The sequence below is a fragment of the Strix aluco genome, chromosome 3 (genome assembly GCF_031877795.1).
Source record: "Strix aluco isolate bStrAlu1 chromosome 3, bStrAlu1.hap1, whole genome shotgun sequence".
Classification (NCBI taxonomy): Eukaryota; Metazoa; Chordata; class Aves; order Strigiformes; family Strigidae; genus Strix; species Strix aluco.
Window position 1 is genome coordinate 35,000 of NC_133933.1, and position 121,896 is coordinate 156,895.

A 121,896-nucleotide genomic window follows, 5' to 3' on the forward strand; every position below is an offset into this window, starting at 1 on the left:
GAGATCGCAGGGAATAGCAGCAGGTGCAGGAAGAAGAGGGAGAAATTAATCAATAGGGACAGGGACCTGGACAGAAAGGGATGGAGAAAGGCAACAATAGTGGCAGGGTACAGGGCAGAGAGAGGGATGACCTACAAGATGGGGACAGGGAGCTGCTCCAAGCAAGATGGAGAAGGAAGATACAGGTGAGCAAAAAAAGCTGAGCAGCATCAGAAAGAGAGGAGTCTAGAAGACAGACAGGGAGGGACCAGGACACACAAGAGGGATGAGAGGGCCCCAAGCGCTCGGGACTTACCGCAGCTCTCAGTGCTGCTGGGAGAATCTGACAGGTCAGACTCTTCCTTCTCTTTGTCTTCTCCCTTCCTCTTCTGTAGCTCCAGTTGCCTGGCTGTCCTCCACTTCAGAGAATATGTAGGAGTCTCACAGCTCTTACAAGATGAGGCCTGCTAGACATGGAACCTCACTCAATCACACACTACGTGCAGGGGTAGGACAGAGGAAAGAGAGAGAAACTGATAAGCGAGGAGCAGAACAGATGGACTGAGAGAGAAATGGACTGAGAAGAGGAGCGAGAGCGATACCAAAGGTACAGAACAAGCTGGAGTGGTTGAGGAAATAAGAGAGAGAAAAACCTGCACAGATCAGGACAAGTAGAGGGAGAGATTAAAACCATGGCTGGGCTGCAGGATTTGAAAAAAGGCAGGGAGCACAACACAAGAAATAACGGGACACTGAGCTGGGCAGGGGGATATAGCAAGAAACAATGGGACGGGCAGTGGTATGGAGCTCTACAGGCAAAATGTTCAGGAGAGGATGGAGGACAGAGAGAAGAAGAGAAAAGGGACAGGCAGCGAGGCAGTTATGGAGAAAGAAACAATAGCCACTGAGAGACGAGGAGAGGGACAGGAGCGAGGCAGAGAGGTGGAGAAAGAACGCCAAGCCAGTGATGGGTAGCAGGCCAGAGGGATCAGAAAACAGAGGAGGCAGGACAGAGGCATCTAGAAGAGAGGTGAGGAACAGGGAGCCAGAGAGCAGGAGACGACTGCAGAAGGGAGAGGGACACAGAGCAGGATGCTGGCCTGGAATCAACAAGAGCAACAGAGACAATGACAGAGAGGTGGAGCATGAGAGAAGACAGGGACACATGAAGCAATCAATAGCCGAGGCAGGGAGCAGCACAAAGGGTCCGAGAGAGGGTGAGGTGAAGAGGGTGGAGGACAGGGACAGGGAGATACAGAATTAGGGGGGTGGGCGTCAGTGAGCAAGACAAAGAGATAGAGGTGGAGAAGGGGGGAGGGCAATAGGCAGTCAGGGACACATGGCAGCACGTGCAGGCACAGAGAGAAAAAGAATGAGTGGGAACAGGCCAGAGAAGTTGTGGGAGAAAAGAGATCGATGCCAATCAGGACGAAGAACGGGAAAAGGAAAAAACCAGTGCTAGGTTACAGGAGCGAGACAGAGAATGAAAAAAAAAGAAGGAGAGGAAGCAGGACAAAAAGAAAAAGGCAGAGCTAGAAGAAGAGAGTGAAAATCACATCAGTGTGGGATAGAGAAAGCAACAGGGGAGGGCCCACATGCACTCGAGGGGCAAGAGGACCCCGTGGTCTCAGGACTCACCACAGCTCTCGCTCTCAGCGCTGCCAGGGAAATTTACCACTTCACACCCTTCTCTCTCCTTCTCTCCTCCCTTCTTCTTCTGTAGCTCCAGTCCTTCCCCTAAAAGAATACGTGGGTGTCTCTCAGCTCTTACAAGCCCGGCCGAACGCAGCGCTGACGCCGCCCGACCCCGACTCGGAGCGGCTTCTGCCCCCGGTCCCGCCGCACCGCGTGGCCCCCCCCCCCCCCCGTCGCGGCTTTCCCCGGCAGCCGCCAGGCGACCGCCCACGCGGCCCCGCTTCCCTTCCCTCTGCTGCTCCCTCGGCTCGCACCGGCAACTTCTCCAGCACCGCCCCAAACAAGGAGGAGCCGCTGCCCGCGGTAACTATAACGACCAAGACCGTTATTAAACGCCTAAAGTGCCCCTCAGTCCTCCGAACCCGCCCTCTATGAGCTGCCAGTCCTCCAGTCCCGGAGACGCATGCGCAGCTGCGGGGGTGGAGGGGGGTGGAGGGAAAGCCAGGAGCCACGCATGTGCGCTGGGCGGGTGGGCGGAGCCGGGAGTCGCGCATGCGTGCTGGTCGGGGGCGGAGCCAGCATGGGCATGGGCGGAGCCAGGAGCCGCGGATGCGTGCTGGGCAGGTGGGCGGAGCCAGGAGCCGCGCATGCGCACTGGGTGAGGGGCGGAGTCACCGTGGGCGGGGAGCGGAGCCACTGTGGGTGGGGGGCGGAGCCAGGAGCCGCGCATGCGTGCTGGGTGGGGGGGGGCAGGCAGAGCCGGGAGTCACGCATGCGCACTGGTCGGGGGTGGAGCCAGCAGCCACGCATGCGCACTGGAGGTGGCGCGGAGTCAGCGCGGATGGGGGGGTGGAGCCAGGAGCCGCGCATGCACACTGGGCGGGGGCGGAGCCACAGCAGGCGGGGGGCGGAGCCAGGAGCCGCGCACGTGCGCTGGGGGGGGGGGCGGAGCCAGCGCGGGCGGGGAGAGGAGCCAGGAGCTGCGCATGCGCGCTGGGCGGGTGGGCGGAGCCAGCGGGGGGCGGGGGCGGAGCCAGGAGCCGCGCATGCACGCTGTGGGTGGGCGGAGCCTGCGTGGGCAGGGGGCGGACCCAGCACGGGCGGGGGGAGGAGCCAGGAGCCTGGCCACATTCCTGCGCCGCTGGCTCCACCCCCCCACCCAGCGCGCATGCGCGGCTCTGGCTCCGCCCTCCCGCCCGCCCCGCTGGCTCCGCCCCCGACCAGCGCGCCTGCGTGACTCCCGGCTCCACCCACCCACCCAGCCCACGTGCACGGCTCTTGGCTCCGCCCCCACCCACGCTGACTCCACCCCACCTCCAGTGCCCCACCCGTGCTGGCTCCGCCCCTCACCCAGTGCGCATGCGCGGCTCCTGGCTCCGCCCCCCCGCCCACGGTGGCTCCGCTCCCGACCATCGCACGTGCATGCTGGTTGGGGGCAGAGCCAGCATGGGCGTGGGCGGAGCCAGGAACCTCGCGTGCGTGCTGGGCGGGGGGTGGAGCCAGCGGCGCAGGAACGTGGCCAGGAGCCGCGCATGCGCAGTGGGTGGGGGGGCGGAGCCAGGAGCCGCGCAAGCATGGTGCGGGTGGGCGGAGTCTGCGTGGGGCGGAGCCATCGGGGGGCGGAACCAGGAGCCGCGCATGCGCACTGGGTGGGGGCGGAGCCAGCGTGGGCGGGAGGGCAGTGCCAGGAGCCGCGCATGCGCACTGGGTGGGGGCGGAGCCAGCGTGGGCGGGAGGGCGGTGCCAGGAGCCGCGCATGCGTGCTGGGTGGGGGCGGAGCCAGCGCTGGGCGGGGGGCGGAGCCAGGAGCCGCGCATGCGCACTGGGCGGGGGGGCAGAGCCGGGAGTCGCGCATGCGCGCTGGTTGGGGGCGGAGCCAGCGGGGGCGAAGCCAGGAGCAGCACATGCACGCTGCGCAGGGGGGGCATGAGAAGATAATTCCGGGCTGCAGTGCCCGCTTTTGGCCACACGGTGGCAGCAGCGAGCAGGAATGCAACCGCGCCAGCGGGCATGCGGCTCGCCGGGCTGCAATAAGCGATTTACAACCACTCACCTGGGACAACCCCAACAGATGATCCACTCTGGAAAACTGACCCGTACCGGATAATCCTCACCAGAGAACACCCAGCAATGCCCCTCCAACAGCCGGCGTCTCACCCCAGATTTGCCCCAAATTGGGAGTGGGTTTATTTCTGTAACACAAAAACGGGGGGTTTTGTGCTTTTCTGAAATACTCCACTTCGGTTTTTTCAGCACTTCTCCACATCAAAATTGGTGATTTTTGGTTTTGTGCATGAAAATGGGTTTTCTACTCTCCAGCTGCACCAATCCAGGCAGGTTTGGCTTTCCCAGTAACCCCAAATTGAAGGTTTTTTCCCAAAAAAAAATGGTTTCCTTTCCTTCCATTGCAGACCCAGAATCAGGGCGCTTGGGGTATTTTTGTGCCGTGGCAGCGACACAGGGCTGGCCCCACTGTCAGGGGGTTAACGGCCACCCGGCAAACCTGGCCCGGGGGGACCCATTGAGCATCAGGAGACGCTTACAACACACCTGAAAAACAAAAACCCCAAATCCTCTTCCGGCATCTTGAAAAAATAACACAGAAGAAAGTTCCATCAGAATAAGGGACAGGGTATCAGTGGAGCTCGGGGAGGACGCTGTGGGAAGCGGTCAGCTCCACATACAACACACCCTGGCAAGGCCGGAGCGATTCCAACTCCTCAAATCACCAGCAAGGCCGATCGATACGATCCCGAGCACATCCTGCCCATAAAAGCAAACGCTCTTGCTGGTGTCGGAATGTCTCATCCCGTCCGTACAGCAGGGCTGCAGGGAGGGAACCCTGCGAGGCTGCAGGACGAGGTCGTACCGTCATCACAACCTACGGCTGACAGATCCGCCGCGACCGCCACGGCCCTTGCGCTGCTGCTGCATGTTCTGCTTGCTGGGTCAATAAAATCAGAACAGAAGTGTAAAACTTTAAAAGAGTAAAACAAATAATAAAGCTCAGTCCTTCACTCTTTAGTGTCAAGGTGGGCGTATGCTTATAGAAGCGTTTTTATTAGATGTGTAAGTATTTGATTCTCCTTTTGCATTCCCTGAAATCGCCCAGCTGTGAGCTGATACCATTAGACTGTCTATCTCCAAAATACACACGTACAACTTGACAAGGGGGGGGGGGGTGGTGTGTTCCATAATTAGCAGGGATGTCGGGCCAGCTGCACCGCCCAAGAGTACTACTGCCAAATACATCATCTCTGAAGATCCACTCTGATGGAGAGTTCATAAAATGAAACTTCCTTGAGAAAGGTTTCCATTTTGTAAAGTCTCTTTCTAACTGAAGTCAAGATTAGACACCGTAGGGCAGCGGTCCCTGATCCCTCAATTCAGCTGTCAGAGGGCCGGGGGTCTGAATCCATCCTCAACAAAAACCACATCAGCTAACCAGGGTATTCCTGCAGCTGCCAGGTTCCTCTTCATCATCTGCAAAAAAATCCCAGTGCCAGCAGTCAGCATCACATCAGCTGACACACCTCTGCCACAACACCCTCCACCTCAACAGCCATGGGGCTTTCCGCTCAGCTGCTCTGTGCAGAGTCCACTGTCGGACGCTGCGGCCAGCGTGGCCCGTGGCACCTACGATACCAAAAGACAGAGAGCTACCACTGTGCTTGCGAGAAATCACCAGCCCCATGCTCCTGCTCTCTACTACCCAGCTCACCTCAAACGCTCGTCCGATTCCAAAGGCAGCCTGCCCGGCTCCTGCAAAACCAAAGAGAAATGTTTCATCGAGCTGCCACGTGATTCTCTGCACGGAAACCCTGACCCAGCTGACAACCGCCTCGCTGTCCTGGACTGCTCAGCGGCACGCGGCTTCGCCCCTCCCAGCCTACATGTGGCACCTGCAAAAACCAAAGCGAGAGGCACAAGCTGAACCTGCAGCCTGCCCACACCAACTGCCATCTCCTGCCCCATTACCTTGGCCACTCACCCACCCTGCCTCTGACATTTACAGGTCGCCACATCGAGGCCTGGGTACCACCTGTTAGACACAGACAACAGGAGATGCTTCTAGCTTCACCAACAGTACGACACCTGAAAAATAACTGCTACTTCAGCCCACTCGTCTCACCTTGCCTGAGTCACCTCCGGTGCCGATATCCTGCTTTGCTCATTGCTTTGCACCTTCAAAATAAAAAAAAACCCCAAACCAATAAGCTAGTCATGTAGCAACCAGTCACATCTTCTCCTACATCACACACTGACCCACCTTCTTACAGTGCCCTGCTCACTGCCTCTGTCACTCTTTGGTGCATATATTGTCCCTCTGGATCTGAAAAAAATTTTTAAACAAGTCACCTGGATGTTGAGTGACAGCTTAACAATTCCAGAGTTCTTGACTCCATGTAGGAACACCGTCTAGGGTCTCATTACAGCCTGCTATTAAAAAAACCATAAAAACAAAACAGCATTAAGCCCTACATACAACGAGCCTTAACACCTTTGAGATTCCATCTGTTCAACTACCACTCCCGCAGCCTCTGCCAGATAGCTCCGGTCATCCCCGTGACATCCTTGCCTGCTGCTGAGGGCTGCTTGCTCCGAGGGGGCTGTACGGGCTGTACCTAAACAGTACAGGCAAATCAACATTAACTACAGACTCTTAGTGCTATTCTTCCCCTGACTGACATCGCTGTACCACCAGGCAGAGCAGTTCCAACCCAGATACGTGTGCAGACTGACACGACAGAGAGTAAGAGAAGAGTGCTCTGAAGAGCACCAAAAAACAAAATCCAAAGGGAGCTGAAGTGCCACAAGAGTGCGGTGGAGTACACAAGAGGACTCAGAAGACATTGTTATAGAGAGTAGAGGAGTTAGGAGGGGGCAGGATAAGAAAAGAAGCCTTGCAGACACAGCGAGGGCCCTGGAGTCTCAGGAGGGCATCTGGGCAAACTACAGATGACAGAGAACAACCAAACAGAGACACCCTCGATGGCAGAGAGAAAGAAAAAGGAGCGCTGCACAGCAAAGAAAGGAGGGAGGCTCTGACAGAACGAGAGAGAAAGAGAGATCGAGTGCCTCAAGGTGCTGTGGAGATCAAGGGAGGTCTCAGCAGGCACTGCGACTGTGAGGAGAGGGATCGTGGGGGCGGGGCTGATGGATAAACGAAGGTGAGGGACAACCAGGAGGAACTCGGGTGATCACCTGAGCAGAGTACAGATGGTCTTGGGTGGCTGGGAACGAAACACGGGAATCCTGGCTAGCACAGAGGAACAAATGAGTTTGTTTGTGGCTCAAAGATGGCCCCGCCTAAAGTGCTACAGGACAGAACTGGACCACAAGGAAGGTCTTGGGAGGCATCGTGACTGGGAGGAGAACTGTCCCGAGGGAGCCAGAGAGACAGAAAAAGGACTGGGGACATGACGATTAAATCCCGAGGGGATCTGAACCAAGTAAACACGTCATCAGAGGGCCAGGGAACGAACAGAGGCACGGCTAGAGGGAAGAGAGGACAGACTGACTGGGCTGGGTCACAGATAGCAGGAACACTCGGGAAGCCCTCTGAGGGAATGAGATGGCTGCGAGGTCTGCTACAAAGCTAAAAGTCTGCTAGGGGCAACCTTGAAGGCATCGATAGGCATCATGACACCCTTAGAGAGGTCCTGATTGGGCCAAAGGCACCAAAGAAGGCTCAGGGACATGAGGAGGAAGTCTGGAGGGGATTTGAACAGTACAGATGTTGTCAGGAGGCTGGGACCAAATGCCGACACCCTAGATGGCACAGAGGATGATTAAGAGTGCTCTGAGGTACAAACACACCTGAGGATGGGTTTCTGAGGGAATGAGAGAGAATTCAAGTCCGCTACAGAGCTAAAACAGGGCTGTGGTACACAAAGAAGGTCTCAGGAGGCATCCTAGGTGGCATAAAGAAGAAAAAGAATGGTCTTTTTTCAGAACAGAGATCTTAGGAGAGGTGCTATTGCGACAGAACAAGTCCAGAGGAGACTTACAGGGCTAAAAGCGTGCTGCAAGGATCATCCAAGACCTCGGGAGGCATCGTGACAGTAGCAATGGAGGACAGCCAAAAGAATGCTCGAGGACATGACGAAGAAGTCCAGAGGGGATTTGAAGAAACTGCAAGTGTCCTCAGGGGACCAGGTAGGTATCCTAGCTACCACAGAGGACAACATGAGCGTTCTGGACATGAAAGGTGGCATCAGGAAAGGGTGTCAGAGAGGAAGAAGGGTGCAGAGTGTGCCATGGTGTCAAAAGAGGGCTGCGAGGCATGAGGTTGGCCTCAGTAGGTGTGATAACAGCAGGAGCAGGGTGCTGAGACTGAAAGAGAGACAGAGGGCGGCTCTGGGACACGGTGCAAAAGTCAAGGCGTTCCAGCAACGTGCAAATGTCCTCAGGGGATGAGCGACTGAATGGAGACATCCAAGACAGCAGTGAAGACTGTGAGAGATCTCCGGGGCACAGAGAAAGCCTGAGGAAGGGTTCTGTCTGAGTAAGAGAGATACGAACCCCCAGCTGGGCTTTTTTTTAAATAGAATTTTAAAAAAACATTTACTATCTCCACATTAAACACAACCTGAAATGAAAAAAAATTCACACACACAAGGTTAGACACATTCAGGAACTGATGCTCACTCAACAGCCACTCGATCCACCCCTCACCCAAACATCCGTTCCACTGCCCACCTGCCACAGTGGCAGATCACCCCCATTCTAAACCCACCCCTGGAACTGCCTCACCATGCGCCTCGGCAGCATCACTGCTCCACACGCCCCCACGGCGTCAGCCTTCCTAACCAGGAGCCAAGGAAGATGTTTCGCAACGGGCCCCGCTCCCGCTCCTCCTTCGCTTGCGTTTGTACGCTCCAGCAAACCTCGCTCCAGGATTGGCTCTGGGGATCCAGGTGGCCCTGTGTCACCTGCAGAACACAAAGCCCTGCAAAGCAAGGCGTAGTCAAATCCGACAGCGAGTGCTGCAGTGCAATACACAACCAGAACAACCGACGTGGGAGGAGCCGGGCTTTAAGGCCGAGGCCCACAAGGACATGGAGGGGCGGTGAAGTGCGGTAGGGGAGGGACCTCTATGGAAACAGAACTCTGAAGAGCAGAGCTGTCATTCAGGCCCAGATCTCCTCCGCAAAGGCAACCCTCCACAAACATCTGTGATGTAAAACACGCTTTAAGCTCCACTCACAAGACGGGGAGTGCTCAACGGGCTCTTTTCCAAAGCAGCAAGGCATCCGAGACCCTATGGACACCTGCCAAGGTGCATGCGCCGTGCAGAGAGCCCACGGGGCACCACAGAGACGTGGGGAAGGCACCGCATACAAGACAGAACACAGACACCACAAACAACACGAGGACACAGACACAGGCCAGAACATGCACGTCCTGTGGGACAGACCCTGCTCTCTTTCCCCAGACTTAAGGAAGCCTAAATAGCCCTCTCCACAGCCCTGATGGTAGAGCCTCTGCTGGCCCCACCCTACCCACGGCTTTTGCCCCTTGACTTACCTTTCAGAGAGCACAGTCTAGAATCCATCATCACCAGGAGCACATCATCTCACCGGGATGCTCCCGCATTCACCAGGTTCCTCTCCATCACCTGCAAGACAGAGCGCCACCAGTCACCGACACACCAGCCAGCACTGACCTCTACCGCAACAGCACCCTCCTGGGAAGTGCCGTGCTGCCCCCAAAGAGCAGGTGTTGCAGCCAGCATCTCCCGTGGAAGCCACAAAACCAGAGAGATAAAGCATCCGTCGTACTCAGAAGCCATCCCTCGCTCTGTGGCTCCTGCCCAGCTGCTCCTCTCTCTCACCAACTCGCCTCAAATCCTGCGCTCTTTGAGGAGCCTCCGCCGTCGAGCCAAGGGGTGCTGCAGCCAGTCAACACCCCAGCTGAGCGCAGCTCCTGCTCCTCACAGCCGCAGAGAATCGTGGCTCTGGCTAATGCCGGCTCCAGACAGTGGACACCCCGTCTCGCTCCAGCTCCTGCTGGCTACAGGTCTGGCTCGGTGACGCTTCAGCTCTGCACTGGAACTCCGCTTGATTTCAGCTCTTTCTCCTCACAGGCTCCAGCTACCGGCAACAGCCTGGGCTTTGACAAGGCTGTAAATCAATCACGGTCAGAGCTTGAGTGTTAGGAGTAAACATCCTCCTTGTACATTCTCTAAGCATTCATTACTTTGTATTATTAATCAGGTCATCATTACTCTAAGCAGCGTACAAAGAATTGCTGAACTCGAAGAGGGCACGTAGAGTCTGAAAAGCGCGTTTCCCCCCAGAGACCACCTCAGACGTGGAGTTTGGCCTGGCACACGCCAGCCTCCCGAGCTTCGGGGTCCCATGCCACCCTGACCCCCACCACCTCCTTTCCCCCGCAGCCCCCAGGGCCCTCCCACACCCTCCACCTCTCACCTGCCTGCAAAACCAGCCAAACTGCATTCTGCTTTTGGCCCCCAAACCAGCCGCCTTAGTGCCTCCTTCTGAGCCCAAAAACCTGCCTGCTGAGCCTCTTCTCAAGTCCCCAAAACGCACGACTTGACCTCTGTTTCTGAGCCCAAAGCCACACAACTCCGGCTGTTTCTGAGCCCCACAATCAGCCACACGCGTCTGTTCTCAAGCCCCAGGAAGGCAAAACGTTGCCTCCATCTCTGGCCACAGCACCGCTCACCCCGTCTGCTCTCTGACCCCCTCCGCAGTCCCCACGGGCGATGCCGAGGGGTGGGGGGGGTATGCAGCCACCCCACAGCCCTGCACCCCCAGAGCCCCACGGGCAGGTCTGGGAAGCGCTTGGGGATTGCGGCACTGCCGGGGCACGGGCACACCGGTCCTGGGGGAGCCGCGGGCAGCCCGCGGGAAACCGCACGAACCGCCCCAAAACCGCACCTCGCGCACCCGCAAGCCCGGCCCCGACCCGGAGCGGCTTCTGCCGCCGGTCCCGCCGCCCCGCGCCGCCCCGCCCCGTCGCGGCTTTCCCCGGCAGCCGCCAGGCGACCGACCGCGCGGCCCCGCTCCCCTTCTCTCTGCTGCTCCCCCGGCTGCACCGGCTCCTCCTCCAGCACCGCCCCGGACAGGGAGGGGCCGCTGCCCGCAGCCTCACTGCCCGCCCCGGGGGCTCCTCCAGCCCGGCCCACGCTCCCCCCCGCGGTAACTGTAGCGACCGGCACCGGGATGAACCGCGGCCGCGGGCAAGTGCAAAGCGCCCGGCAGCGATTCCCCCCGGGAGGCTCACCCTGCTGTACACACCGCGGGGCTCACACCGGGCTGCTCGGGGTTTCCGTCTCCAAAGCGGCACACGCGGAATTAAGCGACAAGTTCCAATCGCCAAGAACTGACGCTCAACACCATCTAACGGAAGCGCTCATCAACTTCCCGAGACTTCCATCTCCAGCTCTGGTGTCCATCCTTAGCACAGGTCGAATTCTCTGTACAAACAGATCAATACGGCTCTTCCCCCCACAGCTGTAAGGACACAAACCAGAGATATTCCTTGTGTACAACCTGGATGAACCAAGGTTTCAGCAGCATTGCAGGTGCGATTCGTTAACTGCGTCTTAAAGTGAATTCCCAAGGCCCCTCAGGCACCGACACCCCAGCCCCAGGAGGTGTTTCCTTTACCCTCGTGTCACGGACCCAGGGTTCCACTCCTCCCAGTTTCACAGCAGCACTCCCGGCGAGCGACACTCGATGGGGTCCCTTCCGCTGTTCCTCACGGGGATCGTCCTTCCCCGTCCGTAGGCAGACCTGATCTCTGGCACACAAGGAGTGTGCCGGGAAATCAAGGGCTACGGGTGCTCTTAAAGGGGCGTATTTGTGGATGGAACCCAACACCTCACCCGGTTCATACCTTTTCCCCTACGAGATGCAAGTGTTGGGGCCTCCCTGTCAGACTGACGTTAGAAGGTTTGCCGTGCAGATTTCACACGGGCTTATCCTTCCTCTAGTTCTAGGAGTCACTCTAACCCTCAGCAGGGCAAGTGGCAAAGCTTCAACCCATTTTCCTTGGACTTCCTGGCATAATTTAGAAATTTGCCGGTTTAGTGTTTGATTCATTCTTTCTACCTGTCCACGGGATTGGGGCCCCCAGGGGGTGTGTCAGTTCCAGCCCATCCCTACTATTTTGCTCATATTCTTGACAACCTCAGCTATAAAATGCGGACCTCTGTCAGAGGACATGCCTAAAAGAACCCCAAACCCTGGAATAATTTCCTTTAGTAAACGCTTTGTTACCGCTTTTGCCTTGCTGGTTTGACATGGGAAAGCTTCAGGCCACCCAGAGACGGCATCCACCAGTACCAGTAAACATTGGTACTGGTTACACCTTGGCAATTCTGAAAAATCTATTTGCCAGCCCTCACCAGGACTTACGCCTTTTCTTACCTCTCCTGCGGGGCGTCGGGCTTGTATCTTTGGATTGTTCCTGAAACAAATCTCACAGGGGTTACTCACACTTTTGGCAGGGAGCAACACTTTGACCCTGACTGCGTAACGTCTTCCTGATCCGACCGCTGCTGCTGCTCCCACACGCGTTTCTTCATGGATTTTAGTTGTTGACTTTTTCATGTTTTCAGGAGTCACTACGCATTGCCCGTGTGGGGTGATCTACCACCCCCCACCATGGTTTTGTGTTTTAGTAACTCAGCCAATTTATTGTCTTTCTCTTTAGACCTCGGGGGTTCTACTTGCTTTCCCCTTGATGGAATTAGAACACAAGGAGCGCTGAGCGCCACTCGTTTTGCAGCTTCATCTGCCCTCCGATTTCCTTGGATTACATCCGCATTTCCTCTCTGATGTGCTTTACAGTGTATCATGGTGACTCCTTCGGCTTCTGTACTGCTTCCAGCAAGTTTAAAATCTCTGCTCCGTGCTTTATAGGTGTGCCGCTAGCAGATCAAAGTCCTCATTCTTTCCAAATTGCGCCATGGGCACTAACAACCCCAAAAGCTTATTTAGAGTCTGTATAGACACTGACTCTTTTTCCTTTGGCTAATTCCAAAGCCCTGGTTGAGGCAATTATTTCAGCGTTTTGTGCAGAGGTATTTGGAGGCAATGCTTTAGCTTCCCAGTCCTCAGTGAGTGTCACCGCAGCACAACCAGCCTTTCTTATCCCCTTCACAACGCAACTGCTTCCGTCAGTATATACAGTCCCTCAGCTGGAGTTTGGAGGGGAGCATCTCTCGGGTCTGGTCTGCTGGCACATGCCTGTTCAATCACTTGTAAACAATCACGGTTAGAGTCATTTTTCCTCTCTGTCGGCATTATAGATGCAGGATTTAGTGCCGTACTTTTTTCTAAGGTGATGTCATCTTGCTCCAATAACAGGGCTTGATACTGTAACAAATGACTCGGCGCAAGCCAATAACGTCCTTTGTGCTCCCGTGCAGTCAGTACGGCATGAGGGACGTGCATTTGTCTTCTGCACCACGGTTAATTTTCTGGCTTCTTGCATAACGAGCACAGCAGCTGGGACTGCCCGCAGACAGCCCGGCCATCCTGAACTCACCTGAGCTGATTGTTTAGAGAAGTAAGTCACGGGTCTTTGCCAGTCTCCGAAGAGCTGAGTTAGAACTCCCAACGCTACGTGACCCTTTTCATGAACAATGCAAAGAGTTTAGTCAGGTTGGGTAGTCCTAGAGCTGGGACTTTCATTAAAGTCTGGTTAATAGCATCAAAAATTTCCTGCGTTCCGGAGTCCATTCTAGTAGTTCCTCAGGACCCTTCGTTGCCTCATACAAGGGTTTTGCTAAGAGGCCGAAATTCGGAATCCGCAGGCGATGCCATCCGGCCATTCCTAGAAATCTTCTCAGCTCGCTTTTAGATTGAGGGGGGGCATTCTGCAAACGGCTTCTTTTCTGTCATTGCCCAGTTTTCGTGGGAAAACCTCAAACCCAGGACAGGTTACAGTCTGTCTTGTGACTTGTACTTCCCTTCTGACTCTCGGTACCCAGCTCTTCCCAGAAAATTCAGGAGGCTGACAGTCTTTTCTTTACAAGTCTCAACAGTACCTGCCCCCAACAAAACATCACCAACACACTGAAGAAGGGTTGTTTGATTCTCCTTACCTGGCCCCTGCTCCAGCTTCTTAGCCACGGTTGTTCCAAAAATGGCCGGGCTGTTTTTAAATCCTTGGGGTAACACTGTCCAGCAAAGCTGGGTTCTTTTTCCAGTCGACGGACCTTCCCATTCAAGAGCAAAAATCTGCTGACTGTTTTCTTCCAAAGGTATACGAAAAAAGACATCCTTTAAGTCTAAAACAGAAAAGTAGCCATTTGATTCTGTTATTGTTGTTAACAACAGATATGGATTAGGAGCTACTGGGTGGATGTCCACCACCAGTGACTGATTGCTTTTAAATCTTGAACCAGTCTATATCCTGGATCATGCAGGTTTTTTACGGGAAGGATAGGGGTATTTTCTCCAGTACTTTACGATAGGCCCGAGAGGAGAACAAGGAGACATTTTAAATGGCTGAGCTCCCATAGTTTTACCCAAAAAGCCCATTCTGACCCAGCACTTCATATATCCTCCAGTCATCACTGTCAAATGTAGATTGTACCTATTGTTGATGTACCTATTGTAGATTGTACCTATTGTTGATGTACCTATTTTACCAAGAATCCCCCTTAAGAGCACACGCAACCTTAAATCAAACAATATCTCTTTTACCGAGCGTGGCGGCGTCACATCACGTCCCCACTCTGCTCGGGGAGAGCCCTCATGGGGTCCCCGATCAGGACGTCGCTGCGTGCTGGCGGCCAGAGAGCGGGGTCTCCCCGCCAAGAGTCAGCAGGTCGCTCCGGGCAGGGCGTTACAGCCGGGTCACCAAAAAACTGTTCTCCCAAAAGAGGATTCGTGCCCGGCGTGCAATGAACCCGTCTGAACCCGCTCAGGAGAGATATAGCGTATTTATTCAGGCCTGGCTGCTTGGGGGACTTTTCCACAAACCAAGCACCCCCACAGCAGGTTTTCATGCTTCTGTTACACACAAAAATCAGAGGTTGGTGCTTTTCCAAACACGCCCATCAGATATTGATTGCGAGTGATTAACATGCATTTAGAATATGGCTTACGTAATGCTTCTGCGACTACACGTGCTCAGGGAAAGGGTCTTCACCTGGGCAGGGGGTTCAGTCTTATAATGAAGGCAGTTCCCTGTCAGGACACCCAAAAGTTGTTTCATTGTCAAGTTAATTGATTCGTCCGTTTGCCAGGTTGTCAAATAACTCATCCTCAAAAGTGCAGACAGAAAGAGAAAAGGGAGCAGCAGGACGAGAGAGAGAAAGTGAGAGAGGAAGGAGGAGCAGGACAGAAGAATAGAAAGGAGAGGTGTAGGGAAGGAAAAAAAAATAAGGGGGGCGACAGGTCCCGGGGGCCTGGGACTCACCGCAGCTCTCGGCACTGCCGGGAGAACTGGACAGGTCAGACGCTGCTTTCTCCTTCCTCCCTCCTGCCCCTCCTCTTCTTCTGAACCCCCCCCACCCGGCTGTGCTCCGCCTGAAGGAACGCGGGCACGGACGCGGCGGGGACAGCGCCTGAGCGAGCTCCGGGCTGCAGTACCCACGTGTGGCCACCGGGTGGCAGCAACGAGCAGGAACGCGGCGGCGCCAGGGAGCGTGCGCAGCGCGGGGGGGGGGGGGCAGCGACGTCGGGGGCGGGGCCAGAGCGCACGCACCGTCGGGGGGCGGGGCCAGGGGCGGACGCAACGTCGAGGGGGGAGGGGCGAGGGCGGACGCAACCCCGGGGGCGGGGCGAGGGGGAGGGGCCAAAGCGGACGCAGCGTCGGGGGCGGGGCCAGGGCGGCACGCAACGTCGGGGGCGGGGCCAGGGCAGACGCAACGTGGGGGGCGGGGCCAGGGGCGGATGCAGCGGCGGGGGGCGGGGCCAAGGCGGCACGCAACGTCGGGGGCGGGGCCAGGGGGCGGACGCAACGTCGGGGGGCGGGGCCAGGGCGGCACGCAACGTCGGGGGGCGGGGCCAGGGCGGCACGCAACGCCCGGGGGCGGGGCCAGGGCGGCACGCAACGCCCGGGGGCGGGGCCAGGGCGGCACGCAACGCCCGGGGGCGGGGCCAGGGCGGCACGCAACGCCCGGGGGCGGGGCCAGGGCGGCACGCAACGCCCGGGGGCGGGGCCAGGGCGGCACGCAACGCCCGGGGGCGGGGCCAGGGCGGCACGCAACGCCCGGGGGGCGGGGCCAGGGGCGGACGCAACGCCCGGGGGCGGGGCCAGGGGCGGGGTCAAAGCGGACGCAGCATCGGGGGCGGGGCCAGGGTGGCACACAATGTCGGGGGCGGGGCCAGGGGCGGGGCCAAAGCGGACGCAACGTCAGGGCGGGGCCAGGGACGGATGCAGCGTCAGGGGGCGGGGCCAGGGACGGATGCAGCGTCAGGGGGCGGGGCCAGGGACAGACGCAGCGTCAGGGGGCGGGGCCAGGGACAGACGCAGCGTCAGGGGCCGGATCCCGCCGGCCCCCCCTGGAAGCGGCACCAAACCCCTCCCTGGCGCTGCGCTCCGGGGCCGTGTCTCTGCCAGGACCGGGCCGTGCTACGCGCCCGTGAGCGATGCTGCTGCCTGCAGCCGGGTCCGCAACCCTGCAGCTCCCGGCAGGCGCTGGCACACCCAGCATGGCCGCCTGCAGCCCAGCGCGGGCAGAGCGCCCATCCCAGCGTGCCCCAGGGAACCGACGGGGTGACCAGAGACCCCCGACACCAGCACTGCAGCTCCTGCTGGGTGGGGACAGGCAGCTTTCCCTCCTGTCAGACCCTGCGGGGACACCATGGTTCACCCCTCCCAACCCCGCCAACCCCCCCCCGCAGCCCCACCAGGCGCAGCCCTGCCCCACGGTGTCCCCGCCACTGGCTCTGGGCAGCCCCTGCCACCGGCTCCAACACCGAGCAGTGTCCCCCCACCGCTTCGTGCCACCCTGCTGCCACCCCGCAGGCACCACCATCCTGCCCACGAGCTCCTTCCCCAGGAGCTCCCAGATGATTGCACAGCTCCACCCACCTTCTCCCTCGGTGCAGCCACAGCCCAGCAACGCTCAGCCACTGCTCCGCTTCTCCCTCAGCTCACATAGACCCCTGCGAGGGCTTCCCTGCTTCCAACAGCAGCACCCGCCCCTCCACCTGGAGCAACCCCTTTACAGGGAGGGGCCATCAGCCTCATTGCCCAGACCTGGGGCCCTCCAGCTCCAGCCCACAGCTGCAGGCCATCTCCCCACCCCACAGGGCATCATCACCCCTCCCTTGGGCTCCCTCACAGCCCCTCGCCCGGGGCCAAGGAAGCACAAGAGGCAGCCAGCAGACAGCAAGTGTTTATTCAGTCACACACATAACAAGTCCCAGACGCGAGTCTGCTCCGGGGCTCAGGGATGGGGAGTCAGGACAGCAAACGATGGAGGGAAAGGGCAGGGGAGGAACACAAACCACAGAGCTACATGTTACAGGGCAGAGAAGGAAGAATTAGGAAACAGGGACAGAGAGACAGTGAAAAAGAGACCTGGAGACAAAAACTCTTCTCTTTGTCTTCTCCCTTCCTCTTCTATAGCTCCAGGTGCCGGGCTGTCCTCCAGAGAATATGTAGGTGTCTCACAGCTCTTACGAGATGAGGCCTGACAGACATGGAACCTCACTCGGTCACACACTACGTGCAGGAGTAGGACAGAGGAAAGGGAGAGAAACTGATAAGCGAGGAGCAGAGCAGATGGATCGAGAGAGAAATGGACTGAGGAGAGGAGCGAGAGCGATTCAAAAGGTACAGAACAAGCTGGAGTGGTTGAGGAAATGAAAGAGAGAGAAACTCGCACAGATCAGGACAACTACAGGGAGAGATTAAACCATGGCTGGGCTGCAGGGTTTGAAAAAAGCCAGGGAGCACAACACGAGAAATAACGGGACACTGGGCAGGGGGATAGAGCAAGAAACAATGGGACGGGCAGTGGTGTGGAGCTCTACAGGCAAAGAGTTCGGGAGAGGCTGGAGGACGGAGGCGGCTTTGCGCCCCGAGCACCCGCCGACAGCGCGCACGGGGGGGGCGGCACGTCCCGAGCGTGACCGCGGGCCCGGCCGGGCGCGGGCGCGGTACCCGGCTGCAGTTCCCGGCTTTCACCACAGGGTGGCAGCACAGAACACGGCAAACAGCCGCGCAGCACCGCGCTGCAGTACCGACATTCGCCCGCCGGGCGGCGCCATCGCCCCATCCCGCCCCTCGGAGCGTTGCCCGGCAGCAGAGATGCCGCCCGCAGCAGCCCCCGTCTGCCAGCCCAGCGCGGCAGCTGCTCCCCGGGCGGACAGGGCTCGCGTGCCCCGGCCCCGGCAGCGCGGCAGCGGACACTGCAGAGGGAGTTTTCACCCCGGCGCAGCACGGCGGGTGCTGAAGGCAGGAGGGCACAGACGGAAAAGCTGCTTTGTGCCGGGGGGCGGCCGCGCTCACAGCGAACAGCACGGCCGAGCAGAGCCGGGGCCGGCGGCAGAGCTGCACAGCAGCGATGACACGCTGGGGACCCGCGGGCTCTGCGGGGCTGTATGCACCTTTCCTCACCTCTGGGCTGCCGGTGCTCTGCTCTCCTCCCCCGGCATCCACACGAGGCTCCCTGGGCAGGGCCCGTCCCTTCGAGAGGAGATGCCACACAAAGTTCACAGAATCACAGAATCACCTAGGTTAGAAAAGACCTTGAAGACCCTCCAGTCCAACCACTGACCTCACACTGACAGTTCCCAACTCCACCACATCCCTCAGCGCTAAATCAACCCGACTCTTAAACACCTCCAGGGATGGGGACTCCCCCCCTGCCCTGGGCAGCCCATTCCAACGCCCAACAGCCCCTTCTGCAAAGAAATACTTCCTAAGAGCCAGTGTAAACCTTCCCCGGCGCAGCTTGAGGCCATTCCCTCTTGTCCTGCCGCTGGGTCCTTGGCTCAAGAGACTCATCCCCCCTCTCTGCACCCTCCTTTCAGGGAGTTGTAGAGGGCCATGAGGTCTCCCCTCAGCCTCCTCTTGTCCAGACTAAACCCCCCCAGTTCCCTCAGCCGCTCCCCATCAGACCTGTGCTCCAGACCCTGCATCAGCTCCGTTGCCCTTCTCTGGACACGCTCGAGTCATTCAATGGCCTTTTTGCAGTGAGGGGCCCGAAACTGAACCCACTCATCGAGGTGCGGCCTCACCAGTGCCGAGTCCAGGGGCAAGATCCCTTCCCTGTCCCTGCTGGCCACGCTATTGCTGATACAGGCCAGGATGCCATTGGTCTTCTTGGCCACCTGGGCACACTGCTGGCTCCTGTTCAGCCGGCTGGCAATCAACACCCCCAGCCTGCCCTCCAGCGCGCAGCGAGCCGTGTGGCAGGGAAAGCAGAGAGGCCGGTTGGGCTGGGAGATGTCCTCAGCAGGGACCGCAGAGCCCGGGAGGGTCCGTCTGTGCTCCAGGCAGCCGCGGAGCCCCGCGCTCCTTGCCACTCCCGCCAGCGAGCACTTTGCTGCCTGCAACACACGATACTCAGTGGGCTGGAGAGGCTGTTCTGCCCGGGTCAGGCGAGCAGCTCAGTGCCTTCGGCTGCCTGATTCACCTCCTTCAAACACACACTTCGACCCTCGCTTTCTTTAACTGAGACCCCTCTAGCTATCTCCTGGCCTGCCAGCCGTTGTCAGCCAGCGACACAGCTGACATACAGTGCTGGTGGAAATCTGGTGGTCATCTTGCTTTGATGGCAAACAGCTTTTGTACCTCGAACCTCTGACCTGTCAGCAGGACTGCAGGGCAAGAAATACGCCTTTACTCGAACAAGCGAGATACTGGCCAAAGAGCTGTGCACAGCCACACGCGGCTGCCTGGGACCGACACCTTTTTCTGCTCAAACCAGAGCACAGCTCCCTCGGGAAGAGCCACGGGCAGCGCAGAACATCCCTGCGCTCACCCTGCGCCGGGTGCCTGGAGAACACCCCCTTCCTCTGACTGCAGTGGGCAGCAGCCTGGTGCCATCCCGGCCCCTCGCCCCCGAGGTAGCGGCTGCCTGGAGCAGGAACACGCTAGCTCCCAGCAGCAAGACAACTATGTTAATATCAGCATTTCAAAGGTGTCTGGAATTCCTGAATTCCTCAAACACAACTGTCAATAGCCCCAGGGCCCATGACAGCACCCAGTCATAGATGAGCATCACACAGTACAGCAAAAACAGAGTCTTAACCCAGCTCTCACGGACCGTGAGCAGCAGCGTGGGAAATACGTAATGCAAAGGAGATGATAAAATCTTAAGGAGCCAAGAAATCCACATTACTACCTGTTACTGTTGTGGTTTGAACGCAGCCGGCAGCCACGTGGCCAGCTGTTCACTTCCCCCCTCCCCGGTGAAATAGGGGAGGGACAACAAGAAGAAATTAGTAGGTTGAATAAATAAAAAAAAAAATTGTGGGAGGTTTCTTATTTTCATTTCTGTTTGTGTTTCTACAGCTTTAATTTATTTTCCTCCTAAACCTGTAATGATTACAAGTTGTCCTTTAAATTTCTTGTGATTCCAACACATTAAGGAGGCCTCCGCTCCAGTTTCAGTCAAGGTATTTACAGTTTGCAGGGACTGCTTGTTCCAAAACAAAAAAAAAAAAAAAATTATATATATTTTAAGCCTCACATGGGGTCGTCGGTCCTTCTGCACCCACTGCCCTGGAGCTTGACCATTAATTCAGTTGTACTGATCATAATATTGATTCACTTCCTTTGCCTCGTGCAAAGGGTACAACTCAGAAAACGGTGCCTAATTGTCTTTCACCCCTGGAAATGGTGATCCACTTATGGGGGGGGGGTGACAACCTTCCATGGACAGATGGAGGGTCTCATTGGGGTTCAAGAAGGGGTGCTGTAGGCTGAGTTGTCGCTGGATGCTTAGTTTTAGAATTCTGCCCTCTCTTGCTGGGTTTGTTCAGCCCTCTCTGTGTGTATATTCACCACAGCTCATTAGTTGGAACACTGTCAATATTTTTTCACGAGACATGGCCTCTTTTAGCAAAGCCATAAACATTTCATTACGAGAAATCCTATTTTCACTGTCTTTAGGGCTGTCTCGAGTATCTCCATTCCCTGCACTCCTTCGGGGGTCCCACTCCCCAAGGTCACGCGGCTGCTGTGTTTTTCTATCACATCACAAAGGGGATTTCCTGTCTCAGTAATCAAAGGAGTCATGCTAACATTTTGACAGTAGCACCGTGTCTCACACACTCACACACACTCTCAGATTAAACAGATCGATCCTTTATTACCACACAAGGAGCTCCCTTACACCATTTACACAAACGACACAATTACACTTATAACCACAAGTACCACGAGGACAATTATAACAAACGACCAATCTAAATTTAACACCATACGTACAATATACAAGTTCCAAGTCTGAGAGTCAATATCGTTGCCAGTGGTCAAAGTACACGATGAATCCAGCCCCCTTTTGTTCCTATACTTATGTTGGAGGAGGCCGGCGGCACTGAGGAGACGGGGACAGAGAAAAAGAGGCAAAACAATCAAGTCCTCCTCACTGCCGCCACCGCCACCCTCCTTGCCGCCACCGCCACCACCCTCATCGTCACCGCCACCCTCGCCGCCGCCCTCCTCGCCGCTGCTGCCGCCGGCCTCCTCAGCATCATCGTCAGCCTCAATGTCCTCCTCAAACATGGTGGGAGGCCAGAGGTCAGTAGAGGTCACAGAAATTGGAGGCTGGAGGGCAGATCTAGGCAAAAAAGCACAGATGTCAAAAAGGAGTGTGAGGTGTGACGGGCGTGTGAGTGTGAAAAGGGCTGGAAGCCAAAAAAGGGGTGGGAGGACATGGGGGAAGTAGAGATGGAGAAATCACTAGAAAAGGAATGAGGAGTCCTGCAGGGACAGGGTGGAAGAAAAACTGGGTCAGGGAGCGAGACCGAGGGAGAGAGATAATGATGAGTGGGGAGGAGAAAGAACAGAGAGAGAGAGAGAAATGAGATGTGGGGGGAAAGGAAGGTGTGAGGGAGGGACAGCAAGAGACCGTGAACGTGACAGAGGGATTGGAGAGGATGAGAAAGGGAGAAGGAACGGGACAGAGAGAGGGAGAAAGAAAAGGCCGTGGTGGGCTGGAGGGTGAAGGGGAAGGGCCACGGAGCAGCACAGAGTGTAATGGCAATGATGGGACAGGGAGCTGGGCACGGAGTGATAGCGGGAAACAACGCAACAGAGTGGTGTGGGGCTCTAGAGGCAAAGTGTTCGGACAGGATGGAGGACAGAGAGAAGAAGAGAGAAGGGACAGAGAGCGAGGCAGTGATGGAGAAAGAAACAGCCGCCACCGAGAGATGAGGAGAGGGACAGGAGCGAGGCAGGGAGGTGGAGAAAGAACGGCAAGCCAGCGATGGGAAAGAGGCCAGAGGGATCGGGAAAGAGAGGAGGCAGCCAGAGGGATGGAGAAGGCAGGGGAGGGAGGGAGCCAGAGAGCAGGAGACCACTGCGGAAGGGAGAGGGACAGGGAGCAGGATGCTGGTCTGCAACCAACAAGAGCAACAGAGGGAATGACAGAGAGGTGGGACACGAGAAGAGACGGGGACAGAGAACAAGAGGCGAAGCCATCAAGAGTCAGGACAGGGAGCAGCGCAAAGCCTCGGTTTTTTGCACCAGGCTCTCAATTTTAGGCCCAAACTGCCTTTTTCGGGTGAAAAGCCTCATTTATCTGTACCATGCTCCAATTTTAGTGCCAAAACTGCATTTTCGGGTGAAAAGACTCCTTTATCTGAACCAAGATCTCAATTTTAGGGCACAAACCGCCTTTTTCACATGAAAAGTCTCATTTTACTCCACAAGCTCTCAATTTTAAGACCAAACCAGACTTTTACAGGTGAAAAGCCTCATTTTCAGCACCAAGCTCTCAATTTTAGGGTCAAACCCATCATTTTTGGGTGAGAAGACTCATTTAACTGAACCAAACTCTCAATTTTATGGCACAAACCAGATTTTTTGGGTGAAAAGGATCATTTTTCTGCACCAAGCTCTCAATTTTAAGACCAAATCCGCCTTTTTAGGGTGAAAAGCCTCATATTTCTGAACCAACCTCTCAATTTTAGGGACAAACCGGCCTTTTTCAGGTGAAAAGCCTTATTTTTCTGTAACAAGCTCTCAGTTTTAGGGCACAAACCACCTTTTTCTCAGGTGAAAAGTCTAATTTTTCTACACCATGCTACTATTTAAGGCCAAACCCGCATTTTCGGGTGAAAAGCCTCATTTTTCTGCACCAAGCTCTCAGTTTTGAGGCACAAACCCCATTTCTATGTCTCAAAGATTAATTTTTAGCATCCAAAGTTTTGATTCTATGGGTAACAGCCTCCCCTTTATTCACCACTCCCTTGTTTCTAGGGCCCTAACTCTCCTTTTTTACCATACAAACCCTATTTTGGGGTCCAAACTCACCTTTTTTGGGTGAAAAGCCTCATTTTTCTGCACCAACCTCTCAATTTTAGGGCACAAACCATATTTTCGTCAAAAAACCTCATTCTTTCTGCACCAAGCTCTCAATTTTAGGCCACAAACTGCCTTTTTTGGGTGAAAAGCCTCAATTTTCTAGACCAAGCCCTACAGTTTTGGGTACAATCCCCCATTTTTGTGTTCAAGGCTTCGTTTTTAATGTACCAACCCTCACTTGTAGCACAAAAACCCCCATTTTATGTCTCAAAGATTAATTTTTAGCATCCAGAGTTTGATTCTACGGGTACCAGCCTCCCTTTTATGTACCACTCCCTCATTTCTAGGACCCTAACTCTCCTTTTTTATGGTACAAACCCTGTTTTGGGGGCCAAACCTGCCTTTTTTGGGTGAAAACCTCATTTTACTGCTCTAAGCCCTCTATTTTAGGGGACAAACCCTCATTTTTATTATACAACCCTCACTTTTAACCTCCATGCCCAGATTTTATCTTCCAAAACCTAATTTTTATTCTCCAAGCGTTCATTTTTGGTGCACAAACCCTCACTTCTAGGGCACAAACCCTCTTTTTACATGTCAAAGATTAGGTGTAAACTTTTGATTCTCCAGTCAAACCTCCTTTTTATGCTCCAAGCCTTTGTTATTAGGGCCCTAAGTCTCATTTTTACAGTACAAACCTGCCTTTTTTGGTTGCAAAGCCTCAATTTTCTGCTTGAAGCCCTCAATATCAGTATACAAAACCGTCATTTTTAGTATACAATCCCTGAACTTTAAGCTCCAAGCCCTCATTTTTAGCGCCCAAACCTATTTTTTGTCCTCCAAACATTCATTTTTAATGTATGAATCCTCACTTTTAGAGCACAAACCTCTATTTTAGGTTCCAAACTTAAATTTTAGGCTCTAAAGGTTTGATTCTACAGTTAACAGCCTCTTTTTCATCCTCCAACCCCTCATTTCTAGAGACCAAACCCTCCTTTTTACTTGAAATTCGCATTTTGGAGATTAAACCCACCTTTTTAGGGTGCAGTGCCTCATTTTTCAGCTGCAAACCCTCTAATTTTAGTACACAAACCCTCCTGCTTATGGTCCAAGCATTCATTTTTAATTACAAACCCTCACTTGTAGGGCACAAACCCCCATTTTAGGTCTCGCTGATTTACTTTTAGTGTCCAAAGTTTGATTGTACAGTTAAATCCTCCTTCTCATGCCCCAAGCCCTCATTTTTGGAGCCCTAATTTTCCTTTTTACAGTACAAAACCTGGTTTTGGTTTCCCATTTCTAGGGTGTAAATCCTCATTCTTTTGTTCCAAGCCCTCAATTTTAGGGGACAAAACCTCATTTTTATCCTCCCATGCTTCATTTTTAGAGTCCAAAGGTTTGATTCTTGGGTTGAAAGTCTCCTTTTCATGCTCCAACTCATTGTTTTTAGGGCCATAACCCTCATTTTTATGGTATAAACCCTATTTTTGGATCCGAACGCACCTTTTTAGTGTGCAAATCCTCATTTTTCTCCTCGAAGCCCTCTATTTTGTTGGATAAGACCTAATTTTTAAGCTCAAAGCCTTAATTTCTTAGTCCAAAGGTTCGATTCTAGGATTCAAAGGATCCTTTTAATACTCCAAGCCTTCATTTTTAGGGATCAAACCACCCTTTTTCCTACGAGCGATGTTGGTTCTCTGACAACGTGCGATCAACAGATCACTTGTGGTTGAGTTAGTCCGTATCAGAGACAGGAGTGCGCGTGGGTCCTTCCGTCACCGTGCCGGCATTTGTGGGAGGAAGTCCAGAAATAACCAGGGCGCAAGGAAGGGGCAGAGGCTGGGGCAGCAGTTGGGGCTGGAGCAGCCCGGAACGTTCCGTGGGCTGATCACACGTGTAAGCCCATCCCGTTTCCTCTTTCCTAAGCTGTTGTGCGAGTCACAGGCATTTCGTAACTGGTGTCAGGCGGAAATCCACCGGCCGCTTGGCAGATGAGTAGTTGAATGCTACCCACGATCCCAAGATCAACTGCTAGGCTGCCGCAATAGAACCCATTTTCCTGTCTCACAGTAGAAAACCAAAACAGCAGCAGCACGATGATACAGCACTTAAATTCAAAGTAATTGTTGCTGGTCATATCGTTATTTCTCGTGGCTTAGCAATGGGATAGAGGAAACTCAGAGAAGTGGAAGAATCTTCTACCCAGACTTTTTTCCCCTGGAAGAGAGTCTTCTAGCCAGATTTCCCCCCCACTAATCTTCTTCTGAAGCATTAGATAAATAAGCAAAAACTTACTTAAGTTTTAAACCTGTATTGAGCCGGTAGCTTTAGAAAAGAGAAGACATTAAAAGCGTTGCTCTCCTGACTTCAGATCTTTAACTTGGGTTCCCTACAATTCATTTACTTGCCTGAACCATCAACTTCGACCAATCTTCTAATTAAACATCTAGCAATGGATGGCATGGATCTGCGCCCCCATAGCGACCAAGGGGGGCTTTAGCCACACTCAAGAAACTTGTTGCAGAGCCTGCGAAGCTTTAGGAAGGGCTCCCTACTGACCCAGCTTCGGATGAGCTTTTCAGCAGCAGTTACCCCTTAGCTGTCCTAACCCCAGTTCTGGACTGGCAGAGGTGGCACTTGCCCAGGGCCACAGTAGGGAAGATGCATTCAAGTCAACATAGAGTAAGAAAAAATAAAACCCACGTTTAGCCTTAGCTAACCTAAGCGGTCTTTGCAGTGGGCTGGCTGAATCCTCATGTTAAGTCTCTGGCAGTAAATGGAAGTATTAGATTTGCGCACTCCCTTGCGATGGTTTTATTTTGCAATCAAGGCTGCCCTGTCTCTCCTCGGCTGCTCTTCGGGAAGGCACTGTCGGACACGGTCTTCCTGCCGCTCCGAGCTCGAGCTCCAGCCCCAGGTTTGCTGTGGACGTATGTGCCACAGTGCCCTACTGCCGGACACAGACAGGCAGTATGGGTGGGGACGGTGTCAGGCTTCCTTGGCAGAGAATCACAGAATCATTTAGGTTGGAAAAGACCTTTAAGATTAGTCAGTCCAACCATTAACCCAACACTGCCAAGTCTGCCACTAAACCGCGTCCCTAAGCCCCACATGTACGCATCTCTTAAATACCTCCAGGGATGGTGACTCTGCCACTTCCCTGGGCAGCCTGTTCCAGTGCTTGACAACTCTTTTGGTGAAGAATTTTTCCCAATACCCAGTCTAAGCCTCCCCCGGCACAACTTGAGACCCTTTCCTCTTGTCCTATCACTTGTTACTTGGGAAAAGAGACCGACAGCTGCCTCACTACAACCTCCCATGGGGCTAGGTGCTGCTAGTGAAAAGGAGGAAGGTTTCTCTTAAAAGGAAGAGAAACCACAACACGGTAAGCCTTCCTGCACACCCCTCAGCTGTGGTAATTGGATCAGAGGAAAACATCAGAATAGTTATTTTGCAGAAGGTAAAGAATTCCACTTCCCCGCACAGGAGGAAAGTCCCCAGGGTGATGGGGAAGCACGATCTCTTTGACTAAGCAGTCACAGTATCTCCGTGCGCCGCTAACGCCAACTTCTGCCATTTTAGGAGCAAACCATGCTGTTGCCAAACCCATGAAATCTGTACCCAGTTCTCCATATTCCTCACCCTCTACTTCCTCTTGCACAGGAAGCAACACTCTCACAGATGTTCCCACTCTGTGTCCAAACTATCCGCCAGCAAACAAATCCACAAAAATAAAAAAAGATGCTTTTCTCTTCTGCCCTCTCCCATCTCTTCCTGACTAACAGCTGGTTTGGGAGAGAACCACCGAGGCAGAGGCAGGGGAGTCAGGGAGGCATGATAGACCACAAGTTAATACTGCTAGACATGATTAATTGCAACATAATTTTATGTTCTAACACATTTGAATCTGAAAGAAATGTGCATCTGAGAATAACTTTCTGTTTCGACCCTCTCCCAGAGAAGCCCTGGGGTGCAGGAACCTGTCTACCAAAAACAGGGAAAAACAAGTTTCTTCTGGTATGCGGAAAGCAGAACTGGAGGGCCGCAGGTTTCTGTGCTGGTCTGCGTAGAGATCTTATGCAGGTTTGCTCCTCAGACGGAGAGGTGTAGTTGTGTCCATGCTCGTTGAAGAATCAGCAACGTGGAAAATAATGTGAATGGCAGACAGCAAATTTGCAGCAATTGTACTGATATCACCTGCAATTAGTCAAAGGGAATTACATCAGAGGAGAGTAGATTCGGGAAAGTGAAACGTGCCACTTACCTGAGATATTTACTCCTATGAGAAGAGTTCTAAGAATGAGCTGGTTTAGGTCCCAAAGCACAGAATTTGTCCACACAGAAAGAACCAACACCAGTAACAAGCACTTAACAAAGCCCCAGCTTACCTGTCCAGTGAACTCACCCGCAGGCTCCTCCTGCACGACCCAGAGCCGCGTAAGAGCGGCAGCGCTCGCCTCTTGCCAAGACCCGCTGACTGAATATCAGAAAATGAAATCAGAATTTTCTGTAGAAGTCATGTCACTGTTGCTATGTCTTTACTTGCGTTTCCCCTCAAAGACACTGTTCAATATTGCAGCCCTTAGACTTCAGACAATAGGGATTCATTCTAGAGCTCATATTTATTTGTCATTTCAAGTCGCACATTATTAATGAGCTGCCAGACTGGATTAAAAAGCAGAGATAATATTTGTGTAAGACATCTGCACAGCTGACAGACACGGCTGAGCGGAGTCAGTGGCTCAATGTGCAAGGCGAGACAGCCCCTGGGAAGTTTCACTTAGCTGAAGGGGTGAAATAAAACGATCAGTCTTGGCAATATTTTCTCAAATGGTGGAGAAATGAGGGGTATTATTCCCTCTCCCTGTGTGGAGGCAGATGAGTTCATTTCCTGGTCATAAATATCTTCTTTTGTATAGGTATAAGATAGGAGTTACAGCTTTTATCCAGCACCCAAATCTAAGCCCACCTTAATCAGAGAAGCTCCTCTGAGGTCTGGTCTCCTGGAGGCTGGTGCTTATCTCTCCAGATTTGAGCACGTCTTGCACAGGTCCAGCTCTCCTCCCTTAAATTACATTTCCAGCACAAATAAATATCCCCTGCAGAGAGACAGTGAACAAGTGGAAGACGACCTGTTTTAGCAATGAAATCTCTTTACTGAGTCCTTGTGGGGAACCACAACCCTGCCTCGACTCTGCTCTCAGCCACACTGTGCTTACTTTCCTTACTCACTCACCCAGACCTTTCTCACGTGCCTCTCCTCCTCCACAGTCCCCCAAATAAGAGGTTGCCTTCAAAAATTAAAAATAAAAAAAGGGGGGGGGGGGGGGGAAATGAATACACAGAACATATGCTGCATGAAAACTAATGTTAGAATAACGCAGCACAGCGTGTTGGTAGAATAACCATTTTGGTACTAAAAAATATTCTTTTTGCACGTTGTCACCTCCAACCCTGATTTACTCTCCGGGTCAGCAGAAGAGGCGCAGTTTGATGGGCCCTGTGCTAGAACGCAGCTGCTGCGTCTTCCTGAAGAGGAAACTACAGACATCATTTCAAGAGCAGCACAGCTGTATTTACATGAAGGAAGCAAGACTCATCGGGCAGAAAGGGCTGTCTACAGGGGGTCACCCCAAGTGGAAAGCAGGAGCAAGAATCTTTCCTGACATGTCCAAAACACTCTTCATTTCCTGTCTCTTCTACTACAGCAAGTCAGGATCTGTCTGAAGAACAGATGACTGCGGGGCCATTCCCAGCACCTGCCAGGGAAGAAAAGTGCCCAGTCAGACTAGAAATGGAGCACAAACAACCTTGGGGTTTTCCAGCCCCTCCGGACTGGACAGGGCAGCCTCTGGGCTACCGCAAGAGTTTCCAGTCACCGGCAGTTACAAAAGAGTGGAAAAAAAAAATCAACAGCGGAAAAAGCGGCGCAGATGACAGAGCTCTACACCTTGTGCAATCCGCTGAACCCCCCCTTGTCGGCATCCCGAATCAAACCACCTGTAAACAAAGGGTGCATCTTGCAAAGCAGCACTACAAACACTGAGCAAATCTCTTGTTATTTGTTTTCCCCCGAGTTCAATCGCACAAAAGGTCCGAGGGCTCAAGCCGCAGGAGCGCTGCTGCACCCCAGCCCCCGTGTGCACACACAAGAGAGCCCGATCCGAAACCTCCCCGGCGTAGGAAACACCCCCGGGAAGCCCATGGCGGGAGTCCATCGGTTTTATAACGCTGTGGTCACACTTGGTGCTTCCAGAGGCTCGCTGTGCCGCTCAGGCAGGAGCGCAGGCAGCCGGCGCCGCGGGCCAACACCCCCCGCAGCGTCTCAGGGTTACAACGAGCAACTTCCACTCTCGATTTTCTGCTCAGCAAGAGGCGCCAGCGCGATGGGGAAATCCTCACTGATCGCACTGGGCAGAAGCATCTCTGGCTGCAGCCGCCTCCGCCAGGCGCCCCGAGGGGAGCAGGGCTGCGAGATGCCGCCTGTCCCGGCGAGGCTGGGCTGGTCCCGGGGGTGTCCCGGCCCCCCCCCGCTCCCTCCCGCTGCTATAAAAGGCAGCAGCGGCGGCGGCAGGTACCAGCGGGGGAGCAGCACCCAGGAGAGCAGGTAAAGGGGGGCACGAGGGACGGGGAGGGGGGGTCACTGCAGGGAGCTGTTAGCTGTCTTCCAGCCTCAAATCTGCAATGCTTTTAACAGGGCAACGGAGCTGGTGCAGGGTCTGGAGCACAGGTCTGATGGGGAGCGGCTGAGGGAACTGGGGGGGTTTAGTCTGGAGAAGAGGAGGCTGAGGGGAGACCTCATCGCCCTCTACAACTCCCTGAAAGGAGGGTGCAGAGAGGGGGGATGAGCCTCTTTAACCAAGTAACAAGTGACAGGACAAGAGGGAATGGCCTCAAGCTGTGCCAGGGCAGGGTCAGACTGGCTCTTAGGAAGTATTTCTTTGCAGAAGGGGTTGTTGGGCGTTGGAATGGGCTGCCCAGGGAGGTGGTGGAGTCCCCATCCCTGGAGGGGTTGAAGAGTCGGGTCGACATAGCGCTGAGGGATGTGGTGGAGTTGGGAACTGTCAATGTTAGGTTAATGGTTGGACTAGATGATCTTCAAGGTCCTTTCCAACCTAGATGATTCTGTGATTCTGTGATGCCCAGAGGGGCTTGCTTACCCCTGGGGGCTTGGGCTTCTGGCTGCAGGGTATTCCTGCTCGGTGCGAGGCGTGAGGGCAGGATGCAGGGTGGTCTGGTGGGGTTCTGCTGGAGCAGAGGGGCCAGGGCACAGAGCCGGGACATCCTTGGGGTCCCTTCTCTTGATGGTCCACATCTGGCGGGCAGCACAGGGGACTCTGGTAACACCACATGCACACCTGAAGGTAATGAAGACAAGACATGGGTCAGGGGTGTCAGGAAAGTAGTAACAGAGAGACCTGGGGGCAGGAGAGGAAGCGGGCAGTGATGCTACCAGGCAAAGGGAAGCCTCCAAAGATGAACGATGCCCGGGCAGTGACCTCTCCTGGTACAGGCTGCCTCATACAAGCCCCTGATATCCTACTTCAAAGCAAACTCACTCTTTTCCTTGCTCCGATAGGTAAGGCTAAATAAATGGTCACTGGTCAATTCTTAGCAGAGAGCAAACCACCAAGGGGGTGGGATCACAAGAAGATACGTGGTCACACAGTTACATGGAGCTGCCTGCCACGTTACTCTTGAACTCGCTATTGCAGTGGCTGAACAGGTTTTGGATGGGTCAGACTCACCTGTTGCTGTGACCCAGGATGAAAGATGTAAAAGCTGACTCCCAGGCAGCGGGTATCAGATTACGCAATGGAGAAATGCTATTGCGAAGGCTGCACACTACTTGCCTGGGGGGATGGAGGGGGGGGAAGCAATTTAAAAAAAAAAAACCAAAAAAAAAACCAGAACAAAACAAAACAGAAAAAACATCATTCAGACTTTATCTACAATGATCTGAAATGAATAACACTCTCCTTCCAATCTTTCTCCAACACCACCTTTTCGCATTGCGTTTTTGAAAATAATAATGAAGATGTATTTTTTTATGTAGACAAAAAGGGATTAATACATACAACTAATGAAACAATTTCTGTACTTGCCAGTAAATCAGGATGGGGGTTTTTTTAAGGGTATTCATTAACATAGAGCCTATTATAATGATGGATTTCACATTTCTTTTCTCCAGGATGAGGATCCTTGTTGGAAGCTTTCATTTCTACCTCATTTCTTTCTTACTCAGCAGAGCAAATGGATTCCTAACTCTGAGAACTCCAGCCTATGTCTTCCCATTTTATAACTACTCCTATTTAAACCTCTCTTCTCTATCAGAAGCACAAGCTCCAAAAACAGCAAGAGCTCTCAATTTCTCACATAACATAATTGAAAAAATAACCAGGAGAGATTTGGAAGGTTTTGATGTGCTGGAAGTTTTAGACCTTTCCTACAATCAGATTAAGGACATTGAACCTGGTGCGTTTGAGAGCCTGCTCAGCCTTATTTCTGTGAATTTATCCTTTAATGATAAGAAACTTCTTGTATCAGGTCTTCCACCCCACCTGAAGCTCTTACCCAGCAGTAAAGCCTCGGGGTCTTTGCAGCTTTATAAGTATTTTGAGAAATCCTCAGAGGCTGCTCTGGAGTCTTCTGCATCCGCCGAGAAGCCGCCACGTTCGGGAGATCCGTCTGTCCTGCAAAATGTGAATTCGAGGCTCAGACGAAGTACTGGGAATCTTCTTCCAAGAGCAGAGAAAAACGTAACTGTGTCTCCAACAGCCACATCGGGGCCTGATTTCTGCACAGCACCAATAAACGGGGTACTCAACCTGTCACACAGCAAACTCTCTGAGGAAGAGCTGACATTAAAACTGGATCCGGATCTCTGCCAAGTTCAGCTGGACAGTACTTTGGAGCTTGACATTAGTCACAGTGACCTGGAAATGGATCTTCTGTCCCTGTTCATCCTGTTTTTGCCAATGAAAAACGTGCAGTCTATCGATGCCAGTTACAACAAATTAACAATTAACATTCTAGATGTTGAGGCGATCTGTAAGTTCCCATTCAGCAAGCTTTGGTTTTTAAATATTAGCAACAATCCCATAAACAGCTTGGACACGCTGTGTCTCCCTTCAACCATCAAGGTAATCGATTTGTCCTTCACCAACGTAAGTCAAATACCCCCAAATTTTGCTAAAAAAATGTTTAACTTAGAACACATGTACGTTCAAGGAAATCACTTCATATACACTGTACGCCCAGATGCAGTTCCCACGGTTCCCCCTGGAACTGTACGTATTAATGCCATTTCATTGGTCAGAAACCAGGCTGGGACACCCATCGAAAGCCTTCCCAAGAGAGTGAAATACTTGAAAATGTCCAACTGCTCTATTGTAGAACTGCCAGAGTGGTTTGTTGGCACAATGGAAGAATTAATATTTTTGGATCTCAGCAGCAACTGGATTTCTGTGCTTCCTGACTTACCTACCTCCCTGCAGCATCTCGACATAAGCAACAGCGATATTAAAATAATACCCCCTAGCTTTAAATCTCTCTCCAACTTAACCATATTTAATATTCAAAATAATAAAATTACGGCTATGCATCCTGAGTATTTCCCATCGACTTTAACAAAATGTGATATTAGCAAAAATAAGTTGAACATGTTGTTGTTAACTGACGCCCCGGGGACACTCGAGTATCTTAATGTTTCTGGAAACCTCATCACCAGACTGGAACCTGGCAGCCACCTTTCTGCGCTCGCTACCCTGGACAGCAGTCACAACCTCATTTCAGAACTCCCTGACCACTTTGGGAAATCTCTTCCAATGCTGAAATATTTTAATTTGTCAGGGAATAAGATCTCCTTCCTACAGCGTGGCTCGCTCCCAGCTTCTCTGGTTGAGTTAGACATCAGTGACAATGCCATTACTACCATAGTGGAGGACACTTTTGGCCAGTTAACGAGTTTGAGTGTTTTGAGCGCTCAAGGCAAACACTTTTTTTGTAACTGTGACTTGTACTGGTTCACAAATGTCTATATCCACAACCCACGTGTGCAGATAATCGGCAAAGAAAACCTCAGGTGCAGCTTCCCGCCAGACAGAAGGGGCTCGCTGGTGGGGAGCAGCAACCTGACGCTTCTGCGCTGCTCCCTGGGCATCCAGATGGCCATCACCGCCTGCACGGCCATCCTGGTGGTTCTGACCTTCACAGGCTTATGCTGGCGGTTCGACGGGCTGTGGTACGTGAGGATGGGTTGGTACTGGTGCATGGCGAAGAGGAAGCAGTACGAGAAGAGGCCAGAAAACAAGCCCTTCGATGCCTTCATTTCATACAGCGAACAAGATGCCAACTGGACGAAAGAGAATCTACTGAGAAAACTGGAAACCGACGGATTCAAGATATGTTACCACGAGAGGGATTTCAAACCGGGGCATCCCATACTTGGTAACATTTTTTACTGCATAGAGAACAGCCATAAAGTCCTTTTTGTTCTCTCTCCCAGCTTCGTAAACAGCTGCTGGTGTCAGTATGAACTGTATTTTGCAGAACACCGGGTCCTGAACGAAAATCAGGATTCCCTCATCATGATTGTGCTGGAAGATCTCCCACCCAACAGCGTGCCGCAGAAGTTCAGCAAGCTCAGGAAACTGCTGAAAAGGAAAACCTACTTGAAGTGGAGCCCTGAGGAACACAAGCAGAAAATGTTCTGGCACCAGCTAGCAGCTGTCTTAAAAACCACCAACGAACCACTTGTGAGAGCAGAGAATGGACCCGCTCAGGAGGCGTATGAGATGGAATGAGGCACAAGAACGTGTAAAGGTTGCGCCGGGGAAGTCTGTGGTCAAATAAAATTTCTGTGTTTACCTCCTGCCACGGCTGCTGTGTTGCGATGGGGGGTTGTCACGGATCGGTCCCGGGAGAGGTCACTAGCAGGTCTGTAGCATTATTCCGTCTGATAAAAGAATCCATCACCCAAAGAGCTGAGGCCCGAGCACTGATAAGCAGCCTTTTCGTCCTGGGTGCTTGATTTTCTTCAGCCCTTTCCAGTATTTCTTAAAATGCTGTAGATGTCACCTGAAAGGAAGAACAGCTCGAGTCACACTGCATGTCCTCACTGGTTTTTGAGATTATTGCAGTGAAAAGTGCTATCACTCACAGGTGAAGCTGTAGTTCCGATTCTCAGTTCTAGTACAGCTTAAGGTGGGGACACACGCTGTGTACGTGTAAGAAAAATGAAACCATGACGGTACGCAGGTAACAGCTTCCTTCTGTGGTTTAAAAGATTAAAGATTTACTCAATGTAGCCATCTGAGAGATGCAATTGCAAATCCAGGCTGCTACATCATTTTGTTTAAGTAAGTGGTGGAAGAGATCAGACTTTAAAATCTTTTATAATTACAAATTAACATGTACAACCCAACAATCAAAGAAGAGCCAGCTGAGCATGTCAGTCTCTACTGTTAAATAACTGGTGTGAGCTTTACTTACACACTGTTATTATAGATCTCTGAAGAGGAAGCGAGGAAGTTCTGTATATTATTATTTAGACTTAGGAAAGTGCCACCTGACACCATCACCCTGACCCATTTCCAAATGAATTCAGTGCTGCCTCTGCATAGCCCTTGTCATCGCCTAGTGCCACTTAATAATTTTATTAATTGTATTTGAAAAAGTAAAAAAAATTCAGCTGATCTAATTTTGACCTTCAAGAAAAATCAACAGACTGTGAGGAAGATAAATCCCAGGTGAGTACAAATCATTTAGCGTAGCACAATGCAGATTTGCTCCTAAGATGAGCAAACCCAAGCGACTTAGCAGCAGATCACCCAGCCCCGGGCACGCAGAGCGTCTGCGTACAACCTATGGGACAGCACGTTTGAAACCTATACTCTGAAAATGAATTAACTCTGCTGTGACAGAACAACACTAACACCTATTTGATACCAGAAGGGCAAACATGAAACAAACATAAGGAGGTATCAGCAAATACACCCATTCTGCAATGTATTTGAAAGGGAGAGCTCCAGCTGGAGCAGCACATGGTTTTGACCCTCCCTGTGCTGCTTCCCAGTGAAAAGGCAAAACCCCACCCTGCAGCACGCAGCACCTTTGAGCCTTGGAACCAAGGTTCAGGGACAGGCTCTGTAATGAGTGAGAGCGTTTTTCTAATAGCAAACATAAACCCATTCCAAATAGGAATTGTCAACGACCTGTTGTCAGCATTTATTAGGACATAACAAATGACATTTTTCAGTCAATTTGCCGGTACTGATGAACCTTCAGGGTACCGCACCCGGTATATCCTTGAGGCGCAGTGCTTGAAGTCGACAATAATCAGCGAGCTATTCAAGTCCAAGCAATCAGCATCAGTTGTAGCGCAAGGACAGAACCTGTGCTCACAAACCCCAGAAGCACTTTGAAATTGCCTTTGTCCCCCGGTGCCGACTCTCCAGTTCTACACCGGTGCAAATGAAGAGGAGCAGAGCAGGACTTGCCCTCCTCTACCACCTCCATGCACGGAGAGGTCTCTGTACTGTGCGCGCACCCACCGTTCCCCGACCAGCCTGAGGAGTCGCGTCTGCTGACTGCTGTGAAAACAGAATTATTTTCCTGTTCTCTAACTGGCCGGCTGCCTGCCAGCCCGCTGAGTGGTGACAGGGAGCTGGGGCATTGCTCCTGGTCTGCGCAGCACCAGCACACTTGCTTGCCAGCGCCCACCAGCGGGACCATTGCTGTAATCCTCCACCCACCTGCGGCACCAGTGCAAACACACCCCTCTTAAATACTTTACAAAAAAAATGTAAGACACCCCATTCAAAACAGACCGAAGGCAAACCTAAAAACCTCCACAGGACTGCACCGTAACCCCTGCAAGAGGGTTTTATTATTGTAATCCATTACCCTGCCTGCCGTGAACACCTCGCCTCGTCTCTGCCTCGCTGCCTCCTGGAAGAAGGGGAAGAGGTAACCGTGCGGGTGAGCACAGCCCTCGGCCTTCTGAGTCCCTTCACTGGTTATCCCTGTGCTGCAGCTGGAGGGGTACTGAGGATTACACAGGAGAGAATTTTCACAGCTTTCCTAACAAGTGATAAACCACCTACCTAAGCCATGCGTACCATAAAATACCACAAGATGGCACAAGATCATTAGGCACTGATCCTTCTCAACTATCAGCTGTCCAGTTCTCGCATCCTGCCCTCCCCAGCTTGCTGAAGCCTCACCACTAAGGCAGGTCAGCTCTACGACTTCAAAAAAAACGTGTAACACCTTACAGAAATCTCTCTAATCTCTAGTCTGAGAAGTTCTGAGGCGGTGCCCAACTGTTGAACACTCTTTAGCAGCTTTCTGAAGTTGTGTAGATATTGTTTAAAACTATTTGGGATTCACAGATTTTAGGTTTTATAGATAAAGGATAAAAAATACAACACTACAGGCCACCAGCTGAAAAGTCAACTTTTATGACCACAAAGTAAGAGCTATGACTTAAAAAGACTATAGATTATAAAATCTTTCAAATATTTTTCTTCCTGTAGAGAACCAGAATTCACTCGTTAGTGAGATCAGCCCCAAGTCATTCATCAGCTGGTTTTCCAACAAGCTTCTTGATGCTTTCTTTGAGGCCGCCCCTTATTTTGCCGGATACCCTGGTCAATCCCTCCAAATTAGTATGCTTTGTACTGAAGAGAAATGCAAAGACAGAAAACACAAACAAGACAGATCTTTTAGTCATCTTTTATAGTTACTTTAGAAAGAACCATGTCATTTGTTTGTAGCGAAAAATATCTGGGCAGAGAGAAAAGACTTATGGAAATAACTTCAATTTTACATTTGTATTAGAAAGTTGTTCACATCCATTTTATTGCAAGAAAGCTGTCTTGAATTATTCAAAATTAATTAAAATTCAGAGTGTTAAACAATGAACAGTGTTCATAATGTAGTAGTCTTCCAGGAAAATCTTGAAAATAGTTTAGTTAACAAATAGCCTAAACACACAACCCCTCACACACGGCAGTGATGTGAATGTCTTTTGTTTCCAAAATAACAAATCATCCTCCCATGACTGTCATTTTGCTCAAGATATGGTGTTTTCCCATAATGAGGGGCAGAAGTCTGTGGCACAATTATTTCAGAAATACTATGGCTGTCGAAAGTCAAAGGGTGATTGCTGGTTTTGAGAAGATCTGGCCAGTTAAAGCGATAATTGTCAGGAGTTCAAATGCCTCTGAATCATTCCATTTCATCAGGATTTCCCACAACATGTGACACGATGTCAATGGTAGGATTTATAAAAAAATATTTAACTTCCGAGCAAAAATATTTAACTTCTGTTATTTGCTCACTGTGTAGACCAACAGATAAAGTTTGTCAGTCGATTATTAATCCTTAAATCAAGCTGATGTTGGACTTAAGAGAACCTCAAAAACTCATAGTCATCTTGTTATGTGGCCATTCTGTTTTTAAAAATGTTAATAGCAGTCAGTTCTACCTGTCAGGAATACCACAACCAAATCCCAATAATTCCTGCTTTTATACAAAGTCATAGACAAAAAGCAACCAGCAACACTGCTCTTTGTGTAACAGTTTACGAATTAAAAAATTCCAGAGGTGACTGCATTACTAACAGAGTATCAGTACTGTAATATTGCAATATTCATCTTTAGCCTCAAGTAAAACTTATAATTGGGTATTGCACAGTTGTTTCTATCAGATGTAAAATACCGGTCCAAATAGATTATTTTGGGATACGTAGCGCCACTGATCCTTAAAATAAACGTAGAGCAGAAATTAAAATATATATTATTTCAGAGGTTTATTACACTGTCACAACACTTCCCCAGTGGCAACATAACACTGTTTGTAAGGTGCCTTGTCCTGCTTCAGGAAGCCGAGACTTAAATCCTAAATTTTAGCTGAAGTTCACAGAAATTTTACCATTTACCTCAGTGAAACCAGGATTTCATCCGCCGAACAGAAAGGACTTTTTAGTGACATTTGCTACAACAAAACACCACTGATTCTTTCAACCCTCTGCAACAGGAAGAATTCAAACTTAGGTATCACAATACCGAACATCCTCCCAGTTCTTCCTTCTTGAAAACTCAGCAAATATGCAATTTAACAGGTAATACTTCTGGCGCAACCTCAGGCTGTTCTTTGAGATCTTCTGCCTCCTGATGTACCCAATCTTGTAACACTTTTTTTTTTTTTTCTTGTCCAACCATAAAATTTAGTAACAAAAACACCCTCATGTAACAACTTTAAATACAAACCTAACACACTGCCCTTTTTGACTGGCCGCAGAAACCCCAGATGTCATGAAGCAATATCCTTATATTCACTTTAAACGCAAATAGTTGTCTATTAACAGTAGCGGCATTTTTCTTAATTAGCAGCAGTACAGCGATACCATATCATTTAGAACCATCATGAACAGAAGCACAGAAGGGGACCCCCGCTCAGCCCCATCAGGACCCTTTCTGAAGTTACACTGAGGGCACTGGTATCTGCTTCATCGATGCGCTGTCGTGGTCTCGCCCCAAGTCGTTGGTGGTGTGATAGTGCATGGCAATGTAGGACTTGGCGAACCCGAACGTCGAGTTCACGGGCTGTAAGCTGTTGGGGGTGCTCGCTTCCTGGGAGGGGCTGCTGTTATAGATACTGTAATAGGGCTCGATTCGGGTGTTCATGGGGGTGGAGCTGCTCTGTGCATAGTGCTGGTGCCCCACAGAAGCCTTGGTACTCAGCACGCTGTCCCTGGAGTGACTGGGACCACAGGCTTGGTCCACGAGCTTCTTCTGAGGTTTTGGAGACAGCATGTACGCTGAATTGGTCTCGTGGTGGGACGACTTGTTCCTGTTGACTTCCAGGCTGCCTTTGCCCATGGCCCGAAGCCTCGTCTTCTGCTTGCAGCAGAAAAAGACAAGGGCTATATACTGCAGGCACCACAGGACTCGCCTCCGAAGTCCGGCACTGTTACGGGAATATATAAAAGGATTTAATCCGGATTTGAAAAAAATGAGGGTAAATCCACACAGCTCAAACTGGTAGAGAACAAAACCACCGCTGCTGGACAGCACGTCCTGCACCAAAGAGATGCCCAGGGGCAGGCAGCAGACCAAGACAGAGAGCACGATGACGACGCACGTCACCACCGCCCGGGAGTCCTTGGCCGCCGAGAGGTTGACGGCCGACACCAGCTGGAGCCCAAGGGGGCTGCCGCAGCTGCGCGGCTGGACGTGCTGCGGCTTGCCGTGGCTCTGGTTCCGGTACAAGGCGGGCACGGCGCTCGGCACGGCCTCGCCGGGCCCCACGAAGGGCTGCGGCCTGCAGGTGCCCGCGGGCGGGCGTTTCCTCACCTGGGCGTTCCTCCGCAGTGCCTGGGCGATCATCACGTAGGAGACAGACACCACGGCCACGCAGCAGATGAAGTCGGTGACGTAGAGGTAGAGGATGATCTTGCCCTGGCCACTGGCGAAGCTGGCCATGGGCAGGCAGAGGCGGGAGCTGTGGGCTCGCAGGGTGGCCAGGGTGGCCAGCGTGAAGCTGGTGGCCCAGAGCAGCAGGGTGAGGAGCAGGGTGCAGGGGAAGGAGGCGGCGCGGTGCGGCTGCTTGCCCAGCACCATGCGCAGGCGGTGCAGGGCAATGACCGCCACCGTCTTGAGAGACATGATGATGAAGCCGGAGCTGGTGAGGTGGAAGGTGAAGCAGAAAGCACCCGGAACGCCTCGGGCCGAGTCGAAGAAGAGGACGAAGGCGAACATGGGGGCGGCCACCCCGCAGATGAAGAGGTCGCAGAAGGAGAGGTTGAGGATCATGAAGTCGAAGTTGGTCCTGAATTTCCTGAGGGCCGGGTCGAAGAAGGACAGGAGGACGATGAGGTTGCCGTAGGAGCCCAGGCAGAAGACGAGGGCCAGCAGCGAGGCGCAGGCCGCCAGGGTGGCGGCGTGGGCGCCCTCCCGCAGCTCCCCGGGGCCGCCGCCCGCGCTGCCGTTCCCGCCCAGCGGCAGCAGCGAGGCGCCGGGGGGCTCCTCCTCGCCCCCCGCCGGCAGCCGCCCCGACGCGTTCATCTCCGCCCGCCGCCTCCGCGCGGCTGCGGCCGAGGCGGGACCGAGGCGGGGGCTGCCCGCCCGCCCTGCCCGCTCGCCAGCCCGCCCGCCGCACGCACACGGCCGCGGCGCCGCCGCCGCTCCCTCAGGGCTGCCCCCGCCATGGCGCCGCCCGCCCCGCCATGGCGCCGCCGCGGCCCGGCCCGGCCCCTTCCCCGCAGGGGCTGGCGGGCGGCTGCAGCAGCGGGGCGGCCGCGCACAGGGCCCGGCCGCGGCACACACCGCTGCCCATGCCCGGGGGCAGCGGCGGGAGCGGGGGGGGCGGGCGGGGAGGGGTCCTGCAGCACGAGGGGAGGGAACCCCCGGGCTCCACGACCGGCCCCGGCACAGCGGCGGCACCAACGGCTCCTCGGCGGGCTCGGCCCTGCCGCAACGGCCACTGCAGTTCGGGGCGGCTGCTGCGCATCCACAGAGTCAATCCGACTGGAAAAGCCCCTCGGGATCGTCGAGTCCAACCCTCAGCCCGACTCTACAAAGCTCTCCCCTACCCCACATCCCCCCACAGCGCATCCAAACGACCCTTACACACACCCAGGGATGGGGACTCCACCCCCTCCCTGGGCAGCCTATTCCACTCTCTGACCACCCTTTCTGGGAAAATTTTTTCCTCATGTCCAGTCTCAACCTCCCCTGTTGCAGTTTAAAGCCGTTCCCTCTTGTTCTGTCACTAATTCCCTGTGAGAATAGACCAGCAACAACCTCTCCACAACGTCCTTTCAGGGAGCTGTAGAGAGTGATGAGGTCTCCCCTCACCTTCTCCTCACACTGAACAGTCCCAGCTGCTTCAATTGCTCCTCACAGGATTTATTCTCCAGGCCCTTCCCCAGCCTCGTTGCCCTCCTCTGCCCTCGCTCCAGCCCCTCGAGATCTCTCTCATGCTTAGGTGCCCACAGGAGGTTTCCACCACCTCTCTCCCCATCACTGTCCCCAACGCTGCCCCGGCCGGCCGAGGCGCACCCTGATGACCCTCCCTCCGCCATGGGACACCCCAGGCTGCAGCAGAGGAGCACCCTGAGGACCCTCCCTCCTCCATGGGACACCGCAGGCCGCAGCAGCGGGACAGCCCGGGCACTGCTGGGCGCCAGGCACGGACACACGCGACCCTCGCCCCACCACCTTCACAAAGCACAGGAGTCAGATGGGACCGGGCAGAGCAGGTACCTGCTACAAGCCATGGCACAGCCCTGCCCGGACCACAGCCCCAAGGCACCAGCTGGGCGCTCAAGGCCTTTACATTCCCCTATGTTGACTTAACACCAACAAAACACCCGCCCCAAACCAAAGCATGTTGCTCACCCAGATTTAAGGCAGAGGTTTGCACACTGTGGCTGTCCCTGCCCGCACTCTGGCATTGCCTTCCCTGGGCAAACTGCGAGGGAGCGAAGCCCTTGTTGTTTGCTTCTCTGTGCCCAGGTGCACAGGACATAAGGTGAAAGACCTTCTATATGCCAGGGAAGGAGTAAACATTATTGATCCATTTACTGCCAACTCCTATCACCAATGGAGTAATTGTCCTTCTGCAATACACAGGCTCCATGACGAGGAAAGGCTCAGCGCACGTCCTCTGAGCCAGCACAGGCTGTCACAGGCAGCACAACCAAGGCACCTCCATGTCAGGCACTGGAAATGCAGCTGGAAGAGACAAAAGTCCAGCCAGGCAAGGCACAGAAGTGCTATGAAAACACAGCAGACCCAGTATTTCTTACACATCTGCACTTTTCTTACACTGTACATTTCTACAAATACCCATTATATACTAATTTGCATATTGTCTTAATACTCTTCCCCTACCCCCAGCAATCACGCAGAACCATCAAGGCAGTGACAAGAATGCTCAGCTGACATCTGAAAGCTTGTCAGTACTATCTGCTCAGTTTATTTTTCAATGCCTTTCTTTCTAAAACTAAGAATAATTTTTTTAGTAAACCTCTGACTCCCCCCCAGCAGCCTGGCCTATGAACCTTGCCTGCAGGGTTGTTATCGGGGTGCGTGGCAGGGGAATGCAGGCTGCAACAGCGCTGCGCAGCCTGGGCACCCAGGCCAGGGGCCTCCTGCCTTGGTTTTGTTCTTAAACTACTTCCAAACAGCAGGAGGAAAAAGGTCCAAAACCAAAAATACAATGTCCATGTTTTCCTGTGGCTTTAAGTTATGTTCTCCCTCAGCTGGGCTATCACTTTTATTTACACTGTTACTTATATTTTTGTTCTCCTGTCATGGGTAATCTGAATTCTGTGGGTGAATCCTGGCCCTAGTGAGTTGTTTTTTCATTGACAAGCTGGGATCTCCCTCCTTCAATTTTCTTATTTATAAACATCAGAGTGCAGTGAACTGCATGATTAAACAAGACTGACAAAACATCAGCCTAATGCAAGATAGATTTACTTCAAAGTGATTAATACTGAGGAAACAACGATTGTTCTCTTCACATGAAAATAATGCACACCCAACATGCAGGTTCTTTCGGAGCAGGTAATGCACCGCACTTCAGTTGTAAGCAAGACTGTGTAAAAACGGGCCTTAGTTTCAGATTAGGTCTGATGCCCAAGTCCACACTAGACTATGACAACTTCTGTGCTGTCACTTCCCAAAAACATCGTAGTAGTAACACATTGTGCAAAACAAGAGTCCTCCAAGTGGTAGGAAGGTCTAGGTAATTCCAGGAGGTATTTGGCCAAATGTTCAGCCTCGGATGAGCACAGTTAAGACTTTTTAATACCCTGTTACTAGATTAGCAGGTAGAAGCACACAAGTAAGGCTGCACATGCCTAATGGGATTGTTTTTAGCAAACCCGTGGGGTTTAAAGGAGTTAGCAAGACAAACTCTGATCTCTTAGGTGGTTTTGAAACCCCTACCTGAGATGCTGAGAAATGGATTTAGGAGTCAAAACTCTAAGACTTGGGCCTTACCGAGGTAGCTATTTGAGAACTAGTTACGTGCTCAACAGCAAAAGAAATGTCTGCATTTTTCTCTTGGTAACAGGTTTAGATTGTCACTCGTCTCATTAAAGCAGTGTTTAGCAGGACCATGAGGAGCAAGGGTGGTTCTTGGGTTTTGCTAAAGATGTTTTACCCCTCTCTAGCCATTAACTGTAGCTTGAAATGAATGAAAAGGTGTTCTCCTTGTTATCGCCTGCGAGCCTCACCAACATTTCAGCAGAGAAGCACAAGGTGCAGGGCGCTTGGGCGCTGCCCGTGGAGGGAGGCTGGGACAGCCGCAGGCGTTAGCAGAGAGCCTGCGAACGCTGCAGGAGGTGGCCAGAGCAGGAGGTCACTGACCACTGGGCTGGTTTGTACTCGGGGAGCCAGGGCATGAGACGAGGCAAGTAAGATCTGCATGGGAGCAGGAACACTGTGCAGCCCCGGCACAGCGGGGCCTCTCCCGGGCCTGCCCCTTTGTGAAAGAAGTGCCAGAGCCTGGGGCAGGGGAGCAGAGCAGCAGCAGCAGCAGCAGTAGTATCTCTTTTGCGAGGCCGGAATCATAATTGCAACAACTTTTGCAGCCCCTGGCACAAGGTACGAGGATATTAACTCCTTCTTTAGAGCGCATTTAAGCCTTTCCTCAAACTAATTCATTAGAAACCCCAACGCTCTCTAGTACTACCCAGCTCCTCAAACATTGTTTGGTCTTGGGAGTTCCTACTGCATAAGGAGAAATTGTGTTCCCAAGACCTTTTTTACAACATTGTCAAGTTTTGCAGGTATTTACAAGAAACTGAAAATTACTTTTAATTGTGGAAACCTGCCCCCATCTCAGCCTAAGAACAGTACCTTATGATTTTAACAACAGAGTTGTAGGGGAAAGACGCTGAAATAATACAAGGGGAAATTAACCCAGAGAAACAGAAATAAAAGCTTTTGTTTATTCTCTCCTGGCTTGCAACTGGTGCTCTTAACAGAATCCTTTCTGGGTGCACTCACCTCAGCTTCTACCTAGTCTTACTGCTAATCTGAGTACAATTACTGCTTCAACAGATTTCCTGGTTTTACTGCTGTTTTTGCTAAGTATGCCAACCAGAAATGATGGCACCTCCTATTGCCCAGCACGCCTCACTATTCCCCATGGAAGCGGGGGTCCAGCTCCATCTCTAGCAGCAAAATCTACTCTGGTTGTTCCTACAAAATGCCTGCAGCAGTGAGGGTGCTAAGAGCCCAAGCAGGGAAAGCAGGCTGAACTTCCACAAGCCTTTTGTGGAAAGAAGTTGTTGATTTGGAATTAGAGAAGGATCACGGCCAGCAAGGCTCCCTCTCCCTTTCACCCTCTGAAAAAGTCTGCCTTGTTAGAATAAAGCCAACTCCTCTAAGCACTGCGCTCTAATCCACCAGAAACCAAAGATAATTTTGCTCATTATCTTTGTAGGCAACAGCCTAAGCTTTTATCTGGGCCGAGCTAACTCCTTGATTCAAGGTTGCTTTACTAAACTCTTCTGCCCAGGCAGAGAACACTAACCTTCTTTTTACCTCCTTTCACCTCATGGCCTTTCCCTTCTAAATATGCCTTAATAGCTCTGAGAAGCACCTGTTGATTAAGAGAGAGAAAAAACCCTCCTTGTAAACCAACAATTTGCTTGTAATTTGTGTGCATTTCCTTAAACAGCTAGGCAATATTCTTCGTCTCACAGAGAGATTAATTTTCTTCTGTAATCAAACCACTAATTCACTGCAGCAGACCGTGAAACTACCACTGCCCTAATGCCCTGGGTCCCTTGTTGGATACAACCACCACCAACAGCACAAAACCCTCTCCCTGGAGCGTGGTTACCTTCAGAGTGCAGACAACGTGGAAGTCTACATTAGGTGCAGGTGACATTCCCCCCTTCTTATCCGAAATTGCTTTCTCTGGAGCCTGTGCAGCCACGTGACCACGTACAGCAATCGTTTTGTGATGGGAAAATCCACAGAAGTTGCCTTCCAGTTACTGCATGATGCCAGTGAGAACGTAAAACAGATTAGCTGGTAATTCACAGCAGGGTTAAAGTTAATATCTTGCAAGGACAACAGCCAACAACACTTCCTACTTGTAAGTTGTTGGTTTTTTTTTTCCCTTTTACATTTTACCAGATTATTGTGTTTTCCGCATCACAGATAACAAGGAAGCTGGAGCCTCTGCTGCAGGATCCCAGGAAGTCGAAGCTGTGGAAGAAAGTGCAGGACTGAACCGAGTGTGCAATGCCGGGGATGCCTGAAACTGGAAGACTGACAGGAGACATCCTCTGTGTGTACCAAGCACAGGACACCCAGCAGCCTCGGAAAGTAGTAAGAAGGATCAGAGGGCAGATACCCAGGCTTAAAAGCAACACAATCATATCGTATCAGAAACTTCGTATCCTTTCCTCTTTTGTTTTTTGTAAAACCCACATACAGATTAGCTCAACTCGTTAGTAACACAGGCCACCGATGCTGACTCTGTGGTGCCACTCAAAAGCACAAGTTAGTCTTATTCGCCTACTTGATAATTTTCTTACACATTTTTATCAAAATAAGCATCATGTGATTTCAGCAGGTTTTCACATCACAAATATACCCACTTGGTTATGGAAGTATGGGAAGATCACTCCGTTCTTCACAGTCTAGCAAGACAGAGTATCAATATTGTCACTAAACAGTAAGTCACTGCAACTGGAGGGGGGGGCGGGAACCAACCAGCAACAAATGAAATTGTGCCTTGGATCACTGCCATTGTTTGCTGCTTCCAACAGTGGTGGTCACTGAAATGATTTGTGCAGACTGACACAGGGTCAGTGATGGCTATCAGGGCTACCAGACTGTCTCCAACACATTTTTCCACCTCCCTTACCGTTTAAGGGGAAAAATTCTCTCTTCTCACACTAGAAACGTCTCCCTCTCCAGACTGAGGTATTGCAGGTATTTCATCTCTAAGGGTTTAGGGAAGAGAAGGCCTAAGACAAAGTGATGGAAAGCTCAGAACGCATCGCATATGTATAAAGCTTGGGGAAAGAGAGGGAATAAAAATAGCAATGGAGTTGTGGTATTTGATAAAGAACTGCAAATTATTCCTACATTCTCAGAATCGGAGAATAACGATCTTTCATCCACAAGAAGTCAATTAGCACAAGTGTGTTCACACTACTATAGGTATATTTTATGCTGTAGAACTGTACTTTGAACAGATACTCATTTTCTGGGTGATCTGTTTGGATCAAGTCATGTATTGCTGATGTATAAACTGCTATTGTGAATTAATAGCACCTACTCATTTGCCATCGTAGCTCTGGTGACAGAACGATTCTCTAGAGAGCACTGGATCCTCAACACTGCAACCAATTCCCGCTACACTTTGGCTGTAGATACGTAAGAAAAGAAACTCCCAACTGCAGCAAAAAGCAGCAGAGCTGGATCCTATAGTCAGCTGCCCTCAGTGTAGGCAACACAGCACACAGTATCCGCCACATCAGTTAACCCGCCAACACCAACTTTAAAGATGATTCTCTGCAGCAAAGACTTTCTATTCAAGTTTTCTTAATCCTATCAGCAAAACCTCATCCACTTCAAACTATTTCTCCAATTTTAAGTGTATTTCTCAGAAGTTAATAACTTCTTTGGCAAGCCTCACCAGGTACAAGATATTTTTTACGTAAATATAAAAAGTAGTATCCATTAAAACTAGATCTTTAATTAATCCTTAATGTCGCCTTAACTCACTGCCAAATTCCACAATAAACAGACGCCTCACAGCAAAAACTGAAAACCACAGTCAACCACCTTAGATTGTAGCCTCAAAATTCCACTTTAGAAGTGCAAGAAAATGCAGATGTTACAAACAGTCCATTTATTGGGTCTTAAACTACGTACACAATCGAAATCATAATTTTGGCACTATGCTATACAGTGGTTACATCTGTGTGCTGACACTCATTAAATACTGCACCAGGAACACTGCTGTGCTTTGAAGTTTGGAATGAGTCACACACTCAGCAGGTAGATCACTCGAAATGTATCAGTGCTCCCGGGGGGTTGCATGGAAGTTGAAACACACACCAGTTGATGAATTATTTCAGTGTACCTCACATTCTATGAACTTACCACACCAGAATATGTGATGTCAGCTTTTAGAGATGGCCACGAGTGTTGCATTAAAATCTGAATGAGACATAGTAATAATGAGATACAAGAAAACCAAAACAAAACCTCTGCCTTTCAGACATGAAGAGATATTGTTAAAGAAAATAATTTAAAAAACTAATAATGGCATTTGATTTGATACAAAAGCCAGAACCACTACCATATTAACATCTAAGTATGAATCTTTACAAATTAATCTCACAATGGTGTTATGTAAAAGGTTGCAAACTGTACAATGTTTTGTCAATGCAATGCCTCTACAATTTATACAGTCCTTTACAACTATGTAACACATATTAAACATGTTGTTAAATAGCCAATAGATACCAGTCTCTGAACAAAGCTGCAGGCAAAAAAATACAGAGCTTCCACAATGTTCGAACAAGATACGCTTGCTCAAACAGTGACAATCTCTATGAGAATACGCTGTTGAAAATAGTCAGCCATTCCGTGCCCTTCCACACTGTGCATACACTTCATTCCATGAATTCACCCATCACCTGATAGTCCAGCCTTCCATATCTGTGGGCTCTAACCATGTGGAAACACCCACTGTCTTTCACCCTTAACAATATGCAGATAATCAGATACTTATTTCACACATGGTCAACCTATCTATGGAGACCTGACCAGGCAGCAAGAGATTTCACTCCCCATGTTTCATCCTGCCATCATCTATACTGCACAGAGAAGATCAGCTATTTACAATTTTGACAAGGAAGATACAAAAAGGCAATCCTGCCCTGAGGTGAACTGAATGATACAGAGCCCGTCACCTGATGGGCACTCAAATCCAAGTAGTGAAAAATAAACTCTGAGGAAGATAGGTTCCTGGTGGTGTATGCTGACTAGCTAAGAGGTTGCATCAACAGAATTGGAGAGCTTCACTGAGAATATTCTGGTTTGCAGCACTGTGGTTCTGCATATCTTTGATGCTGGAAAACAGCTGGGAAGCAAGGTCAGGAAGAGAGGATCAGAAATGTGCAGTGTAAGTCACCGTGTGCAGGAAAGCAGCAACAGGACTGATGTTAACGCAGGCCAAGGAGAAGGGTCTTGCCATCAGCTCACGGTCAGGCTCTGCAACCGCAGGGACAAGGAGACCGTGGGGCTGCCACAGCTGCTCCCTGGGGAGGGGAAATTCTGTTTTAATAGAACCAGGTCTTTATGTTTGTATTTAGAAGTGGTTTTGATTAGGCATCGGGATTTCCAACGCAGTTTTCTACATGATAAATTTCTTTGAGTTTCCTTTATTTCACAGAAAGGTTCCTACAGCCTCATCTTCCCATGAGAAACCTGGAAAGAAAGAAGAAAGAATTCAAAACAAGAACTCCAAACAAGATTACTGCCTCATGCTATTACCACAGAACAAAATGAAAATATAAATTGAAACTTCTCTTGGAACACTGTCACAAAACATCACAAGACAATAGAGACCAGAACCTTGTAGCGTAACAAAGAGAAACTCCAGGAATGGATTCACTCTTTGGGGACATGCCTGTGTGAAGAGACCTGGTACCAAAGCCATAATGTGAAGAGGAAACAGTTTGGAAGCAGCCACTCCCCATCGTGAAGTGTAGATGATACACTGGACTGGGTGGCAGGCTAAAGTCCTCAGAGCCATCAGAAGTACAAAGCAGCCAGTACCTTGCCTTTAGTGAAACTGCCAGGTTTTTAACAGGCAGCCAACTGGCAGGAAACGGAGAAAAGGAACATCAATATTCAAGAAAACAAGTGTAAGTGTCTTAGCAAAACAATAGCATAATACAGGGACACACACAGAAAGATGGACAAGATTGAACCAAAATAAATCTGATCCCCAACAGACCACTGGAGCTGCAAGGGACTCGCATTTGGCTGTAGCCCTTTTCCCTGTTGTGAGGGATTCCTCCCTACACTCCACACTAGAGGAGATTTCCTAAGACAGATGTTTCGGTCAATTTACGTAAAAACAAATCATCTTACCTATCTATGCATAATAGCATGGTGAAACCAAGAGGTCAGTAAGCACTAGTAGCTGGTCATCCGTGAACTGCTGTTTATGCTCCTGCCAGTTGTCATGATGGGTCCTCCGGAAATTGGACAGCGTTTTTTTCACAGTCATCTGCATAGGAGACAACCAGTATTGATCTGCATCAGTCATGGTTTAAGCTCCGTCACAAAACCAACATCGAACACAACAGAAACAACTGCTGAGTAAAGCCAAGTGTTTGAGCAGGTGCCAAGGTTAGAAGGACCCTGGGGAATTCAGCCCAGTCCTCCAGTATTTTAATTTTTACAGTTCCGGTTAGTCTTCTGACCAGTGTCATGAGTCCAGCAGTCTTAGAAAAAGAAATCTTTGATCCACCATTTTGAGTTTGAAAAAATGAACAGATTCTCATACAGTGTAAGTGGAATGCTCTTCCCCTCCTCCTTGGGTTATTTCAAACCAATGGTCTGGGTCTCAAAACATGAGAAAGAGTTGACAAACCACATCAGGTGCACAGAAGAAAAAAGTCAGAGAAAAACTACCTTCTGTTATTAAAATAGTGAAAATTATTATTAAATTAAGAAAACTTCAGTTCCTCGATTCAGTGAAGCACACCATAGCAAAATCTGTCACATCTAAGGAATTGTTCAGCCATAAGCTCAGCACCCCGGTTAAAACTGCCAAGGTCAACGAAACTGAATAGACAGGACAAAAATCTTCAGAGTTCTAAGTAACTTGTTTCTCGGGCTGCTTATAAAACCTTGTTTTAAAAATTTCAGAGTGATTTTTGTTTCAGGTTGATATTTTCTGGAATAGCATGCACAAAAGTGATGTTTTTCAATTTAAAAAAAAGACTATTTCCTCATTATAGATACAGTTCTTGCAGCTTTCAGTTTATACTTTGAATTTGAAAGCAGGAACAGAACTACCACAGAAGTTGCTGAAAAGCAATCCATGACTTAAAATATATTTGGAACCATTTAATAAAAAGCAGCAGAAACTAAGTTTCTTAATAGGTTCCTTTTTTTTTCTAGGAAAGGGGAACTAAGAATGAGTCAGGCATATTTGATATGTGCTATATTGAATGGAAAAATGCTCTTTTTACCTCGATAGGCTGAGGGTCGTTAAGGTGGGCGCTGAGATCCATCAGGAGCTGTGGCATCCAGGTGGGTACATCGTAGGGACTGGAGAGGATGCAGGCGCTGAGCCCCAGCACTCCGGCGTGGCGCTTCACCAAGTCTGCAATTGAGGGGCCTTCGTTTACACTTGGCACCGAGCAACCACCCCGTGTCAGACAGTGCTCCACGACACAGACTTACAACTGGTCGTCAGTGAAAATCAGGCTATTCTTAAGTGATGGGAATGACTGAGGAGAGCTTACACATCTCACAGAGGTGATGTCATTAGGGTAACATACTGATACTAGTGTTGAGTCACCCTGAACTGAAAAAATAAAACAAAAAGCTCTGCCACATGAGATCGATCTCCAGATTCTACAGCAAACCAGATAGTTCTACAGACCATGCAGTCAAATACATTCACACAATTGTGTGACTCTCCAAAGTGCTTCTGCTTGCTTACACAGAATCGTAGACTCATTCTCTGATTCTTTCATTTCAAATGCAAGAGCGTGTAAAAAAAATTATTCTGCAACTGCTGTACACTTAATGAACATTTAAATGAACTTCCTTCTCTCAAAGAATCACTCTCTATTCAGGAAATAGCTCACGAACTACATCTCCACTGTTCCCTATTTCTGCAGTCAGAATGTTTTCTCAAATACCAAAGCTATTTGACAGTACGGAATCCCAGTCCTGGAGCAAATGAACGTGGCTTAGATGCACGGTTTGGTCAGAAACCAAAGCTTGGAACCAAGATCAATTAAGGGTGGGTTTTGGGTTTTTTTGGTTCTGGGGTGGTTTTTTTTTGGGGGGGGTGGGGTGTTTGTTTTTTAATGTTTATTTTTGGTTTGTTGGTTTTGTTTAGGGTTTTCTGTGTGTTTGTTGCATTGGGGTATTTTTAGAACAAAACCCCACACTGCTAACAAATAAAAAGTAAGGTGAGTAAGGACAAAATTACATTGTGGCAGCCAAGGAAGTTTATTTGCTGAGGAAACAGCTATCCCTCGTTGTCTGTATTCTAACCATGTGAGCTGTGCACATGTGAAATGGAGAAATCTCTTTAGTGTTAGTTCTGGAAAACTAGTAAATTAGTTTAACGTAGGAATACATCATAAAAAAAGATCATTTGCTTTTTTAGTAGTAGCATATTCTTGTACATTATTTATGCTGTAAATGAAATTCTCCAAGCACTTAACAGGGATTAGGATCTGCGCTATGTACTCAGAGAACAAGGTACATCAAAACAAGTGCTTTGCCATGATGGTTTATGAACGCTTAGGAAGGAAAAACATTTGCATGGGCAACAGCCCTTACGTTTCTCTGGGTATATGTTTATTTTCTAAATACTGCTTAACCACAGGACAAATCCTATTTCATCTGGAGTGCTTGCAGAATAAACATTTAAGTGGAGCACAAAATACTTATTTCGTCCTAACCTGCTAACAACATGCATGTTTTTAGTCTCTGAGGCCATCTCTTACCACCAGAAGGAATTGTATCCACCACCGAACCCAGGTCTCGCTTCCGCTTCTTCGGTAACCTCATCTTGCACAGCTGCTCAAAATGGGTCTGCATGGGCCCATCCATCGTGAGGAAATTGCACTGTAGCAGCCCACTTAGTGTGGTAGCAGCCATTTCTCTCACCTACAAGCAGAGAGCAGAGATAGTACGTACCACAATTACTAAGCATATACACACAGCAAGAAACAGGTATTTACGCTGTTACTAAGCTTTTAAGCACATCCAGCCAGGCCAAGTTACCAAATTCTGCACAAGAAAAGTCTTCAAAATATTATTCTGTCATCTCATAGATGATGAATTATGACTAGTTTACTATATGGCTCTTTACAAACTAGTAAACATAGTTCTATTGTAATACAGAACTACCTTCATGTCATTTGTCAGTGACCTACTACTCAAAGAATGTAATTTAACTCCATTGTCAAGACATATATATGATAGACTAGAAAAGCTTCAACAACTTTAAAAACAGCCTTTGAATGAGAAGATGCACTACCCCAAATAATCAACCTGCTTTACGAAGTTCGTAATAGTCTCTATATTAACATCAGTTCTACCAAGAAAAAAAAAAAGTCCACTGTATTCCAAAGCATTTAGTTTTCCCCCTCCAATGTACGTGGAGACATTAGAGTTGACAAAAGCAGAAGAACTCTTCCAGGAGAAGGTAGAAAGTATGTTCATGAGGCAAAGCTGATCCTGTTCTACCTGTAGCACAAGAATTTTCTGAAACAACAGATGCTGGATTAATAAGCAAGAACAACTAACTTCAGCTGTTTATGGTCAACACTTCAGTTGTATAACCAACCCTCCAGCATTCTTTACTTTGTTGTCCTGAGTGCCAGTTCTTTTCACTACATGAATCAACACAGCCATTCAGGTTGGAAAAATATTCTTCTCTTTGGTAACATAGAAGCCCTGAAGAACAAGGCTAAACTAAGTTTTCATCTAATTGCCAAAACTACTCAAAATACAGCTCTCCCTTTCCATTCGTTTTAAAACAGCCACAACACCTTGTTAGTGGATTACAAGCAGAGACGACCCCGTCACTTGCTTTTAAAAGCAAGTGTAACCCATCAGTATTACTCATTTATCTCATCTACTCAAATCTCCCAAAACCATGAAGTTACAGGACTGTAAGACCATATTTAAATTGGAGTCCCTCCAAAACTCACTTCCACTTTCCATAACTGCAGACTGACAGAAACTTCCCAACGTTTACAAACCTGAAAACCCAATCAACTTGTTGAACCCCTGACAGCAGTCAGCAGGTTTTTTGGTAAGTACATACTGTTACACACAACTGTAAACAGAACATTTGTCTGTCTGGAGTACAAACACCTACCAACGCTCTGACTCCAGTGCAGCAGATTATAATAAATTATATCCTTGGACATGATGTTCTGAACCTCCACAAAGCAGTAAGTATAGCTGCAAGTGCTGCAATAATTAAACACTAAGTTAACAACAAGCTCTTGAGACTTCCCTTCATTCCATTTAAATTTCTACAACCTATTATTCAAACGTGATCTACTTTGTTAATAGCATAAAGAAGCAGGCAGTGAAAGTCCACCAGTGCTGTTTATCAGCGATTTGTGAGTCTCTGAAGAACTAAGCTATTAAATGAAACGTGATGTGCTAATGCAAGACTCAGAATACAAAGAAGCTTGGCTACCAAGTGAGCAAGCTCCCAAGGGAACTGCACTCATTTACATCACTATCCACTGTATTAAAACCACTTTCATTTCTAAATTAATAATCTAACCACAAGCAACACTTTGCTGCAAGGAGCACCTATAAGCAAAGCCTTTAAAATCATACATTACCGAGCTCATCATCGTCACACCTGACACTGCATGTCCAGATGGTCACACTCACATGGGGACCTACAGAATACAACAGCTACGGAGGAGCAGCAGAGGAACACTCTTCCAACCAAGTATGGAGTTTGGGGGGTTTTTTTCCCCACCAGAATTAACTGACCCATGTCTACAAAACCAACGATATCAGAACCCTGACACTCAACAGCACAAGCTAAACCTAACTGCAGTACTTGCAGGGGGTTACTTACACCAAGAGAAAATACTCCCATTACTGTGATATTGCAGTGCAATATGAGAAGTTTATCAAGACATGAGGGCTATGTACTCAGTACACACATTTATAAAAATATAAACATATGAAGCACCTACCCAGATAGCTTCCTAGATCAAATCACGCCTGAGAAAACTGTGAGAAACCCTAGTTATTTTGAAAGCATCTACCACTTTAACCATAACTCCAAGTTGAATACAGTCATTTCCACTTTCCCTCTACTTCTGAGTGAACAGAATTACTTAGTGCAAAACATGCTTTCCCTAACTCAATGATGCCTGCAGCTCTCTCCAACTGCCCCTACGACGTGCAAGTTAGACATGACATTCACTGGTGGTTACACTGCTGTACACAGGGACATTATTTTCCAGGACTGTATACTGTTGCCCTTTATCAGCTGCAGGGTCACATCAGCTCTCACATAGCACTCCATCAGCTCCATCACTCCTCTGACCTTCAGAAGGAGAATTTCCCACAATACCATTAAAGGACAGCTTTCTTCTATTCTAGACGCCTGTGCTTCAAGTTGGATGCATGAAGTTTGCCTTCAATAGAAGCCAGAGTGTCCTGTGACCCACGTTCACTTCCTATCCTTGTCACGTTGCTACCTGACATCCAGCACCATCATTTGCCATTGTCATTCGCTGAGGTCTGTCGCAATGATTTTAGAAAACAATGTGAAATCACCAGAAAGTTTGAAAGCAGTAATTCTAGCAGTATTACAAGTGCCAACTATGTATTAAACCAAAGAACAAGATGGACTGGATCATTAGGTCTGGCATCTTTGTATCAAAATAAGAAAAAAAAAAAAAAAAAAAAGGATCTTTAAATCCAAGAACCGAAACCTCAGTTCTACAGGGTAAAGACACCAAACACTAGTTAAAGCTAGGGATTCTTGTCTTAAAAATCCATCATTAAAAAACTACGTAGGAATTACGCTGCAAGATACTGCAATCTTGCCACTGGCTATCAAGAAAGAACAAGATTACTTCTCAAAGACAAGTGAAAGCTGCCATGGTAACAACATGATCCTAAGTGGTTATGAACACAGATAAGCTTTTTTGATTTGCATCTCTGTAGCACAGAGGAATCGTTTTGTACATTTATAACAACTGAATTGTATTACAGTGAATAAAAGGTATTTTTCAGACTTCTGTGAGATTGTGAGGTGTTCTGAGAGGTGCAGGAAACAACTTATCTCGGATTGCAAGCCGTTGCTTTCTAGCTCACTGTACCAAATAGTGACATAAAGACATAAGAGCCCTCATCTGAAGATGGAAATTGGCAGGGCTGGTGTTTGAGTAGTACATGCACTTACAGACATTTTAATGCCAAACTTTTAAGCCAGAAATTTTCATTTCTATATTCAAATTATTTCCAAGTCACTGTTCACAGAAGCAAGGTTCACATTTCAGGTCTAACTAGTGTTTGTCATGTAGCTTCAGGAAGATCTAAACTTGGATCTTTGTTTTGGCAGAAGGGCATCACACTTTAGAATCTTCTCTTTCTTCTAGAAAGAAGCACCCAAGCACCCAAAAGAAGGATTTCACTGATATTTGCCAACAGCACAAAAAATGTGTGAAAATAATAGTGAGGGGAAATGGAACAGACTGGAGGTTAACACTAAAGATCCTTCACTGTGCTTGAACATGATCAAACATCCTTAAATTGACATCATTTAATACAAGCCTTCAGTTCTGTGATTCAGTGATACAGAATAAAGTTATTTTCTGCTTTTTCCCCAGCTTTTGGAAGCCTGACAAACAAGACTCAATGACTCACATCAGGCACTTTTTTTTTTCCCCGAGAACAAGCTTATGATCCTGACAGCACTTGGAAGAGCATACTGTGCATTTATACACTGATCTTCAACCGTATGCATGTACCACAGACAAAATTTTGCATTTTATTTCCTTCCATTTGCATATACTTAAGTACCACTAGCTCAAGAGATGCACCAAACTTGTCAGACTGACAAGTAAGCCTACAAACTATTATCTTTTTGAATCGTCTAACATCATCAGTAGCAGCATCTGCTAGACAAATTCTGTCCTATTATGCATGCATCTATCACAAAACTGAGGAAAATCTACTTATAGCTAAAGAAATACTTCCTTTGTGAGCTGGATGTATTAAAAAAAAGTATTTTTGTCAATAATAAGCTGATATGTATAACTGAGTACCAGACCTATACAGTAATAAATAGTGCTTTTATAGTTTTCACACAGGAGCATTTTACCTTGTTGGAAGATGGATTTGCTACCAACATCCCTGCAAATACTTATACTAAAATGATAGTATCCCTATTTCAGCTGTACTTAAACCGAGAACGAAACGAAGCAATGCTCCATTCTCTTGAAGAAGAAAAATGGAACGTTTAAAAATCACTACTGAAGTATTTCTTAAACAGCCGTTTTCCTGGACAGAAATATTGAAAGAAAAAATGGAATATAAAAGAAATAAATCCTATAAAGCTAATTATATTTTCAGAATAGGACGACTGCTAAGCTAGAAATACTTGCTGTGTTATTTTACAACCAGTAACTTTTTGGTGTAACTTGATAAGGGCAAGAAACCAGTCATGTGAAAGAAAGCCTTTCAGAAAAGGTATTAATTACTTGCCTCAAGCTGTTCATCTTCCAGGAGTTTTATAACCAGCCATCGAATGTCATTGACTGCTTCTTCATTGTTGAGAAAGATAAAGAGATTGTAGAACACCATGGTCTGGAGGTAGGTTAATATGGTATACCTAGCGTGCCAAGAATTGCTTCTTGCTGTCTACAAGTATAAATAATTAAGTATGAGAAAGCAAGCATGTGAAAGAAAGCCGCTACCTGGTGTAAAGCTAACAACAACATGTAGGAAAAGCTTGTGGGGACAGTTGCAAATAACTTCCATTATACACAAGTTTTTGTTTCATACACTCTTCAATTTCCAAAGCATGTAATTATTATTTAAACAGTAATTTACTACAGGCTTAACTTCCCCAGCATACTGTTATTTACCAGATACCTAACACTGCAAAGGACAAAGCAGGCAAGTTTCTCCCTTTGATTCATTCCCAAGATCAGTCACAAGGCAGATGTAAACACACCAGCAATTCCCTTCTGCTGGAGTATATCTATTGTACACAACGGATTTGGAAAGCCAAGTGTTTTCAGGCTTCTCTACTTTGATCTCCAGTGCTTATGGAAGTCCAAATTATTGGAACCATCTGGCATGGCAGCAGCCTGGAGCACAACTCCGCAGCTACTGCCTCGGCTGTGTGCACAGCTTACAACAACGTGTTGCAACAGGTACTTTTACTACTGTAGATCAGTCTTGAACGACTAGTAAAAAAAAAAAAAAATCATTTCTACAATGACAAAATGCATACCAAATGAACCATTCAAACCAACAAGCTGTTGTCATTTGTGTCGTTCTTCCAAAAGCACCATCAGTTGATAAACACACTGTAGAACTATAGAACGGCCGCGCTCCCAGGTCAGCTCCTGATATGATGACTCATCTTGAAACAGGGCTTGGAATTGTTATGCTCAGGAGACATATTTGGCTTAAACTGATCCACTACTGAACCAAGTTTTAATTTATTAAAGTACTATTCAATTTCTTATCAAAATGCAAATGGGTTAAATGTTTGGAAGTAGAAAACAAAATACATTCGCTGTTTCTAAGAACATAAAAATAACTTCTAATAATTTTTTTCCTTTCACCTTTAAGAAAATCACTATTTGATTCTCTTCAAATCACAACTATTGTATAAAGAACAAAAACACCACAGAGTGCATCAGCTAATGAGAAGCTTTAAGCTATTTAGAGCATACTCACTTGTTTTAGCACCTGAAGTACCAAAGGCACTTGCTGAGGATACAGCAAACCCTGAGACATTAGTGACAAACACATCTTAGCATCTCTTTTGAGCTCATCATAGCTATTGTCATTTTCTACTGGTGCAATCTATAGAACAAGGTAAGAGGGAAAAAAAAATAAAAGCTGGTGTTAGTAAGTAAGCATTGCTAACAGCAAAACCCTGAAAGAACGTTTTATCTCAAGAAAGGACAGTTGTCTAGGAAAAATACAATCAATGTAATCCTGAAAGATTAAGTTAACTAGGAAAAACAATCAATATAATGTTGAAATATTCTCAGCAATAAGCTGTTGAAAAAAAGTAATAGAATCAAGAGATCCTTGTTCCTTGTACCATATAGTGCTTATCTAATCAGTATGGCTAGCCTGAAGCTCCTAAGGAGGATTAAATGGGTGCTGTTAAGACTCTGGCTCCCCACTGCAATTCTTTTGGAATCAAAACCAGTTATTTTAGTATTTTAGATGTAGGTGCAAAACTGAGAAAATGTTTTATCAGTATTTCAAGTTCACTTTCACATACGTAAACCTTGATTTTGTGGTGACATCATTATTGGCTAATTGAGTGATGTTTACAGGCAGACAGACATATGCTCTGGAGCATGCAAATATGTATTATTTCAGATATGTAGCACTGAATAACCCAAATTCATGAAAGAATGCAAGTATCAGAGGTGCCAGGAAAAACAAGTACCACCATCTAGAAATAATTGTGTAATCATGTAACAAAAGAAAAACAACTAAAGCTAAGTATCAGAATAGAAACAGCATACACTGATTTTTTAAACAAACCCTTCTTCCCCCCAAGTTACACATGCACAGGGCATTCACCTACAAATCGTTATTGTCAGGACACCATTGAACGGGCTGGATTACCAGCTGTAAACATATATAAGCATAAAAAAAAAAAAATAAGTGGGGCTTCTTCAGTATGCATGTTTTTTATTATATAAATAAAAGAAAACCAACAGTGGCAAAGTCCCTTACAACTTCGGTTTATATATAAAATCCCTTTTTAATCAACCATGACTAATTAAGGAGTAATTAAAACATATACCTTGAAAAATAAGGGTAAAAGCTCGAGTTGCTCTGTGACAGCTGTAGAGAAGGACCGTCCTGCACTTGCCATCAACCACTTCAGAACTGTTTTTTGTAGAAAGAAATGATTACTGATTAAGATAAAAACAGTAATAACCCCCAAACAAGTTACAGACTGAATTTATTGCAAGGCTGGCCTGTGAGATTTTCACACATTAGAGTGGATCTATACTGTTAGTGCAAGCTGACCCTGGAAAGGTGACTTTATAAGCCTCAACCCTGAAATAGCAAATAGCTTGCTGCAGCACAAATCTGAGGAGAAGTTGTGTTCAGCAACTGTGTGATTTTCAGACCTCCATCACTATGTCCTAAAATACCCCCCGTTTCTTAACTTCATTAAGTAACTCACTAGTTTTCAGGAGTTTAATGCCCTGAGTTCGCTCATCTTGTTCACCAACTCCGTTCTCTTCCATAACGTGATTCTGAATTTCTTCATCTGCTTCCATGAGGGGTTTAAGATTTTCAAGTATCCGGGTAGTAAACTCATGGACACGAGGAGATTTCGTTGCAGCAGTGTTTGGCAAGGAAACATCTATCATGAATATGTAGGTCAAAACACTAAAAAAAAGCAAAGAAAGCAAGAACACACAGGTAAGCATGACTACTGTTGAGAGAACGTGGCTAAAAGTGACCCGAGATCAATTTGTTGAACTTAGAAATTTAACACTTACAGAAAATTGCCTCTTATCTTCACTTCAAAGTTATTTAAAAACAACTGTTTTTCAAATACCCTCTTTGCAGCCATTTGAAGCAGGCAGGGTTAGACAATCAGTCAGCAACCCCCTGTTCTCTGAACAGGTCTGCAACTAGTTTTTAAGTCACTCAACTGCTTTCTAAAGGATTCCCTGTATATTTATGGCTTACTAGGACTTAGACACAGTAAATTTGGGTTGTTGTGGCACGTAGTTGTTTTTATGGGGGTTCTTTTTGAGGGGTGCAGTTGCTTGTTTGGGTTTTTTTTCAAGAGCTTTAGAGATAAACATTAACAGGCCATATACAATAAAAGACAAAAATAGAGCAGTCACCTGAAGTTTCTGAAGCAAGTCTGTTAATAACAATTTATTTAGTTTCTATTACTAGTATTAATGAACAGAAATAAGCAGTCACCACTTCAGTGTAATTATTTAGATACTACCCAAATAAAATGAAGATAAAAAAACCCCAAGAACTGCAGAAGAGAGCACTCACCTTCCTATTCTCTCCCGGACATTTTTGTAAACCTGCGTGAGTTTCGGTTCCAAGTACTTCAGCAGTCTGTGCAAGAGCTCTGGTACTCTCCATTCTTGCTGTGCAAGGCCACCTTGCAGTACATAAAGTCGGCTAGGAACCACAACAGCTTATCTTTAGTGACAGGAAATTGTTGCTCCCTTCCCCAGTCCCCTCCATGCCTTGTTATGCAATGTTTTGTGTGTGTCAATGCATAAAAGCATCTTTGCCTGAGTTGCATGGGAAGATGGGTAAAAAAATTACAGAATTAAAACAACCGTACTGCTGCTATGCCAGTTCCAATCCTTCACATTCTGTTAACTAGATTTAATTACATTAGAAAATAGTAAGGAACTGCCATTGTGTAGGGAAAGCTAACTGGAAAGCAGGGCTTTTGTTCCCTGCTTCTACAAGGCAGCTGGCACAATACTCTCTCAATACATTTTATCTATGTTTTATCTCCTCCTTTATTCAGCCACAATAAAACAGTTAAAATTAATCTTACCATGCATCTACAAACGATCCTCCTTCACCACTCAGTGGAGATTCCAACAGCAATTCAAATAACCAGTGCAGTTTCCTAGGATCTCTGCTCTCCTGAAAATTAACAGGTATCAGAGACATCAGCAAGCTCCCGATAGTTAAAATGTAAATAACGTATAAACAAGAAAAGTTTTGACAGATATTTTCTTAGCATCCCTTGGGTTTATTCTATTAAGGAAGCATAAAGTTAAATATCTTTTCACAACTAACCCCAATAGGAGGAAAACTCAATGAAACTACAGGCAGTTTTCATTATTTGGTAAATACAATGATAAGGAATTCTAGCTTCATTTTTGACAGACGAATCATGACATCTGCATTTTGCTCATTGGCAGGGTTTGGGCTGACGCATGATGCTGAATTTTTGAGTGCTTTCAAAGAATTCCTGATCCAAGATGGTCATGGCCTATCATTCACCCTGCTTCTCAGACACCACAACTCCCAGTCCACCACAGTGTATAGAAAATTTACAGTATGTTAGAAGAGAACTTGAGACTTATGTTTTCACAGCATAAAGCTACATGTTTTTAAAGGAAGAATAAATGTCTAATTTGAGTTCAAAAACTCCCACAAAAGTTGAACACGTAGCAAGCATGCACATTAACATTACCCACTAAACTTCACAGCTCTTCTAAAACCCTTAAAAAGAAAACTAAGGCTTTATTTCCTTTCTAAAAAGTTGTATTTGCCTGCAAAGGGCAGAAAAGAAGATTTCCAAAAAAGCCATGAAATTTTAAGGGGATGTTATTTTTATGCTGCATTTACAGTTCTCAGTTTTAGCTGATAAAATATACCCAAATACCTCTGTTCATAAAGGTCTTATTTACATATAATCTGTAACACTTGATCACCTGGATCCAGCTTTCCAAGACTGACACAGGTACTTACACAGGAGGTTGCTATGCACGTGCCCCAGTCGTTATACGTTTCCACGGTAATGTTGGATAAAGCTGTTCGAAGCAACGGACAGAGAAGCTTCCAAAGTTTTTCCACCTGCTCAGCAAAAAGGCAAGAGACAAGATTTGTCTATTTAGGGACAAAATGGCCATCTAACATCTGTGAACCCAAATCCTTCCATCTCTTCAAATCATGGAAAAACAATACTGACTCTGGAAGCAGCTATAGTAAGGTATTTGTAAAAGCTAAGAAATAGTACGAGAGCCAAGATTTCAGTCATCCTTTTAGTTTTGTTTACAAGATGTTTAGAAATATTGTGGACTACGTATGCACCATTTCCATGGTGATTTAAGTACAACTGTCTCAGAGACTGCATACATTTCGTTTTTGGTAGGACAGCAATCTGGTACACCCCAAGGACTCCCCACCCTCCTGATATTAAAAATTCTTTTTTATTTTTCATTACAAAACTGATTCTCCCAGAGTTATTTTTCAGCATAGAAATTCATTTAAGGATAATCTAGACAGCTAGGTCTACACTAATTAAAGATGTAATAGTCCAAGGTGGACATAAGCACTTAACTCCAATTGGAAATTACCAACCAAGTCAGCTTTGCTATCTCACTACCAGCAAACTGTTCTTAGTTTTCACCTTGAAGCATTTTACTAACACCTAATATTATACAGGCACCAAACCAAGCTACGAGTAGTGCTCCAAGTTCAGCAATGAGGCACCAAGTGTCACAACATTTTCCAGTCCCTTCCTGGACACAGATGACACATTAGGAGACTCAACTTCATACGTTTAATTTGTTTAATAATTCAAATTTATTCCTTAACTTCCATCAATCACTTAAAAATACTACTTCAGCACCTTCTCAAATGTCCAGTGTTTAGAACCTCTTATTAAGCCAGCTATAATCTCAGCTACACATCTTTGGGTGCTTTCATGGGAGTCTGCCACAAGCTGTTCTAAATGGGGCTGCAGAACTGGCAAGAAGGCATCATCGAAGTTTCTGAAAAGGCCCTGTAAAACAAGATGGGAAAGCGTCTTCAAGTAATTGCTCATCTAAACCATTGTCTTCGTAAGAACAATCTAAGTGCTTAAAATTTCAATATGCAGTAAGTGAAATTATTTTGCTTTTCTAACAGAATTATATACACATGTCCTATATACTTCTATATAACTGTACATATGTTTCCCTAAATAGTTAATGAGAAGCAAGAATTAACAGGGTTAATCATAGCAGCATACCTTTTAAAATCAACATTTTGCAACAGTGAGGTATAAGCCAAGCAGTGTGTGGCTTCTCCACGCTTTGATAATTGTCTACAAAATGGAAGCAATACAGTTATTGAACTTTAGTTACCTTGAAGAGGCAAAATCTGCGAGGATTAAATTTGTCTTTCCCTTTTCTGTCTTCTAAAGACAAAAATTTTATTAACTGCTCAACAAACTTCGGATCAGAAAAGTGATCAAATATAATCTGTTCTGCCTGTAACAGAAAAAAAAAAAGAAGGATTAGCTTTGAAGTGCTTGATTGTCACAGTGATATCCCAAGCTTTCTGAGTCCCAGCTTGATGTTAATTCTACTTTTGGCAACAATCATGCCTCAGTTATCCATCTCCCCCCCTCATTTTATCTGGAATATTGGGTAATGTTTTGCAAGATTCCTGACTTTTCATTAATGACTGTGGATTGTCTTTTGTTTCACTAGCACAACCCCTACAAAGTAGTTCTTCCTTGTAACTAACAAAGTAGTTATTCCCACTGTCATTAATTATCTTGTTCTAAACTCTGATAAAGATCTGAAGCTGCAAGACATTAAAATAATAATTTCTTCTTGTATGCTAACACAGTAATTATGAAAATTAAGTAGAATAACCTGATTAAAAGTGTCTTGTGGGCATCTAGGTTTAAAACAGTGATCACTTATTGCTTGTTAAAAACATGATGATATCCACATAGCCATGAACCTGCACAGTTGTGTTCAATCTCCATCCTGGTTTGCAACCAAGCAAAGCAAACCTGTTTGCACACATTTTGTGAAAGCACTCTCTCAACAGCAAGCAATACTTATGTTAAAAGAGAAAGAGTATTCGATGTCCACAATAACCTGCGGACAATATTAAAACAAGAAAGGAGAATTAGCATTAGAAAAGCCCCCGCAATTGAAACACAGTGAAACCCTTACCTCTGTCAGCTCATCTCTCCTTCGCCCAAGCTTTGGTTGATGGTCAACTGGAGCATAAACTGTCATTGTTCTGAATATTAAAAAAAACCAAAAACAAAACAGTAACATGTTTCAAAGTAAAATAAAGTTTATAATTATTTTCTATATTGTCTATAGAATTTATCATGAACTGCAGAAGAACAAAACTTAGAAGAAAATTGACAACAGAATAATTAAGTCTGTTATTATAAAGGGTTTGCCACAGCAAGCAAACCAGAATTATTAATGATAGAATATTCTGTGTATTTCACAACTGTATAATTTCCTAACATACAAAGTTCAATTCAAAACCAGCAGCCAAACAGTCACGGGAAATATGTGCCTACAGCACCCAGAAAACCCAAAGAGAAACAGGTCAAAAATAAATAAAAACCTCCAAAAATAACTCCACAGAAACCACCCGGAAGTGCTAAAACAAGCAATGAGCAAAAACTACAAATAAATTGTATTTTTTTGTTTCAATTAAAAAGACTAAACCTAAGAAACATTTCATTTCCCACAGTTTATTTTCTGCTGGCTCTCACAATCGTATCTCAATGCTCAATGATACTCACTGAGGCCAGGTGTAATACCCCCAGTGTGTTTTCTCCACAAAACAACACGACTCCCAGGCTTCCCTAGTCTTTGGTAAACTCTGACTGTCATAGTGCAGCCACTGGTTATCCGGTCTGTCACCAGCCTGAGTGCTGGAAGGCTTAGGGGTTCCACCTGGTTAAGGAGACATTTATACTCTGTCAAACTTGGTCATTAACAGTCCCAGCAAATGTTACAACTTACTTCTATTAAAAGATTCTAACAAGCTTTTATGCCTCACTCACCCCAATCAAACCTGTACAGAGATTTGCCCTAGGAGATTAAAGGTAACACTAACAGTAACAGAAGATTCCTTTAGTAATTTATATAAACGTGCCATTTGAAATAACTTTTACAAAAAGAATTAAAAGGAGATATACAAATCATTCTCACAAATTATAAGGCTTTCTGAAAGGAGAATGACCATACCTCTGAAGTTTTAACTCACTTCAAGTAAGTGAATAGCTCAATACACACTTGCACACTGCTTCAAAAAATTCCCCAACAAACCTGAAGAATGACCAATTATCTATTTTGTTTGCTTAGGACATTAACAACCCGAGAGAAATGAAAAAGCTTGTGATTCTATGTTTAATTTAACCACAAAAAATACACTTTAAAAATTTTTTAGCATAATTTAAGACATTTCTTATGTTAAATACAACCTACTTATTTCATAAGGGCAGATGGGCACTTTCTTGTGTGTTCTCTTCAGCTGCTTCAGAATCCCAGCCACAGCTGAGATGGCCACCTAAAAGAAATGGGCATTAATGTATCCATTCCATGCACTTATCTCCAGAAGGATATGGCTAATCATCCCATCACAGGCACATTTTAAGCATCAAGCACCCTAAAAAGCCAGTGAACATGACAGTGAACTTGGTTACCCCAGTGGCTGATAATTCCCATAAAGAAGTCACCTCACTCATTTCAGGGGATACAGGACATGACTTGAGTGTGACTTTCACGGCCCAGAAATATGTCCCCACTAGTAATTTTCAGGAAAAAAAAGGAGGTGGCCATTAGCTTCAAGTGTCACTGAGGCAACAAAGAGGATGAGAGGTACTAAGAGATGGCTCCCTTCAAGTAATGAGTTGGAGATGGGAAAAACAGACCCCCCCCTACAGCACTGCCAAGACCATCCTCTTGGATTAGGAAGTTTAGTACATGTGCAAGGCTGGAAGGGTGAGGAGGGATGCACACCTCTGTGCTTTATCACAGCAAAACACCACAAACATCTGATCTAAACCCCAATGAGCTGCTAAACCAAAGTATGTAGTTGTGTTGCTTTTACCTTACGAACTACAATTGCATCGTGGTTGAGACACTGCACAAAAAATTTTATGGCACGGGCAGGCAATATCCTATCATCCCTCAGGAGCAGAGACAGAAAACCAATGCTTATGTGCTCGAACTTCCAGGGACTAAAAAGATACAAACATTCAAAATACACAGTAAGTAGCATAGCTGCATGTACTGCTTTTGCACAGAACTATGATATCTGTTATGTAAATATGTCAGGACTAACTTAAGTCATGTTCTATGCCACTGCTGTAGTCAACAAGCTTCCATTTAGTGAAACCTCCAGCCTTTGGGGAACTTAAGTGCAATCAAACATTCAGTTAATGGTGCCTTTTTGATGTTGGCATTTTTATCTAAAATACAAACCTATAGGGATATTCTTTTCAAATTTTTGAACACAAATGTTATGCTACGAATTAAAATCTATTTAGATGTCAGCATTATGCAGACAGAACCAGAGCCTTTTTTTCCCAGAACAAAAAAATACTAAAAATATAACAGGTCAAACTAATCGATGACAAAGCTTAACTCTTATATTAACGCCTTACATTAACAAATCAAGCCCCCAGAGAAAATCAATTCCAGACTCATTCACTTCTCTTCCTAGGAGACAGTAATGCCCGATTCCCCTGTATCGGTCTTGATCTTCCTGTTTGGGCAAGGAGAATCCATACGCACATGCACGAGGAGTTGCAGAAACGCAGCTCGTGCTGATGTCTCTGTAAGAGCTCTCCAAGGAGCTAGCTACAATCCGTTTCAGGCAAGACTGCTACTGTCAAACTGCTTTTGGACAACTACTTTGATGGTGAAAAAAATTATTACTCAATTCTGGTCACGCTAACTGCACTGCTTGAAGCAAATGACATTTATTCATGTCGCCACCTCCAGTCCACCCCTAAATAATTCCTCATGCACAAAAGGGGAGACTTACAGATTTCTTTGTTCCACGCAGTCCAGCAGCATGTTGACCAAATTTTCATAGTTGCTGATGGAAAAAGAAGGAACTGTCAAGCAGATGCTACTGAGAGAACCGTTTAAAAATAGAATAAAAGTTCAACAAAAGATAGGTGAAAGCAGCACAGTAAACAGCACAAACTGGGAGGACAGGGAAGAGGAGGAGGGAGGAAGGAAGGAAATATGAGCGTAGAGGGAAGAGGCTGACAAGTCAGGAGAGAAGATACAACCCAACAATCCTTGGGCATTCTGAATTTGTTGAGTTTAAGATTTAGTTCAGCCATTTCAGATTATTGCATTTAATGTACAGTGAATATCAGGCCGTGCAAGCTGGTGTGAAGGGAAGTTGAACTCACCGCAAAGCCTCAGCATTCTTTTCTCTCTGTCGCTGAATCCCTAACTGAATTTCTTCTGAACAAAGACCTGTGAAGTCTGAACTTGGATGTTCTGATTTTTGCAGCAAAACAGCTATCTCCACACATTTCTCTGGAACCTATTGACAGAGAAGGCAAAGATTTGGGACTGAGCAGCCACTTAGAAGTTTTTATGTATGGTTGTGTCTGTTTTAAAATAAGGAGACTTCTGAATGATATAACGAGTGCAGTATCTCCTGTCCACATAAACAAATCTGTAAAATACTAGGGAAGAGAGATTTTGTGTTCACGCAGCAGAATTGTTTCTCCAAATACATGTTTTACTCTATTTTAAATCAAAGGTAAAAACAAACTTTCGGATTTTATTCAAGCATAAAAATTGTGCATAAAAGGCTTTATTAATTGGCACTTATTCTTAAAATTCAGTACCATGCCATTTATGCCATGATGAGGCAAGAGGCAGTTGTGTAATGAGTGCTGTTAGCACAGGGGGACAACACCACAAACACTGACAATGTTGATTTGATGAACATGTCCTACCAACACACACCTTCACAACTGATCTGTATGACCATACTAATTAACACTGAAAGGCAACTTAAGTTTACTTTCTGTAACAGGCTTCCCTAGATGTTAACAGTAAGTTACAAATTCCAATAGTATTACAGGCAGCTCTATTACTTCAGTCTCAAAAATACACATCTCCATTCCTCTAACAGTCATCACAACCCAATCAAACATCAGAACACTAACTCAAGTCACCTACATGAGTCTCACGCACTGATATAACTACATGCTCTCAGATTCCCAGACATTAACACCAAGCAATGTGGCACTTACTGCAAAATCCAATCCAATTGTTTCATACTGCCTATGGATTTTTTCTGCTAGGTCATCAAAGAGTCTAACTATGGATGGTTTTTCCAAGGACATAGCTTTGCTAAGCCCAGAAGAAACAATTGCTGGCCACGTCTGTGCAATACAATCCCAGTCATGAAGATTTGCCAAGCACACTCCACTGTGATTTCCAAGAAGACAATATAAGGCACCCTGTAAAATGAAAGATGCAGTTTTAAAGATGTAAAGCATTGTTCCTATCTAAGTGATATCTATCTACATAAGCATGCACCCACACAGCACAAAAATGAATCTTCACATAACCATAACATGAAAATGTACCATAAACATTCAGCTATGCAGCCTCATTATCAAAACACCGAAGATTTTCACAGAATCCGCTTCAAGGTAAAGAATCTTTTTAACGAGATTGCAAGTCCTGCCAATTAATTTATCCACAGAACAGCTGACTGATTTCTGAACTCCATTATAAAGGAGATTATTCAATGATCAAGTACCACCCTTGGCCCTTCTGTGAACTTACTCATGTTTGGGCTGCAGGCAAATCATTTGGCTGTTAACTAAGCCCAGACCCAAAATGATGCTGACTGAAGAGGATGTGGATAGGAACTACTGGACAGGACACACCAAACCGGTCACTGTGATGGGTCATTGTGTGAGAAGCTGATAAGAGTCACACCCAATGAAACAAAGGGGGGCTGGATTTCACAGGTGACTAAGTGGGAATTATGTCAGAAATGGCCAAATTTCACAGGCAATTGGAAGAAAGTCTCAGGGACCTTTTGGAGAACAGACTCTTACAAGAACAACAGTGCCTAGGTAACATCAGTACTATCATACAGGCTAAGCCTGCCTGGGAGCAGTATCAGAAATACCAAATTCAGGTATGGTAGCAAAACTGGGACCAATCAGGAAAAGTAACTCAGTGGGGGTTACTTATCTGGGAGGAAACAGGGATGGAGAAAGGAAAGTTACAAGGACAGCAGGAAAAAAACCAATAATCAGAGAATCAGAAAAGGACTAATAAGATATGCAAACAATGTAATCACACACTGACAGTTTGTATCTGGCAGCTGGAGCGGGATAAGCCATAACTGTTTTTGTGACCATACGACAGGAGTTCAACATGTCCGCGTGGTCAGAAGACTGAGGGGGGTGCAGAGAAAGGAGGGGAGCACAGAGAAAGGAGGAGGAGGGCAGCATGATGCTTTCTAACACCTGGATGGACAGATTGCATCCTGGCATCACTGCGTCAGCACCATTTCCAGACCTGGCAGCATCAGGAATTATCCACCACTGCATAACCAAACCCACCTGATTTAGTCTAATTTTTTGGGGCAATCCAGTTTTACACCTAGTTCATACTGTTTTCTTATACTGCTACAGCTGGCAAAACTGCTTAATGAGTTTTGCCATCTTGGACTATAGCTTCTCAATTTCCATTTCATAATTAAAAAATAGGTGTTAACATACATTTTTGTAATACCTGAACACACAATGAAATGAGGAACATGTACAAACACAAAATTTCTCTTGAGAACTGATCTAATCCAAGTAACTCCTTACACTAGTCATGCATCAACTATATGCCATGAAAACATCAGAGCCACACTGATAAACAAGCAAATCCATTTCCACCATTAAAAATTCTCCTGTAGAAACACTTTCAGAAGACAAACATGAAACAAAGTTAATAACACAATACTTTAAATTGCTTTTGAGTGACATCTTGCCGGTCTGGACGCAAGAACTCCAAAACCAAGGGAATGATATCTCTGCAACAAAAATTATATGTTCCCAGAGCTGTGAAGAATGCTTGCTGAGCTTTACTTCTGACCTGTGGGAAGAGAGATATTACTAGAAAGTCTTCTCAAGTAAAAATATACCATATAAAAATAACATCCAAAGCCAGGACACATCTTTATCCATTTCAGTTACTTATGCACAGAGTTTACGCGATGTATTTGTGCACAGTAACAAAATCATTTGTCAAAGGTTGTAAATAGCATGCTTCCCCTCCCCCCTGCTCAGAGCTTTTCATAAAACCCTACTTCTCCACTTGAGAATTTACTTGAGAACAGCTACATAGTTAAAGAAAATTCTTCATGTTGCCAAAACCAGTCAATGTGTTTTCAAGATCCTTTGAAAAGCAAACACCTCAAAGGTAACAGATGCAGTTAGCAGAACTCTGAAGAGCCTGTAGACATTCTGCCTGGATCTGAATTTATATACACAGAGCTCCCACCAGGCAAAGAGTTCAGGATTCAACTCTAGGCATGCTTGTTTTGGGTATGTTAAAGAGCCAGGATGCCATCATAGCCACTTCCAAATGTAGACCTAGCATTCCAAATACTGTCAGGAATCATATCATCACATCTAAAAATATAAACCCAGTATACTTTTACTATGTCTTTCCATCGAATTATTCTTTTTAGAAGCCTACAGTTAAAGTCTCTGAAAAAAATTTAGTATTTGTAACCGAAGTTGGCAGTCTCCCCACCCAGTTAAGTTCTATAACTGCCAAAGAAGGGGCTTAAAGCAAAAACTATGCTGAAATTGGCAACTAACACAAATGAAATCAGTAAATATTTCATATTACCATGAAAATAAACTGAAAAGCAAAAGATCCTGCAAATGTGATTTGAAGATATCAATAAAAAACTCCATGTATTTCAGTTTAAAAGGGGTTGTTCCTTACCTGACCATATGAACTTGTGGACAAACACAAAAGGTCTCTGATCATCTCCTGGTGGGAAGTTTTATATTCACAGCCTTCCATCGTCAGTGTTCTCAACTAAATTGCATAGAAAACACAAATAAAAGGACAGATTGTTTTTATACTTCACACACGTAAGCATAACACTAGTGCAAAATTATGGCATCTTTTGGTAAATGACAACAAATCAGCTTTTCAAGTAGTGAAGATTTAAGTGAAAGTACTACCTCATGCTGCAACATAACTCTGTCGATCAACAAAGCTCTGATATGCTGTTTCTTTCCTTGAAGCTGTAAACAAATACATGCTTGGGGTTAGATTTCAGTATTCATATTAGCAATTTCTAGTGACTGAATTCCCCATGTACTTGTTTTCTTCCAGAAACAGGCAAACATCAGGTAGAAATTTTTCTTGGCAGACAACCTTGACTTCTTCCCCCCCCATTTTTTTATTTGCCTACTACTCTGTAAGTAAAAAGAAGCTCTGGTCACAGAAATCTCTCAGTTAACAAGGACCAGAATGGAGCAACATGCCAGACCTCAGCCTGGCCCAAGGATGTATGAAACTGAGGGCTACTATGATTCAGAAATGCTAAGCTATTTACTCACAAGATTCTCATATGAAGGTACAAAAGCACTGCAAAACGTGTTCTTATCAAGGAACTAGATTTCAAAATTACAAAAACTGATTAGGACAACAAGGAAAGTAAGAAAAAGTCTTTCTGAACATTAGGAACTATTTTGATCCCTCACCTAAGCTTTACAAAAAAAAGAAAACCCACTGACCCTGTTCTCCATTGATTTTTTCACTAGATTAAAGCTTTTCCATCGTGAATCAAACTCATGTTTGTGAGATCCTTGGAACTGTAAAACATCGCTAATGATCTGTAGAAATAAAAAGATGACAAGGAGTGATTATTTTGCAAAACAAGTAATCTTGTCTGAAGTATTACAAATTATAAGTGTACCTTTATTATTAGAAATAAAGACTTGGTATCATCTTCTGAATTATCAAGTATATAGCCTGCAATTGAATGAAAAACAATTTATTATGAGACAGGAAAACAACTTTAAAAATTAACAAATTTCAATTCTACAAAGCTTGAATTTAAGAATTACAGGCTAAGTAAAAGAAACAAATTTCTCATCTAAAATTATACTTACAAGCACAACACGATAGTTTTTAGAGAGGAGCGGTTAAACTTACGCAGCAATTTCCTTGTAACCCTTGCAATTGTTTCTCGATAATTCTCTCTTGATAAATCTATAAAAAAATTAAACATTTTGTCTTTATTATACAACAGCATAAAAAGCAATTTATAGATAAACAAAACAGTGGAAAGCCAGAGCAGACTATTCAGAAATGGCCAGAGGGACTACCACCAAAATAACCATCTCGTTCTATCCCAGGACAGCACTCCCACAGGGCCTTCTTTTGTTTATCGAGGCAACAGTGTTTTTTATAGGTACATAACTTCCTTTATCTGCCTTGACAGTTGGCTTCACTTCTAACCACTGATTGAGGCAGATTATTTAGCATATGAAAATTGAGTAACACATTAAGCAGAGTAAAAAAGAAAGTCAATAGAATATAGATTTACATATCAGGTGATTAAGCCATAGAAGACTGGGGACTTCCTCCCCTTCAATACATGGAGGGGAACAGACATTCCCAATCTAAACAGGGAAATGCAGAAGAAGGAAGGATCAATGAGACAGTAAGTCTCCTTTGAAACTTTAAAACCAGAAACTTCTTAATTGCTGTAGAAGACCACTAAATAAACACCCATTCTCTATTATAAGGCTACGAACTCATCACTGCCCAGATTCTACTAGTAGTATTAAAGCACGTAAAACCATTTAGTAGTCCATTAAGCAGTCACTGTGTGCTTCAGTTCCTTATTTAAGTAGCCCATCTTCACTTGGAAGATGGTGAAGAATACACACAGAGCCTAAAAACCACAGGGTTTTTTTCTAATGGAGCTGCCAGAGCCTTTAGCAGGTACTGCCTTGACTCCTTCCATCTCTCAAGTGCTGTCGTGGGGTGATGGGTGCTGCTTCCACACCCCCCATCTGCGTGGAGGCACAGGGCCCAAACCCTTCTGACCCGGGGCTGGAGCTGAGCTGCCATTCCCAGCCACATTACTGCAGCAGAGGTGCACCTGGCATACCATCACTGAAGATCAAACTGTGGCTATGCAATAACTTCTGTGTTGGCCAAAAAGTACCATTTGATATAAAGAGAAGAATCAAAATGATGATCTCAAAGATCCTACTGTCTTCACAGCACACACACACACACAGAATTGTAACAACACTGTCTGAACAGAATTAGGATCTACTTACCATATTCAACACCAGTGTACAGTTTTGTCTCTTCCAAGGACACCAGACTTGGGACCCTGCATGAAAACAATCCAAGTATTATTACATGTTATGGAAAAAATTGACTATGTGAATTTCATTGACATATAATTGATTTTAACAAGTTAAATTTTGTGCCAGTAGCAGCAAAGATATTTGCATTTCCTAACAGTACGCTTCAGTTCTAACATCTGGAAATCAACCATACCTATGGTCAGACCCTTTGTCAGGGACAAGTACACCCTAAGGACACCACCTTGAATGCAGAGTCTGGATTTCTCACTTAACAGAATCTTATCAGTTCCGTTAAATAGCAAGAGATTTGGTCTCATAGTCAAACCTATGAACACACTCATCAAAACAAGCATGGCTCCTAGTCCTCTTAGTCTAGGAAGGGCAGGTGGATCTGACTGCTGAGGCAGAACCCTGTCCTGACAAGTTAAGCTGATGAACCTTTTCTGACTTTGGACCTTTCTTTATAAAGTAACACACTCATTATCTACAGAAGTCCTACTTACTGCTATATGAAGTTCACTATTAATAACCATAGCTAAAAATAAAGCCATGCTTCTTCCAGGATTTGGGTCAAACTTATCTATCCAAAATATTTTTTTAGAAGTGAGTTCTTAGTCTTTGTGGATTTGCTTTTACGTAACCATGCAAAAAAATGCAGACTCAGATACCACACACCAATGAATTCAGAAGATGTAAGAACATATCCTACATACACTTGGCATTTTTTTGTGTGGGGGGTTTTGTTTTGGTTTCATGGTTTTGGTTGGTTTTGGTTTTTAAACCCACAATCTCACCCCCTAAAACATTAAGGTAGACATATTCGGGCTTTCAAGGACAAAATACACCAGTGTGTTATATTAAACAAATAGTATCAGCAAGTAATCCCTACTGAACTAATCTTCACACAAAATTGTATTGACAGTACAATCAGAACAAACAAAGCTAAGTGATGTGGATCTACTATCACAGATGCTAAAGAACACATCAGAAAACACTATAGATCCTATATTGGAGCATGCACTTCGAGATACTAAAATAAACATTCAGATTTCAGGGAATGGCAGACTTCTGTCAGAACCAGAAATAAGGGTCATGTTTCTCCTGTAAAAGTGAACACATTAAAACAATTATTGTGCTGATGAAGGAAAAAAAAGAACCACCTTACAACTAAAAGTTAGGGAAACTGACTTCACAACCTCTGTAGCAGTCACATCTGCACCAACAACAGCCAACCTGAAATGTCTTTTTGTTAATTTAGACATCAAAAAGTGAGGTCTTAATTACATTTTCCTCCTTGTATTTCTGGTAGCACTAGGTTAACTTGAAAATAAGCCCTTCCAAAAGTCTTCCCTCTTCCCCCGCCCCCCAAAAGTCAGCACTGGCCTATGTGCTTAAGGTACAACATGGCAACTAATGCCATTTCCAAAATATCCAACATCAATCCAGTACTTTGCTCCTGAATAAATAAATAAAAAGTTTTTAAGACCTCACACAATTGCTCGTTTAGAATCATCTACATGATTTGACTTTGAGAGTGTTTGCTATGTGTTTCTCCAAGATCAGGTATTTCCAGTTGGGAAGATACAGTGAGGGGATATTTCTGCAATTAACATCTGGGGGGAGAAAAAAGTGAACCCTCCCACCCCAAATATTACTTCTCAAATAAAGAAGGTAACAGATAAATCCAACTATCTCAGGCCGAGATTGAGGAACTACTACTACTTTTTTGGTACAGTATGCTGGATATGTTGACCGGTCAATGAGCTCGTAGCAGTAAATATTTCTCTAGTATTTTAATGTATTTTTACCCCTAAACAGTTTCCCCTGATAAAAAAAACATAACTTAAGTTCACATAAGGCTTTCCTACCTATGAGGCAAGGAAAATGAAAGTGCAATCTCCTGGTTTTCCCTCAGGTAGTCTACAGACAGATTACAAATCTTCATGCTGCTTTCCCATTCCCAGCAAAACACATCCAGCTGTTCTTTGCCAGCTCCCTAAATTCTGAACCAAATCTCTGATATGTAAAACAAAGGAAAAACAACACTGCAAGCTCTCTCCACACCCCAGGTTCCTGAGCAAACCAAGAGTACAACTGAACACACAGCATCCAGTCATCAAGAACTAGTCTGGTACAGTCCCAACACCCACCATGACGTTACTCCACAAGCAGAACCATTTACTTCAACAAGGCTACTAATAGGATGAAAATATGTTCAAAATGCAACACAGTTGTACAGCTGGCCCACAAACTAAGATCCATGCTGGTAATATTCAGCATTACAAGCAGCAGCACTGAGCCAGAGAAAACTATAAGTGTTTTACTTTGGGCACGCAAAGGGAAGAGGCATGAAATATTTTTCTTAACTTCAGTCAATGCTGATAGCAAGACTCTCACAACAACGCTTCATGCAGTGTGTAAATACTACTGGGCTTCATTTCTGTATCAACAGTTTTCAACACAAGTCACCAAAAAAATCTTATGAACAACGAGTATCCAAAATGATCGCTGGAACAGAAATCCCAATTAGGCAGAACTTTGAAGAATTCATTCCCTTATTTACCACACTACAAAAACTAAAGCATCCTTCCTTGAGAAAAATTGATGCACTATGTTTTTCAACTTGCAGACATGTTACGGAGCACTTTATTCAAGTCTCTGTGCACATATTCCTCGGTATATAAGTACAGTTCAGCAATGAGATACAGCTTTTCAGAAACAAGTAACTTTCAGCATCACTCCACTGAACCAATTGCAGAGGAAATTTTGCTAATTGCAAAAAAACCCCGTTTCATGTTGAGGCCTAGATCAAGGGCTGCATCAACCTATTTTTACAGAAGAGATTAAGAGACAACAGTGGGAAGGTGAACAAGGAGAAAACAGGGTTACTCACCGTGGAGGAGTAACTGTTCCCTTTTCTGTGTGCAGCTCCCCCAGCAGAGCTGGGAAGTTTCCTGGAGATGCCAAGAGAGGTTAGCTAGCCCTGCCCCTCCGCATGCGACATCACATCCTTACACATTTCAAAGAAGTGGTCTTATCCTTGACCTGCAGTCTGCACACCTTCAGCCAAAGAACATTAACAAAGCTCCTACCAACATCTGTAGCAAGGGTAGAGCAATACTGCATCCTAACCAAGCTGTATTCTTACATACAGGGAAACAAAACATGGATGTTCTCCGAGTAACCCCGGTTTTGCTTCCGTCAACTAGCTGCTTAGGGTTACCTTGTTAAGAAGTAGGCTGTAAGGAAGCCAAGCGAAGGGGAACCCAACGGAACATCAGTGAAAGACTTCTCAACATTAGAGAGGTTTATACCGTCTGCATTTGAAATCATCTTTATTTGCACATCATTAGAGTCATTGTAACACAAGGACATTGGTATCACTTAGAGCGGCCCCTTAAGTAAAAGGGTACATAGACTGTGTGCACAGAACCCCTATGCATACCTGCACACATCCCGTGGGGCAGAGTAACCAGTACGTCATGTTTCTGCAGGCACAGAAAAAGCTGTGCATTCATTTTCCCCCAACTATGTCAGGATTATTCACCACAGCTCTGACTTTGACTCTGGCTTTGAACACCTTAATTCAGCCACAAAAAGCTACTGCTCTCATAAAGGATTGCTCCTCAACACCTCTGGCAGCCTCAACTTCTTTTTTCTCTTCCCCTTATAACTATCCCTTTTGTATTTAAAAAAAAGTCATTCACAACACACACCTGAAGCCAATGGCATCTCTACTAAAGAACGCTATGTGGAGTAATAGTGTAAATACACCCCACTGAGTCATGAAATACTCTATTAATATTCTATTAATTTGTTATGCATGGCACTTCAGAAGAGTATTTATTCATTGTCCAAAAAAGATGAAGTTTAAATTCCTTGCTACTTACAGGCTAAGAAATAAAAAGTCAACACCAAGTGACATTTATTGCAGTTATATTTCCTACTAAAATTTACTCTTTTCCATTCTAACAAGTTTCCATTACACAGTTTATTTGTGCATGGATTGTGTACAAATTTCTTTTCTGCTGAACTGTCTACCTAAACACCTGCTCATGTATGACACATTCACAGTAACACCAATCATTTGGAACAGATGAGCTATGATGGGATTTTCAGAAGGATATTATTTATGTCATCCACGTAAAAAGAATATTTTGCTCCCAAAATTGAAAAGAAAAAAATAGAAATCACAAACTACACGTAAGAACTGCTTGGTCTCAGAAAAAGTTGGAATATTTTGAAACCTGAACCATTTATGCTCAAGTTCACTAAACAAAGAAATCCCTCTTCCAGCTCTTCACCACAGCTATGCTGATACGCATACACACACAGACTTCTGGGCACACCCAGTGTACCCAAATCAAGTGTTGGTCAATTTAACAACGTGTTTTCTGTACATGTATCACTTCATAGTTCAGAGACTCTCAGTCATCAAAAGATAAAAAAAGGAATATGAGACACTAATGTATCAACATGGAAACATCAACCTTGACCGACAGGAGATTTGAGGTGGCTCGTGCCAGCGTACACGCTTGTAGGTAAACAAAGTTCTGAAACCTTTACTCTAACCAGTATTTATTAAACCATGAAAATCAGGGTACAATTTGATTCTGTCTAACAAGAACATGCCAGACCCATGCTGGGGATTTTTCTTCAGTTTCAGCTTTATCAAACAATAAAGTAAAATAAAAAACAACGGAAAAACTTTGTGTATTAACTGTTCAAGAAGCAAATCTATCTTCAAAAGCTAATAAACACAAACTGCTGAGACACAAACCACATACTCTTAACAAGGAGCAATTAAGAGAGACATTTTGCAATTATTGGGTTCTTTCTGCTGCTTGACCCTGAGGAACAAAAACAACTTGTAAAAATCCATAGAAATGGACCAAGGGACCTCCTACAAAACTTTTCAAGATGAAAAGTTTCTGTAAGTGAACCGTGCAACAGACTTCAAACATGATTTCCATAAAATGCTGATGAATGGTAATACCCCATCTATAATAAAATGTAACAGAACCCTGGGTTAGAAGTACTCCTCCAGTAAACACAGCAGTCTCCACATTAGTGGAAAGGCCTTATATCTGCAACAGCTCTATTCTCCTACTGTGGAACTAACTTCGAAAGAATTGTAGTAATAACAAAACACCAAGCAGCACATAGTTACCGTGTTGGTGGAAAACAGTCTCCTGCATTCATCTCTGTAATTTACCTTAAATCAAAAAGGGTCAGAACTTCAATCCAGATTCACTCATTTTCTTCTCCCAAACCAGTGATCTTAACTTGCTATATTCTTATCCCTCTAGAGGGCTAGATGTTTACGTAAAACTGTAATTTAAATTCATCCATCCAAAAAACCCGAAACCTCTTATCTAATGCCTGGGAAGTTTATGCAACACCACAGGTCAGTTATGACAACCAATAATGAAATAAGCATTTGGCCAGCTTGTGACATATGTGACGTACAGCCAATATGTAATTTTCATAATTAGTTTTCCCTCTTACTTATGCAAAAAACCTGTATTGACTCCCTCAGTCAAGTCATCTTGCTTTGTACTACTCCCTATTATGAGCAAATGACTTTAATTAATGATCAAACCAGGTACCACTGCGCCACAGTTATAGCCTGCTCCTAATGAAGAAAGCACCTTTACTCCTTTATTCCTGCCGCTGCTTTCCCCTGCCTGTCACCCAAGCAAGATCACAAACAGACCCCAAAAACCAGGTCTGCAAAGATTTGGGTACCTTTCAGTTGTCACACAGAAAAATAAGCCCCATGGGTTTGGGGGGAAAAAAGCATCTTGGTGAGAGGAGCAGCCTGCAAACAGAGAGAGTTCACAGTGCTAACTGAGCTGTCACATCTAGCTCTCCATCCCGCTACACACCAAGTTTTAAAGTTCATTCCAGCCACATATTTCTTTTGCTGAGGTTCAAATTGCACAGCTCCAAGCTCTCCCCCATCTATGTGGCTTTCCTTTCGGTCCGTGAGCAGGCTAGAGGATTGTAAAAGAACAAATACTCATCATCTTCCTGGGCAAGACTCTTCAGGTATCCTTAATCATGAACTTGAAGAAAACCTAACAGATACGCCCACTGGGGTCTGCTGTACAGCCAGCACAAACAGCCATGCTGTACCACCCAGTGTCTTACCAGTTACAGTTCACTGCAGTTAAGTGGCACAGGGGGTTTCTGACAAGACGTCTCATGTGCCAGGTTTGGGGTTTTTTTTTAATTCTACATGTAATCTTTTAATTTATCAAGGCAGTTACCAATGGATGCATTCACAAATACTCCTATACTGCCATTTTAGGACAGGGAATATCATCACCACTAGTGCTAACTGTGAACACACAGTACTTAAAACAAGGCTGTTCTGGCTAACTGACTTAATTATAAGCCCTTCATTTTGAAGTATCAGTGCTTTATGTGCATTCCCACCATATATCACGGGAACAGGCTTGGCCATGTAAAGTGCCATCTTATACCACCCACCCCACCCCCCCGAAACTCACAATACAATAACAATTAAAATCAAACTTTTTTTCTGTTTTAATAGCAGGTTCATCAGAAAACACCTCCTACATTCAAACTGGATATAATTTTATGGACATATGGGATAGAAAACAGTGTTCACAGGAAGCTGTCTCATACTGCTTGTTAAATCAGAAGGTATCACCCCCATGACAAATATTGCAGTTATTCCTCGGGGAAGGAAGTGGAGGCAGTAAGGCAGTGGAGAGGACACATTCCTCCTCTGTACAACGCCCTCTGTGAGCCTTGCTTACATACACTGAGCCACTCAAACAGAAAGCACATTTCCAAAGCAGCACCACTAGCACGAACACATCTGTCCTGGGTGGATGAACTCTGGCTCCTCTCCCAAGATGCCCAAGCGATACTGACCGTTATACCTGTTATTGCTAGGCTGAATCAACTGACAGGGATCTAACATTTATTTGGTGTCAAGTGCAACAGCATCTCCTTAGGTCCACGTTACTAGTCCAAAATACAATCCACTCTGCACAAATGCACTCTGCTTCCCTCAGATTGTCTGCCTCAATAAAAATCCATGTTCCGTTTGTAATAATGAAAATCATACAAAGAATAAGAACTAAAGATTACTTAAACAAAATGCATTCAACTTTGGCAGGCGAATTCTGGTGTCCTGCGTAACGTCACTGAAAAGGTAAGGTGCCTTAAGTGTTTTTTAAAAGCCTTAACGCAAACAAAGTTTGGATGTCTGCTCACAGCGGGCAGAAAATGTTTCAGCAATATGGGTAAAATCTGTCCAAAACCAGACAACGGTGGATTCTGAAGCTCTCCAGACATTTAGAGATTTAACTACCAAGTTCCAGAATTCCAATTCTTTGAGAAATGTCTGATTTTGATTTCTTTAGTAACAAAATGATTTCAGCGTGCTGTCACGTAAATTGTCTGTATTTAATAAGGCAGCACAGATAACAAACAGAATGAAGCAGATCTTCCATCAAGTATACAACCAATTTAAAGCTGATTAGAGGCTAATGTCCTCAATTGGTATGTTACCAGTTTACAGACCTTGCCCAGCAATACAAAAAGTTATTCTCAGCTCCCCACACCAAAACAAAACCAGAGACAGTCTACATGAACACCTTTTAACAACAACCACAATTCACTCTTCACAGGTGTGAGGGTCTTTCTTCTACCAAATGGAGCTTCAGTTGTTGACCATCAGATAGCTAGACTAAGGTGCAGAACTGCTTACTCTTACACAGGTGTTCCTTCCTTGATTAACAGATTACTATAGCTACAACAGGTTTTTCTTCTTTTTTTTGTGGTGCTAAAGACTTTTTGGGCCAATATAGCCTTGTATTTTGAAGTTCAAGGCATTCAAGAAGAAAATTATCCTTCTCCTTTGAAGAGCCAACACCAGAAACTCTGTCCTTGAACCCGTGAGCCATACAAATTGCAAGCATGTCGTGCTTGCTGCCCCACAGCTGCCAGGGCAGAATCAGGCTGAATGACCGAGCCATGCTGACACGCTCCCACTTTCTCCCACTATGGACCAGCAGCACATTGCTGGTACAGGAACAGTCAATGCCTCCTGAAAGGTGTTGGAGTCCTTATTTTACAAGACAGTCATAATCAGCCCAAATGCCCTGCACTGCCTCTAACTCAAAGATTACTTCCCTGGATTTCTTACACAATGGTAAAAGATGGCCTCCACAAACCTCTCCAGTTTAACAAATGTTCTAACACACACTCAAGAGGAGCCTCTCCCCCTGTGCAAGCAGCTCACAGACACTAGTCACACAAAGTAATACATCTGAGACTATATCAATGCTCTTTTGCATATTTAGTAGCTGTTTTTTGGGCAAAAAAACCCTCAGCAACAACTGTATAGTCACCAAACGCAGACTGCAGCCACAAGCTTAACTGAAACCCTCCATATTTTAAACATAATATATAACAAATACCGAGATCAAACTTGGAATATTGATGTTAGAGGCAATTACAACATACTTAAAGAAGACAAAGCTAAAGCACCAATCCCATCTATTAAAAAAATTGTCTGTTTTAAAGCCTGAACTACTGCAATCAAACAGAAAGTTCCTATTACTTCCAAAATGAAAGTTTCCTCAAGCGTTTTTGCTCGCCTTCTACTGTGTGCTGGCACCAGTGGCCAGGTTCTGCTGTGACATTACCCACAGGGGTTTGAGCGAAACAGGACTTACTTTTTATGTAAGACGACAGCCGGCAAGAAGTTAAGTTCAGAATGTTTATGACTTTACTAACGTTCCTGTCACCCTGAATGAGTAAGATGGCAGTGCACTATGGTTTGAGGGCTTCATTTAGAGGAGGGGAAACACGCGAGTAAATGCCTAGCTTCCACTTCCTTTACAGAAACTCCATCAGAACTGCAGTGCTGTCACCTACCTTTTTTTAAACATTTTCAGTCTTGCATGAAAAAAAGCACTTAACATTCTTTCATGTTTTCAGTACTCAAGTGTTTCTGTAAGTCACTAATACAAATTTCCGAATCTTTATACTAGTACAAAAGTTCCTTAAAAACAGCCACTAGAAGCAGTTGGGTGATAACAGCAATAAAAAAAGCACTAAAAAAACCAGTATGAAGCAATATAATTGCCAAGACTGTTTGTGATATAAAAAGTAAGTTTTACTTACAGATGAGCCACCCTTTCTCCTTTCAGAGGAGGCAGAACGTTCCCAGAACCAATCAAGCAGTTATGCACTATAGCAAGACACTGCTGCACATCATCTCTTAAAAAAAGAGGAAAACCTGATTACTTACATGTTAAATGCTTGATAATATACAAAATGACAAACCATATCTTTATTGTGAAGTTTTCTAAAAGCTTTTTTCTTTAACTGTTTCAGTTCTAAGCACAAGAGGGAGCACTACAGAAATCAAGCTGAGCTTTTTTGATCCAACCTAATTCTACTACACAACTCCAACATTCAATTTCATTTCCTGAAAAACTTGTTTTGGAGATTTTATATTCTGAAACTGTGAAGGTAACCTCAGTAGAACGAAATAAACTAATCTCAAAACAAACAGCATCACTCCAAAAAATTGTTTTGAAGATTTTTATCTACATCTCAGATAAAACCCGTGAAGTAACTCCTCACCCCAAGGCTAAGAAAAGTCCTTCCTACCATGAGTAGGATGAGGGAATACTTTCCTTTTGAGAGGATATTTACAATCTGAAGACAAATTATAATGCAAAGTGAATGACTTCTTTCTGCGTCACTTCAGAGAATTCAGGAATTCTTTTTAAAGCTATCTCATCTAAAGCAGTAGCCTTTAGCATATAGTTACAAACTTTGCCCTTCGTTCTCGTCATTGTCATGTGCAGTTCTGATTTGTAGAATAACTCACTTCAACCCTCAAGAGGTTCCTTAACTGAACAGCTCTTAGTACTCATGCTTTACTTGGCAACTCTAAATAGGGGTGTTAACGGCTGTTAGAATTTTTCGTTTTATCTTTTGTAACAGAAAGATCTTACTCTGAAGCTCCTAAATACATCAAAACCATTTGATTTCCAATTATTACTTAGTGGAATACAGAAAGAAAAAGATTTACAAGTATTCAAGCTGCAGGAATACTGCAATTCAAAGCAACAGCAGGCTCATCTAGCATCCCATTTATTCACATCTGTTACTCCCTCAGCAACTAATAGTATTCTCTAATCTTAGATATTTGCTCTCCTGCCTTCCAACTTAATACTCAATTCATGCACTTGACTGTATTCTCCCAAATCACCACCGTTTATTTGCTAGGTAGCACAGTGAAGCCTTAATCAAATTAAAGTCCAATTCTGTTATAAATTAACAGATTTACATACAAGGTGTCAAAGAGAAAAGAAAAAAAACCCAAACATACAAATAAACCAAAGACTTAAATAGGAAGCACATCCTTTCTTCTTTTAGTCTAAATAAACTTTCTGACTGCAGTTTGGTGGCATTGCTTTGTCAAGTATATATTGCCTTTTTCAAATTAAAATATGTGGGACCTTGATCAAACAGAAAAATGTTTACAAGTCTGATACACTACGCCCTATTTCCTGTAGGGCTGCACTTTACAGCATGAGGTATCATGTCACATGCTACGAACGTCCCCTGAAGTATATATAGCTTCAAGGACATGAAGGTTTAACATGAGAAATACAAGAATGTTCGAGATTTAATGCTTGTAAACAGCTTTAGCTATTTGATGCTTGTGAATGCTTTAGCACATACTAAACTCACTGTTACCCTGCGCTTAGGAAACTGTCCTTAAGAAGCCATGGCTTCACACTAACAGAGTTTAACAAGATTGGGCAACAGTACTCTTGCTTCCATTCCAGTTGTTGCAGCACTGACTCTGCATTACCTCCTCAGTTTCAACACTGCCACTTTTTGCAGGGACACACTATGTACTCAAGTCTGTTTACTCCTAGGACGGAAGTGGCGAGAGGCAGAACTCCAAGCCAAATCAGTTCTGTGTTCCACTTCATTGCTTAGGAACACAAAGGGGTTTGCCAAAACAACAAGGTAAGAGTCTAGAAGAAGAGCTTTTTTATTGCTGACTACAGTTAAATGGAAACGTAATTTGGTGTATGTATTTAAATTTCTGGAACAGAAAAGTCTTTATACCAACATAAACTGTCTTACTCGTTTTAAAAAGCATTTCCTCCGCTCTAAATAATGTTATCCATGTAATGAAACACACTTCAAGCTACCTGTACTCTTAAGAGTTAAAAACCTTGGAAATCTGGGAATAATATCGAAGACAGTGTAACATTTTATTATTTTACTCCTGGATTTTTGCAGTGCCAGTACAATTGGCAGCAACTACTTAAAACAGACTTGAGTGGATCAGTGCACCTGCTCCATACCGCCTGTCACCACTAACCTGGACATCTCCAGTTCTCCAATTGCATAGTGCTCTAGTCTGGTGAGCTCAGGCTGAAGAAAAGTATCCAGCAAATAAAAAGCAAAGTTTATTTCCTCAGATGAAGGAACATGCCACTGGATGTCCAAGTTCCACAGGTCACCTGGTTTACCCCAGTCCTATAGTAAACAGAGACATTTCTCATTAATCAAACTATGAAACAAATAGTCTTTTGAAAAAATAAGCATTTATTATTACTAAAAAAGACCACACACATGAATTAGCTACTGCTGTAAAGCAGTTATCCTGACAGCTCCACGGAAAAAACCCAAGAACACAATAAACCAAATAGAAATCTTAAACCTACTACAATGTCTACAAGTGCCTGAAAATAACACACACCTGAAAGGACTAAGAGCAAAAGGACTATACTGGCCTAACCGAAATATGACTCTATTACTCTTTTGGCTGGATACAAATTCAGAAATATTCTTAAGCACAACTCAGGTTTTTGATACTCTATGGAGAACATAGAAAAATCTAGCCCATTTAATAATTCTTCTTTTAAGTTTTGAACCACAATTGGGAACTTAATACTTCCATTTTAAAAATAACAGAAGAAAGCTAAATTTTAGGTTGGACTTTCCATCCAATACTAGGTCATCCCACAACAAAGAAAACTTTTTATATTTTGGCGTACAAAGAGCTCAGACTTGCTAAAGAATTAACACCACTTGAGTATTTGGAAAAGTCAGTGCTTATTACTAACTCATATTTAAACGTGAAGTCCATGCCTAGGACTATATGAATTAATAGATAGGCCTTGGCAACCTTCACTTTCCATTTCCTGTGTTTGTCCAGTTTTACATGGTAATTTAGTATTTCAAAACTTCACTACCTGGTACTGAAATGCCTGACTAATGAGACTGGACAAAAAGTACGAACAACTAGAGTAACAGCTACTACTACTAACTACTACTTACTCAGTGTAGCCTGCTATTAGATCTCTTCCTCGGAAGAGCAGGCTAGTCATCTGTAAACATGACTTGAGAAAGTGCCAGAACTGTAGTTTTACACTGAGGCATGATACTAAGTGTGTGAGTGACAACCTCAAGCTGTTAATGGCAATTAAGAGTTCATACACAGTTTCTAAAGTAGGCACGGATGTATGGAACAGCAAACTAACTGAATTTTTTCGTTTTCAGAGGAGGAATTGAAAACAACCATTATTTTTGTGTTAGGCTATTTAAATAAGAATTTTTTGTTTGCTTTTAAATAAGTATCTGACCTAACTGGATATTCCCATGAGTTTATAAAACTGTACTAGCTTTCAGTAACAAGCATTAGGTTATATGAAGTTGTAAAGGTATGTAAAAGAACAATTTTCAGCACAATGCAGTTTTATGTTCAAACAGACCAGCTGAAAACTGCTGCACTGTTCATCTCTAATACTGATAAATTGACCTCAGTCTTAACAGCAGACTAGCATATTACTTTTGACACTTTCAGTCATTTTTAATATTTCCACTTCTACTTTCAATTTCTCTCAACCTCAGTGTAGAACCATTGCTCATTTGTTATTCTGCCTACCTGTAAAATACCATCTCTTGCGATTGTTTTGCACTAGTGTACTCTTTTTCCCATGCACTCACCATTACCTCTTATATCTGATAACCACAATGACATGAAGGGGAACAAGGAAAGGCCACAGCTCTCATCCACAACAGTAGATGAGAGACTTCAGTCTGTCCCAGTGCAACAACACTTCCTGTGACTGGATATTTAAGTTCAAATGAACACCAAAATTATCCTGTTAAACTCAAAACTTCACTGTTTATACCAGTGCACTTAATAATGGCTGGGTCTCAGCTGCATCACACGTTACAAGATGAACCAACCGGAGCAGGCACTCTCGCTTTGCATTATCTTCTTGTAGTCATGCAGTCATTGTAAAACACACATCATAAACCACTAGTATGTCAGGCTATAAAACTAATGACAACAGTCAGGATTCATTTTTTGCTGTCAATATCATTTTACATAACCTGTAATTTGCTACATGGTTCACAGCCCAAAGCATCTTTCAATTACACTTTCCATTGCTGCTACCTATGTTCAGAAATCTTCTAATAAAAACAAATAATATAGTATATGATTGCTTTTTTAAAAAGTAAGTCAAATCCTCTAATCCTAAATAAATGAAAATCCTTGCCTTGATAGGAAAGTATTCAGAAAGAGGCTTGTCAAAGCCACCTGGCACACTGCAGTACTCTGTGGGGTAGATAAGTGTAGCAGAACGAAGAAGATGGTGCAGTAGGTTACAAGACAGAATGTAACCCTGCTTACAGGTTAAATGTAGGGTTCGCTGCAGTATCTTCCCAAGCTGCTCCCTGTACGGTAGCAACTTCTTTCCATCCACTCGGGTGATCTGATAGGAAAGACAAGCATTTCAAAGGTAAACATCACTGATTTTGTTCCGGAGGACTAAAGAGAGGATTACACGGCTCCACCGATCCTCTCCCTAATTTCATTCTGCATGTCACACTGAATTCCAATTAAAGACTGAACTTGCACATGGACTGCCACTTCACTGTTATTGGAAGAGTTTAAGGAACACATAACAACTGTGATATACATTGCTTTTTGACCCCGTTCAAAATTTTCTAGTGCTACTCGTATACATTTAAAAAAAAAAAATTATCTTTACCAAAAGCATCTTATGTTTTTCCCTGTACTGATCCCTCTTCTTTCTCTATCCCTCAATGATTGTGTTGAAGGATTAATTTTATTCCACATACACACTGTATGTTTATTTTCTTCAATCAGCAGCCACTTATGTCCCATTTAGTTAGATAAGAAGTTATGCAGTGTCATTCGTTCAACATTTACTCTGTTTTAATAGAAGTTTATTTTCTTCTTTCAAGGGCGTTCAAGAGGATTTAATGATATACATGCATGGGAAGAACATTTTTTGCAATACCTCTGACAAAAGCTGAAGATTCCAAAGTAGCTCCTTATCTAGTTCTTCATCATGTAATACATCATCATCTAGAGGAACAAGTGATAAGCACTGCTGTGATGATACTGCAGGCAACTTTTCCAAACAAGCACAACCATCAGATGCTTGCATGCCCAAAGTTTACTCCCAACCCTTCTATTGCAACCTTCCAATTCATATTGCACCCATGTCCAACGGGAAGTTACTTTAGCCAATTTAACATCTTGAATGCTTTTTGAGAGTGTGAGGAACGTCTGGAGACGTTTTAACAGCCACATTTTTAAAGAAGCATGCTCCTGTAGCTTGATAGATTTCTACCTTGAAATTACACATGAAGTTGCTGGTTTGTTTTTTTAGACAAAATAATGGACAGAATTCATTTTTCCTTCATTGAAATGAAGTTGTGGAAAACACACAGGAGTTTTAAAGATTATTTTCATGTTTAACAAAATTCAACCCAAACCAAAGGAAGTAACACTAGAAGTCTTATAAACTTACTGACTGTGAGGTGAGATATAACATTGCAGCAATGTGGTACAAAGAGCTTCAAGGATTCCTCAGGGCGACACTGGAAACAGGATCAGAAACAGCCCATTTAAAAAAAAAGATGGAACTCCACACACACATTGATAAAAATCTTCTGACAACATTATTGAAAAGGAGATGATAATAGATTTTATCTCAACTGCAATTCAACCCAGAGTCAGCCTGACTTCATGATTTTTAAACATGCAAGAAAATCTCAATTCACCATAAATGCAAGGAAAACACTTTGTGAATTAACCTCTTCAATTTTTACATGAAAAATTAAAGATTTTGCATAATAAAAAACTATTAGTCTTGGCTTTTGTTCTTTTTCAAACTAAAGATCAAGCGAAATCAAGAGTATTTTCTCTCACTTTTACTGCAGCTCGGCACATATCGGCAACCATTCGACCAGCAACTCTTGTCTCAAATATATTTGAAACAGCGAAGTTAAAAACCTTCTCCAAGGCAACCTAAAAGTGAGTACAAAAATACGGAGGTTACTTCTTTTTAAGCAAGAAAACCAGGCATCGTGTTTCATGTTACACAGAAGGCAGCATCTGTACGTAATACTGTATTCTTTTAAAATACCAGATTGCAACCGTGATTTCACATTAAAAAAATCAGACTAGAGACACAGAGAATGCAGTTCTGTAGAATGCCTAAAGGTGAGAAAAATGTAACTACCATCACAATTGAAGCTGACAGTACCATGGAATAAAAAGATTAAAAATTTACATGAATAGTACCTGCTCAGGAAGAAACCCAACATGTTATCAGTACACATGACTTGCACTCTATGCAACACCTACATCTAACTGTAGAAGTACTGCCTTGAGTAGAAGAATAAAGGCTGCCACAGAAGTAGCAATGACAGAAGGTTTGTCAAAATAGTTTCAGTTTGCAAGTTTTCACTTTTTTCTTATTTATTGCAACACTCACAGTAAAACAATGTAACTGGAAAATACATAAGAGTGTCCATTATCATTAAAATAACTCAATTACAGGAAGGTCTATATATCCTACTCCTGAGAGTTTAAAAGCACAACACAGAGTGCTGTAACTGCTGACATAATGGGACACTGCCTTCAGCTGGAGATTGTAGAGACTTCTAAAATATTCACTTGGGAAAGAAAGGAGAGGTCAGATAAATCTTGTTGACTAAGGTAAGCTTGGGGTGCTTCTGAGAAACTACACAGAAAGACAGTTTTCCCTGAATAAGTCACAGTCCTCTGAAAACTATGCTATTTCACATGCAAATGATGTAAAGCCAGAACATCCCTTAGTTAACAAATAAATGGGGAATTAACTATCAATTATTTAAGTGGCCAGCATATTTTAAAGAAGTTTATTACCATCCAATACCTTGCAAGGCAAGCTGAATCATGTACCGTGTAGATTGCATGCCATTAACCACGAACAATCAGGAAAAATACAAATTAAATACTTCATGACAACAAAGAATAAACTTAGGACTTACATTAACCAAAAGATGCCAGACAAAATCATACCCAAGCATCCAGTGCAATGGTTCAAAACGTACAAAACCTAGCATCTCCGAATACATCCATCATGTGACGTGAACTGATTAAGCATTTACATCAAAAGACATGAAAAAAAATATCACAGCCTAAAATGATCAAGTGATAAAATAAGCTGTTAGAAGGATTTCTCCTAAGAGAGCATCAAGAACTTAGGGGCTCTGTACCGATGTACATAAAGTTGTAAAGCAAATTGACATGAAGTCCTCAACTTCCCCCTCAACCCTTTCCTTGGTTAAACGTGAAAGTTCACAACAGGACCATGAAGGAAGGAAGGAAGAATCTGAACGCCACCAGTCATTCACAACAGAAAATTAAGTTTCTTCAAGTTAGATGGAAAGCCCGTGTTCCACATACCTTAAAGATATCCTTTGAGCACTGAGTAAGGATTGTACTGAAAGTAGAAGAGAGACCTAATTCCACCAGACTCTCCAGATGAGTCATTTTCTCTGTTTCAGTCTCCTCTCTGGTTTGTTCTAGAGTGCTGCTCTCAATAAGTCCGAAACATCTACACAAATACAGTAAGTACCAAGTTAGTAAGTGGAACTCAAAAGTTGTATTAAGTCCTCCATGCCAAGCTTTCACCTACCCTTAACTTACTTACCTATCCATGAACTGCAGTACAAAATCCTCAAATTCCGCAGTTGCAGAGCACAACTCTCTTTCCACCTACAGTGTTCCCATGCAAGAGAAACACAAAAGTTGGGCTTTTCTTAAGGAAACATAACATGAGCTTTATTTCCTATATTAAGTACTTCAAAAACACTCCCAAGTTCTAAGTGATACAGACCACAGCGTATTTCCCATTAAAGTTTGTATAGTCTCAAGTACACTACATGAAACAGTTACTAAATTTTCTTTACACCACCCTGTCCAATTTCCTGGCCTAGATGTTTAGCTGAATCACCTCTCAGGATGAAATCAGGTCTGTCTCCGTGGACACACCCTTTGGCCTCACTACCGAGCCTGCCTTCCAGCAGGACGCGAGTGAGGGCCAGCTGTGGTGGCAGACTTGGCTCTGCTAACAGATTTACATCAAACGTTCACTCTACAAACTCCTCTTAATTTTAGAGGCTACAGCCCTGAGGCAATGCAATGAACCTTCTCCCAGCAGCTGAGCGTTCAGAACCTGTGCCATCTGTAGCTAGGAGCTGTTCTCTGACTGACCAGACTCTTCCAGCATTGGATGAAGATTTTACCTAGCAGTTGTAACTGCCACAGCTGCCCCCTCTGTAGTGTCAGACACAGCCTCACTAGCTGTGCTTCAACGGCTCTATAGAAAGCAGAACCAAAAGCCTAGTGGTAAGGAGAGAAACAAAAACCAATCTCTCCTGTATTTTTTGCAAGGTGAAAAAGAAAACAACAAAGTATTAGAACAATGCTGGAGAAATAGGAGTGCAAAGAGCTGTGAAACCAGAGATGTGTCTGACCGGCGCTCCCAAGCAGCTGAGAGGTGAGGTGACCATGTCTAACAACAAAGGGGCAGCACAGGATAAAACTCAGAAGAGGAAGGTGAGGCTCACTGTCTAATGGTGTTACTATCTCTTGACTGGCAGAGATTAACAAGCGTCTGAAGGGAACGCAACAGAATCTTAATCAGGAAAGAGAAGCATGACTGCAGGAACACTTCAAAGAGGAGCAAGTGTTTTGAAATCATTTCCCACAGGAGAAAAACAGCCCTGAAAAGTTAGGGAGTGCATTAGTTTTTTGAAAAATGAATACAAACAGTTTTGGGGTGTTTTGGGTTTTTGTAGATTTTTGTTGGTTGGTCTGTTGGTTTGATGTATTTATTTTTTTTTTTTTTTTTAAACACATGCAATCTTTTCAACAACCAGGGACCAAATTCCTTCTAGACTCTCCCAGACAATCAACTAGTTGCCTTTACCTCTAAGCTGGACTGGTTTTAAACTAGAAATGATGTATATACATGTTACAACAAAGTCATCTGGTTTTTTTGGGTTTTCTTTATGGTTACCTTACTGGTTTATGGTGACAAAAAGTTTCAAAAACTTAATGGTAACAAAGCTGTTATTTTATTAGACTCAGAAAAATTTACATGGCAAAGGGACCTCTGGAGACCTGTAGTCCAACCTCCCTCCACTCGAAACAGGGAAAGCCCAAATTACACTGCACAGGGCCTTGTGCAGCTCAGTTTTGACATAAAAATCTTTAATTGCTTGAATTGAACATTATCTCTACAACAACCTGTCACTAAGCAGCAGTGCTAAGAATACATGGCCGATTCACATGCTGACCAAAGCGAACACGAGCCACATCTTTGGGGTTTTGTTGCGTTTTTGTTTAACACAGCTTTACACATACAAAGGGAGCAACCCTGTTACAGTTCTAAAGGATTACTACACTGCTAGAAATTGACAACTAGGTTATCATTTTGTTTTTGTATGTACACAGCACTCTTACCTCTGAAAGATCATCTCTTTCTTGCAATACAGATGAACAATCTACTAAAGGCACCAAAGTAGAAAATGTTGCAATGAACTGGAATGTAATCTGTTGAGAGGCACAAACAGCTCTTTAGTAACCGTTACTGTATTCTACACACCGAAAAGCTTCTGCAGTTCAAGTATGGGAGCTAAAGCAAATCATTACATTAGAAAATCCTCCAGGGCCCAATCCCTCCACCCCAAAAATTTATGTCCTATTTGCAACTGTGCAAAAAACCCCTCAATTTTCTGAGTGAAGAAACACTTATTTTGTGCTGAACTTGAAAGTTACAAAAAACCCCTATAATGCTTACATTGTTTGAATAGTCAATTAGTAAGAATTCCTGAATATGAGGGCTTTTGGGATCTAACTTAATGAAAACCTAGTGATAAAGGTCTTCCTATTGATCTGAAAAAGCTAGGAATATTTGCTAGGAGCTTTAGAACATGTATTCAAACTTTTTTGAAGTCAGTACAATGCTTATCACAATCTGGTGTTAAAGATTCACTTTGCATTGTCTGACAAACCAAGAACGTTATTGTAAGTTAGAGGCTTGTAATATTTACAAATGAAATTGTGCAAGAACAAAATCAGGCTAAGAATTTCTGGAAACATGAGTTACTTGCTTTCATACAAATATTTTTTAAAAAAAGGCTTTTGGAGCTAACTAGTCGGCTATCTGTCTACTAAAAAACAGTAAGATTGAAACACTCACCATACATTTGCTGAAGTCATTTGGATCCACCCCAGGCAATGCTCTCATCAGTAGAGGTAGCATGTGTGTTGGACCTTCAGGGAACCACTTCCCCCCAGACACCAGACTACGAGCTACTCCAATGACACAGCTTAAAGTAGCTGTGAGCTGATGAGGTTCTGTCAACGTCTCAAGGGCAGGATATGTTCTATAAAGTTTAAGAGCAGTCACCTTAGGAACAATAATGTTTCTAAAGTCTTCAAAGAAAATAGAAGCGGATTGCACATGTTATTTTCTACAGAAAGGGTACAAAATTTCTTCAAGAAAAAGTCTAACTAAATGGTTCCAAAATTTTTTTCCTTTTTTTTTTTTTCCAATGTACTTAATGTTGCTCTATTAGAAAACATTTTTTTCATTTGATCAGTCCTATTCACAAAAAAGTCACAATTAAACAATTTGTTAGCAGTTGCAACACAGGAATTAATAACTGGATGGGCTCCTAGACTCAAAGCTATGATCATTTTTGCATTTGAACTTTAAGCTAATGCAAACTGTCTACTTAAAAGTTTAAGAGCCTTGTGCAAGCATGAAGACTGACCTTGACTGCCTCTGAACAGATGAGGGATATATTGTTTAATGCTACGTTGAAGTCCATACCTTTTTTATAAAAACCTGTTAAGTTACTGCGATCTTTAAACCTTTTTTGACGCTAAATACCTTTTCAGCCAACTGTGTAACACTTCCTCATGTTATCAGTAACCTACAGTTCAAACCAGAGTCATGTGGTAGCCCTGCCCTATGTCACCCGAAGCACACAGTGCCCACATCTACCCCACAACATGTGTTTGGAACTGCACCCAAGGCAAACAGGCCAGCAAGAGTTTGAACTACCGAGCAGACGTTCAGTCTGCTCTCAGAACACAAAAAGCAGTCAGATCCAATACGGGTGTCCACTGCTGTCCTCCTTAGAACTGTTATGCTTGAAATCTTTTCATACATGAGCAGATTCATCAAGTTTTTACAAACAGTTGAGTCAGTAAGGTATGGAACTCAGGAAGGGCTCTTCAAAAACTCATTTCTCCACTGTTTTTACAAGTTGTTGAAGTACAAAAGACTGCATAGGAACGGGAACATGGATAGGGACTAGGAAGAAAGCTTGTCATTGGGGCAGGAAGGAGTTACATTTTTCTTTTGGAATTTCAGGCACCAAAGTACTAGTAATAGTACAAAGTAATTATGTTATGTGGGCATGCTTATTTGCTTAAGAAGTCAAAAGCAACGACAGTAATTTTAAGCAACCTGTAACTGTAACATACTTTGACACACAACATAGACCTTATGCTCATTCCTATAAACACACACAATACCATCATTTATATTTGCCCAGCTGAAAGCTAGTGAGAAGGTGTAAGGTCTCTCATCAATAAAGGGTAAAAAGTTGTTTTTTCAACTGATCCACCCACTATCTGCTACAAAACGCCAACATAAATACAAACCGCCTGAGGATTACCCCCTATTGCACAAGCTACCAACAGCTCCCAGAGCCACTCCATTTGTCAGGTGCTTAAAAAAAAAAAGTGACTTAAAGCAAAAACCAAAGTCCTCCTTCACGCCCTGTCCTAACTCAGGTGATTGCTCAGGGGTGTGTATCAGCAGCTCCTCTCACCACAAACTTCACTGGCAGTGAGGAAATTGCTTGTCTCTTAACATGACTGCCTGGCATATTTATTTGTTGGCAAGGCAACAGGGAAGTTATTTCTTGCAGAACTTACTTCTCAAGTACAGGTGGAATTACTAACTCAGGACGCATCAGTGCAAGGTTCTGCAGGGCTTGGGCAGCCTCCAGGCTTCCAGTTTTACTAAACATAGCCAGAAGAACAGGTTGAATAATGCATTCTACAAAGTCTGTAACATCCTGATCAGTAAGTTTATGACTGTCAGGCACAGGAGTTAACCAAGTCATTTTCTTGTAGCGCTCACGATGCAGTCTTCTGACAACACCACTGGGTAACCTCTGAAGGAGTTTCATCAGTTTATTCTGTTGAATATACAAGAAACACTATTCAGTTCCTTGGCAATAGCACAATCTGAGCTGCTAAGTGTACAACAGACAATTAATAAATCAATATCTTGAAATTATACAGCTGCAATAAAAGAAAACTCAGAAGAGCTCTAAAATACAATAGTCACATTTTGTCATTAAACTTCAGTTCCCAAAATGTCAGCAACTACATGGCCAGCACTATGCCTTAGGATTTAAAAAAAATCATAAAACACACACACAAAGGATATAGTCAGGAATCAAGATTACTTATCAGCAATTAGGACATCGTTGAGAGCATCCTCTGCACTTATGTGTAAGCAAACAGTCTATTCTAGAACAACTCAGGTCCTTTGGCACTGCTTGGAGCAGCCTTGCTATTTTAATCTGTACTTTCTACCAGCCATCATACGGAGATTCTTACTTTCTCTAGCAGAAGACTGCACTAGCTACACCATCAAAATCTTAATGCATATCTAGTTTGATGAAGCATAAAAGTCTTCTTTGCTTTGGTTAATCAAAACTAGATTTTGCAAACTCGGAGAGAGTAGATCAGTAATACAAAAGCCATCTCACCTAAGTAATACTGATGGCCTATATTCCCCTCCTTTAAAGTGCTGATTTCTTTTTCCTAACTATACACTCAACAGATGTCTAGTTTTGTACTTCTAAACTGCACTGGGGTTAGATGTTTGAAGAATACTCCCATTAGCTGTCGTCCCGACATCAGAATAAAAGTATGATTTCAATTAGAGTACAATCACGTATCTTGAAAATTAAAGCCTCAAAATATTATACAACAGACTATCTGGCTGTTGGAGCACATAGCACATCTAGCAACATGTCTGATTTGATAGGTTTGACCATGGAAATCACAGCCAAAGTCCTTGTCTTGACATGCAAAGAACTCACCAGCCAGCGCCCATTATTTGAAGGATGGTAAAAAGAAGCAATGCTATTGAACAAGCCAGACAAGTGCTTCTGCACTAGTTTACTTGGTCCACCCTGTAAAAAATAAAACACAGATCTTTATACAGATCTTTATTACATGGAATAAGTTAAAATGGACAGATAACACAGCAGTATGAAGTACAAGTGAGTGCTCTCATCACAGCAACACCTCAAATCATCAAATCACATCTGCAAATTCCCTCCCTTCCCCAGCCTCAGCTCTGCCCTAAGTAGCAAGTTCTCTCCCTTGGATCTGATGAGGTTCACTCTGAAGGAGTCATTCCATTGTTCAGCAGGTCCCAAGCATGTACCCTCAGTGGCTCTTGTAGCTGGCTGCTCGTTTCCAGGATGGCACAGACAGCGGCCCTGAAACAAATCTTTCCATCCACATTCTAAACTGACAGCAAAACAATGTAATTTAAAAGAAACCTTGGGCAAAAGATATCCTAAAAGCATGCTTCTGCAGTGAGCTAAACAGAACAAACAATTTTAAACACACATTTGCTTAAAGCTTTGCATTAGTTTCTTTTTCACTTCATGAAAAAGTTACCAACCATCATGGCTGTGATCCACATTACTGCATGTCCTACATCATAAGCGTTTGTTAAGAATCTGGGAACAACAACTTGATTGCTTCCCACTGGAAGATTTAAACTCCTCAAAATTCTGGTAAAAATCTGAAAAAAGAAAAAAACATCGGCATGAAATTAATTAACAAGAACTGGCATAATCAAAGTTGTAATGAAAAGGCGTTTGGTGGTTTAGGGTTTTTTAAACAATGTAACTGCAACAAATCTCTTAAAAAATACATAAGCTGAAAGGTTCATATATACTATTTACCAAAAGAATATAATTAAGGGCCATTTCCACAAGAACATGGGGTTAGTTATACAATCAGAAAGCACTTGTATAGTAAGGTATGTTGTTGCTTTGGTTTGGTTTTGACTGAGGTGATAACAGCAACAACTTCCAGTGCTGTCTGTAATGAAAGGATGGCTCAAATTGTCCAAGTTAAACTGAGGTCTTCAAATGAATGCACCTCACTTGAAAAACTGGGCCACTGCAGTAGAAAACCCATACAGGGAAGAAGAATTATTCTTAGCATAGTAACACCAAAGACTTATCTCAAAGTAAACAAAATAATTTAATAAAATGAGAAATATTACCTTTGGTACATACGGATCCCAGTCTATGTACCCGATGTTGTCAGTGGCCAAGCGAGCAAAAAGATTTACTAGATGCTGAAAACACCCATAAAAGGAGGAAATATCCATTAGAGTATATTTATAATAAAAGATGAGCAAACCCCTCCATCTACTTTACAGATGCAAGATAAAAGCCACCCCTGGCACTGAAGCACTTGTAAAGGCAGACTTCACTCTACGGGAAGCCACCAATACTGTATTTCACAGCACATCTCGACTCCTACCTTCACAAGTCCAACTCGTTACTCATCTGAGCGCTTACAAAGCAGGTAATTGTGATCTAAGTTCTGGGAGAGGCAGCCTGTCAGAATATACACCCCCATGTCATCAAATTTTTTTTTTAAGTGTAAAGACCTACTAACAGTACTTTGAGAAGGTGTAGTCACACTCTCCCTTTCCTGTGCTCTGTGAATTGACACACAAGGCAGAATGCATTCACTACCATTTTAAGTCTCAACCATTTATTGTTAGAACAACTCTGAAGAACAGTAGATGAACAACAGACAAACTTATACTTGAGCTACATGTCATCAAAGATTTTAGCTTTTGCTAAGAAATCTCTTTTCCCCTTTTGAGCACCTTTGAGCTTCTGCCCATTTCTGAACAGCTTCCAGAGACCAGAAGGCTCCTGGCAGTAGCTTACAGGAAGACCCCTGTACTAAGCTTCGGAGTCCTTCAAACGCTACGACCATTTTATCAACCGGGTGTACTAGACTCTTCATCTCTGCAGCAAAGGTTCGGAGCAAACTCCAGGTGACAGTTAGAAAAGAGATTTCCCAGCAAACCCACAACACACCTTAAGCAAAGCAAAAATCTGGTAACAGAACAGGCTCTCGTTTGGCCATCTCATCAACTTCTCTAAGGGAAACCTGTTACCTACTTTGATAGCCTTTGTGTAGAGGACTACTTGGATTGGTTACTGGAAAACACCCCAAGGAATATTCTGAAGAATGCAACCCTACCAAGAAACACATCAGGAATCCTCTTTTATGCAAGAACAAGAGAGACAGGCTCTGTAGAAGACAGGAGGTTTGGAAAGACGATAAACAGGTATCCAAAGACAAACCAATTCCTGGCAAAGGAAAGGGCCCTGCACTGTCCAGTTGGGCTGCAAATGCATCATCCTGGTTCTTGGTAACTTTGACCAGAAAATGACACACGGTGCACATGTTCCACATTAACTTTGAGCTGAAGCAGCATAACAAGCGCTTACGATCATCACTTCATCTCATCGTGCCTCCTCACCAGCAGAGCTCTCTTATGTGAGCCAAATGTGGCTACTGGCCTAAAATAGCATCTAAATATAGACAGTGAAAAAAATTCAGCCAACATCTTGAAGGACTATTTAGCTCCTGCAGGATCCATCCTACTTAAAGCGTGCTTGCCTGTGCCGACGGCTGTCACATTTGTAAGCTTTGATTTATACACATCTGTGGCTTGCAAGCATCACGGGCATTAGCTGTCAGATGGGATGGCACTGCGTGGCTGTCTACAACGAATTAGACACTCCATCGCCAGAAGACAGTCTCATGAGTCCAGAAGGGAACTGAACGATGTTATCAGGACTAAACAAAAAAGGAGATGGAAGTCCCACTCTCATATCCTGATCGTGACAAAGCACACAGTCCACCAACACTCCTTTTATGAGCTTCTCCGAATAGGGAAATACCTACCAAGTCTCCAAGAGCCTTGATGCTTCTACCAGTATCCTGAAGCTATGGCAAAGCCAAAAGGGTGGGCCTTAAATAATCCTGCCTAATTCAGAGACCGATGTTGACACAAAAGCAGTTCACCTCTCAGTCTGAAGGAGTCTGAAGGAGCTTTGGAAAACCCAAGAATTCAATTCAGGACAGTCACACTAGACACAGCTTGAAGACAAGTGTTACATTTTCTTGAATGACCTACCTTTTTTGTTTGATACTAGGAAATACCCACTGAAAAAAACCTACCCAGGCACAAAGGCAATGGGTTCTATAGCTCCCCTTCAAACAGCAAGTCTAACTCCTGCCCAAGCAAGCCGAGGAAGAGCTTGCAGCGTATAGAGGCTTAAACTGGACTGCACAGTCAGAACCCATATGTCTAATACCCTGCATGCAAGCCTGATGAATTGAACAAGCCTGCCCTTAAGAAGTGACAAGACAGCAGAAACCAGAAGTGAAAGCTCTGGGGAAAAAATAAAATTGTTTGGGCCTTCCAAGCAAACTGTCAGAATACAGTGGAAGAGGGGAAAAAATATAAGAGATAAGTTATGAAAGAGTGTTGATGATTATTTTTTAGACCATTTGACAGAAACAAACCCAATCATGATATTAAAGTGCAGGTTGTCATCTTTCTGTTGAAAGACTAGACAGAATTGTGATTTTTTGGACAGCCATCAGAAAGATGCAGAACTGTCTACAGACAATCTCAAATAAAACTTGGGCTATCACCCCCGTTCAAATCTGGACAATTGCCAACTGTTGGAACAATGACTGTCTTCCTCTATTTCAGACGAAACGTAACTCAACGCTGGAAGACCTACACACAAGCCTTTTCACAGAGAAACTGCCAGAAACACAGCGTGCTGTAAAGGTGGCATTCAACGGTGTTTTGGAAAGCAGCTTTCTCCAAAGACACTGAGAAGTCCTCCTCGTGTATATAGGCAGATTAGTAACAGGAGCCAGATGGTGAAGAAGCTTATGTTCATACCGAGTATGGAAAAACTCTGGTAATATGCCAAGTTTCACTGCAGCGAAGCCAAGGCACAGGTCAGCTGACACCAACAGCACCTAAGCTGCTGGTGGGGTTATCTCAAGAATGAGATTCTATTTTATTTCCCAAGTTTTTATCTAGTCATACAAGACACACAAAAAAGGCAGACAGGTACACACTAGACTATTTTCCTTGACAGATATAGCCCAATGGTATTTTTGGCCAAGGGGAATACAAGTTCTTTACGGTACCTACAATAAAGGTGACAACAACTCATTGCAGTCAAGGCAAAGCATTACTACTCAAAATTGGGGATCATGAAAGGTGCGTTAAGATATAAAAGATGGGACTTGACAGAATTATAATTTATAGAAATCGCAAGAGCACTTTGCATCATTGTAAGCAATAGCAGGCAGTCTGGAAAATGCCAGCATTCCCAAGGCTGGAAAGAAAAGCCGCCTGAGCTAGCCATTAAACAGTGTTTACCAAGCACAAGTGTGGTCTCATTCATTCAGCCAGTAATTGCTTGCTAACGATCATGAAATTATTGTCTCTGCTTTCTTGTACTAGTTAAAGCAGAAGGAAAAAAAAAAAAAAATCCATCACTGTTTGACTTCAATGCCTTGCAAGCACCCTGTAGGAATATTTAAATGGATTTCTTCTAGTCTAAGTGAAAAGTACATACTTACCCCTTCCCATTGGGGAAGATTTTGAACTGACACCCAAAGGCCTATAAACTCATCAAACCAAAGCCTGAAAGAGAACAGAATCAAAGTGATTTTAATGTTGTGAAGGCAGCTCCCTCCCTGGATATTCCTCCCTCACTTTGCCAGGCGGTCACAGGAACTCACCGGCCCCTCAACTCACTCAGCAAGAACAGGCACCAACATGGCCATGCTTGGATCACCTTGCCTCCCACAGCACCCCCTGCCCCCAGCTCTGATCCTGAGTTGCAGTCCTTGCTGCTTCTACCTCTCCTCCTCTTATTCTTTTCCGATCCCCTCCCTTTCGCACAAGTGTTTCCACAGGAGTTTCCTCATCTACTTGAGCTTTCCCATTTCATTGTGTATTGCCATCCCAACGCAGGCCAAACAGATGAAAATAAATCACATTTCTATTCCCTCTATCTTAAAAGCTAAAATTTGTCCATATTGACTGATGGTTACAAGTGTAATTTACTCTGAATTCATCTGAAGCCAAGGATGTAAACCCTCCATACCAGTCCCTTACTTAAACTCATCAACTTTATAAAATGTATTCACTCCCTTCCTTCAAGTTTTCACTAACCCTACAGCACAAATATAGTTTTAAGCTAACCAGCCTAAGCAATCTCTACATACCCTAAACATCACTGGTTTACATTTCGAAGTTCAACAGTTCTACCTTAAATATGACCCACACACTGTCCCATTCCACAAACCTTTCCCCTTTAATTCTCAAATTCATTTCGTATAGCAAGTCTCCCCACTGTCTCACATTTCCACATCTTGACCGTGAACTGCAGACCCCTACCTCACAATCCCGTATGTGTACTAACCGCTGTACTTTAACCTACAGAAAGGACTCATCAGAAGCCAGCCCAAGTTAAATAGAAGGTAGGACTTAAAGCTGAACTATGGTTAATGATTTTTACTTGTGGGACTGTTTAACTCAGCTTAGTTTACTTTGTTGTATACTGTGTGCTTCACGGTAGAAAAGGGAGAACTGATGTGGGAATAGGTACTACGATTTCCACCCCCCCCGGTTACTTTTGCAAAAGAAGAATGCTGACAGAATTTCTGTCTTGAACTCCTTCCAAAAATGCTGTTCAGAGCCATCACTCATTTTGCTGGTTGACTTCAAGTCACCCTGTACAAGATGATTGCCTGCCTTTGCAACAGAATACTGTACGACAGACATTCCATTACTCTTACTTGAAACCCTTCTGGTGAAGTTCAGGAGGAAGTGTAGTAGGCAGGAATAGCTCGAAGTAGGTAATAGCCTTTTGCATGGTGACATCAAACGGACACATTAAAGGCCTCCATTCATCTAGCATCTCTGCAGTGGCATCTTCTGGAAAATACCTGAAAACAGGGAAACCATTCAACATATACAGGCTTGGCTTTAAAGTTGGGGTCTTTTATAAACATATTTAGAACTATTTACTAACTTGTCATAAACCTTAGTTTCACAGTACGACCATGTACCCAGGGGCAACAGACAGGCAGTTCCCAACTCCACTTAACCTTCACGAAAAACGGAGTTCAGATGAAGGACATCATGGTGCATCATTTTAAGACCATAAATATAAGAATACTCTTGTCTTGTTTAACCAGAAAAGTTTCTGTACAATGCAAAGCCATTCTGACGTGAAGGCTGGTCAAATTCTAACAATCATGATTCACATTTGATGCAATACAAAGGAAGATTACTTAAGGCACTAGGAACATTTATCAGAATATTACCAGAACACTGGTTATTTAACTTGTTTTAAAAAAAAATATCCATGCAATGCAGTATTTAAAATGCATACCAGATACAACCGTTTATACAACATAATTACTGCAGTTGATATGGGGCCAATTGGGAGCAACATTATCGGTGTCCCAACCTGAAGTTAGATTTTTCAAAAGACAGATATCACATTTTCATTTTTAAAACAGTGTTTCAATGACTTAGTATTCATAACAGATACCAGAAAAACCAACATTGCAACCTAATGGGTTTTCTTCAGCTACAAAACCATATGTATTTTGGACAAGTGTAAGGTTGTCCTAAACATATACTATTAGTTTAGGATAAAAGAGCATCTCCTCCAGGAACGCTCAATGGAGTAACACCAGGATGTGAAACAACTGCTCCCATGAAAGCAGGTAACGACAATGGCCACGTGAATGGTAAATAGAAGACATGTCTCTCTGCATCTTTGCAGTACCTTAAGCTGCTGACAAAGTCGATCAGTGCAGACAGCAACACTAGCTCATGCACACACTTTCCCAGTGAACATAACAGCACAGAAGTGCAAAAGACATAGTGGCCTTATCTAGTGATATCCTGGCTTAACTACTAGATTTTAAACCAAGGCTGTTAGAAAACCTAACAAACCAAACAACCTTACACTCTGTTTAAATACTGTAACATGGAACACGCCTGTCATTTTGGTTTTAAGCAGCCTATGAACCTGAGGGACTGATCATTCATAATGCAGTAAAATGGAGAAGTCTCTACCCTCCACCCCAAACTTCTTCAACGAGGTGAAACAACATCAGCCAAGGAATGACTACTAGGGTGGGGTGCTGTTCTTCTTGTGTCAACAACCACAACAACTTTTCCTCCCCCTCTTAAAGTACTATTAAACATACAGACTTTAAAAAAAAACCAACCAAACAAACAATGAACACTTACGGTCTGCAGCTCTTCACAAGTGTTTTCAGAACACCTTCTACAGAACTGAAACAAGAGAGGAGACATTAGGGATAGTGTATTACAAAATTTCCATGACAGCACAAAATAAGCAACCGTTTGCTGAGTTTTCCCTCAAGAGCTTCAGGTAACGCTGACACAATTAGATGTCTTCTGTGAACATGCAGCAGCTAATTGCCTTCTACACAGACCTAACCACAAGGACTGAATTTGCTCTGCTCAACTCCCAGTTCTACTCTTCCTATACTACTCGATTTACTGCATTTAGGTGAAGAGTGAAGAAGTGTTATGGTTCTGTTATAATATCCATCCTATGTTTTATCCATGAACCACCAGCAGAGCAAGATAACTTCTTGGGGAAATTGAAAACCCAAACAGAACAAATGTGTTTATGGACTTTATAAATATTTGTAACGTAAATAAAGGCAATGCACTTCAGAAAGTTGTTACTAGATTCCAAATACGGTTTTCAATCTGGTTTTGATTTTTGTCCAGTAGTTCTAAGAAAGACAAGTGAACTATCTGCAAATCAATGGTTATTTCATTAGCTTCCCTCAGAATTAACAGCTGATTCCAAAAGTGTTTTCACCCACAGCAAGAAAACTTACTTCAGAAATCATTTTAATAGGAATTGTCACAGGTTGCCATCAAACCACTGAAAAAAGACTAAGTCTCAGAATAAACTCAAAGAATAAAAGGGAGAGGGAGGTGAGCAAGATCCAACAATGGAACCATAAAGATAGTAAATTACCATGTTACTCAAATTTTGTGTTAATTACAAGACAAGCTCAAGACTAAATTGCACTTTTACCAAAAAACATTTGCTGAATTAAAAAAAGAAAAGCACGCTTTCTGACAGAAGAACTTCCTCTATGTTTTAGTTGTACTTTCTGTACTCTTAACAGAAAAACCACAGCCTTTAGTTCATCATGAAAAACTATCATACATAAATGCTATTTTGATCAGAAAAAGATGGTACAAATGTATCATCTTTAGAGTTTTACCAAAGATCCGTTTAGGTCAATTAATGGAGATACACAACTACTGAGCATGCACACACTCTCTCTCTCTCTCTAGTCCTGCACAACATAAACTGATCCCATACAAGCCAGGAGAAATATAAAATGGATAAACCACTATTTCCCTTCAACATCTCAACATTCAATGCAAGCCAACAAAAGCCCACTCACTCCTCATAACAGTACTTCAGCTCAAGTAGCTCTCTAGAAGATGCAAATCCTGTACATTTCATGAAGCAGTGACAAAGTAAATCCATGATCTCTCCCAGAATGAAAATTTTGAGCTCACTGACAGCTTCTACTATGTGAAGAGGAATGGCCAACCATCCACTAAACAAAAACAACATCAAACTCTGCAAGAAGCTCATAAAGATTCTGGGTTGAAGTGAATTCTGTTCTTGAAAGAGTTAGAAATAGGTAACAGTTGTTCCAGGAGTAGACAAATGAAGCATGAACCAGCAACATGCCTTAAAAGCATTAAAGATTAACATAGAAAAAAGTTTCTGTGACAAAATAAAGAAAAAAACTATCCCCATACTGAAGTAAACCATTGCTAAGGAGAACCTGATAAGAAACACTGATGCCAGAGATGACCAAGTCTTTGAAATCTACAAGCTCTCAGTCAGATCTCCGCATTTGTTAGTGGACAAGAGCAAAGAAGAAAGATTGGAAGGGATGTCCCCTTCTGTCTTCTGATCACAAATTTGGAATGGAAGCTAGAAAGTAAAAAATAGCAGCAGACAATATGGTACATAAGGAAACTTTCATCTCAGACAGTTTAATTACAGACCAACCACAGAAGACATCTTGTAAAATTCCTGTTTGATGACTGCTAGTTAGAAAAGGGCAGGACAAGAGAGCTGGGGAGAACAAGAGACAGCTGGTTAATGTTGTCATTATCACTTTGGACCAACTCTCACTAACTTTTTAGCAGTCGCTTCTGTTCCACTTTTGGTTAGACCTTCTGTTACTGCAGAATTGATCCAAAATATGTACAGTTATCCCCCTCACAAATTTCTGTACGCTGCTCGACTAGTTAACCTAGCCACAGACTAACAGAGCACAACAGCAGACAACTCTACACTTAAACCGCACTGGGGTGGATCACCCTGCCATAGTTTGTACTCCTGCCCTTGCTCGGGTACTTAATGCTGACGATTTGGATAAGGTATTACCTTTGTAATCGAGAGATAATGAAGCCACTTACACTGGAAGGTCTCCCCTATTAGTTACCGAAACAACAGCATATTTAACAACATAAAGGAAAATGTCTCATCCCATTCCGTTTTCTTTGCTTTTATCTCCTCCTTATTACCTGAAGTATTTTTAGTTTATCATTGTATCTTGCCACATGGATATATTTAAAACACCCAACAATGCTATTAACCCACTAGTCATCATTTTGGCACTACATGACTATTTTCCTCTTTTGTAAAGGACGTGACCACATTAATGCATAAATCTGGGGGTTTATTCCCCTGCATTTTCAAAGAGAAACATGTTTAAACACACACTATCGACCCTTACTTTATCAAAAAGCAGTAAAAGCACAATTTTCAGTTTTTCAGGACAGATTAAGACCTTAAGTGAAATTCTAGCGCTGCAGTGGACACTCCATTACAAGAGCCTAAATTAAGACAATGAAAAGAGCAACCAGCTATAGTTTCACAAATTGTTTTAGTGAATTTCTAATTACAGTGAGCCAAATACCAATCTCTCATTGGATTAGTATAGCTAAAAACTTCTTCCTAAACAACCCCAAACAAAGCAAAAGACACTGCAATTCCACTTATACCAGTCTTCTGAGTCTACACACACACACCGAAACTCCTGATACACTTTTCACTGCAAAAATTTACAGTAAACTTTTCAGACACAGACACTTTGTTTCAGACTTCACAGCTACAAGGTTGTTACTGGGTGTCTTTTCCAGCAGGTATTACCTCACTGCTAAAGCTCTTTCCATGATTTCATCGTTTTTAATAGTAAGGTACACTTACTCAGTAACATGCACTCCTACACCAATACTGACTTGGTCCATATTCAGACACAGCAATTATCCAAACGTAAAATTTACCCTTCATTTGACCCCTGAAGTATGTATGCTGGTTAAATTAGTTAGCATATAGCCACTTCATCAGCCACTTCACACACGCTATCTTGTTCCCCAATTAGAAAGGTTTACATACAGTGCGACATTCTCATAAACAGTGGTGTAATGTTAACATTGGTTTTCCAATACAATTATTTATGCAGGAAATTACACCTGTGTGACAAGTGTTACAGTCTAACAGAACATGCAGAAGATGACACATCGGCCAGAGCTGAACAAAACAAAAAGTCATTCTTACCACCTATGTAATACATTAAGCACAAATGTTTTAGGTGAAGACAAGCCTGGTCGATATGAACTGAATGTAAAAAACAAAAATAAAACAGTAATTAAATTAACACCTATAAATCAAATCAATCAGCTTTTAAAAGTATCTTGACTTCCACCAAAATATTACCCCTCAAAATTGACGTTAAAAAAAGAGTAAGCACCGTATGAGAACAAATCGCACTGCATATTAAGATGGAGTGTCTGGTATCTAATACAGTGAATAAGAGCCCAACATTTCAGACAGACCATCACAACTGATATACTCCTCCCAGCTTAACCTCCTCTTCACCCTCAGAAGAGTCCCCTCCCCACTGTGCAAGTTTCTCTCAGAGCCAATGCCAAGTGACTAGACAACATCCCTGCAGAGCAGACGAGGCAGTTTCAGTAGGTGCTGCCACAGGCATAAAATAAACCAACTAAAAAAGGCTCTGCTCTTCCCGATTTTCATTTACAAGTAATATCTACAATTAGCAAAATAATGCAACTTAGCAATTATTTTTCCAGCTACTTAGCCACAAGAGAACGTCAGCATGAAATGCTCTGTAACACGGTACAAGGCTACATGTGTTGTCTGTTCCTGTCACTTATCAGCAACAGGATCTTCCACCCCGTAAAAGAAATCACTGGTAGTAACTTCAAGAGCCCTGGACAGAAAATTTATTTTTTTAAGCTAATTAAGCTTGCATTTCTTTACATGAAGTTTCTTCAAACAAACATAATGAGTTACCCATGTAATATTTTTTATCATCTGTAATTTATAGAGCAGGACCTTCTCTAATTGGAATTATTACAGAAATTGCAATTTGGGAAATCTGACAGATGGAGAGGAACTGGCAGCACAAAGAAAGCAAAGAAAACAAGTTTTCATCTTCCAAATCAGTAGAACATTTCCAAAATTCTTAACTGGGAAAAAAATTGATTTGTCCCTATCATCACTTTGAGTACATATACGTGTATATGTATTTTCTATAGAAGGTACTTCACTTTTTTCATGTGCATAGTGATTTACACCTAGATTACACATAGTGGGAGTGGTTACAGTACATATTTCAGAACAGTTATAATGTTTTATTTTTTTTCCCAAACCCTTGTTGTGAAATAAAACATAACCACAGATATTTGCCTTGAATAGCATTAAAAATAACATTAAACTGTGGATTGACATAAGTGGAAGAGCCCTGTTCCAGCATATTTAGAAATTAACTCACATGGATAAACAAACATAACAAACACAATTCAGCAGCAGAAAAATACAGATTATTTAGGACAGTCTTGCACGGAATTACTGAAATAATTCATGACTTCACAAAATATATGCAAAATATTTACTGTGTATCAAAGACCAGATATTAAAAAATTACCGAGTACTTTCAAGCATTACAGGTGCTTATAACCTATCAAATGTTTTAAAATGCAAACTTACTTGGGAAACCAATTTAATCCCAGATGTTCTGTTTTGGAGTATAAAATCCTCTCCAACATTTCATAAAGTGGTCTCCATGGTAACTCTAAATCATCCCTGGAAAGCAGTTCTTTTTTCCTAATAGAAAAAAAAACACCAAACAATGATCACTTTTGGATTAAACATTTCCATGACCGCCCTGCCCATGAGAACCCCCCGGTGACTCTCTGCATTGCCCTCAGCCCCAGCGCCTGGCAGAAGCTGCAGGAAGGTCAGGCAGAGAGCAGCCAGCCACTCGCCGCGTTCCTGCGCCACCAGAACCCCTCACGGCCTTCACGGAAAGTCTGACTAAGGGAAAGACAGTCTTCACCTTCTCCCTATTTGAGATTCAACCTTAACACTTGGCTGAGATCCTTTCTTTTCCTAACAGGAGAAAAAAACCTGACGTTCTTTCACTTTCAATAGCACTCCTAAAGCTTTGAAAGGGACAAGTTGCTTGTGCAACAAGAACTCTTTGTAACCAACATCATCTGTACAGGGGAGATGCAGCGAAGTAACCTGCAACTGAACGTTCTGTTACATTGAAGTAAGGAACAACATGAAGCAAGTGAACTGATCAACTAAAGACGGAAGTTTCAGTAGTCAGCAGGAATCTGGACTTACTTTAACAGGTTTATCAACAGGCGTGCAAATCCTTGCATCATGCTGATCTCCAGTTTGGGAATTGTTACCAACTCGTACAACAATTTGATAAAAAGCACATGATCTTCTCGGCTAAATTTTCTCCCATATAATCGAATGTATCTACAAACAAAGCACAAGATGGGTTAGCAATAATTTTAAACATTTCCGTTTTATCTACGACCCGAGCCAGACTCCATCTGACTTGCTGTTTAATGAAAGAAAATTAAAGCCTGCTTCACAAGTCCAACAAGAACCTGAAGGTATATAGCAAAGGAACACTGACAACCAAAACCAACTACAGAAAGAAAAAGACCAAATAACATTTGCGATTCTACAAATACTGTAACTTCATGCTCACACTAGATGCCACAAAAACAAGGATCATACTATTTCACCTCAGCTCAAAATGTACTAGCCCTTCAATTTAGTATTTCCGTATCCCCATGTGTTTTAATTCTCTTAAAAAAACCCTAAACAAACCAGAAAAACTGTCACGAGCAACCTTATTATACTCTACCCTTTTCAGCTGGGGCACTTTAAGAAGGAGACAGGACACAATCCAGAAGCTAATTAAAAACAAAACAGAAGTCTCAAGCAAAGTCCACATCTGAGAGCTTCCAGTGAGGCCCAACAACTGCTGTAGCCACCCCAGTTTGCTGGCAGTCTGTCCCACTGCTGTCCCCGTACTCAGTGCCTCAAGGAAGTGCGGATCCAGCAGGACTGACTCTGGAAGCAGCACTTGCTATTTTCAAATACAGATTGAACACAAGAATATGTTTAAAGTCTTAAAAGATAATTTGAACCCGATAAAGCTATATAAGGTTTCAGTGTGGCATTTTAGGTGTCACACAACTAAAAATCACTGCTCCTCTGGAAGCACACTTCCCTTTTTATTACTGCTCCAAGTATTCCATAAGGATTCCCAAGAAGCCCGACTGATACGCTGTCCTCCAAGCAGCACTCAGGCAAAGCATACAAGATGGGAACCCCTATAAGACTTCTATTTGAGAAGCCTGTTTACTGTTTCTAAGAGTTAGTCGAGGTTGGATTGATTTCTTGGCTAAATATCCCCCCGCAGAGCATCAAGGCTGGCTCTGGCCATGTGAAACCCCCGCTCTCCCCCCGGCTGTTCGGTGTGCAGGGCGGCACAGCCCGCAGCACCCCACCCTGCAACCAGCCACTACGGGCTCGGGAGGGCTCCCACCGCTAAGTCAGAAGGGGCCAGGCGACTGGCAAGGGGCAGACATGAGCAGTTCCTGATCTCACTCTGAAAACAACCTCTCTCCATTCCTGAACTCGGTTTCTGAAATTGAGTCCTGCCACATCGAGGAACTCAGTTCCATACTAGATCCCTCTTTGTAAACTTTTATTCCTCCCAGAGTAGAGCTGACTATTTGAGAACTACAACCCAGACCCTTTAGTAAAACACACTTACACCAAGCAGATTTCACACAGTGACACCAAAGCACACGGGATTCGGACTCAACTGCTCCAATACTTTTTTTCTGCTATTTCCCCAGATCCCCCTTACTCAATTTAAAACAAAATATTCTCTGAACTACCGGATCACCCACAGCTAGTAATGTTACCCAGTGCAGTTAGTCTCCTTAAGTACACATATATCATGTCCCCTTGCTCTTTCCTTGTGAGGCTTTTTTCCAACCTTCTTCCTTCAGTTTCCCTTGAAGATACAGTGGAAAAAGCTGCAGGACTCTGGCAAACCAATAATCACCAGTTTTCACAAAAATTAAGAAAAAACCCGAACTACTCTACAGCACTATTTTCCACTTCCTTTTTCCTCTTCCATTGATTTTAAAGGAGGATTTCTACATTTGATGGGCACTATTTTCACTAATGCTCATTTCCATGTGCTCTACTTATTTCAAATACAGAAGGAAACAAACAAAACAGAGGATGACCCACTCTTCTACCACAGGAACTTAAATTATCTGAATTGGCCAGAATTACTATCTACCTATACAATTACACCAACAACAGCTGAACACCTACACTTTTCACATGCATTAAACGGACAGGCAAAAAGAATCCCCAGAAAAAAAAAAAAAAGGGTGACACTTGATTTTGTGAGGGCTAACAGAAGTATATAATACTTATATTAATTGCAGTATTTTACCTTCTAAAAGCATACATCCCTCATACACTGTATGGGAAAAACCCCATGTGAAAGTCTGGAAGCTTTTTCAGGCTAAATGGGGTAACAATCAGGACAAGACAAAAATTTCATAAGCAGACCTAAGAGCTCTTCCCAGCACATCAAAAGGAAAAGCACCTGCCTTGGAAACAGTCTAGACTTCCCAGGACAATCAGAGGCATTTTATAGGACCATGAGAGAGACGACCAGCCACACAGTCCTACCACTCCCACCTGGGCATTTCCCTCCGTGTTCACTTACTGGTTAGTAAAAGGGTAAGACAGTGTTTGATGCAATGACCAAAGTCGACAGGAGTTCGCCTACGAGAGTGTCTGTACTTTCCACAACAGTACACATCTGGGAAGGAAAACACCAGTTACACACCGATAGCAAGGGCTCATTTCACTGGGGACCAGAGGGTTCTGAAATCCAGTTTAACCTTTAGTAACTTCCAGTTCATTATCCTTCAGCCACATCAACTTGCAGGTACTTCTGCACTCTCTTAATACAAGCTCTAAAGTAACAAAGAATACTGGTTTCACTGCCTCATGTACGATTTAAAGAAACTGCAAAAGCCTGAAAAATAAGTTTTAACTACAGAAAAACACTACACAAGATCCAATTAATCTGTCAGCATTGCTATATATATCCAAAACCAAAATGTTTGGCTGATTACCTTTCTTGACCTTTGCTAACAGCAGTTCTATTATACAAAATGCTGTTTAAGGAAGAGAAGCACACAGAAATGAACACAAAGATGTCACTATGTCCAAGAAGCATAACTAGATGCCAAATTGCCCCCGTATATACAGTTTCTTTATATGGGTGGGGGAGGTAGATTTTACAACTGTCAATTATTTGTCTTAATCCAGTTGTGCATTATGACAATGACAGAGAAGAATTAATTCCAGGAAGAAGCTAATCACCTTTTCCTCAAGATTAAACAAGCAAAATCTAATAGAAGAGAACTGCAATATTTTTGGAATATCCCCTCACAAAGGATGAACTATTACCATTACTAAATAAAATAATATAGGCAGAACTTCATGAATCCTGAAGGATGACTAGGGGCTAATTGCACAGATGCATGTTCATCATATAAACAGTGACTCTTCAGGATAAAAAAAAAATGTATTATTAACTGGGTTATTGGGGGAAAAATAATTCTACAACTAAACTGCTGCAAAACAAAAAATACTACACTGAGATGATTCTTGAAATCTTAATTCTACTGCCCTTTTGATTCCCTCTTTAAGAAACCTATCAAAGGTTCTACGAGCTCTCAACCTCTACCACTGAGCTGCAAGAAGGATAAACAAGTTGTCCTTCACTGTGCTGGTCCCCTGCGCTCCAATTTGGAGTTTAGCTACATGGAGAGAATAAGCGCCACAAAACCCACCCACCCACCCTAAAAAACATGTTTTGGAAGTGAAAATTCTGTTTGCAGCTCCATCCTTCTGTACAGAGTACAGCATCTCTGGAGACAGCAAGAAAAAAAATTAGAACCAAAAAGCCAATTCCCTATTCTAAAAGTATTAGGTATCCAATCTCTCACTGCACAATTACAACAGAGCTATTTTTAGGAAACGTACTGTTGTACGCAGTGGACATCCTAAACCGCCCTAGCAAGTTGGCTGCTCTGCTACAGTTAAAAACTGCCTTCGCTTGTGAGGCCGAGTCGAGCACTCGCCTAAATCCAGAGCTAGCTATGTGCATTTTCTAACACACAGAACAGGACTATGACTGCTCTGAAAGTTGTTTTTTTGACAAATTATGTGAAAAACAATGAATCATGCTCCACAAGACTATTTAAATCATGTATACAGTACACACACACACCCCTTATGCATCTGATAAAGATGAGAGGGAAATAGGTGTAAAACCAGATTTATACACAACAGTGATTAAACCACTTCAGCAGTCCCACTGAAATGTTTCCATCCTCACTTTAACTTTGTGTCCTGTCATTCTAAATCAAATCAGTTGAGCTGCATTTTTTCCACACCTTACAGCAAGAGAGTTAAATGTCATTTTTAACAAGCCTATACCTGACAAACACATAAAATAACACTGCCAGGAACAGAAACCGTGTCCCTCAGCTCCAAAAACACTACCCTTGCCTAGTGAAATAGAACGTACAGCAAGACATTTGTGTGTCTTCCAGGCTGCAAAGACAACTACGTGTACAGTAATTATTAAATGTTCATATTATACTAACATGCTCATTTACAGACTATGGTCTAAAAATAAAAAATTCAAAAAGTAGATTTACACACAAAGTTTCTGTGTAAAACATGAAAGAAGGAAAAATTGAAAAGTGGCCTATTTTTGACCTAGAGATCCTAGAAGACCGAGGCAAGTCCATTTAAGCAAATGATTTTGACGCAACCCGCTTTCTCCCCACTGCCCCCCCCAGGAGTAAATTATATCCTGAGATTCGGTAGTCTGCTTTCACAACTGGATTACCATTTCCAAAGATACAGATTTTACTAGCTGAAGTTGGAGGCATCTTGGGGTAACGATTACAGATCTAAACGCAAGTCTTTGAGGCAAGCAGTTTTACTTGTGTAAGGAGTCCCACTAAGTCGTAAGTTACTCAAGTAACTGCACTATTCCTGTCTTCACAGGACAGCAAGTTCTCTCACCACACATGCATCCCAACCAAAGAACCAGTTAGCATCACTCAAAAGTGTGCATAGAAGAATTCTGCAAATCAGCTTGCAGACATTATATTGGATAAACTTCAATTTTGTTGGGTTTTTTTTGCTTCCCTACTCTGTGACATCAAACAGGTGAAACAGCTGCTCTTAAGATAAAACTATGTGCAAGTCATGTTTTCAGCTGTTGGGAGTACAAGAAATACAACACCTCAGACTTCATCATGAAATAGTAACTGATACTCAAATTTTTAATTCAAAAAAAGATTTGAGTTTCACTTTCATTCTTCATACTCTACAGGGTTTCTGCGGGTTGTACAAAGCTGCCAGTACCTAAGGAGGTGTAACTCCACCCGTATATAATCTGCATGCAATTTTTCTCTTCATTTATATGTATGTACATATTACAGTGCTTCTCTTAACATTTGTATCTGTGCAAGAAATAGATTATAGACATGTCAGCTTCGCTTCCCAATTACAAATTATTTCACAGAATATTGTGAGAATACTGGCTTTTATAACTCAGATGTTTGCAACAAAGCTAAGGAGCCATCATACCACTGTGAAGATTCTTTTACCAAACAAATGTGCTCTTTATTGTAGCTGTCCAGCAGGGAAAAAGGCATTAAGTTGATTTGGAGGTGCACCACCCACTAATCAAGTCATCAAACTTTTGATTTTATTGTCATTATCCTCTATTTTGATTTAGGTATGACATCAGAACACCATATGGTTGGAAGTGTTTCATCTAGGCCTAAACCTTTATTAACATATTTCATCCCGCGGAAGTACTTTGTCAAGTTAAACTAAGCAGCAAAACATCTCTCATGTTAAGTATACCAGTTTATTTTTAAACCAAGCCCACTGTTTCCTTCCCTACCTACATCCAAAGATATTCAGAGTCTTACTGCATATAATATGCCACAAAGAAATCTTGGGACTAACAGGCATCAGACAAGTTGCAAACACACACAATAAATTCAAACCTCAAAGAGTAGGTGGAAAACCACAAATTAGAGCCTCCTGACCTTTCTGTGATTCATGAAGTAGCATAGCAGCAGTTCTCAATAGGCTAAAAATTCACTGCCCTGCAGCCTAAACTGGGAACAGTCATTGCAATCTCCGCAGTGAGTAATAGGGTGATTCTAACACAACCCTACAGGCTCTCAGAGGACTGATGTGCCACATTTGGCCTATTTAGCTGATGTTGATCTCTCTCGTAGTAGGAACTGCTACACTCTATTTCAACTTGATTACTACACCAAGTTGTACCACAGGTACAAAGGCAACAGGTGCCACCCAAACCCAAACGAGCTAACAGATGGCTGAGGGGTGGGAAGGGAAACAGTATTCAGCTGGTTCCAAGCAGGTTCAAACTGTCACCTAACACAAACATGTGAGTCATTTCGCAACCATCAATGTAATTCTATCTAAGAAGGCCTCTTGGCAAATACAAAGACACTTACATTTCAATACACACGTATCAAACAGATTTGAGTGCCCAATCTATATTAGATTGTCAATTAATATTAAAGAAATGACTTATGTAAGGAGGAAATTTTAAGTGAAGATCTCAAAACTGTACTGAACGCACACATTTCATCCTTCCTAGCACACAGCAAACACCATTTATGGAGACACACAGAGCATTCAGCAAAAAAAACCAGGATAAACATCTGCAGCAATATGTTTTACTGACTGAAGCTACGGGAGTCACTGTCATACGATGTCATTTTCAGTGCCAGAGCGCCCAAAAGAAAAAAAGGTTAAACATGATTTGTAAAACTAAGAGCAACCTGTGTTCCGCTGAGCGCTATCTACGAACCCACGGTGGTTTTATCTGTATTCGCAACAGCTCGGCAACAGACACAGCAGAGCCAACATCGACAGCAACGACACCGTGCCACAGCACAAGCAAGGTATCAAGGGCACCAAGGGTGTTGACACAGCACTAAACCAGATTTTAATCCCGCTAGCACTGAACTAACAAACAGCCTGTCTTGAGAAAGCCTTCACGTTCCTAGAGCAGAAGTTACACGGAGATGATATCTCGCACAACTCGCTTAAAAAGGCGAGAGGTGAAACGGGTGCCCGATTATGCCTTAAGGAAAAAAAAAACAACTCTCAAACCACCAAGAAACCGACGAAAGTAAAATCGGGGAAGTTTCAGAGCGGACAGGCGCGGCGCTGGAAGCGAAGGCACCTTTGTCCCCGTTCCATCCGCGGGCCTTGTGTAAGCGCCGGGCTGGGCAAGCGGCGGCCAGCCCCGGCCTGGCAGCGCGGCCCGGCCTGAGCCCCGCGCGGGGCCGCGCCCGGGGCAGCCCGCGCCCGCCCGGCCCGGACCCAGCGGCGCCAGGAGGCACCGTTAGGCAGCGCGCCCGCCCTTCGCCCGCCCGCCCGGCCCCACCGGCGGCCCCCCCGGGGCAGGGACGCGCCCGCCGCCCCGGCTTCGCACCCTCCACGCCCGCAGGCCCCGCTCCGAGGCCGCTTAACCGCGGGCGCGACCCGGCGGGGCGGGTCCGGGGCACTCACGTCGAGAGCTTCCTGGTCCAGAAGAGCCCCCCGGGCCAGAGCTCCTGCAGCTGCACGGCCCGCGCCAGGTTGTCTTTGATCTGCCCGAGGAAGCGGCCGGCCTCGGCCTCCAGGCGCTCCCCGTAGGGCAGCAGCTTGTTGTAGACGATCTCCTTCTGCGGAGGAGGCGGCGGCGCCATGGCCGCGCCGTGCCGGGCCGTTCCGGGCCGCTCCGCTCCGCGCCCCTCCGCCGCCTCAGCCCCGGCCGCCGCCGCCGCCCGCCCAGCGCCGCGCCGCGACGTGCCGTGACGTCACCGCGGGCAGCGGCCGGGCAGCGCCGCCCCGCCCCCTTCCGGCGGAAGGCGGGGGTGAGGGCAGCGCGGGTGAGGGCGGCGCGCGCCCGCCCCGTCCCCTCGCCCCGCGCCTCCGTCCCGGCCGCACTGAGCGGAGCAGCCGCGGAGCCCCGCGGGCGGGGGCCGGCGGCCCGGGAGCGGAGGGGAAGGGGCGGCGCGGCCCGGGCAGCGGCGAGCGGGGCCCACGGCGGGGCCGCGCCGTCGCCTCCTCGGGGTCAGAGTTCGCCCTCGGGGGCTTTGCGGTGGATTCCACAACCTGGCGCCATGCGAGCGCGTCCCCTCAGCAGGGAAACACCCCCCGCGCTGTGCGGCCGGGCGGAGCGGGGAGCAGACCCAGCCGGGCGCTGCCGGCCCCGCGCCGGCGGTAATTACCCCCGGGGGGTGATGGCGGATCGGGCGCTAAGAGGCTTAGTGGATAATAACGCTACTCAGGACAGCGGAGCGCCGGGCCCGGCCCTGCCGCTCGGCGGGGGGATAAAGCTGGCGGGACGTGTGATCACGGCGCGGGGAGCGGGTGGCGCTGAGCTCCAGCTGTCCCCTCCCTAGAACCGTTAATTGAATTTCCCCACAAGAATTACATCGTGACCGTACAACAGCTGCGAACTGATTAGATTTAAAGCTACTGACGAGGGTAAATCCTGTTTTCTGATCTTTATGCTTAAACTAGCTCCGCTTAAAAATCAAAAAAAAAAAAAAAAAGGCTAACTAAATGCTGAAACACATTACAAAAAGGAGAAACGCCACAACCTCAGTGTGATAAGCAAAGGCTGTAATGCTTAGATACTGCCATGGCATTTTCCTGAAGAGTACGTTTATACCACGTTGTTATACACCTCCTGAGTCACGTAGTATTTTTGTTTCCAGTCCACTGGAGATGATCCGGCGTGTTCTATTCACCCAGACCCACATGAGCAGAGTCACCCTACTTTGATTTACAGTCACCAAAAAAATAATCAGCACAAGTCCTGTAGGTTTCTTCTGACAAATCATTATATAAAGGTTTCCCCAGGTGCCCAAAGGAGGCTCGATGCTACCTCATTGCTCTGCCATCGCGTATTTTCCTGGCAATACCTTGCTCACCAAATAGCTCCTTTTCCTAAAGCTTCGGTGACGGTAATTGTTCAGGGTGGTGGGGTGACGGTACAATAAAACAGGCTTTGCTAATTTCCCCTGCAGTGCTACGAAGGCCAAGCCTTTTCAAGCAGGTATCAAAGAAAAAGTGAGTTCTACCTTTTCTCACCTTCCCAGACCTCTACTTTTACTAAAGGAAGTACACCCCTTTGGTTTAGTGTTCAGTGCTTTTGAAATACCCTTCTGTTCCTGGAAAGTTTCATATCACATCATCTTGCAGATTATGTCTATCAACTGTTACGTTATTAGAGAATAGTTGGACTTTGCTATAATTTTATTGTGATTTGGAGGGTATTTGTTGACATCTTTCACACTGGCTTTACAATTACATTCTACTGCCTCAGATCTACATGACACAAAACAACTTATACGTTAATTTCGGTCCTTTTGGGCTTAAATTAAAAATGAAACTTGATTATGGTCAAATTTCTGTGGGGATAAAGTAGATACTGTTTTAGTGTTTTGTTGGTGAAAACAGGAATAAGTAAGGTGTGTAGCTAAACACTATGAAATGAATAGTTTTATCAATTTGGACAAGGATAAATTGGATAACTTGCACAGAAACTGTAATTCAAAAAAAGTCCATGTTTAACTATAAATTAAAATCTATGTGCTTTGAAACTGAAAAATCTGAAATTACTTTCTGTCACGGGCAATTCTTCTTTGCTACTTAATTGCAATGGTGGTTTGTTCAAAGAGCTGCTTTCATTGTGAGAAAACATTTATTAAATTTGAAACATGCAGAGTTTATTTGGACTTGGAGAAAAAAATATCAAAATTACAGTCCAATTTTCTGAAATTGAAGTTGGCAGATCCATAAGGAACGTCAAAGCTGCATTCTGCTGCTTCCTAGCTACGTTATCATGAAATAATACTCCTGCAGTTTTTTCCCTTTCTAACCCTTAAAAGCGACACTTGGTTTTTGAAACGTTTCTAACTATTTTGCAACGTGAATAAACACCTCTGACCTCAGGGAACCTACTTAACCTGACCCAGCAAGCCTCCTCATCCATGACTGCTGTACCTTAGACACACACGCGCCTTCCACGGGAATTCAACACCTCTGGGGGAGAAATGTGCGAAGTGTGCCAGCAGCACCTCAGGTAGTCATCGGACTGACGCGGCCTCCTCGCTCGCAGAAATGTGATTGCTGTTTTCAGAATCTGAAACACGGAAAAAGGACATACTGAGGCCATTCACAATTACAGTAGTAAACATACATATACGAGTTGCATTTTCAAAGTATTTTCTGCATATGGATTAATTTACTTATGATTAAAAAACTAATCCCTTACCCCCAGTATGCTGGCATTCTGCTATTTAAAAGGAAAAAAAGCAATACGTTTTGCCAAGTGAGTCAAAAATAAATTTGTTCTTCAAGTTTGCAATATGTTTTGGCTGCAGCAGTGTGTAAAAGCACATTTGGTTCCCGAGTCATATGATGAAGGACTAGCTTTCATAACAAGGAACCCGTCTGTGCTACTTGCATCAACAGCTTTTTCCTCTCTTATTAAGTAGGAGGAATATGAATTGAGAGCAACCCAAATATGGCTGCCACCTGTTGTTTTTGGCATTAAATCTTGAGAATTGATGAATCCGAGGGTTGTAGTTGTGAAAAAAATACAATCTTTCCATTCATGAGAAATTTCGACTGTTAACGGTGGCTGAAGTCACGCTGCGCATTGTTGCGCCGTTCCCTTGTTGGACGCTGCTGCCTTGGGTCAGCCAACACCAGCACTGTCATCGCTATTTAGGACACTTGTCACTCAACCTTAGCCACGGCTGCTACTATCTCGGCTCTCAAGCAACCACTTCTCTCACATAGACATTTTGCTTAGTGACCCGTCTGTCCTTTCTGACCCAAGTTAAAAGTCGAATCATTTTCTGAGTGACAGATTTCTATATATTTTACAATTTGGAAAAGAATACCCAATCCAACAGGAGCTTCGTGTTCACTGTCCCCTACCTGTCCTGGCCTGCGATCCCCCATAGCTCCAAGCGTCCCGTTACAAACATGAAGAGGAATAGCTTGCTTTTTGACACTGTCAGCTATGAGGATAGTCAGACTTGATCTTACCCTGTGTTTCTAAATTGGTCAGTCATCCAAAGCAGGCACTGAAAGATGCCACAGAGTCGAGAAGCTGCTGCCGTCCTACTCGCCACCTTTCAGAGAAGATGCCAGTAGCTTACTTTCTCCAAGAAGAAACATATGTGTTTACTAGCTGCAAGTCTTTAGACTAACAAGGGCATTTTTACTGCAAGGAGCTGCTCCGTCCCTTCAGGATGGGGACACGAGTAGAGCCCATAATTACAGCCTATTGTGAAAGCGTTTGCTCCCCTGCCCCTGGGAGATGGAGTTGCTCTAAAGATTTTGGTTAGTAGCACTTCCTTGTGTGCTATAAACAGTGAAGAGCAGTAATTACAGCTGCTCCTCTCCCCTCCTGCCCCTAGGAACTCCATTGGAGTTATTACTTTCTTGAGAAACAATAAGCCAGAGTGGCAGTAGGATTAGTCGGTCTAACCAATCTTCTGAAGCATGCGAATGTGATGTAAATCACTAGTTTAAGTCACAGAAACAGAAACGCTGATTTCTAAAGTAACATATCTATATTGGTTTGTAGTTAGAAAAATCTCATCTGGAGACATGTGACCTGCTTTGCCATATTTAAAAAAAAAAAAAAATAGGAGAAACACTGCTCTGCCTAAATAGAGAGAAAATTTCATGAGCCAGAAGAAAACAACTTAGAAACATACCTATTGCATAAACTTCTTTACAGGGAATGTGTCTATTTGGAGGATGGGGGAAAGAGTGATTACAGCATCTGAATGAGGTGCCAAGGTACTTATGGTTCCTGTATAGTATGGGACAAAAATAGGCTCTTCTAAAGTGTGATTCAGAGGAACTAATTTTAGGTCCCTAAAGTAAGGCTGTCTAAATACTCTGTTACGTGTTTCAAGTGGGATAGGGAGGCGGGTTCAGTATCGTCTAAAGCAGATACACTGAGCACTGATACTGCTCTGTTGCTATTCAGCCTGTTTAGATACACATGTTCTGACCTAAGCAGAGCATTTCTCAGTTTAGCCTCTATTGCACAGAAATAAAAGGCACCTGTGAAGGGGTTCAAGCTTTAATATGGGCACCTGTATAATTTGTAAAACTCTGTTTCATAGAGAAGGCTGAACCAATGCGTGCAACATTGCTAACCTTCACTTTATGTTCTTGGGGATTCTGTTTGTGAGAGTTCAGGCAAATAAATCCATCCCCAGTTGTATCAACTCACAAGATAGTATTTGGCCTCATCTCTTTCCCAGCTAAAGTTAGTGGGTTGCTTTGTTGCAAGGATGGACAGTCACCATTTGTAGAAGAACAGGACCAAAATCCTCCTCGGTGAAATAAATTAATTTACAGCAACACTGGTTTTCCCTCTCCACTTCCTGGGTTTGTTCTCTTTAGGTGTCTTACTGCCTAAGATTTGGAACGCAAAATTGTCTCAAATCCATGCAAGAGAATCTGGCTTTGACAGTCTGTTTCCTTCTGAAGATATCCCTGGAAACTCTTGTGCCTGCAGGGAGAAAAAGTAATAGAGTTGAGCCTCATTATAGGAGCTTACTGCTGATTTCTTTCCAAATTACTCATAGCTATTTGAAATAAATAACAACTCCTTCGATATGAAATAAATGCAGCCAACTTCGGGGAAAGAGAAATGACACTTTTTTTTTTTTTTTTCCCCTCTCGAGGCACTGAGATGGATTTTTCTGTCTCACTGTCTTGCCAAACAGAAACCAGCTGCAGAGGAGCATGTGATGACAGCGAGCTTGCAAAGGTCAATCCTAGGGATCCTGCTGTTCTAGGAAATCAAGGAAACGCAGTCCCTTGGCAGCCTGCAGTCACTTGCACAGTAAGTGTTCGTTCCAGACTTTGCAGTTTCACACAGCTACTCCGCGTTTGCAGAGCAGAATTTTGGCAGACCTTAGCCCAAGTGCTTGACTAGCTGAGGGTATTTTTTTTCCCAGGGGTAGATGCATCTGTTGCATCTTCATCTGCAGTTCTCAGTTCTCCACTTTGTCCGTTCATTTCTCTCATTTCAGTCTCTTTCCAATTCTTAGGTTACCAAAATGGCAACCATATATAACTTTTCTGGGCAGGATTTATCTTTCTAAATAGGAACAAATTGTGAAATACCAACTTAGTTGGTAGTATCCTGAACAGTCCCATTGACTTCAGTGGGGTACCATACACAGCAGTGTGCTTCTTTGCATTAGAATATTATAAATATTTTCTTTTAGAAAAGCCTCCAAAGCCCATTTAAGTATCACTGATAGATGGAATCTGTGGACAGGTACTCTTCATCCTAAAATATCTGCAGTCTCTCTTCTTTTGAATTAAGCATTAACTGAAAATGTAACGTCTTCCATGTTGTTCCAGTTAGGAGAACAAATTGGCAATGTCTATTTTAAAAATAAGAAAAAAGTATAAGGTCTGTTTATCCAGCCCAGGATAAATCAAATAACAGCCAGAAATCTTTGTTCAGGTTTTCAACCTTGTTTCAAGCAGCATTCAGCACAAATAATTGTTCTGTTTATCATGGCCATAGCTCAAGTGGTTGTTCATGCTTTAACTCTCTGGGTGGATTGTGTGTTCACTGTTTTGACATGTGGATCAGAAATATTTAAATATTTATGAATTCTGGAAGAGATGCAAGCTCACTTAAATATTCCCTTAAGCAAGCAATCCTTTGTGTCTTGCTGAAGAGTTACTTATACTTGGCTTCTGGCTGCATGGTTTCAGGCACTGAATCTGCATGGTAGACTTTTT

General features: G+C 44.5%; 3 protein-coding genes and 1 long non-coding RNA gene across 12 annotated transcripts; 1 reads left to right on the plus strand and 3 right to left on the minus strand.

The window, feature by feature from the left end:
• Positions 1–4,659: 4,659 nt before the first annotated feature.
• LOC141920404 (uncharacterized) lies at positions 4,660–12,265 on the minus strand. Of its 9 annotated transcripts, none has more exons than XR_012622329.1 (9): positions 10,050–10,295; positions 9,460–9,740; positions 9,145–9,235; positions 8,371–8,566; positions 5,885–5,947; positions 5,747–5,799; positions 5,628–5,656; positions 5,336–5,376; positions 4,660–5,097 (listed from the first exon to the last, which is right to left on the minus strand). It is a non-coding gene; the product is annotated as an uncharacterized LOC141920404 (long non-coding RNA). The 9 variants fall into 9 exon arrangements; XR_012622325.1 differs by having other exon boundaries at positions 5,336–5,516; positions 5,610–5,656; XR_012622322.1 differs by lacking the exons at positions 4,660–5,097; positions 10,050–10,295 and adding exons at positions 10,867–11,096; positions 12,015–12,265 and having other exon boundaries at positions 5,123–5,516; positions 5,610–5,656.
• A 17,317-nt stretch (positions 12,266–29,582) lies between these two features.
• On the plus strand, positions 29,583–33,904 carry LOC141920400 (uncharacterized). The gene is made up of 2 exons (XM_074817062.1): positions 29,583–29,638; positions 31,223–33,904. Exon 2 carries the CDS (start codon positions 31,224–31,226, stop codon positions 33,834–33,836), a length of 2,613 nt encoding a protein of 870 aa, XP_074673163.1. The 5' UTR covers positions 29,583–29,638; position 31,223; the 3' UTR covers positions 33,837–33,904.
• Positions 33,905–36,754: 2,850 nt separating this feature from the next.
• On the minus strand, positions 36,755–40,136 carry GPR75 (G protein-coupled receptor 75). The gene has a single exon (XM_074817059.1). The coding sequence runs from the start codon at positions 40,101–40,103 to the stop codon at positions 38,520–38,522; it is 1,584 nt and encodes a 527-aa protein (XP_074673160.1). The 5' UTR covers positions 40,104–40,136; the 3' UTR covers positions 36,755–38,519.
• A 6,778-nt stretch (positions 40,137–46,914) lies between these two features.
• PSME4 (proteasome activator subunit 4) lies at positions 46,915–115,871 on the minus strand. The gene is made up of 47 exons (XM_074817060.1): positions 115,618–115,871; positions 108,256–108,396; positions 107,614–107,730; positions 102,771–102,815; positions 101,300–101,449; positions 100,076–100,139; positions 96,657–96,731; positions 96,045–96,167; positions 95,452–95,544; positions 94,271–94,536; positions 92,520–92,706; positions 91,781–91,870; positions 89,964–90,028; positions 89,717–89,867; positions 88,193–88,291; positions 87,792–87,861; positions 87,276–87,343; positions 86,508–86,723; positions 84,317–84,474; positions 82,087–82,182; positions 72,886–72,941; positions 71,747–71,803; positions 71,508–71,563; positions 71,326–71,424; positions 70,768–70,830; positions 70,523–70,618; positions 69,530–69,661; positions 67,807–68,016; positions 66,949–67,085; positions 66,570–66,623; positions 65,631–65,760; positions 65,006–65,087; positions 64,318–64,471; positions 63,725–63,794; positions 62,900–63,025; positions 62,404–62,556; positions 61,521–61,625; positions 60,595–60,686; positions 60,072–60,203; positions 59,233–59,441; positions 58,843–58,928; positions 57,750–57,878; positions 56,544–56,699; positions 51,791–51,953; positions 50,294–50,427; positions 49,185–49,323; positions 46,915–48,515 (listed from the first exon to the last, which is right to left on the minus strand). The coding sequence occupies exons 1-46, from the start codon at positions 115,794–115,796 to the stop codon at positions 49,189–49,191; spliced, it is 5,469 nt and encodes a 1,822-aa protein (XP_074673161.1). The 5' UTR covers positions 115,797–115,871; the 3' UTR covers positions 46,915–48,515; positions 49,185–49,188.
• Between the last annotated feature and the right edge of the window lie 6,025 nt (positions 115,872–121,896).

What these genes read in the sequence shown, in the direction of transcription:
- LOC141920400 (XM_074817062.1), top strand. Translation starts at nt 31,224, where the DNA reads ATGAGGATCCTTGTTGGAAGCTTTCATTTCTACCTCATTTCTTTCTTA.
- GPR75 (XM_074817059.1), bottom strand. Translation starts at nt 40,103, where the DNA reads ATGAACGCGTCGGGGCGGCTGCCGGCGGGGGGCGAGGAGGAGCCCCCC.
- PSME4 (XM_074817060.1), bottom strand. Translation starts at nt 115,796, where the DNA reads ATGGCGCCGCCGCCTCCTCCGCAGAAGGAGATCGTCTACAACAAGCTG. An exon ending in CTTGTGAAGAGCTGCAGACC is followed by an intron (nt 101,450 to 102,770) that starts GTAAGTGTTCAT and finishes CCCTGTTTTCAG; the next exon opens with GTATTTTCCAGAAGATGCCA. An exon ending in CAATTGGATTGGATTTTGCA is followed by an intron (nt 67,086 to 67,806) that starts GTAAGTGCCACA and finishes CTCTGTCAATAG; the next exon opens with GTTCCAGAGAAATGTGTGGA.